This window comes from Bufo bufo, chromosome 5 (genome assembly GCF_905171765.1).
Source record: "Bufo bufo chromosome 5, aBufBuf1.1, whole genome shotgun sequence".
Classification (NCBI taxonomy): Eukaryota; Metazoa; Chordata; class Amphibia; order Anura; family Bufonidae; genus Bufo; species Bufo bufo.
In genome coordinates this window covers 47,509,970-47,654,148 of record NC_053393.1, presented here as the reverse complement: position 1 = coordinate 47,654,148, position 144,179 = coordinate 47,509,970, and the positions used below count along the sequence as shown (strand labels likewise).

The 144,179-nt window shown below is 43.8% G+C and overlaps 1 protein-coding gene across 4 annotated transcripts; it reads left to right on the top strand.

Moving 5' to 3' along the window:
- Nucleotides 1–36,322: 36,322 nt before the first annotated feature.
- Nucleotides 36,323–133,179, top strand: ENPP2 (ectonucleotide pyrophosphatase/phosphodiesterase 2). 4 transcript variants are annotated; one of them, XM_040432004.1, is made up of 27 exons: nucleotides 36,323–36,454; nucleotides 36,637–36,742; nucleotides 60,404–60,559; nucleotides 63,993–64,115; nucleotides 67,821–67,881; nucleotides 68,322–68,419; nucleotides 68,958–69,037; nucleotides 71,070–71,189; nucleotides 71,423–71,478; nucleotides 71,893–71,958; nucleotides 73,517–73,589; nucleotides 80,409–80,517; nucleotides 89,588–89,710; nucleotides 91,077–91,108; nucleotides 91,599–91,726; nucleotides 93,481–93,565; nucleotides 93,735–93,822; nucleotides 96,611–96,783; nucleotides 98,930–98,978; nucleotides 103,367–103,423; nucleotides 115,861–115,997; nucleotides 116,522–116,657; nucleotides 117,775–117,852; nucleotides 118,855–118,987; nucleotides 120,224–120,377; nucleotides 126,144–126,194; nucleotides 132,564–133,179. In XM_040432004.1, the coding sequence occupies exons 1-27, from the start codon at nucleotides 36,425–36,427 to the stop codon at nucleotides 132,732–132,734; spliced, it is 2,673 nt and encodes an 890-aa protein (XP_040287938.1). In that variant the 5' UTR covers nucleotides 36,323–36,424; the 3' UTR covers nucleotides 132,735–133,179. The 4 variants fall into 4 exon arrangements, with proteins under 4 accessions (XP_040287938.1, XP_040287940.1, XP_040287939.1 ...); XM_040432006.1 differs by lacking the exon at nucleotides 103,367–103,423; XM_040432005.1 differs by lacking the exon at nucleotides 126,144–126,194.
- The last annotated feature ends 11,000 nt before the right edge of the window (nucleotides 133,180–144,179 follow it).

Sequence of the window (144,179 nt, the reverse complement as noted above, 5' to 3'; positions counted from 1 at the left end):
TCCGTAGAATGGTTCCGCATCCGTTCTGCAGTTATCCAGAACGGGTGCGGACCCATTCATTCTCTATAGGGCCGGAAGAGATTTCCGGAGCGTGCCCCCGATCTTCCGGTCCGCAGCTCTGCAAGAAAATAGAGCATGTCCTATTCTTGTCTGCAATTGCGGACAAGAATAGGCATTTCGGGCTTCCGGTTCCGGCGCTGGTATGAGGAGACGCGCCTAGCGGAGCTCCGCCACCTTCCCGGTCATCTTTACCCTCCGATCACCGCCTAAGGGCTCATTTGACCACACAAAGTGTGGTGAACATTGGGAGTCAAAGCACTGTGTATGGAGAGGTACCTGCTGCGCAGCGGGAAGAAGCCGGAGACGAGCCGCGGCCGGAGCGGCTGCATAAAGAAGCCAAGATGGCGTCTGACATCGAGGGCACGCCGCGGCCTGCTGAGCTGCATCAGCCTTTATTACCCTCACAAGAGGACTTGTTCCAGCATACCCCACTGCCAGCTGCGGATCTTAAAAGGCTAGCAATAGAAGTTGCAGCCCATCTGGCACCAGATCTGAAATCCACTCTAGCGGCAACTATACAGGAATCCCTTAATGAGCTGCAGGAAGCCTACAGTCAGCAGGGATACCGCATAGATGAGCTCGAGCAGAGGACTTCTTGCGTGGAGGAAGATATGCATGGCACTCAAGCACGGATGAAAATGCTGGTGCAAACTGTGAACGAGCTAAAAGACAAAGTGGACGACCTGGAAAATAGGTCGCGCCGTAGTAACATCAGGTTAGTGGGCCTCCCTGAAGAAATACCGGGTTCAGACCTCAAGCATATCTGCGAGTCAGAACTCCCCAGAGCGCTGGGACTATCTATTCCCCGTAAAGTGGAAAGAGCGCATAGACTGGGGTCATTACAAGGCCCTCCAGGGGGATCCAAAGAGGGTACAAATCGCCCACAGAAGGGCAGACAAGTTATAATGAAGTACCTTGACTTCTCTGATAAAGAGGACATTATACGCGCTTTCAGGGCGCGAAAAGAGCCTCTGACATATAGGGGGCAGAAAATTATGCTCTTTAATGATTATTCAGCGGTAATCACTAAGAAGAGGAGAGGTTTTAGTGAAATCTGCACGTCATTGTTCCAGAGAAAAATACGTTTCCAACTATTATACCCGGCAGTCTTAAAGGTGAAATGTGCAGATGGAGAATATAGGACCTTTAATAATGCATCGGATGCTACAGCTTTCTTTTCTCAAGGCCCTTATATCTCAGCAACAGAGGAGCCGGCGGATAGGGGGAGAAGGAATTCACAGAGTCCACAGTCTGATTCGCAAGGGTCTTTTCGTGACAAGGCGCAAAGGAAGGGAGAGAGCCAGCAGTTTTCGTCTAATAACCAGCGGAAGCAGCGAAAATGAGGGACGTTACGCTTCATACATGGACACCTCCATGAAAGGGGGGAAAGAGGAAAATGAAGGGGGGCTGTTTGCCCTGATATTTTAATCCTCCGATGTCGGCTATCTAGGGGGAAGTTTGTGGTAATGTAATATGATACCAGAAAAAAGTGAAGCCCAGGATGTGATGTTAAGTTTACTTGCCTTTGCCTTAGTAGGCTATTCAGGAATGTTAATGTATGTTCTTATTTCATGTTACGGTTTTGTTAGATTTGTCCTGCCACTACTCAGGGTTCTCGCCTATGCCATTGGGGGGAAATACCTTCTAAAATGGTGGGGTAATGATTAAGTGTATAACTTGGAATGTCAAGGGCCTGCGCTCCCCGCAGAAACGCATAATGGTGCTGCGTCATTTGAAGCGCCTAGGTGCTGACATTGCGTTCCTGCAGGAAACGCATCTCCTGGAGGAAGATTTTATAAGAATGTCGAGACTGTGGGTGGGAAGGGTTTATGGCTCCCCAGCTATACAGGGCAAAGCGGGTGTAGTTACTTTAGTTCACAAGAATTTGGTGCATAAGATCCTAGGTCATGTGGCAGATGATGAAGGCAGGGTGTCGGTTCTAACGATGAAAGATGGGAGCAGGAGTCTCAACCTGTATAATGTATATGCACCTAACGTAATGCAAGGTCGTTTCTTTGCCTCACTGAGAGACAAGATCTTGGCGGACCCGGTGGGTAACATTTTGATGGGTGGAGACTTTAATGCCACTATGGTGGAAAGTGAGGACCGCAGACAATCAGATCAGATGGGGAGGAAGGTGCATGGGAGAGGAGGGGCATTGCACTCCCTTGTTGGAGACATTGCGGTGGTGGATGCATGGCGGATCTCACATCCGGATGAACGGGATTTCACCCACTTCTCCCATGCACAGAATTCTTGGTCCCGTATAGACTATTGGTTTACCAAGCCAGAACTGCTCTCCAGAATTAGTGAGGTGGCTATTGAAAATTTGGTGATCTCAGACCATTCTCCAGTGGTTTTAACATTGGCGGATATGGAGCCGAGAGGAACAGAGCATATCTGGAAATTTCCGTCTTTCCTAGCAGATGACGAGACCTTTGTAGAATTACTGCGGGGATGGTGGTTAGAATACAGCACTCTTAATCAGGAACACGAGTCTGACCCCCTACTATTTTGGGAAGCAGGCAAGTCCGTTCTAGGGGGAAGATTGATAGCTTACATGGCAGGTCTTAAGAGGGCTACGAAGGCGCAATTCATTAAATGTAGTCAAGAAGTTCAGGAGTGTTACAGGGCTTTTAAACAATCCCCAACTTCGGAGAACAAAGGTAAATGGATGGCAGCCAGGGAGGATTTTGAGCTCTGGGCAAAAAGGAAGGAGAGTTTCCATAAAGCTAGGTGGGAATTAGAACTGCACAAGTTCGGGAATAAGGCGGGTAGACTCCTGGCCAATTTAGCCAAAGGGCGTAGGCAAACAGCCCCAATTACCCATTTAAGGGACCATGCAGGTGACTTGAGGTCCAAACCCCCTGACATTTTGAAAATTTTTAGAAGTTACTATTCTGACTTGTATAGTAGACCGTCCGATATTGTAGCGACAGGCCCCAGTCTATTGGAGGATCTAAATCTTCCAATGATCACGCAGGAGGACCTGACCCAACTTAATAAGCCCATCACGGAAGAGGAAATTCTGAATACGATTGCGCAACTCCCTGGGAATAAGGCTCCGGGACCTGATGGTTACTCGGGTGACTTTTATAAAGCCCTAAAAATACAACTGTCACCTGTATTGTCTAAATTAGGTAATGTCCTTTTGCAAGGGGGTAGGTTATCCGCTCAAATGAACATGGCACATATACGCATGCTTCCTAAAGAGGGTAAACCAGCAGAAGACCCAGCTTCGTACAGACCAATCTCTCTCATCAACCAAGATGTTAAGATCTTGTCGAAGCTTATGGCCAATAGACTAGCCTGCATCCTCCCGAGTCTGATCAGCCCACACCAGGTTGGTTTTATTAGAAATAGATCAGCGGTCACCAACATGCGTAGAGTCCTGACGGTGTTAGACGAGGTGGGTAGGAGGGAGGGAGATGGATCGGCACCCTCCATGATCACCCTGGACGCTGAGAAAGCTTTCGATAAAATTCACTGGGAGTGGTTATGGAGGGTGCTGGACAAGTTTGGGGTAAGAGGATCCTTCAGGGAGTATCTTTCTCAGCTATACGCAACTCCTATGGCCAGGATAGGCATGCAGGGTTTTCTCTCTGACCCCTTCTGTTTACATAGGGGAACCAGACAGGGCTGTCCCTTATCCCCTTTACTGTTCGATTTGGCGGTGGAGCCATTAGTTCGTCTCCTGAACTCAGGTGGGATCTATGAGGGTATTAGAGTAGGGAACTCTGAACTAAAAGCTATTTTTTTCGCAGATGACATACTCTTATTTATGGAAAACCCCATTCTTGACTTACAGAAGGTATTGAGCACTATAACAGATTTTGGTCAGCTCTCAGGCTTCAAATTGAATAAAAAGAAGTGTGCCCTTTTACAGCTAGGGAGGGGGGGGACAAGATTAAACTCGAGGAATGAAATAGAAGGGATACAGGTGGCCAAGGATCACATTACATACTTAGGGATTAAGATAGGCCCCAGAGCGGAATCGTTACACGGTCTGAACTACACCCCTCTACTAAAAAGGGTGACTTCGGAGTTGCGTAAGTGGCAAAATGTACCCTTGCCCTTACTGGGCAGAATTCATTTAGTTAAAATGATCAGCTTCGCCAGGCTTCTTTATCCTCTCCAGACGTTGCCCTTGATGATCAAACATGTGGATGTCAGCAGATTTCAAGGCGAGGTGACATGTTTTATCTGGAAGGGTAGGAGACCAAGAATAGGCCTGAGGAAGCTGATGGCCCTTAAAATCAAAGAAGGTTTGAATATGCCTGATGTTAGAACATATAACCATGCGTGTCTTCTTAGACATATTATAGACTGGTTACGTCACACGAGTTTTCATTCTGACTATGATCTAGAAAAGGATCTTTGTTCACCTTGGGATCCTTGCACCTTGTTACACACGGCTATGAGAGCCCTTCCCATGCACTTGCGTAACTCGATAATCTTCCGTCACACTTGGGCAGCATGGCGTAGCATTAGGAAGAATTTGCGACTCTGCCAGAGGGTTTCAAAATTTTTGCCCTTGTGGGGACACCCGGAATTTGAGCAGGGTAGGAGTAATGCCTTATTTAAGGAATGGAAGCAAAAGGGAATATTAACGGCCCAGCATTTGTTGCATAAGTCCGAGAATAGATGGTTGTCGTGCCAGGAAGTTAGGGAAACCTTCCATTTGAAGCCCTTTCAAACGATTCAATACACTCAAGTTAGCAAATTTCTCACAGAGAGGTTGAAAGATGTCTCTAAGGAAAGAATTAAAAATGAGTTTGATAAGATAGTACTGAAGGGCTCTGGCCCACAATCCATTTCTCTCTTATATTCCCAACTTCGTGAGATCATGGGGGACGGTCTGCCACAACTGGCTTTTCGCCCATGGGCGCGTATCTTAGAGGATGGTGAGGCAGGAGACAAGATCTTAAAAGGGTGGTGGGCATTGAGGAACTCGGTCATAAATGAAACTTGGAGGGACACACAGTTCAGGATAATGCACAATGCCATATATGCCTTCAATCTCCCGACAGAGCCTAACAATCCGGACAGGATCACTAGTTGTCCAAAGTGTAGGGTGATGCACACCGATCTATTTCATGGTTTATGGTCCTGTCCTCAAATTCAAGGTCTGTGGTCCCAGATAGCCCAGATTTCAAAGGTTAGCTGGAATCTTACGGTTCCATTAAGCCCGATGATCTTTTTGTTTCATTATTGGGAAGAATTGAAGGATGGGGTCCTTGTGGAGCGAAGACTGCCTACCCTCTTCCATGCACTCTGTATGGTAGCTAAGAGGAGCATCTTGCAACGCTGGCTTCAGCCTTTGGTCCCTTCTAAAGATGACATTCTAGCCTCTCTTAGGGAATTGTTGGCTCTGGAGCGAGGTGATGCAATAAGACATAAAGAAGGGAAGGGAGGCAAGTTTCTTAAGAAATGGAGAGGTTTCCTGATCCAGTTCTTTACTAATTCCGAGATTGATAATATTATGAGACCTTTCACACTAACAAAGTGGTATCTAGAGGAACAATTGAAAGGGACGCTAGGTCGCTTGGCACTATGATATTTTTATTCGGATCGTCTGAGAATTTGCCCCTATGTCGACATAATACCTTTGACCCATGGCTATCAAGTGGCTTTGCAATTGTTCTGGCAGGACAAGAAGAAAAGAAAGTTAGTTGGTTTTGATTTGGGGTTGGGAAGATGGGGGGGGGGGGGGATTTAGGTTTTTGGGGTTGGGGGGGTGGGGGAATTACTTGAGGAGGTACTTGCCTCTTTGGGTCAACTTGTTACGTATCCTTGCTGTCTAACCAGGCATTAATGTATGCTTTATGAAAAATGATATGTAACAGACATGCTTTGCTTTGATTTCTGTATCTTTGTATTTTATGTTCTATTTTTCTCAATGAAAATAAAAATTGTCTTTAAAAAAAAAAAAGAATAGGCATTTCTATGGGGGTGCCGGCCTGGTGTATTGCGGTTCCACAAAGCACTACGGACGTGTGAATGGACCCTAAAGGCCCTGTTTTACTAGTGGCCCATTATTGGCCATATTTAGATGTGGGGAAACCAGCACTCACTCAAATGCACGCTGCACGGGAGAGGACGTAAATCCACAGTAATATGAACAAAGGATCCCAGCACTGCTGGGATCCTTTGTTCACATTATTGGCCATAGACTCTACAAGGAAATTTCTCAGTGAACCAATGCCTAGGAGGGCCACCCCATCCCTCCTCATGGCCGCCAGCCGGGTACATAATGATCTGATTCTCTCCAGCAGGTGGCCTCCTGAATTCAACTGTATCTATGTCCTTGGCACAGTAATACAGTTGAATACTGTGCAGCAGATGGCAGTATTTTGTGCTGCACCGTGGTATTTCGTTCACCTGGAGCAGTACCCCTCCTTTTGTCAGTTTGGACTTACCTACAACATGGGGCCACTGTTACTTTTCTTTTTCCAGGGTCACTCTTAGTTCCCAATCCGCCCCTGATTGTCAGAGCTTGAGCCCACCAGAGAATCCTCTGGTGGGCCAGTCCGACCCTGCATAAGAGTCACAAGGTCATCAGTCGACCACCCCTGAAAATCATCTGGTTTCATCAACATATTCTCTCGATACCAATTATTTCAATATCCTCCAATATCCTTTAGTTCCTGTTCACACACTCCAGGGACAATTTCAAACCCAACTGGCCAGAACACCAGGAGAACCTGCAAATTCTATGATGATGAAGCCCTTGGTTGGATTTGAAATATGCGCTGAAAGATCTTTGTACGGGGCTATCAGGAAAGAGGAGGGGCAAAGGATGGACGGTAATGCCAGACAGGCCTCGTCATGGGCACCGTATATGAATATACACTGCTCAAAAAAATAAAGGGAACACTTAAACAACACAATGTAACTCCAAGTCAATCACACTTCTGTAAAATCAAACTGTCCACTTAGGAAGCAACACTGAGTGACAATCAATTTCACATGCTGTTGTGCAAATGGGATAGACAACAGGTGGAAATTATAGGCAATTAGCAAGACACCCCCAATAAAGGAGTGGTTCTGCAGATGGTGACCACAGACCACTTCTCAGTTCCTATGCTTCCTGGCTGATGTTTTGGTCACTTTTGAATGCTGGCGGTGCTTTCACTTTAGTGGTAGCATGAGACGGAGTCTACAACCCACACAAGTGGCTCAGGTAGTGCAGCTTATCCAGAATGGCACATCAATGCGAGCTGTGGCAAGAAGGTTTGCTGTGTCTGTCAGCGTAGTGTCCAGAGCATGGAGGCGCTACCAGGAGACAGGCCAGTACATCAGGAGACGTGGAGGAGGCCGTAGGAGGGCAACAACCCAGCAGCAGGACCGCTACCTCCGCCTTTGTGCAAGGAGGAACAGGAGGAACACTGCCAGAGCCCTGCAAAATGACCTCCAGCAGGCCACAGATGTGCATGTGTCTGCTCAAACGGTCAGAAACAGACTCCATGAGGGTGATATGAGGGCCCGACGTCCACAGGTGGGGGTTGTGCTTACAGCCCAACACCGTGCAGGATGTTTGGCATTTGCCAGAGAACACCAAGATTGGCAAATTCGCCACTGGCGCCCTGTGCTCTTCACAGATGAAAGCAGGTTCACACTGAGCACATGTGAGAGACGTGACAGAGACTGGAGACGCCGTGGAGAACGTTCTGCTGCCTGCAACATCCTCCAGCATGACCGGTTTGGCATTGGGTCAGTAATGGTGTGGGGTGGCATTTCTTTAGAGGGCCGCACAGCCCTCCATGTGCTCGCCAGAGGTAGCCTGACTGCCATTAGGTACCGAGATGAGATCCTCAGATCCCTTGTGAGACCATATGCTGGTGTGGTTGGCCCTGGGTTCCTCCTAATGCAAGACAATGCTAGACCTCATGTGGCTGGAGTGTGTCAGCAGTTCCTGCAAGATGAAGGCATTGATGCTATGGACTGGCCCGCCCGTTCCCCAGACCTGAATCCAATTGAGCACATCTGGGACATCATGTCTCGCTCTGTCCACCAACGTCACGTTACACCACAGACTGTCCAGGAGTTGGCAGATGGTTTAGTCCAGGTCTGGGAGGAGATCCCTCAGGAGACCGTCCGCCACCTCATCAGGAGCATGCACAGGCGTTGTAGGGAGGTCATACAGGCACGTGGAGGCCACACACACTACTGAGCCTCATTTTGACTTGTTTTAAGGACATTACTTAAAAGTTGGATCAGCCTGTAGTGTGTTTTTCCACTTTAATTTTGAGTGTGACTCCAAATCCAGACCTCCATGGGTTGAAGAATTTGATTTCCATTTTTTTATTTTTGTGTGATTTTGTTGTCAGCACATTCAACTATGTAAAGAACAAAGTAATTTAGAAGAATATTTAATTAACTCAGATCTAGGATGTGTTATTTTTGTGTTCCCTTTATTTTTTTGAGCAGTGTATTAATACACAGCAATGTTTATGTTCATGCCTGTTCTCATTGTGTGCCTCGGTGTATACCGGACCTTTCTTCTCTCCGGGACACAGTGTTTTCACCATGTTACGGTTTTAGCTCATAATATAAGTGTAAAAACACATTCATTTGAACTAGACCGATCTAAAATTGCTGTGACTCTGCCAATATCAGCATGAAATATATTAAAAATGACAGCTCAGCATTGAAGAGCTCTGTGCTTCTGCCAGATACCAGAGCCAACCAGATCTCTCCTGGATGTACCACTTAACAATTTTGTTATCCCGAAAGGAAAGTTTAGCGCAGTGTACACAGTATGTTTAGTGTGTGCTGCAACAAACTGGAATTCTTATGCCTGTATTACATTGCCCGATCTAGCAGGCGATTGTCGGGAGGGAAGGGTTCCTTACCGGCAATCGCCTGCTCGCTAATAGAGGAGACCGCTGCCATTATATGCAGCGATCTCCTCCGCATCGTGGGGAGGAGCGATCTCTATGCCATCTCTCGTCCGCATGCTGTCTACTTGTTTGCCGGCAGCAGATCATGTATACACACACCGCAGATTTTTAACTATGCAGAAAGTCCGATGAACAAGCGTTTGCTCGTTGATCACCCGAATCTGCGGCAGTGTTAGGGTCCGTTCACACGTCTGGAAGTGTAACTTACTGTAATAGAAAATGCCTATACTTTTTTTTTTTGCGGACCGGAAGTTCGGGGCCACGGAACAGAAGTGCGGATGCGGACAGCACACTGTGTGCTGTCCACATCTTTTCCGCCCCCATTGAAAATGAATGGGTCCGCATAATTGCGGAACGGATCTGGACTATTCATACGGATGTCTGAATGGAGCCTTAGACTGTCAGATCATCGATAACGAGCGTTCCTGCCACAATTGGCCAGTCTATTACAGCCTTTAGGATGATGTTAAAGGAGCTCTTTTCTCTTATCTAAGAACTATTGGCAGTAATTATCTGCTTATCTACCAACATGTTCCAAATGGTTGTTTATAGATAATTTTTTGCCTTGAATTTGGGCCTTCACATTTTTCTGGTCTTTATTTGTAGTGTTATGCCTTCCGTTTACATCTAGTGTTTCATGATTTATTGCCTACATTTCAATCTTTCAGACTTCCCTTGTGTTTTTCCATAGTCTTCTGACTTTTTTAAAGGACATGTCAGCAGTTTTGTACCTATGACACTGGCTGACCTGTTACATGTGCGCTTGTCAGCTGAAGGCATCTGTGTTGGTCCCATGTTCATATGTGCCCGCATTGCTGAGAAAACTGATGTTTTAATATATGCAAATGAGCCTCTAAGAGCAACGGGGGCGTCGCCATTACACCTAGAGGCTCTGCTCTCTCTGCAACTGCCGTGCCCTCTGCACTGTGATTGACAGGGCAAGGCCTTGATATACTAAACTTAAAATGATGAGTCTACCATCTTCAATCAAAAAGTATGTCATCTCCAAGAAGAATTAGAAGAATTTTGAAAGAGATACAGCTATGCTGCAGAGGCAATCATCTGTGTGACAATGGCCAATTGCTAAAAATAAATGCTCTCCTGTCCTGGTGTGCTCCCTTGGCCAGTTGAAAGGACATGGCCTTGACGGTTTGGCTGTAGTGACGAAACCTTATAACACCCTCACTGCTGCCGAAGATCACAGCACAGCTGAGCCATGATGAACAGATTGCAGCCCTGTAAGATCCTTAACATTTCTCTTCCTTAGGGCTCATGCACACAAAAGTATTTTCTTTCCGCGCCTGTTCCGTGTTTTTTTTTTTAGGACCATATGCAGAACCATTCATTTCAATGGGTCCGCAAAAAAACCTGAAGTTACTCCCTGTGCATTGTGTTTCCGTATGTCCGTTCCGCAAAAATATAGAACATGTCCTATTATTGTCCGCATAGTACTGTTCTATTAGGGGCCAGCTGTTCCGTTCTGCAAAATACGGAATGCACACGGATTTCATCCGTATTTTTTGCGGATCCGTGTTTTGCGGACCGCAAAATATATATACGGACGTGTGCATGAGCCCTCAGGCGCCAATTTCAAAATTCAGCATCAGGCCATGATCTCCTGCTTGGCCATATAGCAGCTGTGTTCCTACCTTCTGATGTGGGTCTACCTCTGTATAGTTGGTTTAAGGGACGAAATGACCATTCAAGCATCAGACCGGTCTTCAAAGGCCCACGGCCCCAAGGGCCACCTGGCCCTTTAGTCAGTTACAACACTCCTGTAAGGACCTGCAAAGTGATCTTCAAATGCAATTTACTTATGACTTACAGATGTAACTAATGTCAACTTCAATGTTTGAATATAGTGTCTTTCAGAAATGGGAGATGCATCTTTCACACGTCCGTCATCACATCCGTGAAAAAGATGGTCAGTGGGTCATCAGTGAAGATGCCTGTGAAGAATCTGTCCATAGGATCTTTGCCCTCCGGGTGTCATCTATATGCCACTGCCATGTAAATTCATTACTTACATGAAATATTGCGCGACACGTCGCCGTGTGGCCAGGCCCTTGAAGGCCTCTCTGACACATCAGTGAATCACAGATGTGTGCTGTCCGTTGGCACCGACCACCCATACCTCCATTGACTTTAATGTGGGTATTTGCACATCAGTGGATTTCCACGGACCATAGGTCTTTGGTATTATCACTCCCTCATGCATATCATAGTCTATGAAAACCACGGACACAACATGAATGCCATCCGTGTTTGGTCCGTGTTTTTTATGGATTGTTACCAGGAGATGTTCTGGAAACCAATTACATAGCTATTACAAGCAAAGATAATTGCTGAAATTTGTACAATTATGCAAAAATGTATACAATAAGCGCCCCGTCTAATACACTCTTAAAGAGGAGCTGTCACTTTTCCTGACATGTTTGTTTTAGCAAATACTTGCATTACCCATGTAATAATATTTCTTTAGCATCTATTCTTGTGACTCCGTAACGTTTCCAGCAGTTTGCAATGAAGGTCCGTCTGAGTGTTACCAGGGGTGACACTGTCAGACACCCCCAACTGGTAACACACAGTTGGACCTTTATTGCAAACTGCTGCCAATTCATTCCTAAACTCCTAGCAAGAATACTAGAGGAACGGTACATCGTAGAGTCAGAAGAATTGATATTACATGGGTATTGCAAGTAGCTACTAAAACAGACATGTCAAGAAGGTGGCAGGTCCTCTTTAAGTGTTGTAGACTTTTGAGAGTATCATGAACGGCACCATCGTAACTATATTAGAAATAGAAGAAAAACTGCTACAAGAGGACATCGTTTTAAATTAGAGGGGCAAAGATTTAAAAGTAATATCAGGAAGTATTACTTTACTGAGAGAGTAGTGGATGCATGGAATAGCCTTCCTGCAGAAGTGGTAGCTGCAAATACAGTGAAGGAGTTTAAGAATGCATGGGATAGGCAAAAGGCCATCCTTCATATAAGATAGGGCCAGGGGCTATCCATAGTATTCAGTATATTGGGCAGACTAGATGGGCCAAATGGTTCTTATCTGCCGACACATTCTATGTTTCTATATAAGGCTGAAAAAAAGACATCCATCCATCCAATTCAACCAGGGCCGTCTTTAACGCGGGGCAAAAGGGGCAGATGCCCCGGGCCTAGTTGCTCCTGGGGGCGCCCAAGGCAGCTGCCTCTTGAGCCCTGCTGACCACTGGTTACGTGGGGGGGCGGCGGCAGGGCACAGGGAGATGAGCGCTTCCATTGTGGAAGCGCTCATCTCCATAGTCATCTGTATCGCTGTCTTCAGGACAGCAATACAGATGGAAGTGTTGTGGCGGGGCAGGGGAGGGAGACGCGTCTCCCTTCCCCGTTCCTCTGATAGGCTGCAGGCACTAGGCAGCCTATCAGAAGCTGGTGCAGGCGGCGCAATGATGTCATCGTGCCGCCTGAGCCGTACAGCGCGGGACACAGGCCGGAAGAGGCCTGCATCGCATCGCTGTCAGCCTGATGGACGTAAGTATAAGTGTTTATTTTTTTTATTTAGTACTACTACTGGCACATGATTGGGGGGCATCAATGGGGGCACCTGTTACTGGCACATAATTATGGGGCATCTATGGGGGCACCTGTTACTGGCACATGATTGGGAGGCATCTATGGGGGCACCTGTTACTGGGACATGATTGTGGTGCATCTATGGGGGCACCTGTTACTGGGACATGATTGAGGGGCATCTATGGGGGCACCTGTTACTGGCACATGATTGGGGGCATCTATGGGGGAACCTGTCACTGGCACATGATTGTGGGGCATCTATGGGGGCACCTGTTACTGGGACATGATTGAGGGGGATCTATGGGGGCACCTGTTACTGGCGCATGATTGGGAGGCATCTATGGGGGCACCTGTTACTGGCACATGATTGGGGGCACTTGTTACTGGCACATGATTGGGGGCATCTATGGGGGTACTTGTTACTGGCACATGATTGGGGGGCATATATAGGGGCACCTGTTACTGGCACATGATTGGGGGCATCTATGAGAGCACTTGTTACTGGCACATGATTGGGGGCATCTATGGGGCACTTGTTACTGGCACATGATTGGGGGGCATCTATGGGGCACTTGTTACTGGCACATGATTGGGGGGCATCTATGGGGCACTTGTTACTGGCACATGATTGGGGGGCATCTATGGGGCACTTGTTACTGGCACATGATTGGGGGGCATCGATGGGGGCACATCTTACTGGCACATTATTGGGGGCACTATGGAGGCATCTACTGAGGCCACAAAGAATGGGGAATTTTATATGGGGCAAGGGGGGAGAGAAACACTATGGGGGCTTCTACTGAGGCCACAAAAAAGGGGCATTTTATATGGGGGGCTCTATATAGGGGCATTTTATACTGGCGCACATGGTGGGTACTATGGGGAAGGGGAGAGAGGAGTACTATGGGCTCATCTATGGGGGGCATTAAGAAGGGTTATTTTATACTTGCAAATTATGGGGGACACTGAGGGCATCTACCGGGGCACTTTTATGGGGCATTTTATACTGGTACATTATGGGGGGCACTAAGAAGAAGAGGGGAGAGGAGAACTATATAGGGGTATTTTATACTGGCACATTATGGGGGCACTATGGGGACATTAGCTCAACTGAGGGCATTAAAAGGGGGTATTTTTTGCACTGGCACATTATAAGGAGAATTATTACTACTGGGGGGCATTATGGTGGGCTTTATTACTACTGGGGTCTATGGGGAACATGATTACTAGTATGGACACTATGGGATCATTATTACTTCTGGGGCACAGTGGGGACATGATGGGGGCACTGTAGGAGCACTATTACTACCATGTGTGCTCTAGCAGAGAATTATTCCCATTGGTGGGACTTTTAGGAGCACTATTACTGTGGGGGCACCTTGGCAAAGTATCCGCTTACCACAATTATTTTGGGGACATTATGTTTACACTATTTGTGTCAGGGGCACTATTTGCTGGGCACAGTCATTTTAGGGCACTGTGTGCCAATAATCATTGAAGGGCACTATCTGCATAGTACTACTGTCATCAGGGGGCTTATCTGTTTCTGCAGTATAGTATTGGGGAGTATAGCGGCACAGTATTGGGGGTGGTAGGATGATTTGCCCAGAAGATGGGAGGATGATAGAAAAGTAGTAAACTAAGATTTTGTTTGTCAAACTGCAGAGATGAAAAATGGTGGTCTGGTCTGAAAAGAGAAGATGAGGAAAGAGAACATCTACATCAAAGAGACGTCACTGGATGTAAGAGGTATGGGGCGCTGTATTACCCTGTATGGAGGGGTTTGTAGTACGGTAAGATCTGCACAAAAAAAGTAATCTGCAAAATAATATACAGTATATTTGTGTCAGAAGTTGTGCTTTTTTAATTTTTAGAATGATACAGCCATTTTATTTGATACTTTTGTGCTGAAGATTGACCTTTTACCTCACTAAAGCGACCCTTTCCGTGACACCAGACGGAAAAATAGGAAATTATGGAGAAATTCAACAGAAGTCTGAAGACCAAGTGGAAAACAGGAAATTATGGAGAAATTCAACAGGATTAGGAAGTCAGCAGAGAAGCACTAGAGATGTCTGAAGAGCCAAATGGAAGGCTGGAAATGTTGGAGGAACACTAGAGATGGTCAGAAGACCAGACAGTGTCCAAGAAATAAGGAATGGGGGGGGGGGAATAAACAATAAAGAAGTCTAAAGACCCAAATGAAGAAAAACTCAAAAATTCTTTAGATCCAAATGAAAGGTAAAAATTCCTGGACAAATGCTAGAGAAGGCTGAAGACTCAAACAGAAGTCAAGAGATTATGGAGAAACTTTAAGGCCCCTTTAGATGGGTTGAGCTTCAGTAAATAGAATTTGTACTCGTTGTCCACTTTGCATGGCATTATAGTAACCCATTGGCGTAGATTTGTATGGTGTTTTGGAGATGACCCTTTCTGTCCCAGTGACATTTGACCTTTTCAACTCTTTGCAAATACACACTGCAGCATATCAGAGATTTGAAGTTCCCCCATAGCCACATCCTTCCAGGGTACTTTTGCAAGCTGCTGTGTAAATAAAAGCATATGAGGGTTTAAGCAGATTAAGTTGATTATACAGTTAGGGATCGGCCTAAATGTTGAGTTAATTACAAATATGATGGAAGTGTAATGAAAAAAAAAGACTCCAACGTAGAAGAGAAGGAGGAGAAGTTTAAAGTCCGGAGCTGGATAAGGGTCAGCTGGATGCAAAATGAGGAAAGTTCAGCATCGTCCGCGTTTTATTTAAAAGATTGATTTTGCTTCAGATTTCAACACAGAGATGTTGCGTCGTGTAAACTGAGTGTTAATGAGTTCCAGAAGCAAAAATCAGTAGGGGATAAAGTTCTGAGGCAAAGGAAGAATGGAAAGTTGGCTGATATGCAAGCGGCTGTGTGCACGCTGACAGCAGAAGCTGGATTACAGCTGACCAATGCAGATGAGCTAAAATCTCTAAACCGATGGTTTGGGATTTTATGTGGTCATCCTAATCCTTAAATTGACCACATATAATGACATAGTGTAATGTATGGAACTCGTCCAGTTCCATTTCCTAAGCATCCATTTGTGACAGGGTTGCAACTCAACATGGCATCCAAGTGCACCCACAGATGTAATACTGCTCCAATGTAATCATAGCGTGCATTAAAGCGAACATGGCAATCCAATGCAATTAGGAAGCCCTTGAAAGTGTTCCCCAAATAGTGGCTCTCGGGCCCCCTGTCTATGGAACTCCAGTTGTTGGCAGCACAGGATACTATTGTGCAGTACTGGCACCAGGTGGTTGTGTGATCATCTATAGGGTCTTCCATACTCCCCTTCCCAACACACACATAGTTTATGATGGGAAACAATGAACTGGTTGGTTGTTCAAGTCTGAAACTAGTCTCCTTCAAGATCGGCGGTGGCAGAAGTGTCTGGCATGTGCTCAGCATACCATAGAGATGATGCCAACTCCAACATAGACGCTAGGAGGTCTTCTCACTTGACCTATATTCTTAGTGGGTGTATGAAGGAGTGTTTGCAAGGTTGAATCTTCAATAATCGTATGGAGGGGTTTCAGCAGTTTAACTTGAAGGTTTTGGACCTGATGCAGAATTGATATTAGGGCCCAACTTTTAAATTCCATCTGTCGGCAGATTTGTACCTGTGAAACTGGCTGACCTGCGTTTGGCAGCTGAAGACATCTGTGTCGGTCCCATGTTCCTATGTGCCCGCATTACTGAGAAAAGTATCTTTTAATATATGCAAATGAGCCTCTAGGAGCAACGGGGGTGTTGCCATTACACCTAGAGGCTCTGCTCTCTCTGCAACTGCCACGCCCTCTGTACTTTGATTGACAGGACCAGGCAGTGAAAACGTGATCACACTTGACCCTGTCAATTAGGCCCCATTCACAATAGAATATTTTTGGTCCACATCCAATCTGCATTATTTGCGCATAGGATGCGGACCCATTCATCTCAGGGCGTCCACAAAAATGTGGACAGCACACCGTGTGCTGTCCTCATCCGTATGTCCGTTCCGTATCCCGACAAAAAAAAATAGAACATGTCCTATTCCTGTCTGTTTTGTGGACAAGGATAGGGATTGTTACAACGGATCCGCAAAAAAACGGATGCAACATGGACATCACACTGATGGACCGCAAAATACATACAGTTGTGTGAATGCAGCCTTAAAGTGCAGAGGGCGCACCAGTGGCAGAGAGAGCAGAGCCTCTAGGTGTAACGGCAACGCCCCCGTTGCTCCTAGAAGCTCATTTGCATATATTAACATAATTTTTTCAGCAATGCGGACACATATGAACATGGGACCAACACAGAGGCCTTCAGCTGCCAAGCTCACATGTAACAGGTCAGATAGTGTCATAGGTACAAAACTGCTGACAGATGCCCTTTAACACTAGTCCCTTCGTACCTGTATGTAGCAGATGACCCCCCCCCCCCAAGCACCAGGGCTGGGATGTAACTGAAACTTCTGTGCCCCTATGGTTACGTCCCTCGGTGTATGAGTACTACAGGGAATGTAACAGAAGTGCATACTGTAGAGGGGCAAACGGCGAAGCGTACAGATGATGATTGCACCATCTAAATGGGAGAAAACGAGCACTGATTGACTTGCTGTATCATCAGCAGATTATCTAGCCTGATTATCCTGCAAAAGAGGAAATAAAGCACATGTAGAGATGGGTGAGGACAGGACTACAGATGACCTACAGAAAATGTCTCTGTTCCCCCCCGCTGCTTGTTCGGTTTACCTGTCGCAGCAAGTCTGCTATTTTTGGCCCCAGAGCTATAATTAAGGTGAGAAACTACAGGGTAACATTTGACTCCTCGCACTGTACAAGGATAAATCCCCTAATATATGGAGCTGGTTCACAGGAGAACTCACTACTCGACAGAAAACCGCATTATATAGACTATTTTGGTGATTTAAGTTACGGTAATTACTTTGCAGAAACCGATGGTTGTCGTGACTTTGGTCAACTTCAATAAATCTGAGGAATCCTGGATTTGTGGAAGGAGCAATAGAAGTCTCGTTTTGAGGCAGAAGATTTGCAGATTATCTAGTAGTAGCTAGAAAGTCACTGTCTAATTTCCTAATATATTACCAAAGGGTTTATTATCTGGACACTTCTTCCTATATACCGTAATAGGGTGGAGTCAAGTAAAACGGATTTTGGTCTCCCATTAGCAAAGAGCAGGAGCTCTGCAAAGCCAGGCTCCTGCTGTAATGGCCCTGTTCGGCAAAAGCTCCAATTCCTCTTAGATGCTGCGGTCAATAGCTATTGACAGCGGCACCTAAGTGGTTTCAGAAGGAGCAGGCTCCCTCTGTCGTGCATTGGCACTGCCACAAATGAGATAGTGGGGTGCCAATGTTTTCTTAAAGAAGGCTCCCAGGCCTTTCAGGCTGTGCCAGAGGCATGGCCTAATAGATTGCCTGTCAGTATACACTGCTGTACATAAGAAGTACAGTGTACTATGGAAGCTATATAAAGAAACGTATGGCAAAGTCACCTTGCGGGACTAATCAATGGTAGAAATAAGAGTGAAATAAAGTTTTGGTAAAAGAAAAATATCCAAGAAGTTGAAAAAAATGCTTTTCAGTGAAAAAATTGCAAAAATAAAACCCCCTCACGTATATGGATTCGCCTGTAAAGATCCACTCACTGCAGAAGCTGTAAAAAAAAAAAAAGAAAACGCAAAAAACAATGCTAGAATTCCTGTGTTTTTGCTTATTCACCACCAAAATATGGAATCAAAATACATATATGTCTGTTCCCCAATAAAAACTACAAGTCATCCTGCAAAAATCAAGCCCTCACACTGCTCTGTAGAAAGAAGATTCAAAAAAGTTATGGGCCTTGGGATGTCATGATATTTGGTGTCTCTGTAATCGTACTGACCCAGAGAGTAAAGTTTTTATGTTATTTATGCTGCAAAGTGAACATTGCAAAATTTTTAATGTAAAAAGTCAATGGCAGTAATGCTGTTTTTCCCCGTCTTCTGCAGCTAGGAGAGAGTGCACTATGCACACGCTTCTCTCCCTTCGTTTAAACTTTCACACTTGCGTTCAGAGCGGGTCCGTCTGCTGTCTGCACAGACGGATCCGCTCCTATAATGCAGACGTTTGGATCCGTTCAGAACGGATCCGTCTGCATTATAGTTTAGAAAAAATTCTAAGTGTGAAAGTAGCTTCAGACGGATCCGTCCAGACTTTACATTAAGAGTCAATGGGGGACGGATCCGTTTGAAGATTGAGCCATATGGTGTCATCTTTAAACGGATCCGTCCCCATTGACTTACATTGTAAGTCTGGACGGATCCGCTTGCCTCCGCACGGCCAGGCGGACACCCGAACGCTGCAAGCAGCTTCCAGGTGTCCGCTCACTGAGCGGAGCGGAGGCTGAACGCTGCCAGACTGATGCATTCTGAGCGGATCCGCGTCCACTCAGAATGCATTGGGGCTGTACGGATGCGTTCGGGGCCGCTTGTGAGAGCCTTCAAACGGAGCTCACAAGCCCCGACGCTAGTGTGAAAGTAGCCTTAGGGATCGGGGGTCTCAACGTTCAGACCCCAAATCAGTTCACTATCCTGCATTATGCTGACTGTTCTCAGGATAGGTACACGGGTCCCAGAGGTGGGAGCTGTGCATATCAGATATTGGGAGCATATCCTTGCGGTATGCCCCCAATGTCCAAGATAATACAACCCCTTTAAGGACACCTTCACACATGACAATTTTTGCTGCAGATATTTATGCGGCTCAAAATCAGTTCCGTTTATTTGAATGGATTTTCGGTAAAGGTCATTCAGATGAGAGTTGAGGAAAAGCCTTAGGGTATCCTCGGGCTCTGGGAACGATGTGCAGTCTGTGCGGCTCACCTTCATGCGTTACTACTCCTGTACCCTGACGCACAGTCCAAGCACAGAACTGAAGTATTTAGTAAGAAATACAGCATGTGTGTGACAGTCGTGTGCCTCAAGGCGATGGAAGAATATAACACATCAAGACAGGACCGAGAAATGTAAAGAGGGCAGTAAAGCTGGCGTCTATCTGATGTAATACCTCATTGTATGCAATCGGCTCTTCTCTGGAATCAGCTCTGACTCATCATTGACCTATACAACAGATATGAGCTATCTCGTGATCACTGGAATACACACACACATATATATATATATATATATATATATACACATACAGGCATATTCTGTTGAATAATGTACAATGCAGTTTGCAAACAATCCAAGCTTATTCTTTACAGCCATGTGCCTCTTATTATATATAAAGGCAGGCAGAAAAATCATGTCATGCTCTAATGGATGTCATTCTTAGAAGATGCAGTATTCTCCTCTGGAAGCCTTCTAGGGAATAATATGGTATCTCACAGAGACAACATATAAACAGCCTTTCGGTCCATACAGAACCATAGGGCTCCATGTGCATGAAACACGCCTGGTAGTCTAGGTCTACTGTTCAGTTACCCGCTGCTTAGGGCTCGTTCACATTTCCAGTAACCTGATCCGGCAGGGAAGAGCCTGGCGGAGTTTATCCGATCCGACATTGCCAGATTCTGCCGTCCGCCGCCAGATCCCAATGTACTAAAATGGGATCCCGTAGTGATCCGACCGATTTCCGGCATAAATGGCGGGTTTTGAATGTCCAAATATCGCAATTTCTGTTCAGCCAACAGCCGTTTTTTACGCCTGAATAGGTTACCAGAAGTACCTACCAGATAATCATCAGTACTGTATCTTCTAAAGGCATCTGTCACTAGTTTACGCTTCCTTTAAGCTTATATTACACCTGCAGATAATCGTTAAGCATTCATATGAACGCTTATTAGCGATGATCTGGCAGTGTAATACTACCGCCGGTTACCCGATGAAAGAGCAAATGCACGTTCATCGGGTAATTGAAATGTTTTAGCAGGCTTAAAAATCCTCGTTTGTCGGCGGCAGATCGTGCTGTGTAATCATTGCTCTGCTGCCGGCAAACAATGATTCAGTATGGGGGCAAGCGATGGCATTAGCGAGCAGTGCTCTCCTCCGTTAGCGAGTAGGCGGCTGGAGGAAAGGAACGCTTCCCTCTCGACAATCACCCACATAATCTGCAGGTGTAATATAAGTTTTAGGGCAGCAAAAAAACTAGTGACAGATTCCCTTGAAGTTAGCCATACACATTGGATGCCAATTTGCCAGAACTGGCTGACCCTTTAAAGTATATGGAGGCCACCCTGAATGCAGATGTTGGGGGAAATAAGGCTGTTGGATTCCAACACACCTGATCCTTTTGTTCTTGGGGAACTCCTCTCTCCCTGTTCAAAACACATGCACGCTAAGTATATCGCCAGCCTTAAAGGATAACTGTCATATTTTCATCAAAAAAATCTATTTTAGCATATGTTACTGCTGCAGCAGCATTATGCATAAAGCAATCTTTAGTTTTTTCACATACCACTGTTTTTCTTGAGTTTTCCCCTTAGTTACGGCTGTTTTGAATCCTACATTATGAGGATCTTCTCAAGATGGTTCCTCTGCCAGTTCTCTGAGGCCAAAACTGCATTCCCTCAGGTCACATACAAAGCTTCCTGCCAGCCAATCAGATTGGATTACTGAGAGACACACCTCCTCACTCTGAAGCCTAATGCAGGCATGCAGTGTGAAGGACCGCCCCTCTGTCTTCCTAGCCGGAGACAGATGAGCCCTAGCAACGGTCTTTTAAGGGAGCAGTGGAAAGGGACAGAGGACATTAATGAAAGCTGTTATTATAAGATAATTACAGATCTTTTAGCAATCATTGACAGACTAACTCATGTATACATGCTTCGCTCTAATAAACTAGCAAATAAAATAAAAAATGATAGTTATCCTTTAAGGTGGCCATACAAATTAGACTAAAGTTGGCCAAAGCAAACGATTTCAACCAAAACGAACGTTCGTCGGGTGAAATTGAACAATGAAGGATTGTTTTAGCTGACCGATGACAGACCATTATCGTCTGAGAAGTCAGCCATGTTTAAAGAGGACCTTTCACCTATTCTTACCCTATGAACTAAGTATACAGCCATGTGGAGCGGCGCCCGGGGATCTCACTGCACTTACTATTATCCCCAGGCGCCGCTCCGTTCTGCCGCTATGCCCTCCGGTATCTCCGTTCCCTAAGTTATAGTAGGCGGAGATACCAGTCCCTAAGTTATGGTAGGCGGAGTCTGCCCTAGCGCTGGCCAATCGCAGCGCAGAGCTCACAGCCTGTGAGGTTATTTTCTCCCAGGCTGTGAGCTCTGCAATGCGATTGGCCAGCGCTAGGGCAGACTCCGCCTACCATAACTTAGGGAACGGAGATACCGGAGGGCATAGCAGGAGAACGGAGCGGCGCCTGGGGATAATAGTAAGTGCAGTGAGATCCCCGGGCGCCGCTCCACATGGCTGTATACTTAGTTCATAGAGTAAGAATAGGTGAAAGGTCCTCTTTAATATTTTAATCCAATATTTGGAGAAAAGATCTTTCATTTAAGGAAAGATCATTTGCGAACCAAATATCTATCTTTGAAACAACTTTCTTAGAAAGATCTTTTGTCCATCACCCACTTTCATTGAACACGGCCAGTTTAAAAAGCTGAAACGCCCAATGTGGACTAAAATGTGCACGACCGTGTCTGTGAAACCATTGTTCACCAGATGTTTTGGTCAACTGCTGTTCTACCATCAACCAACCTTTATCTAATGTGTATGGCCACTTTTAGCTTCTAGGCCCACCGCCCCTGAAGTTGGTTGGGTTGGACTAGATGGTGCCTATTACAAAATGTCAAAAACAATGCTGGTGGAAACTTCTCCATAAAGTAAACTTTCTGAAGAGTCAGAAAACCTAATGTTCTTATGAACTATTAGGTCCACACCAATATTGGTGGAAAAAAATTAATTGACGATTTGGATTTGTCCCTTCCTCTTGTTTGCCCTGAGACAAATGGTGCCATAGATATCTAGCTACAGCTTACCTCCTCCACCTCTATAGTTTCCACGCTCGTTTGGCCACCAACAATTTTATAGTTTTTTTTCATTGGTTAGTTCTAGGTTTCATTAGATTTCACCTCCTGGCCACCCATGCTATAAAGGAAGCAATATGCAAGCTAATGATTGTACAACCCTCATAACACTGCACTGAATGCCCCAGGGGAGCTCACACTTATCTCCGCTGTCTCTGCATGTCCACAACATACCTTTTTATTTACAGGGCCCTGGAGCAAGGAGATTCCCTCACTTACACTCAGCTCCAGAGCCCTTATCCGGACATTTAATCTGAATTCCATTACTCTGCAAGTGACTCAAAATCACGTTCCGTTCCCTTATCTCAAAGAATCATAATGATTATTTCATCATATTTTAATTATTTTGTGGTTCTTAACTAAAATTCTGATGATGTCAAATAGCACCAAATAAAAAATTTCCACAAGATTCTTCATATAGTCGTCTGACTGCGTAGAACATGGTACACACAAAGTGAATGTTGTAACCTAATACGTAAAAATACACTCCTTATTGAAATTGCAACACCAAGAAGGACAAGCTGTAAAACTCGATATGGCAAATCGAGGAAGTAGCAGATGAGATCTGCAAACAATCAAATTTTGAAGCACCTAGCTACAATCTGTGGCATGTGGGAGGGGCATAAAAGCCAGATTGAAAGCAAAGTTTTTTTTAGCCACATGAACCCTCAAAAATCAGATCAAGTTGTGTTATGTCTCCTGTTCATCGATGTGCCAGATATCAACACTTGTCGTAAACTGAGAAGGACAGAATCCTTTAACTGAGAGACTTTGGTTCATTACTCCGGCAGATCACAAATATGTGAAAAAAGTCCTCTGGCAGTGTCCCTTTAATCCTTTCAAGACCAGTTGATTTTCAGTTTTTCCATTTTAATTTTTTTTTATCCCAGCCCTCCCAAAGCCATAACCATTTTATTTTTGTATTAATATAGTCGTATGAGGGCTTGTTTTTTGTGGGACAAGTTGTACTTTCTAATGGCATAATTTACGGTTGCATACAATGTGGTGGAAAGTGGGGAAAAAAATTCCAAATGAGGTGGAATTCGAAAAAAAAGCACCACTTCGCCACAGTTTTTTGGGTTTTTTTATACACTGTTTCCTATGCGGTAAAATTGACCTGTTAGGCCCCCTTCACACGGGCGTCGCGTGTGAGGGCCAGATGCGATGCAGGTGGGTTCAGGGAAAATCGTGTGAGTAGGCACGCAATTTCAGTCAGTTTTGACTACTATTGCGTTCCATTGTTAAGTTTTTTCCGCGCGAGTGCAATGCGTTTTGCACGCGCGTGAGAAAAAACTAAATGTGGTACCCAGACCCGAACCCGGACTTCTTCACTGAAATTTGGGTTCGGTGTTCTGTAGATTTTATTATTTTCCCTTATAACATGTTTATAAGGGAAAATAATAGCATTCTTAATACAGAATGGAAAGTCCAATGTCAATTGAGGGTTAAAAAATAATAAAAACATTACTGACCTCATCCACTTGATCGCGCAGCCGGGATCCTCTTCTTTCAGGACCTGCAAAAGGCCATTTGCTCTTCTATCTTCATTCAGAAGGACCTGCGCTGACGTCACCGCGCTCACCACATCATCAAAAGTCCTTTTGCAGGTCCTGAAAGAAGAAGAAAGAAGACGATGCCGGCTGCGCAAACAACAGGATGAGGTGAGTTAATTTATTTTTTTAAGCCCTAAAGCCACATTTTACTAAGCATTCTGTATTAAGAATGCTATTATTTTTATGTTATAAGGGAAAATAATACATTGAATAGACTTTAATGGGGTTCGGGGTTGCTCATCCCGATCATCTCCTAGCAACCATGCGTTAAAATCGCACCGCATCCGCAAACAAGTGCTGATGCAATGCGATTTTCACGCACCCCTATTCATTTCTATGGGGCCTGCGTTACGTGAAAAACGCATAATATAGAGCATGCTGCGATTTTAACGCAACGCACAAGTGATGCGTGAAAATCACCGCTCCTCTGCACAGCCCCATTGAAATGAATGGGTCCGGATTCAGTGCGGGTGCAATGTGTTCACCTCACGCATTGCACCCGCGTGGAATACTTGCCCGTGTGAAAGCGGCCTTACTTTTATTCTCCGGGTCAGTATGATTACAACTAGGGATGAAACATCCGAAGTCGATTTGCATAAAACTTCGTTTGAATACTGATTGGAGCGAGTGCTCCGTACAGTATTAGAATGCATTGGCTCAGATGAGCTGAAGTTATTACTTAAAAAATGTATTTCTACTGTTAAAAACCTTTTCCCGAACTTGGGTTCGGTTCCAAGGTACCACGAAGTTTTATGCGAAACGACTTTGGATGTTTCATCCGAAGTTGATTTGCTCATCCCTAGTTACAACAATGCCACATATGTATAGTTTTTATTGTGTTATAATACTGAAGAATTTTTTTTTTTAACTTTGGAAAAAAAAATGTTTTCCTTTGCATTGCCATATTCTGACCCCCATAACTTTTTTTATTTTTTTGTTTACGGTGCTATGTGAGGGCTCATTTTTTGCGGGATGATCTGTACTTACGGGCATTTGACCACGGCATCTGAGGGGTTAAATGTATGCGATCTACGTTATCGTCGATCGCATGCATTAGTCCCAGGTGCCTGCTGTTTAAAACGGCTGGCACACGACAGCTAAGGCACTCGCTCCACTCGCGAGCAGGCACCATTTTTAAATGCCCGACCACCAACGTAAATGTACGTGGGGGGGGGGTCAGGAAGAGGTGAAATAAGCAGTTGAAAATCTTGCAAACTCTTCAGTTAATTTAAAATACAGAGAACAGCTGTGAATCATGTTAGTCTTACCTACAGGTATATAGATGAAATTATATTAAATAAGGTATATAGATGACACCTAAGGGTGCTGCCACACCTTCTGGTTTTTTTATTCAGTTTTTAAAGCCAAAACCAGGATTGGAGTGAAAAAAGTTGTATCTGTCCTTAATACTTTCTCTTCTGTTATAATCAATATCTGATTTTGGCTTCCAAAACAGCATAAAAAAACCTGAACGTGTGGCAGCACCCTAAAGGGGGTCATTTATAAAAGAAATAAATTGAATAATTAGTGGGTAGTATATAGCCTTGTATTTCTTTACCAGGCAAATCCCTGCTAACATTGCATCTTTTATCCAGAAATGATCAAAAACAAATGCGGTCCGCATGTCCATTGTATGACTAAATGTATACTGAGCCCAAACTGATCCAAGTCTGTATATCTGTTACAGATAATGCGTTAGAAAATGGTTCATTTAGAGGAACATATGGTAGGCACATTTATGATTCCAGCTTTGTATATTTATCTCAAGGTTTATAGAAGAACCCAATGCAAATAATGCCAGGCGAGTGCCACGTATCAGAACTGATGTGCCCTGCAATACTTACTGTAATAAGATCTGGCTACAAATATTTAAAGGGAAGCAATAAGGGAGTATCTGCAAATGAATTGTTTCTTATGTAATGTTACGTAATGGCATGTCATGCTATGTATATGCACCCAGCAGAGCTGTGTATGAATGGCACAGCCAAGGTTAGCAATCCTGGCTCAGCCCTGGTAGAAGGTTAGGTGTGGGCTGGTTCCACCCCTAACTTAGGTCAATCTAGACTGGAGTTCAGAGAGAGAGAGAGAGAGGGGAAGCTGTCACTTGTGCTCCCTCCTCTTAGGCCTCAAGCTACAGAGAGAATCCCCAATCTCTGCAAGATCTACAGAAGGAGAGAGAGTCAAAGATCTAGAATCTGCATGGTCAAGCATAGGAGTCAGCAAGGTAGCCTGCTACTTCTGCTATTCAGACTTTGCTGCCGGTCGTATTACTAAAGCCCTGTTTCCCACAGTGGACGTTACAGCCACCTTTATAAAAGTCCTGTATAATTGTCCTCCATCTATTCTGCAGGTAAAAAGGGCCATAACTCTCACCGTTGCCAAAATCCATTCATTGCTATCTAGGAGAGAATTGCAGTGCATACAGTTTGAACTGTTTCTGCTATAATTGGATGAACTACAACTCCCATCTTGCACTTAAGTACAAGAGACGTTTGTGTACTACTGCTGGCCTGGTTATTGACTCCTGCACCATACGCCGGCCATTGCACTCTGCACGCCCTGCCTTGCACCCATATAAGCACCTAACATCACAAGGCACCTGACTACCTTCAGCAGGAGCCGCAGAACCAGGGTTGCATCGGCACTAGAGAGCAACAGTCTGAGGGAAGCCACTGTGATAGCCAGAGTCACTACCACTCCCATCCTCTGGTCGAGCTCTTCAGGGGCTTGCTGCACACATTTGCTGTACTGCTGCGTTTTTTTTTTTTTACTGATCCGAGGCTTTGTTTCTGAGTTTTAAATTTTTTTCATACCATGCACCTTTGGTGCAGTGATAACGTCAATGTTGCTCTTGCTGCACCCAAGCTCCACTCATTACTTTGGCCAGCCCTTCCCTGGCTGTTTTTATTGATAGGGCCAGGCAGGGCAAAACAGGCATGGAGGGGTGGGCCACAGAAATGAGTTTCACATGGGTCCAGCAAGAGCAATGGTGATGCCCTCATTGCGCCAAAGGCCTATTTGGCATATTAGGTAAACCACAGCTATTTGTCTATGCAAACAGTTTCATAGGGAGGTTGCCTTTAACCACCTCCGGACCGCCTAACGCAGGATCGCGTTCCGGAGGTGGCAGCCCTGCGCAGAGTCACGCATATATGCGTCATCTCGCGAGACGCGAGATTTCCTGTGAACGCGCGCACACAGGCGCGCGCGCTCACAGGAACGGAAGGTAAGAGAGTGGATCTCCAGCCTGCCAGCGGCGATCGTTCGCTGGCAGGCTGGAGATGTGTTTTTTTTAACCCCTAACAGGTATATTAGACGCTGTTTTGATAACAGCGTCTAATATACCTGCTACCTGGTCCTCTGGTGGTCCCCTTTGTTTGGATCGACCACCAGAGGACACAAGTAGCTCAGTAAAGTAGCACCAAACACCACTACACTACACTACACCCCCCCCCCCCGTCACTTATTAACCCCTTATTAGCCCCTGATCACCCCATATAGACTCCCTGATCACCCCCCTGTCATTGATTACCCCCCTGTCATTGATCACCCCCCTGTAAAGCTCCATTCAGACGTCCGCATGATTTTTACGGATCCACTGATAGATGGATCGGATCCGCAAAACGCATCCGGACGTCTGAATGAAGCCTTACAGGTGCGTGATCAATGACTCCCTGATCACCCCCCTGTCATTGATTACCCCCCTGTAAAGCTCCATTCAGACGTCCGCATGATTTTTACGGATCCACTGATAGATGGATCGGATCCGCAAAACGCATCCGGACGTCTGAATGAAGACTTACAGGGGCATGATCAATGACTGTGGTGATCACCCCATATAGACTCCCTGATCACCCCCCTGTCATTGATCACCCCCCTGTCATTGATCACCCCCCTGTCATTGATCACCCCTCTGTAAGGCTCCATTCAGACATTTTTTTGGCCCAAGTTAGCGGAATTATTATTATTTTTTTCTTACAAAGTCTCATATTCCACTAACTTGTGTCAAAAAATAAAATCTCACATGAACTCACCATACCCCTCACGGAAACCAAATGCGTAAAATTTTTTTGGCATTTATATTCCAGACTTCTTCTCACGCTTTAGGGCCCCTAGAATGCCAGGGCAGTATAAATACCCCACATGTGACCCCATTTCGGAAAGAAGACACCCCCAGGAATTCCGTGAGGGGCATATTGAGTCCATGAAAGATTGAAATTTTTGTCCCAAGTTAGCGGAACGGGAGACTTTGTGAGAAAAAAATTAAAAATATCAATTTCCGCTAACTTGTGCCAAAAAAAAAAAATTTCTATGAACTCGCCATGCCCCTCATTGAATACCTTGGGGTGTCTTCTTTCCAAAATGGGGTCACATGTGGGGTATTTATACTGCCCTGGCATTCTAGGGGCCCCAAAGCGTGAGAAGAAGTCTGGTATCCAAATGTCTAAAAATGCCCTCCTAAAAGGAATTTGGGCACCTTTGCGCATCTAGGCTGCAAAAAAGTGTCACACATCTGGTATCGCCGTACTCAGGAGAAGTTGGGGAATGTGTTTTGGGGTGTCATTTTACATATACCCATGCTGGGTGAGAGAAATATCTTGGTCAAATGCCAACTTTGTATAAAAAAAATGGGAAACGTTGTCTTTTGCCAAGATATTTCTCTCACCCAGCAAGGGTATATGTAAAATGACACCCCAAAACACATTCCCCAACTTCTCCTGAATACGGCAATACCACATGTGTGACACTTTTTTGCAGCCTAGGTGGGCAAAGGGGCCCATATTCCAAAGAGCACCTTTAGGATTTCACAGGTCATTTACCTACTTACCACACATTAGGGCACCTGGAAAATGCCAGGGCAGTATAACTACCCCACAAGTGACCCCATTTTGGAAAGAAGACACCCCAAGGTATTCCGTGAGGGGCATGGCGAGTTCCTAGAATTTTTTATTTTTTGTCACAAGTTAGTGGAAAATGCTGATTTTTTTTTTTGATTTTTTTTTCATACAAAGTCTCATATTCCACTAACTTGTCACAAAAAATAAAAACTTCCATGAACTCACTATGCCCATCAGCGAATACCTTGGGGTCTCTTCTTTCCAAAATGGGGTCACTTGTGGGGTATTTATACTGCCCTGGCATTCTAGGGGCCCAAATGTGTGGTAAGGAGTTTGAAATCAAATTCTGTAAAAAATGACCTGTGAAATCCGAAAGGTGCTCTTTGGAATATGGGCCCCTTTGCCCACCTAGGCTGCAAAAAAGTGTCACACATCTGGTATCTCCGTACTCAGGAGAAGGTGGGGAATGTGTTTTGGGGTGTCATTTTACATATACCCATGCTGGGTGAGAGAAATATCTTGGCAAAAGACAACTTTTCCCATTTTTTTATACAAAGTTGGCATTTGACCAAGATATTTATCTCACCCAGCATGGGTATATGTAAAAAGACACCCCAAAACACATTCCTCAACTTCTCCTGAATACAGAGATACCAGATGTGTGACACTTTTTTGCAGCCTAGGTGGGCAAAGGGGCCCATATTCCAAAGAGCACCTTTCGGATTTCACAGGTCATTTTTTACAGAATTTGATTTCAAACTCCTTACCACACATTTGGGCCCCTAGAATGCCAGGGCAGTATAACTACCCCACAAGTGACCCCATTTTGGAAAGAATAGACCCCAAGGTATTCGCTGATGGGCATAGTGAGTTCATGGAAGTTTTTATTTTTTGTCACAAGTTAGTGGAATATGAGACTTTGTATGAAAAAAAAAAAAAAAAAAAAATCATCATTTTCCACTAACTTGTGACAAAAAATAAAAAATTCTAGGAACTTGCCATGCCCCTCACGGAATACCTTGGGGTGTCTTCTTTCCAAAATGGGGTCACTTGTGGGGTAGTTATACTGCCCTGGCATTCTAGGGGCCCAAATGTGTGGTAAGGAGTTTGAAATCAAATTCTGTAAAAAATGACCTGTGAAATCCGAAAGGTGCTCTTTGGAATATGGGCCCCTTTGCCCACCTAGGCTGCAAAAAAGTGTCACACATCTGGTATCTCCGTACTCAGGAGAAGGTGGGGAATGTGTTTTGGGGTGTCATTTTACATATACCCATGCTGGGTGAGAGAAATATCTTGGCAAAAGACAACTTTTCCCATTTTTTTTATACAAAGTTGGCATTTGACCAAGATATTTATCTCACCCAGCATGGGTATATGTAAAAAGACACCCCAAAACACATTCCTCAACTTCTCCTGAATACAGAGATACCAGATGTGTGACACTTTTTTGCAGCCTAGGTGGGCAAAGGGGCCCATATTCCAAAGAGCACCTTTCAGATTTCACAGGTCATTTTTTACAGAATTTGATTTCAAACTCCTTACCACACATTTGGGCCCCTAGAATGCCAGGGCAGTATAACTACCCCACAAGTGACCCCATTTTGGAAAGAATAGACCCCAAGGTATTCGCTGATGGGCATAGTGAGTTCATGGAAGTTTTTATTTTTTGTCACAAGTTAGTGGAATATGAGACTTTGTATGAAAAAAAAAAAAAAAAAAAAAATCATCATTTTCCACTAACTTGTGACAAAAAATAAAAAATTCTAGGAACTTGCCATTCCCCTCACGGAATACCTTGGGGTGTCTTCTTTCCAAAATGGGGTCACTTGTGGGGTAGTTATACTGCCCTGGCATTCTAGGGGCCCAAATGTGTGGTAAGGAGTTTGAAATCAAATTCTGTAAAAAATGACCTGTGAAATCCGAAAGGTGCTCTTTGGAATATGGGCCCCTTTGCCCACCTAGGCTGCAAAAAAGTGTCACACATCTGGTATCTCCGTACCCAGGAGAAGGTGGGGAATGTGTTTTGGGGTGTCATTTTACATATACCCATGCTGGGTGAGAGAAATATCTTGGCAAAAGACAACTTTTCCCATTTTTTTATACAAAGTTGGCATTTGACCAAGATATTTATCTCACCCAGCATGGGTATATGTAAAAAGACACCCCAAAACACATTCCTCAACTTCTCCTGAATACAGAGATACCAGATGTGTGACACTTTTTCGCAGCCTAGGTGGGCAAAGGGGCCCATATTCCAAAGAGCACCTTTCGGATTTCACAGGTCATTTTTTACAGAATTTGATTTCAAACTCCTTACCACACATTTGGGCCCCTAGAATGCCAGGGCAGTATAACTACCCCACAAGTGACCCCATTTTGGAAAGAAGAGACCCCAAGGTATTTCGTGATGGGCATAGTGAGTTCATAGAAGTTTTTATTTTTTGTCACAAGTTAGTGGAATATGAGACTTTGTAAGAAAAAAAAAAAAAAATCATCATTTTCCGCTAACTTGTGACAAAAAATAAAAAGTTCTATGAACTCACTATGCCCATCAGCGAATACCTTAGGGTGTGTACTTTCCGAAATGGGGTCATTTGTGGGGTGTTTGTACTGTCTGGCCATTGTAGAACCTCAGGAAACATGACAGGTGCTCAGAAAGTCAGAGCTGCTTCAAAAAGCGGAAATTCACATTTTTGTACCATAGTTTGTAAACGCTATAACTTTTACCCAAACCATTTTTTTTTTACCCAAACATTTTTTTTTATCAAAGACATGTAGAACAATAAATTTAGAGCAAAATTTCTATATGGATCTCGTTTTTTTTGCAAAATTTTACAACTGAAAGTGAAAAATGACATTTTTTTGCAAAAAAATCGTTAAATTTAGATTAATAACAAAAAAAGTAAAAATGTCAGCAGCAATGAAATACCACCAAATGAAAGCTCTATTAGTGAGAAGAAAAGGAGGTAAAATTCATTTGGGTGGTAAGTTGCATGACCGAGCAATAAACGGTGAAAGTAGTGTAGGTCAGAAGTGTAAAAAGTGGCCTGGTCTTTCAGGGTGTTTAAGCACTGGGGGCTGAAGTGGTTAAAGGGGTTGCCCGCTTTTTCCTATTAATGACCTATCCTCTGGATGGGTCATTAATATCACATCGGTATGGCATCCCCATTCACTTCTATAGGACGGCTCTGTAGTATTCACTTGAACAGACTGAGCCGTCCCATAGAAGTGAATAGGGACGCCATACTTGTAAGTACAGTGCCCACCACTGCAGGTCCTGCGAGGAGCAGGTAAACAGAGCAGAGGATAGGTAGAGGTAACACCTCACCGCTCTGCTATTGATGACCTATCCTGAGGGTAAGGCTACTTTCACACTAGCGTTTTCAATTCCGCTATTGAGATCCAACATAGGATCTCAATAGTGGATGAAAACACTTCAGTTTTGTCCCCATTCATTGTCAATGGGGACAAAACTGAACGAAACGGAATGCACCAAAATGCATTCCGTTCCGTTTGGTTGCGCTCCCATCGCGGACAGAATAACGCTGCAAGCAGCGTTTTTCTGTCCGCGGTGTAGTGCGGAGCAAGATGGATCCGTCATGACCCACAATGCAAGTCAATGGGGATGGATCCGTTTTCTCTGCCACAATAGAAAACTGATCCGTCGCCCATTGACTTTCAATGGTGTTCATGACTGTAGAAGACATAATACAACCGGATCCATTCATGACGGATGCATGTGGTTGTATTATTGTTACAGAAGTGTTTTTGCAGATTCATAACGGATCCGGAAAAAATGCTAATGTGAAAGGAGCCTAACGTAAGTCATCAATAGTAAAAAGTGGACCCCCCCTCCCCCTTTAATATCTGGCCAACAGATATGACGCAAGTCCCCTTTTCACATGCATGGCAGGGTCATCTTCCCCATGATGTACACGTCTGTAACAGAGCTGGAGATACTTCATGTGCAGCTCATCTGTGGGAAAACTGTGGATTAGACCCTTGTTTTGTCGCTGGACCCACATTGATATTGGCTGGATCTTTTGCCTACGACATCCTCATTGACTGTCAGTCATAATGATGCTTTTTTCATTTTTATTTGAAGAATTTGCATAAAGAATGTGGGGTACCACTAATCCCAGGGATACAGAGCTCAAAGGGGAAAGAGGATGGCAAGAGGGGATCCTGTGGGAAGAACCCCGCCTTGAAACAGAGCAATGATGCAAGTTAGGCCCCTTTCACACAAGTGAGTTTTCCCGCACGGGTGCAATGAGTGACGTGAACGCATAGCACCCGCACTGAATCCTGACCCATTCATTTCCATGGGTCTGTGTACATGAGTAGGTTTTTTCGCGTATCAGTTCTGCGTTGCGTGAAAAACGCAGCATGTTCTATATTCTGTGTTTTTCACGCAGCCCTGGCCCCATAGAAGTGAATGGGGCTTCAGTGAAAAACACGGAAGCAAGTGCGGATGCGATGCGTTTTTCACTGATGGTTGCGAAGAGATGTTGTTTGTAAACCTTCAGTTTTTTATCACGCGCATGAAAAATGCATCAAAACACATTGCACCCGCGCTGAAAAAACTGAACAACTGAACGCAATCGCAGACAAAACTGACTGAACTTGCTTGCAAAATGGTGCGAGTTTCCCTGAACGCATCCGTCACGCTCGTGTGAAAGAGGCCTTAGTCTCGCTTTCATTTCATGGAATTTTTAACATGAAATAAAAGAAAGACTCAAAGCGTAAAAAAAAGTGAGCACTTTATTGACATTTTTGAGATTTACCTACCCACGTGCACCGCACGCTATGGGGATCAACTGCTGTCCAGAACTCTGTTCTCTAGAAACCAACCACTGAGCACAAGGGCAAAGAAAATGATTCACTTGGCCCCAGGGTTGATGCCCATAAGGCCCCACGCACACTACCATATCTGTTTTACGGTTCACAAATCGCGGATCTACAAAATACGTATGCGGTCTGTGTGTTGTCCGCATTTTGCGGACATATCCCATATTTTTGCGAAACAGATGATCCGTGTGTTTTTTTGCATCTATAGGTCCATTCCGCAAACAGATAAAACATGTCCGATACTCCGGCCACCATCAAGCGCTCTCCACATAGTAGTGAATGGGAGCTCACTGAGCTTGCGCGGCCACCGCTACCGTTCATTTCTATGCGGCCGATGTAAATAGCTTAGTCAGCACTCGGCTACTTTCGTCAGCCCCATAGAAATGAATGGAGGGCGTTCTCAGTGTAGGTGCAGGTCTCAGAGGTAGGACCCGCACCTTTCAGACAATGGGGGCATATCCTAGCGATATGTCCCCATTGTCTGAGATGGGAATACCCCTTTAGGCTATTGGCCGCCTCTCTTCCCATTGAAAACACATACAAGCAGGCTGACAGCTATCGAAGATGTATTGGCACCTTTAGGACTCATTCAGACGGCGGTATAAAGGAGTCCGCATCCGTTCCGCGGACAAGAATAGGCATTTTCTATTATGGTTGCGGCCATGTGCGGTCCGCAAATTGTGTAACGCACAAGGCTGGTATCCGTGTTTTGCGGATCCGCAAAGAACTCTGGCCGTCTGAATAGGCCCTTAGGCTGGGTTCAAACGTGGCGAAAAATCTAGCGGAAAAATCTGCTGAGGTTTTTGGCGCTTTTTCCTGCAGCAAAAACGCATAAAAAAAGTGCAACAAAACCACCTTTATTACATGCTGTTTTTGCCACGGAAAAGCCAGCAGATTTCGCACGCCCCATTGCAAAGGGTGAAATCGGATGTATAAATTGACACGCTATGGATTTAAAATCCACAATGGCGCACCTTTTCCGCTGCGTTTTTTTTTTTGTGTGGATGAGAATTCAGAAATAGTGTTGAGCGAACTTGCGTTTTAAGTTCGGCGTCTAAAGTTCGGGTTCGGGTTATGGAAGAATCCCGTTACATGGATTCTAAATTCCGTTATGGTCCGTGGCAGCGGAATCCATAACGCGATTCTTCGATAACCCGAACTTTAGACGCCGAACTTAAAACACAAGTTCGCTCGACACTATTCAGAAATTCTCATCCGCTTTGCTGGCAGCTAAGGGCTCTTTCACACTTGCGTTGTCCGGATCCGGCATGTACTCCACTTGCCGGAATTACACTCCGGATCCGGAAAAACGCAAGTGTACTGAAAGCATTTGAAGACGGAACCGTCTTCCAAATGCGTTCAGTGTTACTATGGCACCCAGGACGCTATTAAAGTCCTGGTTGCCATAGTAGGAGCGGGGAGCGGGGGAGCAGTATACTTACAGTCCGTGCGGCTCCCGGGGCGCTCCAGAATGACGTCAGAGCGCCCCATGCGCATGGATGACGTGATCCATGCGCTTGGGGCGCCCTGACGTCACTCTGGAGCGCCCGGGGAGCCGCACGGACGGTAAGTACACTGCTCCCACGCTCCCCGCTACACTTACCATGGCTGTCAGGACTTTAGCGTCCCGGCAGCCATGGTAACCACTCTGAAAAAGCTAAATGTCGGCTCCGGCAATGCGCCGAAACGACGTTTAGCTTAAGGCCGGATCCGGATCAATGCCTTCCAATGGGCATTAATTCCGGATCCGGCCTTGCGGCAAGTGTTCCGGATTTTTGGCCGGAGCAAAAAGCGCAGCATGCTGCGGTATTTTCTCCGGCCAACAAACGTTCCGTACCGGAACTGAAGACATCCTGATGCATCCTGAACGGATTTCTCTCCATTCAGAATGCATTAGGATAATCCTGATCAGGATTCTTCCGGCATAGAGCCCCGACGACGGAACTCTATGCCGGAAGACAATAACGCTGGTGTGAAAGAGCCCTAAGCAGCCCCGCGTGTCCCCCGGCCGCCGTTTGCTCCTATAGTCCTGTACCCAACCTGAGGAAGGCAGAGGGCACGCGCCCCTCCAGCTCCTCTTGCCCAGGTGCCCATAGAACATCACCTTGCACGGTAACACAACTCCTGACTCCCTCTGCCCAATCTTATACACATATTCGCTGCCCTCTTCGCCCTCTTCGCCCTCCAGAACGCTCGCCAACCTCCCCGGCAGATGTATTTTTAGGATTTTTTTTTTTTTTTTTTCTTACATTAAGCAGATGTTTCGAGCTGACCGGGGAAAATCCTCTCCCGTCCCCCTTGACTCTACAAAGTACATTGACGGTCTGTGCTGGAGCACTTTGAAAGTAAACTGCTATTGACTAAGTGTGAGAGAAGTGTGTGTTTGGAGAGCAGGGGGGGATGTGGTGCTACAAGCAGCCTCCTACACTCAGGCCTGTGATTTGTGAGCGAAACATGATGAAACCAGACCCTGGACAAATGAGATGAGGCCGTCATCTCCACCAGGTGGGATCACTTGTGACTAATAGACTCGCACACCGACCCTTGCAGACAGAGCCATTGAAGCATTTAGCTAGTGCCTCGCACTATGGCTCTCAGTGCTCTACAGTTATATCAGGTAGGGAAGACTTTGCTGCATCCCTCTCTATAAATGCAGCACAAGCTGGATTTGTCGTTTAACCCTTGCCTTGCTATAAACCTCGGCTCTGCTACATTTGCGCTGGATTGATCCTCGACAGAGCCCAATTGCCCTACTGACAGATATTTATGCGCTGTCTTTTCCTCTCTTGATACCCGCAGGTCCTATCCTTCGTCACCTTTATCTTTGGAGTGCAAATTTGTTTTGGATTTACGGCAAATCGCTTAAAACGATCGGAGTCTGAATGGGACGAAGGTGTCGCCTCAGGTAATTACTGTCATTTTATACCATAGCGATTCTACGATGACGCAAGCGAGATGTGGGAAACCATGCATTTTACATGTCGAGTTTGCAATTTTTATGTCGCTTTCCCTCCCCTTAAATCTGGAGCCGCGCGCTTGACTCGGCTTGCATGCACTTCTACGTTGCGATATCGCAGTGTGTCTGCTCTATGACGTTACTGATGAATTAGCTTCAAATACGCAGCTGATGTCTTACGATGTGAAGTCATGGGGGAGCCTACCAATTTTAAGCATGCGTGTAAATCTGAATGACGAAAGAATATCGAAAATGACCATGCAGTGTGATGAGGGTGTATGTAAATCTGAATGACCCCCGTCCGTCCGTTCCATTGAGATGCGTTTTAATGATGATTGTCTTCTACATCGTCATATACATTGACTTAAAGTGCAAAGGCTTCATGTCTGACAGCAGTGAACTCTTATATCCTGCATCCCTCTTATCTCACACTCAGGGCTCATGCACATGAGGTCCCCAAAAAACGGATCCGGGAAAAAATACGGATGACATTCATGTGCATTCCGTATTTTACGGAACGGAACAGTACGATCCTTGTCCGTAATGTGGACAATAATAGGACATGTTCTATTTTTTTTTTGCGGAACGGACATACGGAAACGGATGCACACGGAGTAACTTCTGTTTTTTTGCGGACCCATTGAAGTGAATAGTCCGCAAAAAAAATGGGACGGACACGGAAAGAAAATACATTGGCGTGCATGAGCCCTCACAAGGATATGGGGAGTTGTTTGGAGGGTCCTTATACCGTGAAGCTTCTGTAGTTGTCCCTGTGCTGTCTGTAACATGGAGGAAAAAAGTAGTCACCAGTGATTGTTTTTTTTTTTTTTTAAAGTTTTTTGCAAGCTAAGAAGAAAAAATATGTTAGGGACACATCTGTATTTTTGGACAATGGTCTTGTTCTGTAGGTAATGATATAGCAGCTTTTCAGGACCCCGCAGAACAGCAAATCACAGCACATCCTTTCATTTTTCAAGAGCAGAATACAAAATGATGGCGTGCTGTGGTTGCTATGGGCAAAAAAGGAGCGTTTTTATTCTTCGGCTCTCCAGCTGTTGTGAGACTACAGCTCCCAGCATGCTCCATTCTCTTCTATGGGCTTTTTGAGAACAGCTGGGAGTTGTAGTCTGGGGTGCCGAAGGTTGCAGACCCCTGTTCTAGACGTTTCGTAAATCTCCCTTTTTATGCTTTTCGAGTGAGCGAGGTTAGACTTTATACTGGCCATAGACGGGCAGATAACTGGCGAGAAAGGTACGGATGGTCGCCTGCGTTACGTTCTGTATGTACCATAAGGGAAGCGTGGTACAAATGTACTGCACCAAGACCTTGTCGGAAAACTTGGCAAATAGTGTTGAATCTAGTTTCAGACCTGAATAATCCGCTGCACTCAGATCGCCTGCTTTGGTTTTTTAGCTCGACAAGGGATATGGCTTAGACCTCCTGCACACAAACGTTTTTTCCCCGTTTACGTTCATTTTTTTTGCGTTCCGTATACGGTTCGTTTACAGAACCATTCATTTCAATGGATCTGCAGAAAAACGGAAGGTACTCCATATACCTTACGTTTCCGTATTTCCGTTTTTCCGTTCCGTTCAAAGATAGAACTTGTCCTATTATTGTCCGCATAACGGACAAGGATAGTACTGTTCTATCAGGGGCCAGCTGTTCCGTTCCGCAAAAAACGGAATGCACACGGACGTCATCCTTATTTTTTCGGATCCGTTTTTTGCTGAAAAAGCCATACGGTCGTGTGCAAGAGGCCTTAAGATGTGACAATGTACAACCAGATTGCACCAAAATGTTAGCGAAAAGCAAGCCAGCCAGTAGGTGGTGTAAATTTAAAGGGGTATTCCAGATGTTACAAGTTATCCTCTATCCACAGGATAGGAGATAACTATAGATCGGTGGGGGTCCTACCATTGGGACCCCTTCTGATCACTGAGAGTAGGGACACCGTACCCCTCAAAGACACCTGAAATATGCAGAACGGCAGGTTGGACATGCTAACCTCTGTGGGGTCTGCGGAAATAGCTGAGTGCTGTACTCCGAAACTCCCATAGAGATGAGCGGAGCCTCAGTTCACATGACCTGCCGCTACATTCATTTTGGGGGATCCGAGTGGTACGGTGTCCCCAGTCTTGTGATAGGACCCCCACCGATCTAATTCTAATCCCCTTTCCTGTGGATAGGGGGTACCTTGTAAAACCCCTTTAAGTGTCTAGCTGTGCAGTAAATTCTTCATACAGCGTGAGGGGCTATGATAAATTTGGGGCATTTCTAGACTTTTTGGTCTGTTTATGTCATCTTCCTTTTAGACATAATATTCCAGAGTTTTAGCAGTAGTGATAAGCGGAGTATGTATCGTGACCCAGGAGCCAATCACATGATCCATTGTGGACCAATAGGCTGAGCGAGCTACTGATAATGACCAATCTTTGAGACCTCTCATTGGTTAGAATACACCCTTGAAATGGTCATGTCAGTGTGAACTGAGCCTCACACATGCCTTGCGGTAGCATTCATCATAGTAGTCCTGACACTGGAAGTCAGAAACCTTGTCTTACATTAACTCGTGACTTGAGGCATAGCATGCCGGGAATGTGCATCAGACCTATATTTACAATTGCCTTAGGCACCGCGTTTGACTAAACCCTAAATTAGTAAAAGTACCTTTTATTGTGCATGTTACCTAAACCAAGATTCCCTCCCTCCGCCAGAGATGGGAAAACTAGGCAAAAAAAAACTGAAAACCTAAATTAAATTATATTATATTCATATGTTAAAGAACAGATCGTTCTACACTGTGATAACCTTAACTACTGTGCGGAGTAAAACCAACTCAACACTGCTACATCTGTCCTGAAGTGTATATCTTGTTCTCTTTTTACTCAGACCTTTTAAGGCCCCTTTCACACGGGCGAGTATTGCGCGCGGATGCGATGCGTGAGGTGAACGCATTGCACCCGCACTTAATCCAGACCCATTCACTTCAATGGGGCTGTGCACACGAGCGGTGATTTTCACGCATCACTTGTGCGTTGCATTAAAAAAGGCAGTATGTCCTATATTCTGCGGTTTTCACACAACGCAGGTCCCATAGAAATTAATGGGGCTGCGTGAAAATCGCATCCGCAAGCAAGTGCGGATGCGGTGCGATTTTTCACGCATGGTTGCTAGGAGATGATGTATGTAAGTAAATACATTTATAAAAGTCAATTTACTGTATTATTTTCCCTTATAACATGGATATAAGGGAAAATAATAGCATTCTTAATACAGAATGCTTACTAAAATGTGTCTTGAGGGGTTAAAAAATAAAGAAAAATGAACTCCCCTCATCCTCTTGTTTGCGCAGCCGGCATCTTCTTCTTTCTTCTTCTTTCAGGACCTGCAAAAGGACCTTTTGATGACGTAATCGCACTCACGATGTGGTGAGCACGGTGATGTCAGCGCAGGTCCTGCTGAATGAAAATAGAAATCATGGTGAGTGCGATTATGTCATCAAAGGTCCTTTTGCAGGTCCTGAAAGAAGAAGATGATGCCGGCTGCGCGAACAAGAGGATGAGGTGAGTTAATTTTTCTTTATTTTTTAACACATTTTACTTTTCATTCTGTATTCAGAATGCTATTATTTTCCCTTATAACAATGTTATAAGGGAAAATAATAAAATCTACACAACACCGATCCCAAGCCCGAACTTCAGTGAAGAAGTTGAGATCTGGGTACCACAGTCAGTTTTTTATCACGCGCGTGCAAAACACATTGCACCCACACGATAAAAACTGAACATCGGAACGCAATCGCAGTCAAAACTGACTGCAATTGCGTACCTACTTGCACGATTTTCCCTGATCGCAGACGCAACGCATCCGGACCTAATCCGGACACACTCGTCTGCAAGGGGCCTTAGGCCCTTTTCACACGGGCGAGTATTCCGCGCGGATGCGATGCGGTAGGTGAACGCATTGCACCCGCACTGAATACCGACCCATTCATTTCTATGGGGCTGTTCACATGAGCGGTGATTTTCACGCATCACTTGTGCGTTGTGTTAAAATCGCAGCATGCTCTATATTCTGCGTTTTTCACGCAACGCAGGCCCCATAGAAGTGAATGGGGTTGCGAGAAAATCGCAAGCAAGTGCGGATGCGGTGCGATTTTCACGCACTGTTGCTAGGAGACGATCGGGATGGAGACCCGATCATTATTATTTTCCCTTATAACATGGTTAAGGACCTGTGGTGACGTCACTCGGTCATCACATGATCCATCACATGATCTTTTACCATGGTGATGGATCATGTGATGACCGGAGTGACGTCACCACAGGTCCTTGACCGGTAATGAATGCTCACCACAGGTCCTGTTCAGTAAAGGAGACAGAAGGAGATGCCGGGCCGCGATCAAGTGGATTAAGGTGAGTTAAATTATTTTTTTAAAATTTTTTAACCCCTCCAGCGCTATTGTACTATGCATTCTGTATTCAGAATGCTATTATTTTCCCTTATTACCATGTTATAAGGGAAAATAATACAATCTACAGAACACCGATCCCAAGTTCGGGTTTGGGTACCAAACATGCACGATTTTTCTCACGCGAGTGCAAAACGCATTACAATGTTTTGCACTCGCGCGGAAAAATCGCGGGTGTTCCCGTAACGCACCCGCACATTTTCCCGCAACGCCCGTGTGAAAGAGGCCTAAGGGTTCTGCTGCATATCGAGATTCAATATAATGATTGTCCATGGTGTCACACGACATGCTGACAGGTTGAATGAATATATAGCATGCTCCATCCCCAGCCTGTTGGGCCTCTTTCACACGAGCGTGACGGATTAGGTCCGGATGCGTTCAGTGAAACTCGCACCATTTTGCAAGAAAGCTCCGTCAGTTTTGTCTGCGATTGCGTTCAGTTTTTTCCGTGCGGGTGCAATGCGTTTTGATGCGTTTTTCACGCGCGTGATAAAAAAACTGAAAGTTTCCAAACAACATCTCCTAGCAACCATCAGTGAAAAATGCATTGTATCCGCACTTGCTTCCGGATGCAATGCGGTTTTCACTGAAGCCCCATTCACTTCTATGGGGGCCAGGGCTGCGTGAAAAACACAGAATTTAGAACATGCTGCGATTTTCATGCAAAGCGGAACTGATGCGTGAAAAAAAAAAAACGCTCCTCTACACAGACCCATTGAAATGAATGGGTCAGGATTCACTGCGGGTGCTATGCGTTCACGGCACGCATTGCACCCGCGTGGAAAACTCGCTGGTGTGAAAGGCGCCTAAGGCTGTGTTCAGGTCTTGTCCCAACCCCCCTGTGTGAACACAGCCTATTAATACAAGGATGTAATAGTATGTGTAAAGAGGTCTGCATGTATTCGGGGGTAACAGGTTGAATATATAGCATGCTCCGTCCCCAGCCTGTCACAGACCCCATACCTATGGGTGTACTAGGGCTTATTCACACATCCGTGAACCACAGGTCCATTGATTGTAATGTGTACTCACGTATCCTTGTGGAAGGAAGCATACACTTCTTTGATCCGTGTTGCGGAGCGAACCTGCTCAACCAAGTCCATGGGTCCTTGAAAACCGCTGACAGAACATGCATGGCATCCATGTCCAGTCTGTTTGTCACGGACCGTTGCCAGAAGATTCTCTGGAAGGCATAACAACGGACACAGAAGAGGGGTGACACGCGGACCACGGTTTGGGCATTATTAGGGTATGTTCACAAAGCTGATTTTCTATGTGGCTTTTGGCTCATATTCTTTGCTGTGGCCTGTGTTCAATCTGCTTAAAATCCGCCTTTTTCATTGATGTCAGTGGGAAATCCACATCATGATTTATGCAGCACAGATTTTTTTGTGCGGCTTCCATGCAGAAACGGCGGCAGGTGCCAACATGTTCACTAGCCACATGGAAGCTGCGTAATCCGTGTGCGGATCTGCATCGCGTACAGCTGCACATCAGCCGTGTGCACATACCCTCACGATATCATTGGGCCTAAAAGTTGGAATTGCTGGCCCAGGTTATGTTCACACTGTGCCGAAAAAAAGACGTGGATTCCCATTCAAAATTCCATGGCGTTTTTTTATAATTTTTTTATACCTTTTTTAATCCTGCCCATTTTAGTGGGAAGTTTTTGGATTTGGATTTGGCGCAGAAACTGCACTGAGAATGAACATGTCGATTCTTTTTTTTTTTTTTTTCGTGCTGCGGATTTTAAAAACCTGATTCGAAAAAAAAATAACATGCCTTGTAAATTACCATGTGGTTTTCCCATTGAAATCAATAGAAGGTACACGGCATCCATTTTCGGTGCGGTTTTTAGGCACCAAAATGTACGTGTGAACATACCCTTAGTGACAGAAAAAGAGAATTCTGGTTCTACTTTATGCCAGCTTAAAGGGTCTCCCCGCTTAATATAAAATGCAAGTTATTTACGTGATGTACATGCTTTACACTACATGTGTTTTCTCTTCCTCACTTTCCCCGGTTCTCCATGGTTTGGAGGGAAATCGGGTGTATCTTAATAGGCACCAATGTGCGCCAAAATTTTTTGTGCATATTTAGATTATCCGTTTTAGGCCTCATGCACACGACCGTATTTTCCATCTTTGCGCTATTCACGTCTTTGTGGACTGTACGCAGACCCATTTATTACTATGAAAAACAACAGACCGCACATAGATGTCATCCATGTGCTGTCCACATCCATATGTCCATTCCACAAATGATAGAACTTGTCCTATTCTGATCTGCATTGTGGATGACACTTTTGGCTTTTCTATTGATGGGAGAGAGAGAAAAATGCGTATTGCACACGGAAAGTGTCCGCGGTGCGCGTACTGAAGTATGTATACACTCATGTGCTCAAGGCCTTATACTGTCCAACTACTAGACCAGATTGATTTGCCCAAAATTTTAGCAAATTTCTGAGGTTAAGGGTACTTTCACACTAGCGTTTTTCTTTTCCGGCACTGAGTTCCGTCCTAGGGGCTCAATACCGGAAAAGAACTGATCAGTTTTATCCCCATGCATTCTGAATGGAGAGCAATCCGTTCCGGATGCATCAGGATGTCTTCAGTTCAGTCTTTTTGACTGATCAGGCAAAAGAGAAAACCGCAGCATGCTACGGTTTTATCTCCGGCCAAAAAAACTGAACACTTGCCTTAATGCCGGATCCTGCAATTTTTTTCCATAGGAATGTATTAGTGCATTCAAAATACCGGCATGCCAGTATGCGCAATCCGAAAAAAATAAATGCCGGATGACACCGGAAAGACGGATCCGGCATTTCAATGCATTTTGTAAGACGGTCAGGATGTTCTATTTTAGCAATGGCTTCCTGTCTAGGTGACCACCTTTTCCCGACATGTATCTACATGAAGAGCAGTGGTCACAGGAGGTCCTCTCCATGCTATACAGGCTTGCATTCATGTCCTTTCCATGCCGGAGGCTTGAACGGATTGTACGTCAAGGAGTTTGGGGCTGGCTACAGAAACTAGATTGTTTGTTTTTTTTATTTATTTTTTTTAAGTCAATTTTCAGTACTGTCCTGTCAGTTTTAACCAAATTCAGTAACCGTTCCATGTCTGAGAACCGCCGGCCAGAGGTGAACACTGATCCGGCAAGTTGGCGTTCTCGGGCTGTGTTCACATCTGTGGGTCGTGACTTCCATTTAAACAAAAAGAAACCTCAGCTGCCTGCCGTATCCGTCATCATACGATAGATCAGGGATCAGCACCCTTCGGGCACGCCAGCTGCTGTGAAACTACAACTCCCAGCATGGACCCTTAACTTGACTGTTCTTGTAACTCCCACAGAAGTGAAGGTAGGATTCTGGGAGTTGCGGTTTCAGAACAGCTGGAGCGCCGGAGGTTGCGATAAATGCTACTGGTGGCCTACGTCCCTCCATGACTTAGGCTGGGTTCAGACCTGAGCGTTTTACAGCGCGTTCCTACGCGCTGTAAAACGCTCAACAGGCAAGAACCAATGTTTCCCTATGGGAAGGGTTCTCACCTGAGCGTTTTACAGCGCGTACGATCGCGCTGTAAAACGCCTGACGCTCAAAAAAGTTCTTGAGCTTCTTTGGGGCGTCTTGTCGCGCGTTCCCATACATAGACTTAGCGGGAACGCGCGACAATAGGCGTTCGCTTGTTCCGGAGCCGCGTATGTCAGACGCCCGTAGAATCGCCCATACAGAGCGCGACATCTCGAACGCTCAGGTCTGAACCCAGCCTTATGGTGCAGCTACACGGCGATCTCGGATGCGTGCCAATTGTCACGCACGAAGATCGCAGTGTGGCAGCGCTGCCATAGAAATGAATTGGGTTGCAGCATGACTCGCAATTTGGCCGTGACCCCACAATTGCAAAAACTCTGAACAGGTTGAATAGGCCTAAGGCTTATTGCACACGACCGTATGGCTTTTTCAGTGTTTTGCGGTCCGTTTTTTACAGATCCGTTGTTCCGTTTTTTGTTTCCGTTTTTGTTCCATTTTTCCGTTCCGTTTTTCCGTATGGCATATACAGTATACAGTAATTACATAGATAAAATTGGGCTGGGCATAACATTTTCAATAGATGGTTCAGCAAAAAACGGAACGGAAACGGAAGACATACGGATGCATTTCCGTATGTGTTCCGTTTTTTTGCGGACCCATTGACTTGAATGGAGCCACGGAACGTGATTTGCGGGCAATAATAGGACATGTTCTATGTTAAAACGGAACGGAAAAACGGAAATACGGAAACGGAATGCATACGGAGTACATTCCGTTTTTTTGCGGAACCATTGAAATGAATGGTTCCGTATACGGACCGTATACGGAACGCAAAAAAACGGCCAGTAAACGGGGAAAAAAAACGGCCGTGTGAAGGAGGCCTAATGCTGTGAGTTCATGTCGGCAGTGTTCAGCCCGGGAAATGCAGCTCTCACACGGGGTGTGTTTCTCGGACTGAAACAGGCTGTACCCATGAATTACCTGTCGTAATGGCGTTCATGCACTTGTCTGTGACTAGGACAGAACTTTTTCTCGTTTTCCACTCTACCATTAGTAAGGTATAATGTTCTCCAGGTGGAGTGGTATTTTGGAGATATGAAACGATAGATTCAGGATGGGACATTCATGTCCACTGTTCCACTACTTTACTGGTGAGGGGTCAGGTCATCTGCTCTTCCACAATCACGGCACCAAATAAACTTGGTGGGAAAAATGATGATATCTCTAAAGCTACGATGAGTTAGGGGCCATTCACTGTATTTATGTGTCCGCAAAATTGCGGATCAGATATGCACCCCTATTCACTTCAATGGGGCCACAAAAGATGTGGACAGCACAGCCTGGCCCTACTTCTGTTCCGCATCGTACTTCCGCTCCCTGCAAAAAAGAGAGCATGTCCTATTCTTTTACACAATTGTGGACAAGTATAGGCATTTCTATCACAGAGCTGGCCGTGTGCGTTCTGCAAAATACAGAACGCACACGGTCGGTATCCGTGTTTTGCGGACCGGAAAAAAACCCATCCGGTTGTCTGAACGCTGATCATACACCTTCAGCAATTGTCAGACAAGTGCTTGCCAGTCGGCAGCTTTTCCTCTCGACTTCTCCATACACATCACCTAATGGTTCTTTTCCCTGTCTGGGGAGAGTCGGCACACCCTAAGGGCTCATGCACACGACCGTGTGCTGGCCGTTCCGTGCATTGGGGACCGCAATTTGCGGTCCCCAATGCACCGCAACATCCGTGCGGCTGCCGCAAACAGATCCGGACCCATTCAACTTGAATGAGTCCGTGAACTGTCCGCACCACAAAAAAAGTAGTGCATGCACTACTTTTTTGCGGTCGGAGGCAGGGACAGAAAACCCACGGAAGCACTACATCTCCCGGATTACGAACCCATAGAAGTGAATGGTGCCCGTGTATTGCAGACCCGCTGTATGTGGGCCGCATTACGGTCACTGCCAGGCAACGGTCGTGTGCATGAGCCCTAATACACCTAAAATAGCCGCCTGGTCCCGCTAACTTTTGCTCCTATGTGTATGAAGATCTTTACTCTGGTGACTTGAGCATACTATATGTGGTCTGTCGTGTTTCTAGAAGTGTTCAACTCTGGTTCCTCAGGTCCATTCAAAAAGTTAACCTGTGAATAAACCAAATAGATGCATGTCAATTTTTTGCATTATAGGCTGTCCTGAAATTGGGGCAAACACGGGCCCTTTCCTCTAGAAGGACCATTAGTTTATTTCAGGACCTTGTGGGCCCTAGCCTGTAAGAGGTTCTTCTGATCCTTTCGTGGTCCAATTCCATCATGTCCATAAATAAAATAGTTGGACTGATTAGAAAAAAAAATTGCCAAAAATCTGACAACCTGACAACGGGTTGTGAGTGGCATTGCAATTCAGTCTCATTCATTTTTAATGTTTTCCTGATTGCAGACAACCTGTTTAAAGGGATATTCCAGCTTGAAGCATCTGGTGTATAGGTGATCAGTGCTAGATTGGTGGAGGTCTGACTGCTGGGAGCCCTTCAGCCATAAGAGCGCTCCTACGAGGAGTTTTAAGGAAGCTGTGGTCTAGCATGCATCCTACTGCTACAACCAATGTGCATAGCACTGGCAATTGGCGGGGGGTCCAGCGGGTGATAAATTCTGCATATTGTAATACCCCTTTTAAAGGGGTTATTCCGTAATTAATGTAAAAAATGAAAATCCAATGTCCTATAGTGCATGAGATAGAAACAGCCCAGTACCTCACATGGGCCTAGAGATCTCCCCATTCATTGCTTCTGCAATATCGTCGGATGCACGGCAAGGGGTCCCTTAAAGTACATGTTTGTCGTGACGCCAGTTGCAGTGAAGCAACAAGAGCACAGGGCCCCTTTTAGTGATGTAGTAGATGGTACCCAGGTATAGAAATGCCAGAGTGGTGTAGGGCAGCCTAAATGTCCCTTTTAAGTGTACTTGTGCACGTGTCACGGTGCTCCTACCTGGATACGCTGGACCCCAGGCGCTGCCCTCCGAAAGCAGAAAAACAGGGTGGTGAACAATTGAGGGAATTGAAGAAATGACTTGAGTCCAGACCTTATATATAGTTGAACAGTAGCTTTACTTGAATAAACGTTCATCAGAAACAGTCTTCAAACTTTGCCTTGGTTCCAGCAGGCTTTGGAATTAACTGTGGCAGGCAAACTCCTCTCTGCTACGTCTGTTGCTCTCTGCCTCTGCTGTGCTAACAGGATAGCTGTATAACTTAGCTTTAGCTGAAGGCTGCCACTTCTTTCTGTAGTCTGACTCTGAATATGGCTATACCAGGGAATCTCTCTCTCCTGGCTCCTGAGGCTTCAAGCTTCTGCCTCCAAATCCAGCTGAGCTGAAGGTGCTCCAGCTGGCCTGGGCAAGGGACGTGCACCTGCAGCACACATAACCCCTAGCAGGGGGTAAGCTGAACCTTCCCCTAGCAGGGGGTAAGCTAGACTGACTCTCACTAACTAGTCTCCTCCCTTCCTGCAGAAAGTGGGAGAAAACGCCCACCACACCACAGAGGGGGGTGTTAGAATGGAAGGAAAGCTCCATTCTATGTTCCTGTAACTCTGCCATTTATGCTGCCATCTGCTGGTGAACCAGGCATATTACACGTAAACAGTTACAGAATAGAGAATGCACATAGTGAAGAACCTGCAATAAATATGTATGATGACATGGGGTTAACCAATAAAGACAGTAGCCGAGTGCAGAAGTGGTAATGCACCTCTGGGGCGTTACACTTCAATTGCTCTGCCAGATTTATTTCAAGCTGGCAGCTCAGGGGGTGTTTCCTTTCTGCTGCAGCTGGTGGCATTTGAAGGATGGAACTGAGCATGTGCTCCCATCTCGGTGAGCCGGACAGAGAAAGTAGAAAGGGAACAAACAGCAGGTGGAGCTATAGAGATATATATTTTATTGAATAGCTCAGTGGGTATACAAAATTGTTAATTACATGAAATTACAAAAGTATTCAGATGCAGATGCTGGTTTGAAAAATTTTGAATATATATTTTTTTTTTTAAGTGTCAGGTTTTTGTAGAACCCATGAGTATTGGGGGGGGGGGGGGGGTGAGTATGGGCTTAGGACAATTGTGGCACTAGTGCTGTAAGGAAGCCGATGAGGTCATGGGTTCAAAACCAACCAGTACAGGATCTCCAAAAATGGCAGATAACAGGGTACAATAACTACATTGCATGAGGTATGGGACAGACTTTGGTTTGGTTCTCCTTCAATTCCCAGACTTCACTCTGCAATATTCAAGTGTCTATTGTACCCTAATGCTGTAAGGATAAATAAAAAAAAAGGGGAACGCAGTGATCCTTGTGAAAGCCTAAACTGTTGACATCAGCAAGATCCCAAATTTTCATGCCAGGATTTTGTTTAACTTTCCTTACTCTATGTGCCTGGAGTTCTGCACCGCTCCAAAGTTCTCTCTGCTGTTCTGGTGAAGCTCTAAATGGCCTGTATTAAGCATAGGCAACACATATTATACTGGGGGGAGGGGCTCCGCATGGCACTATTTTGGTACTAATATTTCAGTATTCTTTAGCATCTTCACTAGGGATGAGCGAATCGACTTCGGATGAAACATCCGAAGTCGATTCGCATAAAACTTAGTTTCAATACTGTACGGACCGAGCTCTCTGTACAGTATTAGAATGTATTGGCTCAGATGAGCCGAAGTTATTACTTCGCAAAGTTTTGCAAGACTTTGCATAATAACTTCAGAAATTGGGAAATGTATTTGCGCGGTCCGTACAGTATTGAAACAAAGTTTTTCTTATGCAATTTGACTTTGGATGTTTCATCCGAAGTCGATTCGCTCATCCCTAATCTTCACCTTAGTACCACCTGCACATGTTGCAGAATACGCGTGGGTTTTTTTCCGGGTGGATTCCTGTGCAGAAAAATCACAGCTCCCCAGTCTAATTCCCTTGTTTTGTTACAGGAATTTGCAAAAAATAACATTTTTAAAGTTTATCTCCATTTTGCTTTAATTCTTGTGGAACACCTAAAAGTTTGAATGGGTGATTTCTATTATGTAAGCCCCTCAAAGTGACTTCATAACTGACTTAGTACAGTTTTGTAAATTTTCTTGAAAATTTGAAAAATTGCTTCTAAAATTCTACATCCTAAAAAATATAAAATAACATTTACAAAATGATGTGAACAGAGCGTAGACATATGATGAATATTAATAATTACTTTGTGAGGTATCGCAATCTGTCTAAGGCCTCATGCACACGACCGTTGTTTGGGTCTGCATCCGAGCCGCCGTTTTGGCGGCTCAGATGCGGACCCATTCACTTCTGTCCGCATCAATGGCTCCGTTCCGCGGCCCCGCTAAAAAAATATAACATGTCCTATTCTTGTCTGCGCTTTGCGGACAAGAATAGGCATTTATATTGCCGGCGCCAGTTCCGTTCCGCATGGTCGTGTGCATGGGGCCTAAAAAACATAGAAATTCAAGTTTAGAGGTAATAGACAGTGGATATGGACCCACTGTGCCAACCAACAAGTTTGGCTTTTGGCTAGACCTAAGGGTGTTGTCCTGGCAGTCCCCTGATTTTTCACTCTTTAACTCCTATAAAGGGATCTGGCCTTCACTGCAGGTTAGCCACCAGGACGCTACCTCTTGGAATAGTCCCGGTGTGGTTGGCTGCTGACACACTGGGGTCAGAGAGACAGGCAGAGATCGGAGCAGGCAGGTCCGGTTGAATACATGAAGAAAGTTCAGGGCTGGCAGCAAAGGGTCAGTATGGTATTCAGGCAGAGGTCAGGTCAGACAGCAGAGGTTCAGAATCAGTAAACCAGCAGAGGTTGGTACACAGGCAGAAGAATGGAACAGCAGACCTTATGCGGGGGACTAGCGAGCTAGATATACCTATTGCTCAGGCACCTCTCCTTTGGGTAAGGGCACCTTAAAAATCCACAGGTGCAGAGGATTGTGTTTAAGTTTAATGGTCCTTGAAGAGCCGGGGAGCGTGTGCGTCCTATGGGAACGAGGAGGAAGCCTGGCAGCTGGGCTGCGACCTTCAACGCTAGATACAGGATTATAGGACTTTCTGAATTATTTGACACCATATTAAAAAAAATTCCCAATGAATAGTGTTTGTGGCATATTTTTTCATGTACATGTTTCATTTCTAAAAATGTATCTCTCACATGTCCTATAAAATCTTCCTCTGCTGCCTGAAACTTGAAAGTAAAGGTGCGTTTCCACCATCTAAGTGTGTGCAGAAAATGTGCAGAATTTTACAGTAGTAGAAAAGTGATGCAGAAAAGTTTGAGCAGAAATTGACCTGCAGTGAGGATTGTAAAGTCATGTCTGTTTTTAGTAACTACTTGCATTCCCCATGAAATGACATTTCTGGAGCGTCTCTTCTTATGACTCTAGCGATCCTACAAGAAGTTTACGAGTGAATTGCTAGCAGTTTGCAATTGAAGTCCAACTGGGGGTGGGGGTCCCTGCGCAGTCTGAAATCAGCAGCGCTGACTGCGCAGGGATACACCCCCACCAGGCAACGCGTAGCTGGACCACTATCGCAAACGGTTATTCCTACTAGACATGTATGAATGAATTGGCAGCAGAGTAATGGCACAACATAAAGATGTATGAGATTATGCAAGTAATTACTAAACCGGACAAGGTGGGGGAGATGACAGCTCCTCTTTATAGGGTCACTACCTTTTAAAAAAAATGTTATGTCCAAGAGATATAAAAAAAAATATTAGATTTCTGGGGGTCTGGGCGCTGAGACCCCCACGATCCCTAGAAGGATGGGAGACGAGTGCACCATTAGGGCTCTTTCTCTTCTCTCTACACAAGACAGATTCCATAAAAGTCTATGGACCTCAGCATCAAGGAGGGAGAGAACGCGGTATGTGCGCCCTTCTCTCCCCTTGTTTTAGGGATCGTGGGGGTCTAAGCACTCAGACCCTCAACCAATCTAAATTTTTGATATGTCTCTATGACACATGAAATGTTTTTTTAAAATTTTATGCTGTGGATTTCCATCCTGGATCTCTGTGAGAAATCTGCATGTAAGTCATGTGAATTGTGACGCAGAATGTTCCCCTGCGGTTTTCGTGTGAGGTTGTACCCCGACAAGGGGATGTGAGGGGAGCGCTATTTAATAATTTCTCTAATAATATTTGTAGGTGGCCCCACGAAAGGTTCTGGAGAAGGAAAAGAACCATTTTCCCGGTATTGTGTTCTGTTTCCAACCCCAAGGTTGTTATTGTAGGTCATTACTCTGGTTTCTGCCATGTTATCACAACTGCTGCTCCCAGGGGCTTCAAAACGAGCAGGCCTGAAAGGCGGGGGGGGGGGGGGGGGGGGGGGGGCGTAAAGCAGTCTGAAACCTGTTTTTGTGGAGAGCGACGTTAATGGTGGCGCTGGTTGTTTGCTCAGAATGTTTCATGTCCTTTATAAATTAGATAATTGTCAGGAGCAGACATGGGGCTTGTTCAGTAGTTGGAGGTTAAGCAAATGTTCCGTACCTCGCAGGTTTTGAGGTTTCCTATTCCAGTCATAAACATTACTGACAATGACGGCCCCGGTAGGACGGAGGAGGGTCTGTGCCAGAAAACCAGCGATAAGCTGAGGAGAGCTGCTTCTTTTTTCAGAGGAACTTTTTTCTTTTTTTTGCAAAAATATTGCACTTTAGAAATGTGTTCTCTGTGCTATGGTGTGATTTGTGGTACACCGTCAATCTAATGTAAAAGCATGATGTGAACATAGCCTTACATCTGCACGTCCCAGAGTGCACTGCAAATGGGCCGCAGGGGCGCACATGAGAGTGGGTGTCCGGATGGGTGCAGTAGTCGTACTCAGTTTCCTGAAGGGCATACCGGCTCTTCCCTCTGGTTCTGGGGTTCTCCTGCCTGATGGCGGTCGAGGCGCCCTTGATGTTGCTGGTTTACGGTGTGGGGCAGGGTCCTGGTTGCTTTGCAGACGGGTAAAGGGGTATTGCCATCACAGACAATGGGGGCATATCGCTAGGATATACCCCCATGGTCTGATAGGTGTAGGTCCCACCTCTGGGACCCGCACCTATGCCGAGAATGGAGCGGGGAGAGAGCGGTGGCTGGAGCACACTGGGTTTTCCAAGGTCTGGCCACCGCCAAGCGCTCTCCCCATATAAGTGAATGGGAGCGCACCACGCTTGCGCGGCCACCACTCCCATTCATTTCTGTGGGGCCGACGGAAGTAGTCGAGCCAGTGCTCGGCTATTTTCAGCGGCCCCATAGATATGAATGGTGGGTGGCTGCGCATGCACAGTGCTCCCTCCACCACCTTTCCCTGCTCTGTTCTCGGTGTACGTGCGGGTCCGAGAGATGGGACCCGCACCTATCAGACAATGGGGGCATATCCTAGCGATATGCCCCCATTGTCTGTGATGGGAATACCCCTTTAAAGCAGCCCTCCTGTCAGGAACTAAACAATGAAATGCAAGTCAATACCTAAAGGGGATGATTACTATTTATTTTCAGCAGATCTTGCTGCTTAGCTGCTTTTAGCTCCCCTCCAACTTCACACTGACAGATTATTGCCTTCATACAAATGCTCATTAGTGATAATCTACCTGAACAGCAGGCAGCCTAAAGGGGTTGTCTCACTTCAGCAAATGGCATTCATCGTGTAGACAAAGTTAATACCAGACACTTACTAATGTACTGTGATCGTCCATATTGGCTCCTTTGCTGGCTTGATTCATTCTTCCATCACATTATACACTGCTCCTTTCCAGGGGTTACGGCCATCGCTGCAGCGTAGATATGAGGTGGCCAGGACGGGAACTGCTGCCCATGCGTGCCTGTGTGTGCTCCCACGGTCCTGGCCATCAGAGAGGCCAGCACTTTTTCCTAAAGTGTGCAAGCATGGCCACTGCTGCTGGATTGGAGGGTGGTCGCAACCCCTGGATGAGGAGCAAGCACCCCAAACAGCTGGCCTGGCTATATTTCCTTGTCAAATCCCAAGACTTGTTGGAAAGGGAGATATTTGACTTATAGGAACCCGCTTGCAATTGGCAATGTCCCTCCTGCAAACCCATTATTTGTATCTATAAAGAGAAGCACGACCACCGCCCATCACTCCAGTCATTATCGCCAATATGGCCCTGGGAAGCAGAACCTGGACAGTAGATTATAATATAACCATTTATCCTAGAGTGCCACACTAGTGAGGACCCTCCTACCACATCGGCTTAATTTCAGTGACCCATCCCACCAAATCTTCTATGATGAGGGTGTGGAACCACTGTGCAAACCAACTGGTTTGACTTTGGAATAGACATAAGAGTGTTATCCTGGTCAGGAAACGGGCAGAGGTCAGTACACAGCAGACAATAGAACAAGACACCTTAGCAGGAACTTGGTGAACTAAATATCAAAACGGCAGGGGCTACCCCCGCCGATCAGCTGTTTGAAGAGAAAACAGAACTCATACGAATGCTGCCTCCTCTTCTCTCTTTACCTACTTGCCGCAGCAATTGTATTGTAATTACAAATATGACGTCCCATTCACGGCATAGTTGTAATTATACCTGCTCATTGCTGTGGCGAGCAGGTAAACGGAGAAGTGAAGGCAGCGCTCATACACGGAAGGTGGGTCTAGCCCAGTGAGTAAGTCCAGAAGTGCACCAATGGCTCGCAGCCCCCAGTGCTGTAACAGACTAATCTCCCAAATACTAAATACATAGAAGCAGATGGTATGGATGCTCCTCGATATGTTGATGTTAAAACCCATCAGGGGATATGGACATCACAGAGGGCAGTGTCCTGTTCATGACAGTACTTTATTATCCAGAACGAAGATCCACTGCAAGCAATGGTTCCAAAATGCAGGACTTGAAGCTCCTGGGCCCCAATTGAATATCTTTTAGTAGGCAAAACTCAACATAGGGGTCACGGGCATCGCTATCCAGATGTGAGTGCAACTTCTACACGCCCTACAGTTACCTGGTGGCTCAGGCTCTGGAGGACTCTGTGCAACCATGTATGATATGGTTGCTTATTCATTTGAATGGTCACCATGTACCAATGGCTGGAGGGGCAACACCATATTGTTCTCTCTGGATGCCATCTTGTAATGTGACAAACATACAGAAAAGCGCAGAAGCACCCTGTGATTGCGAAAACTGTTGCATCATCATTCTTATAATGTCATTCTATTCCATTACTGCCACTGTAAATTCTGCAGACTTCAGAGCTGAAATCTTTATTGACTCAGCGTCTCCCTCTGGTGTGTCAATCAGGGAAGTGCCCCTTACCTCACACACAGTACTATACTATACAGTACCATATACTACACATATATACTAGATGTGATGTGGGAAAAGCTATCCCTCAGCATTATAGGAGCTCAGCTATTTCAGTACTTACCCCATGAGTCTCATGCTTCTGGTCTTCCCCAGCCACAAGACTATGGCCAGGAGGAGTTGACTGGAGAAGCAGTGTCTATGGCACTGGCGAAGATAGCCGAATACCAGAATACCCACCTAAGGATATGTCTGATGGAAGGATTGTTGAAGAATTGTAAATGCAGCTCTAGAGCATAGTCCACTCAGGATCAGTACCAGATATGTAATGTATTTACAAACCTGCTCGACTGCTAATGCAGATTATAATTACATAGAAATGGTGGAGGTGTCCTCCCGGGAAAGAATCACATTTCTGCATTTAGTGATCATCTGGAAATTTGGTTTCTTTTGATATCTCAAAAATTGTAAAAAGAAAAAAAACGTAGCTTTTGTGTATGACCTCTGTGGTATCTCACTATATCTCCCACGCATTTTAGTCTTTTGAAATCCAGCAACGTAAATGACGGTTTGAGAACTGTGTGTAGGGGCCATGAAAGGTCATTTATGCAAGCTGGAGAGTGTTTACTGGGTGGGCAATGCAGCTTCTGTTCAACCGAGCAAAATCATATCAGCAATCCTCCCACATTCCAGTTCTGTATACTGAATCTGCGGGTTTCTTTGTCAATTTAACTAGTCTTCAGTTTATCTAAATGAGAGGTGGGAAGGAGGGCTTGAAGGTCAGGGTGCACCAACAAGCTTGTCTTAGGGAATGTGGAGGCCAGGGCAGAAAACTGACCCATGTAAAGGACTAGAGTATGTACCTTACACCTCAAGACATAAGTTACTGTTATCTTGGGGTATCAGATGCTGGAAATGCTAATCCTTTTATGTAAGCGGCGTGTACCATCCTTCCAAATGGAGGATCATTGAGTTCTTTGAAAATGTAGAAAGATGTGCGCATTTAAAGGGATTCTTCGGGACTTAAATTGCTGGCCTATCCTCAGGGCAGGTCGTCAATATCTGATTGGTGGGGGTCTGACTTGGAGCACCACCACCGATCGATCACCTGTTGAAGTGCTGTGGTCTCTTTATTTTTTACCTAGAACCAGCCATTGTATAGTGACTGCGTTTGGTATTGCAGTTCAGTCCCATTTCACTTGAAGGCCCAAGCGTCTGATGTACTACGATGCTCAACCAAGTGTCATGGCCCATTCGAACAGCTAATCAACAGGGGTGCTGGGAGACAGACCCCCACCAATCAGATATTGATTACCTATCCTCATCTCATAGTAGGGAGATGTGCTGGTGACAAATGATCATTCTTGCGTCTCTTCATAAAAGATGGGCTCAATGACGAGCAAGCGTTTTCCTATTAAGCGGGCGCGTTTACATGGGGTGATGGTTGAGAACGAATGTTCGCATGACCAGCGTATAAAGGTGTTTACCATGAGTTGAATGTTCTCTTAAATTCTATTGGGTCCAAGTTATCAAAGAAAGAGTCGGCCAAAACAGCATTTATATAAAATACCGTAATTTGCTCACGCATTTCATCCCCTGCCGCTTCCAGCTCTGCTACTCTGTTCTTTCCAGCTGGGCTTTTTTTGCTTGGTTGCAGCGATGATGGGTTTATACAGTCATTGGCTGCAGCGGTATCCAGGCTATATGGGCACAAAGTCATATTCTTGGCTGCAGCAGTGGGGAGAATCAGAGCGACTGTGCTGGAATTGCCGGGGATAAAAACGATGAGTGTGTGTGACTTCTTTTTTTCTTTATAATAACTTTGGCAACCCCTGAAGTAAAACGCTGATGTTAGTAATTCTCACCCCACCCCCTGTTACTCTGATGGCCAGCCAATTTTGGTAATTTTAATTAGAAAAATAGAAGTTATTGAGGTAGTTTCCAACCCACAAAGAATATGCTGACGATTAGGATGATGATAGTGGTTTAATTTAGGCGGAGAGGCTTTTCTTTACTGCACACACATGTAGAGAACTGATCTTTTTTCTGGATCCACATCACAGGCCGCTCTGGTAGAAAATTAACACAAATTAACAGGTCTAGTGTTGATTGAAGGCATGCTACCTGTGGTGCCATATCCATATAAAAGCTGTTGGGATAGAACTAGATCTAGATGTTTCATCTCTGAGCTCTACACTACATGACCTCTGAAAACTTCTCAACTTCATGTCAGATTGAACTAATGCCACTATGGAACCCTCTGATGAACCCCACTGTAAGTGAGTGGCATCCTTCGGGTGTTTTGTGGTGATCATTATGTGATGGATCTGCCACTACCTTGTCGCTTGTGTTACAAACCAGTCACAACACTTATCCGACATCCATGTTTATGGACCTCTATGCTCTAGGTTTGCTTCTGTGCTTATTTACTACTTTATGTAGAATTTATTGAAACCTTAAACATGTTTTTTTTTTTTTTTACCTATATATTTTTATTTTTAATCTATGAGATGCAGTTTGTTGTATCCTGTAATCATGGTAAAGATCAGCCAGTCCTCCTATTGCTAATTGGAAACATACTGATCAGTCTGAGATAACCTGGCTACCAAAACGAGACTTCTATTGCCCCAGACTTCCTTCTAAATCCAGGCCCAACTTTTCCACTCTTGGCTGAGGTCATTCCCTTTGGTAGGGGATTCTTTGGGAGATGGAGGATAAGGCATGAATCAAGTGATTAAATTCCTTCAGGAGCTTAGAGATGAGCAAGTAAAGGCAGCAATTTCAGAAATGTTCTAGAAACTACAAATTGACTGTCCCTCAGCATCCATAGTCAAGTAGAAGAGCCGGTTACAGGATTACAGTGTGGAGGTTAAACAGATTTATATTTTTGTCCCACAATCAAACCCCGTAGAAATAATTGTTTTGTCACTGTAACTTTCCATTGATGTATGAAGAAGACTCGTTAGATATACCATACCATGGAGGAAATCTATTTAGAACCTCCGCCTACAGGATAATTGCAGGTTTTTGAGGATTTTTTCCCCCCAAAACTACTGGATAATTTAATTTATTTTTAATGCTACCCTCTGTGCAGCGAACTGGAGGGGAGGTCAGGATGGGCAGAGTGGTAGTAGTACTCCTAGTTCACAGTGGTAGTCCTCCTCACATTGGCTCTCTCTTGGGCCATGCAGTGAATTGAGGGTGCACCATTTCTTCGCTCAGGGCACTCCCTAGCCTTGGGGTCCCTGTCTGGTGTTAGGTGGGGAGTCCTTGATGTTAGGTAGATAGTTGCAAGACAGGACTTACTGGTGGTGCAGGTAATGCAGTGCTGGCACTAATGAAGCTGTTGGGTGCAAGGCAATAAACAGGCCGGTATAAGGTAAGATGTATTCTTGGCAAATAACACTTAAGGAAAAGGTCTCATGCAATACACATACAATAGTTCCTAGGCCTTATATGGAAAAGCAGGCTGTATAGTCTCTGTCTATTAAATCTAAACAACTTCCCAAATTGATTAAAGGCATGCAAATCCACAACTTGGGATACAGTTCCCACAGCTAGGTGTAGATTCTTCATTGGGTAGCTAATCTATTGTAAAAGTGTGTGGTGTGCAGTGTGCCGGAGGAAATTAACCCTTTCTACAGGCAGCAAAGTCCATAGCCATAAACAAGTGTTACTTTTGCTACCAAACCCAGTTTTTAGTCCTAAACAGTCTATTGATTATTTGCTTCCTTCTCCCAGAGGTCTGGCTCTTGTTCTCAGCATGTAGAGATGGAGAACCTCTTGTAGTAGGCCTCAAACTGCATAGGCACTTGCAGCTCCTCACGCTTCAGCTGCTCTGATCAGACTCGCTGGATGATGCAATCAGACTACACAGCTCCTTTCTCAGAGAGGAAGGTCCAGCCTCCCTCCTGCCGAGTAGGTGGTTTCCCAGTTCAACTCTTATTAGAATCACATAACACAATAGTGAAACCTCTCGCTTCCGGCTCCAACGCTTCTCCTGAGCTGCATCGGTTCTCTGGAATGCTCTACCCCAAGAAATCAGGTTAAAATCGCAACATAAACAGTTGTAAGCGCTCCCTAAAAACACATCTTTGGCCTATTTATCATAATTTCCTGAACCTGGTCCTCCACCAAACTCTCCAATGCACCCAGAAGCACTACAGATATCGGCTGGTGACTGGCTCATGCAGCTCCCCTATTTTGCCAAGATGGCTGGACCATTGTACAAAACAAGCACTTTTACCCTTTGTCACTCCTATCTCCTCATTCCTCGTGTTCTAATTATTGACTTGTCTGTTAGTATATTATTTATGACTGTTTGTACGTGAACCCCTAAATTGTAAACCGCTGCGGAATATGTTGCCGCTATATAAATAAAGATTATTATTATTATTGTATGGAGTTACAGGGGTTCCTCGGGCTAAGTTCCTTCTCAGCAGAAGTCATCAATATCACATTGGCAGGGGTCTGACATCCGGCACCCACACCGATCAGCTGTTTTGAGCCGCCGTAAGCCCGGAAACGACACAGTGAACGGAAGCAGAAGGCTCTGTATACTATGTAGTGCCTGTTCCAGGGTACTGCAACTCAACTGTTTAAGTGCCTGGGAGCTGAGCTGCGCTGGAAACTACACAGTGTACGGAGACTTCTGCTTCCGCTCTATACACTGTATAGTGTCTGACACCACAGCTTAACAAAAACAAATACAGGTGCACTCTGCGGTCTTACTAACCCTCGTACTGGTGTAAAATTGAGAATTAGCCAACATATCCTACTTGGAGGACATGTCTGAGCCCGAGCACCGCGCCAAGGTTTCTCAAGTAGCTCGGGAACCTAACGCTAAACCTACCTGGGCCGTATGGGCAATACCAGGAGCCAGTGGGCGAATTACAGGTGCGCAAGGTCCGACTCAAAGCAATCTCCCAGTAACCTCCAGCATGTGACCATGCATACAATGGGAGGAGGCAGAGAGCTCTGAGCCCCACCCAAGACTGGCTGATATAGCCCGGGCCTCACATGTGCGGGCTATATCAGCCAGTCTTGGGTGGGGCTCAGAGCTCTCTGCCTCTTCCCATTGTATGCACTGATTGCTGGGGGATCCATTAGGAGGACAGCTTGTAGTTATCTTATTGTCAATGGACCCTTCTAACAAGTAGGGATTGTCCTAAACAAAGAACCCTTTTACCAACAGGGTTATTTGTTATGGTTACACAAAAATGTATGCGGTGCGGTAGTGAATACTTTTTCTAGGCACTGTATGTATCTGTTTTACTGTATTCTGCTGTTTTATATTCTCTTGCTTTCCTTTTACACAGTTCTCAATGACCCCCCCTGGGATAGCACTTTGGGTTCCTGTAAGGACAGATGTTTTGAGCTTCAAGAAGCTGAACCCCCTTCCTGCCGCTGCGACAACCTCTGTAAGAGTTATAACAGTTGCTGCCAGGACTTTGACCAGCTATGCCTAAAAACAGGTACAGTGTTCGAGACCATGAAGGTTGCTACTTCTGGCCTTCATCATGGGAATATGAACATAATGGGGCTGAAATAGCTCTGTGAGGCTGCTGCAGATGTTATCAGTGGTTTTGGGGTTAGGTTCACACAGAGTTTTTTGGAGGAGGGTTTGAGACGAGATTTTCCTGCTGGTTTTGTTTTTTTATTTTTCCGATTCCTATCGAATCCACTTATGGCTTTGGCTGAAAAACCTATAGGAAAATCTGCCTCGAAATCTCTTTCAAGAAACTATGCGAGCCTACCCTTGCATTAAACATTCCCTGGGAGCAAAAAATTAGCAGGACATAATCCACCATGACCATTGACATGGTTCCAAATATCTTGAATATCGATTAGGCTCATGGGTGTAATGGCCATAAAGGCGCCAACTTGGTGATAAACAGAAATGTCACTTTTCCTTTCAAAAACCTCAGGTGGTGAATTCTACTGTCTAGCTCCCCTATGTGAGTTGTCCTTGGTGCTATAGATCTGGTAGATAACTTCATCCATCGCTTGCTGTGTTCATTACTGTAGTTGAGTTTATGGTCAATAGAGGGTGGCAGACGAAGCTTGAGTTAGAAACCCCTAGCCATTTTACTGTCATAACAAGTAGAGTATTTGCCCCTTCCATGCCAAGTACGTGTGTGCAGTCTTGTAAGCCAGGCAATGCGCCTGGTACGCCGAGTACGTGTGCGCAGTATTGTAGACCAGGCGATGCCCCTCTGGATTCGGGAAAATATATTCTAATTAGCTTTCCTAAAGCTATCTGACTCCGGCAGATGTTAGACTTGATAATTTGCATATATTTTACTCATAAATACAGAGGATCATTGTCTAGCCTACAATAGTCATCACGTATATCAACTGGTCTCCATAATAGAAATAGTACCCACCCAGAGGTTCCCCCCCTAAGGCCTTGTAACTAGAAATGTTCTCATCTGCTTTTCTCTGATTAAGGGCTTTTGTCCTGGATGAACTAGGTGCAGATGTGAGGTTGGCTTAGCTATTTTTCTAGCTTTGCTATTTAAGCTTTGCCCGTCAGGGGACCTCGCCTCCCACCATCCAATCCATGGTTACAACATTTTGCTCTTTTTTTTCTCTTAAAATAACTTGGGAGAGAAGAGGTTAATGTAAGCCTGGCATAAGTGTGGTTTTGAGATTCTGAATGTGGGAGGTGGTTGTATTTAATCTGGTCTGGTTCGCCACTTTCTCTAATTAAAGAAACCACTTAATAAATATATGTTAGTCTCAATGAATGTGACCTTTTTATGACGTTTTAACGCGGAATCGGGGCACGGTGCTAACATGTTCCTAAATCAAACAGTATTCATTCTGTTCAGGCATGTGTTAAGAGCTAATAGGACATAAGGAGACCTGTTAGGACAGACCTTGCTCGACTTACTTGTGGATTAGCCACTTATGCTTGCTGTAGTCCTGCCTGCTGCAGCACAATCCTGTATTGATACACAGACACTTCCCACCGTCCATTGCATACTCTCTACTATAGCTGACATAGTCTGAGCTTGTTTTTGAGCTAAAGCTGAATGTGTGAAAGGGAGAACACAAACAATTTCACCTATTTCTCCCTTTTTCCTCCATTTATTTCTGATGAGATGCTTTAACCAAAGAAGCAGTTGAGTAGAGCAGTATGGGAAAAATAGAAAAATTAATAAAGTCAATGACTGTTGAAAACCTAAAAACTGGTTCTTGAATGGAGACCCCCTCCTCCATAATACAGATTTCACTTTTATAGTAGTTATATTCTTGTACATAGGAGCAGTATTATAGTAGTTATATTCTTGTACATAGGATCAGTATTATAGTAGTTATATTCTTGTACATAGGAGCAGTATTATAGTAGTTATATTCTTGTACATAGGATCAGTATTATAGTAGTTATATTCTTGTACATAGGAGCAGTATTATAGTAGTTATATTCTTGTACATAGGAGCAGTATTATAGTAGTTATATTCTTGTACATAGGAGCAGTATTATAGTAGTTATATTCTTGTACATAGGAGCAGTATTATAGTAGTTATATTCTTGTACATAGGAGCAGTATTATAGTAGTTATATTCTTGTACATAGGATCAGTATTATAGTAGTTATATTCTTGTACACAGGAGCAGTATTATAGTAGTTATATTCTTGTACACAGGAGCAGTATTATAGTAGTTATATTCTTGTACATAGGAGCAGTATTATAGTAGTTATATACTTGTACATAGGAGCAGTATTATAGTAGTTATATTCTTGTACATAGGAGCAGTATTATAGTAGTTATATTCTTGTACATAGGAGCAGTATTATAGTAGTTATATTCTTGTACACAGGAGCAGTATTATAGTAGTTATATTCTTGTACATAGGAGCAGTATTATAGTAGTTATATTCTTGTACATAGGAGGCAGTATTATAGTAGTTATATTCTTGTACATAGGAGGCAGTATTATAGTAGTTATATTCTTGTACATAGGAGGCAGTATTATAGTAGTTATATTCTTGTACATAGGAGGCAGTATTATAGTAGTTATATTCTTGTACATAGGAGGCAGTATTATAGTAGTTATATTCTTGTACATAGGAGGCAGTATTATAGTAGTTATATTCTTGTACATAGGAGGCAGTATTATAGTAGTTATATTCTTGTACATAGGAGGCAGTATTATAGTAGTTATATTCTTGTACATAGGAGCAGTATTATAGTAGTTATATTCTTGTACACAGGAGCAGTATTATAGTAGTTATATTCTTGTACATAGGAGCAGTATTATAGTAGTTATATTCTTGTACATAAGAGCAGTATTATAGCAGTTATATTCCTACACATGGGAGGCAGTATTATAGTAGTTATATTCTTGTACATAGGAGGCAGTATTATAGTAGTTATATTCTTGTACATAGGAGCAGTATTTTAGTAGTTATATTCTTGTACACAGGAGCAGTATTATAGTAGTTATATTCTTGTACATAGGAGGCAGTATTATAGTAGTTATATTCTTGTACATAGGAGGCAGTATTATAGTAGTTATATTCTTGTACATAGGAGCAGTATTATAGTAGTTATATTCTTGTACATAGGAGGCAGTATTATAGTAGTTATATTCTTGTACATAGGAGGCAGTATTATAGTAGTTATATTCTTGTACATAGGAGGCAGTATTATAGTAGTTATATTCTTGTACATAGGAGGCAGTATTATAGTAGTTATATTCTTGTACATAGGAGGCAGTATTATAGTAGTTATATTCTTGTACATAGGAGGCAGTATTATAGTAGTTATATTCTTGTACATAGGAGGCAGTATTATAGTAGTTATATTCTTGTACATAGGAGGCAGTATTATAGTAGTTATATTTTGTACAGAGGAGCAGTATTATAGTAGTTATATTTTCTCAATTTTGTTATTCTTAGCACGTGGTTGGAGCTGTAAAGAACGGTGTGGTGAGGTCCGAAATGATGACAGTGCGTGTTATTGCTCTGATGATTGCCTGGCTAGAGGTGACTGCTGCACTGACTATCAGACGACGTGTAAAGGTAATGACTCTCTATTCTTTCCAGACAACTGGTGTACATTTTTAGGAGCTGATTTTGTAATTTCTGGTTGACCAATAATTATCTTCAACTTGACACATTGGGGGAATTTATCATGAAGGAATTATTTGAAGTTTTGCTTGAGTCTGCGTTGATCTACTTTTATGCCACATGCATCAAATATCGCATGTAGTTTGATAAATTTGTCTGATCATTAAATTCCCCCCATCTACTCTGGAATTCTGGCTTCAAAAAGTCGCATAATAAGGGTTTTGCAACTTTTTTGAGGTCACTAGCGAAAAATTTAGCAACTTTTTGGTATTTTTACACCACTCACTCCAGTTTTGAAAAATTGCTGTAAGATGGGCATGGTTAGCTCTGTTATTGAGTTTCTTTGCTGATTTATCGCTGGTACTTGTCACTTAAGTCATAAACTCAATCCAGTACAGGCGTGTAGTAGGAAAACTGGAGTAGCGTTTCTAGACAGAATTGTTAGGTTTTGCACATGTGACATTTGATAAATTTGGTGGAAAGTACTTCAACACAGACTCAAGGTAAACTGACTTCAAATATTACCCTCATGATAAATATAAATTCTTCCCAACGTTTTTTGTGCAACCTTTAAAAAAAAAAAAAAAAAAGACTTAAATCTGGAGTGAAGCTCATTGACATATTTAACCACAGCCATATTTCCAAACTGGAGTGAGTGGGGCAAACATGCAAAAAGTTGCAAAAGCCATATTTTGCGACCTAAAATTCTGTAGTAAATCCATGATCAATCAGGGCCATTGTCATTTCACATATCAGCTATGGTATATAATTGGATGTTTGATACAATAGTTGGTTTTGGATGTTAGTCGTTTGATTAAAGTTATTGGGTGTGGCCTAAGTTTAAGGCCTCATGCATACAAACTTTTATTTTCTTTCCTTGTCCGTTCCGGTGTTTTTGCGGACCTTATACGGAACCATTCATTTTAACGGATCCGCAAAAAAAAACGGAAGTTACTCCGTGTGCATCCGTTTCCGTATGTAAGAATTTCAGTTCCGCAAAAAAATAGAACATGTCCTATTATTGTCCGCATTACAGACAAGGATAGTCCTGTTCTATTAGGGGCCAGCTGTTCCGTTCCGCAAAATACCGAATGCACACGGACATCATCCATATTTTTTGCGGATTCGTTTTTTGTGGACTGCAGGCCTAAAGGGGTATTCCGGTTGGTACAAGTTATCCACAAGATAAACAATAACTTTAAGATCGGTGGCGGTCCTAACACTGAAACCCCCACTGATCACGAGAACGGGGTCCTTGTGCCACCTGCAGATCTCCTGCTGCTCCCCTGAAACGACCTGAGCGGCTGGTCGCCCCTGTGCGCGTCCATTTTATTCACTTCTATTGGAGTTCCAGAGATGGCTGAATACAGCGCTCCACTGTCTCTGGACCTCCCATAGAAATGAATGGAACAGCTGCGCACGTGTGACGGCTTCTCCAGTCATTTTAGGGGAGCTTCAAGGGGCCTTCAGGGAGTACCGGGCCCCTTTTCTCCTGATCAGTGGGGGTCCCAGCGGTAGGACCCCCACCTATCCTAAAGTTATCCCCTATCTTGTGGATAGGGAATAACTTGTACCAACCAGAATACCCCTTTTGAAGGTTTCAAATAAACAATAATAGGTGGCAACAGACCTTAAAGGGAATCTGTCACTAGCAATTTACCCAAATTTTTTTTTGCATGAATCCATGTTTAACAGGGTACCTTTTTTCCATCTGTCTTGTTCTTTTGATTGTGAGTCTTGTCATTTCTTTAAAAAATCGATTCTTATGATATGTAAATGACGCTGGAGGGAGCCCAGAGGGGCGTTATTCTTTCTCCACGGTGCCCAGGAACGCCCCTCTGAAGTGCCGTGCCCGGCTAAATTTGAAAACTAATAACGCCTCCAAGTTCATCTAAATCGCCTCCCAGAGGCGCGGCTAAGTGCTCAACGCCCCCCACCCCCATCCCAAATCCCGCGCAGGTGCAGTGCCGGCGATTGCCTGCGCTATGATAAGATGACTGACGACACTGCGCCTGCGCGGCATTTGGGATGCCGGCGAGAGGAGGATCGGGGTGTTTGCCGCAGAGCGCGGCGCTGAGGAGGGGGGGGTGTTGAGCACTTAGCCGCACCTCTGGGAGGCGATTTAGATGAACTTGGAGGCGTTATTAGTTTTCAAATTTAGCCGGGCACGGCACTTCAGAGGGGCGTTCCTGGGCACCGTGGAGAAAGAATAACGCCCCTCTGGGCTCCTTACAGCTTCATTTACATATCATAAGAATCGATTTTTTTAAGAAATGACAAGACTCACAATCAAAAGAACAAGACAGATGGAAAAAAGGTTCTATGTTAAACATGGATTCATGAAAAAAATAAAATTGGTAAATTGCTAGTGACAGATTCCCTTTAATCTCGGCTGAAACCACCAACTTCCGTAGGACTGGCAGACTGGCTGACCATCTAATGTTTTTGGTGGTGACGCTCTCCCTTGATGTCGGGAATAAAGGTAAGGCATGTTGAATTTCAATATGCCTGATCATAGGCGTGCGCAGCCTCCATTTTTTTTTATCAAATAAAAAAACACTTACCTCTCTGCTCCTGGACGCCGCCGCTCCTCCCCACCCGTGATTTTCCTCCTCCTGATGTCTGCTCTCGGCTGGGCTCTCTGAACTGGGTCGCACAGCGTGACGTCACAAAGTGCCTGACGCTGTGCACAGCTGACAGCTGAGGACCAGGAAGCGGTAAGTACAGAGCGTTCACCGCTTTCCGGTCCTCCGGTACTAATGAGCACTTCCAAAATGGGAAGCGCTTCATTAGTATTCGCCGGCCAGCGGGGCTTAAGAGGCAGCTGCTGGAGGTGACAGAACCTCAATTTTGAGGCTTGATTAGGGTGTGCCCAGGCACACCCCATGCGCACGCCTGTGTGCCTGATCCTTTTGTTCTTAAAAGGGGTTGTCCAGGATTTTGATATCAATGACCTATGCTCAGGAAAGGCAATAAATATCAGATTGGCTCGTATCCAACGGCCTGAATTTCCGCCCATCTGCCAAAACTACACAGCCCAGTCCATTGGGTACTGGATGGGTCTGGTAACTGCAGCCCTGCTCCCATTCACATCAGCAGTGTAGTTCCAGCTTTTGATAGCAGCTGATAGGTTTGGGTGTGGGTTGTTGGACCCTACCGATCTGATATTGTTAGCCTGTGCTGAGGATAGGCCATCAATATAAAAATCCTATACAACCCCTTTAAGAGACATAAGCCACTTCCAGACGTGTCTGGCAGTGGCTTACTTCCCTCTCCATATTGAGCACACATGCATGGATACGAGCAGTGTATAATGTGATGGAAGAATCATGAATCCAGCCAGCAAAGAAGGCAATATGGACAATCACAGTACATTAGTAAGTGCCTTGTATTAACTTTCTCTACATGATAAATGCCATTTGAAGTGAGACAACCCCTTTAGGACTAGGTCCACACCAGCAGCCAAGGAGGAAATATGGACAATCACAATACATGTTAGTTGCCATATTAGAGCTGTAATAACCTCTGGGAGGGAAGGATACCTCTGTAATACAGTGTTGTATAACCATACGGCAGTGTTATAGACACACTTCTGCTCCATAGGGACTGTGTTCCCCATACATGCTTAATTTCCTTTTTTCGACATATATTTTTTAGGTGGAACTCGTTGGGTGGATGATGATTGTGAAGAAATTAAGCATCCTGAATGTCCAGCAGGGTAAATATAGCCTTTTTTTTTTATTAGTCTGAAAGAGGTACCGGTATTCTACTTATTTAAATATAGTTCTGCAGATTTTCCATTGACAATGCGCTGGGTTTTATTTTCTTTCCTTCTCCTGATCTCCTAACCATCTGCAGTAACATAAATACTGCTTACAGTGCTGCTTGCTCTGGTGTTACCATGGTAACATCCTGTCATGTGAGCTCCAATAGAACACATTCCTAACAGTGGAGGTCACATGACAGCATGTCGATGCACAGTTAGTCTTTGCTACCATGACGATCCCAGAGCAAGCATTCATGTTAACAGTATGTGTATCTGCAAGTTAGGAAATCTGAAGGAGAGAAAATCTCATTCTAATATTACAAAAGAGAGCTTAAAAATGTACATCTGAGCCATGTTTTTAGAATCTCGTACAATACTTTCATTCTCTATAGGTTTGTCCGTCCTCCTTTGATCATCTTCTCAGTTGATGGATTTCGCGCTTCATATATGAAGGAAGGAAACAAAGTCTTGCCCAATATATACAAGCTAAGTAGGTGCCATAATTTTAATAATTTCAATTTCATACGTCTTTGTTTCGCAGTTTTTCTATATGACCCCTCTAAGCCTTAGTGGCTGATTAGAGAGAGGAGCGACAGATCTGTTTTCCAAGCCCTGAATGGAACCGTGGGTCATCGTTCAAATTTTCAAAGACCCTTTAGACCCAGGAAAAACTAGTTATATAATTCAAATAGTCCAAATAGGGTCATCGTTATTACATCCTATCGTGGCGTATGTAATGGGAGGGGGTCTGTCTCAGTGACAGATTCCATTTTATTCTTGATATTCATAAACACTGATGTTCGTAATTTTTCCTAAGTCATATATGCACCTTGTACCCCAAGTATTTTTAATGCATATATGCTTTTGTGAAACCCACTTTGCTCCATTTTCTAGAATTTTCAGAATAAATTTTTATACAAATTTTTTGGAATGCATTATATGAATTTGCAGAAAAGACCTATTTAATCATTTAACTGTCAAATGTAATAAAGATAGTCATTTTGAGAATTACTTTGTTCTTTACTTAGGAACATGTGGAACACATACTCCTTATATGAGACCCGTTTACCCCACAAAAACATTTCCGAATTTGTATACGCTGGCAACGGTAAATGATCATGGTTATTTTTTTATATTGTTTTTGTCTAATTTTTCATGAGTAATGGACTCAAGTACATTGACGTTTCTGGGCCCCATTGTAAAATCTGTAACCTCTGGGTCCTCCAACTATTAAACCTGCCATTAATGGTACTGGTCTCCTAATATGGTGAAGAGGGACATTTAGGTAAAATCGTTTTCTAAAATTTACTGCTGCTTTAAAATAAAATTCAAATCTTTTGCTTTGAAGGAAACTTATCATTAGAAATTTTTTTTTTTTTTTTGTTTAAATCATGAAAAATTTTCATTTTTGGTGATGTTGTTTTTACTTTTCAATGTCAAAACCTATAACTAAACAAAACTATAAAATTCTGCAGTTTTCACACTGGCCACTAAGGCTAATAATAGGCACCACTTATCACTTTCCTGCAGTTATTTGCTTATCTGTCATTCTAATTCTGCTTGTAATGATATCACCTCTGTATATTGTTAAAACAGAATTCTCCATTCACAATAGATGATTGTCAGAGTTTATCTTTTCTGTCCTTGTCCAATGACCTCTGCACAGGTCACAGAGCATGCCTAGAAAACTTGCTCATAGAAGTCACCGAGGTCCTCTCCAGACCATTGTGTCTATGGCCTATGGGTCTGCCGTAAAGCAATTTTCTCAGGCAAAAACAGCTCAGGCAAGATGGCCGCCCCCATAATCATGTTCAGGAAATAGAATAAATAAATCTGCAATCAGAAAATAAGTCAAAAAGGAGATGTGCTACTATCTGATTTTAACTCTCAGAGGTCTTTGTTAACAATATGGAATCCTTTTTTCTGTACAGAGCTGAGATACTCTACTCACTGCCTGTGGATTTTTTTTGTCTTGTCAGTCATTTAGGGAGCTGATGGACTCCGTATCTCTGCTCTCTGACATTATAAACACTCATTATATTCAGTTCTTATCTTACTGATAAGAATGTGGCTTAAAAAAAGTGTTTATGACCTCTGAGTAGTTTAGAGATAGGCACAAAGGGAAAGTGCCAGTACCAGTCACACAGTTAGAAAAACAGTTAACCCTTTGTGACAGAATTGCTCAATATTTTTTATAAAGGCCAAATGAAAATATGATTTTTTGCCAAAAAGTTAAATCCAATCATAAACAAATATTGCCTCCAAAGGTGTACGTAGTATATTTAGTAGAAATCTAAATCTGAGCAGAATTGCTTAAAAAAATCTCCCTCTCAACCCAAAGTGACGGAAAGTCAATTAGAAGACTCCTCTGATGTACAGAAAAATGAAAATTATAGTATTATAGAGCTATTTTAAAGGGGTTGTCCAGTTTCAAGAGGAAACCGGACAACTCAGGGGATCAACCTGTAATAAAGAATAGATGACTATTCACCTGGCGGATCCTCTACCAACACTCCCTTGCTCTCGACTTGGCTCTCTTTTCCTGGCAGTGACAGCACCTCAACAGCATGTGAATGCTGCAGCCAATCACCGGCCTTTTCAGTGCACCTCTGAGACTAGTGATTGGCTGCAGCAGTCACGTGTTGTCGAAGTGATGTCTTTGCTGCCATCAAGAAAAAGGAGCCCTTCCGGGAGAGCTGGAGTGGTGGCATGGGATCTGGCAAGTAAGTAGTCCTCTATTTTTTTTTTTTATTACAGACTGATCCCCTGAGTTTGCAGTAAAGAAAGACCGGCACTCACTATGTCTTGAGGAAAGGAAATCTTTATTGTCACATATAATCCGTGACGCCATTTGCCATTTGTTACGGAGTGCCGGCTGATCATCACTTTTTTTGATCCCCTGAGTTGTCCGACTTTCTCTTGCCACTGAATAACTCCTTTAAATATTACAATGTTTTTAATGCATAATCTATGGTAATTTCTATTTGGCCATTTATTCCATCCAATATTCTGTAATTTTTCACAATCTTTTTCCAGTTGTCCTATAGATAGATGTTTTTGTTGATGACCTTAATGGGATGCATAAAAATAACAAAAGTCAAAAATTTTTAATTATATGATTTATTTCCTTTTTATTTAAGGGGCTGTATCCTGAATCTCATGGGATTGTTGGTAATTCCATGTACGATCCAGTATTTGATGCCAACTTCAGCCTTCGCTCACGAGAGAAATTCAATCACAGATGGTGGGGCGGGCAACCGGTAAGTGACAGTGTACAGTCCTGGCGATGATCCTTCTTACAAGGAATAATGTAGATATAAAAATGTGCCTTCATTCGGGTTGTACCTCCTTGACCAGGTAGACCATGAAACCAGGTCGATCCAGCTGTCCTTAGAGGGCTGCAACCTGACTGTTATATTTGTGTAAAACACAACTTTAGTGGCGAATTGACAGATTATAAATGAGTCACATGTTTTTTATCTTTGATTTTCAGATTTGGATTACGGCTGATAAGCAAGGAGTTAAGGCAGCCACATTCTTCTGGCCCATGTAAGTCCTCTGTACATCTTCCACAATTATTCGGCTACATTTAGTAAACTTTACAACATTTATAATATGGCTGCATTTTAGCTTCCTGGACCCGCTCACTCTTTTACTGAACCAAACTCAGAGCACTGTAGACCCTGTAGGAGTCCAGGTGTCGCCTTTCTCAATACGGAGGCTAAAACTAGGCCATGTTATAGTCGTTGGTGATTCCTTGAGTAATATACCATTTTAAAACATTGGTGGGGCGAGAGATTTATGGAAACTTTTGCAAGAGGAAAATAGTTACTGATGTCAACCAATCAGCTTCTAGATCCTTTTTTTTTTTTTTTTTTGCTATTGACAACTGCAGCGCTTTTCCTTTGCTCTACTTTGATAAATCGCCACCAATTCTATTGTATTTTTGCCTTTCTCTTCTAGAGTCATCACTCAGCAACGTAGAGTCATGACGGTACTACAGTGGTTGCATTTACCTGACAGTGAAAGGTATGTCACAGCATAGCTGTTCCTATCCACATTTATGTACTTTAAAGGTATATTTCAGTTGGAATTTTTTAGACACATTTTGCTCACATGTAATTTTTTTATATATTTTTTTTGCCCATTTATATAGTTTATGAGGAAGCAATTGTGCAACCTCAAGCAAGGTACCACCTCAGTAGAACACTTATTCTACAATAATGACCTTTTAAAATTAATATAATAGTATAAATGAGTTCATTATTTTAAAGTGACCTTCCAGCCAGGAGCTAAAACACTTATATGAAAATCAGGACTTGCTGGAGAGGATTACCTGCTGCTTAGTTACTTCAGATCTTGCTGCTTGGCTGTTTTTTAGCTCTGTTTTATTAGGGCAGAGTTGTGATCTGTGATTACAGTTTAGCTACAGTGATGAGTCTGAGACACACCCCTAAATTTTCATTGGTTCAGGTTGCAGCCTGAACAAATCATGAGACAGGAGGTGTGTCTCAGACCGGCTACAGTGCCTTCAGGAAGTCTGAGATAAACAGTACTCAAGGATCACAGCTCTACCCTAGTGGAGGTGACCTAAAGCAGCCAAGCGGCAAGATTCGAAGAAAATAAATATCAGGTAATCATCCCCTTTAGGTACTGACTCGTATTTCATTGTTTAGATCCTGACTGGAGTGCTGCTTTAAAAGGGTTATCCCATCTTAGACAATGGGGGCATATCGCTAGGATATGCCCCCATTTTCTGATAGGCATATCGAGAACGGAGCGGGGAGCGCTGTGGCTGGAGGACCCCAGATTTCCCGGGGTCCGTCCACCACCAAGTGCTAATCCCCGCCTCTCCCATAGAAGTGCATAGCGATATACCCCCATTGTCTGAGATGAGAAAACCCCTTTAACTGTCTGCCAAGGCAGAGTATTTGAGACTCTTGATCAGAAAAATGATGTCGGTGACAGCAGCGCTCTCCATAGAGAAGGCATAGATGCTTTTCACCCTTCCTGACTTCCTCATCGATTTATACACCGTGCTCAATGTGTTAAAGGTAAAATCAGCAATAAAAAAATGTAATGTTAAATGCCCCTCAAAGGTCTTGTATGACCTTATGGGAGGCACAAATTGTAATATTAAAAAAATTAATAAAAATATAATTCCCAGCCACCGTAACCCATACATCCCATAACAAAACAACTGTAATGGAAAGGGGACATAATAAAAACAAATATTTTAGTTGCATAAAATAACTTTGTTTCCGGTGCTGCAGGATCGTGTGAGCTGTAGTCTGACCATCGGGCTGCCACAGCAACTCCCATTGAGGCTCTCATAGACTTGCATAGAGAACCTTACTTCCGGCTGGCACTGTAGCAATCTGGTGGTCAAATTGCTGGTGACAAATAGGGACCCCAATAACAGATTTTTAAAAACGGAGTGCTTCGTTAAGTTATAAATGTGTGACTGTGATTGGTATTGTCAGTAACTATATTGCACAAGAACTATTAATCATCCCTGGGTAAAAGCCTTGGGGGTCGAGAAATCAAAATGGGGTGGCTCATTACTTCTCCATTTGGTATATTTCAGGCCGTATGTGTATGCTATATATTTGGAGCAGCCTGATCAAGCAGGGCACAGATATGGACCATTTAGTAGTGAGGTTTGTATTAAGTCTATTAAATTTGCATAAATCTGTTCACACATGGCTGTTAGGGCTCATGCACACAAACATATATTTTCTTTCCGTTCCGTTTTTTTATTTATTTTTTGCGGATCTTATGTGGAATTATTCACTTCAATGGGTCCGCAAAAAAAAGGGAAGTTACTCCGTGTGCATTCCGTTTCCGTATGTCCGTATTTTCGTTCCACAAAAAAATAGAACATGTCCTATTATTGTCTGCATTACAGACAAGGATAGTACTGTTCTATTAGGGGCCAGCGGATCCGTTTTTTGCAGACCACAAAATACATACTGTCGTGTGCATGAGTCCTTAGTCGCACAGTATTCATTACCAAAGTACATAATCAAAGTTTTCAGGTGGGAGTAGATATGAAGTATGGTAATTTCTGACTTGTTTTCCTTTAAGGGGTTTTCCAAGTGTTTTATACTGATGACCTACCCTCAGGACAGGTCATCAGTAAATGATTGAAGGGTGTCCGACTCCTGGCGCCTCCACCAATAAGAGGTTGTGGCGCTCCAATTAGCACCTCTGCCTCCTCGCAACTTACACAGCCCCACAGCCTCTTCAAGCAGCTGATTGGGGGTTTGCTGGGAGTCGGACCTCCACTGATCAGATACTGATTCCTATTCTGGAGATATGAGATGGAGCCTGGCCCTATTTAAGTAAATGTAATGCCAGACACTAGCTATGGGCAATGGGTGCAGATATTTTTTGTAGTCTTATACAATCATAGGCATAACTATAGCCATAGCACTTGCTTGGGTCCACTCAACCACAAGGCCCCAAATCAGGTGCAAGAACATTGTACCTTTTTGAGGGGAATAATATGGTGGCTTTTTGCTCCAACACAGGTTTTTTCCTTCGCCCACGACAGCACCACAGAGAGAGGATCTGCCTCCAGGGACAGGAAACCTGCAGAATAAAAAGGTGTGGTTTCCTGTCCCTGGAGTGGGAGACCTGCAGTTTTCCTTTAGTTTCCGCCCATGGCATGGAAGTCCCAGAGAGGCTCTGGAGGGCTATGAGGCACATACCTGCTAGGGTCTATCGCCCATATGTTGGGCTGGCAGGACCCTAGGAGCCAGTAGTTGTCCGGGGCTGCTACAGGGCTCTTGCGGCAGGTGCATGTGTGCTCCTCAATGGGAGTGAGGCCATGCAGGAGTACATTTAAATGGAAACAGCCCCATGGGGGTGTTGTATTCCGCCACGTGTTGCCAGGACCCAGCATGGATCGGGTCTTCCAGACGCCAGAGGAGGAGGAGACATCGTGAGAAGTGTCGTGACTTCTGGTAAGACATGCATTCCACGTGATGCACTTCCGAGTAAGAAGGCTGGATGTGCGTTTCCACAGGCACGGGGAGGGGCAGGAGCAGGTAAAAAGAGGTCAGAACTCCAGGAGACGCCGTGGTGTATGGCTGCTCCCCAAAGAAGCCGTATAAGCCCATTTTCCCTAGTTTTTTCTGGCATGTAGGTAAATATATTATACCCTCCAGGGGAGGAGTTCTATTCCTCCACATTGGGGCTATATTTGAAATACATTATTTTGCCAGACAAGCTACCCAGCTCTATAACATGGAGGAGGAAAAGAGACCAGATCCGGCAGAAGGAGAAAACACGGCGCCGGTACTTGACTGACTTGGAGTGGGTAAATGCCCAACATTTGATGTGAGACTGAAATATGGTTGTTCTTTCTCTGGACAAGGCTTAAGAAAGTTTTGGCTAAGAGAAAAAATAAGGAATGAGCATTGTATAGCTGTCCCCCGTCATCCTCATATCCTAAGAGGTTGTGCCTACAATGTATAGATAAGATGGTAGCAGAGGAGTCGCCAAGCTTTCTTAAAAATATCAAATCACTGATCCGATCAGAGGTGAAAGTCTCCCTAAGGTCGTGTAAGCGCCAGAAGAAGTCTGAAGTGGATTCCTCAGCCGATAGTGAGAAAGCTTTTCAGGCGGAGGTCTCAGAAAGTTCCACTTCCTCAGAAGATGACATGGAGGGTAGACCTTGATTTCCAGTTGAAGACACTGACAAGTTATTAAAGGCTATTCATTCCACTCTGGACTTAGAAGATGTTAAAGAAGATAAATCAGTAGTTAATTCAGTGTTTGAAGGCTTTCGGGGGAAAAAGACATAAATGTTTTCCATTACATAAGAGTGTGTTAGCCCTCATTGACAGGGAGTGGAAAAATCCGGATAAAAAGGCTTTCATTACCAAGGGGTTTAAAAGAAAGTATCCTTTTGAAGAAGAGTCATCTTGCTCCTGGGGTAGGGCTCCAAAAATTGATGTCGCCATATCTAAAATCTCAAAAAGGTCTTCTTTACCCTTTGAGGATATGGGTTTCCTGATGGACCCATTAGATAAGAAGATTGATTCTTGTCTGAAAAGCACTTGGGAGGCTGCGGCCTCGGCATTTAGACTTAGTGCTTGGTTGAAGAATTGGATGGGGATTTGTCCTAAAACAGAGGTTATGTAGTATCCCTTGTCAGGGTCAGTTTTTGTTTGGCCTAGAGCTGGATTCCCTCTTAGAGAAAGCAGCAGATAAGAAAAAGGTTTCCAGGATTTTACCCTGGAGCTTCCTCTACCCCCTTTTCAAGATCCAGTCGTCCCTTTCATTCATCTTTCAGATTTCAGAATAGGGGGCAATTTAGCAATAAAAACCGAAATCCCAGATCTAAAGGGACCAGAGGAAAGGGCTTCCTGTTGGGAGGTTCTTCCTCCCAGCCTAAAAAAACATCACAACAATGACGCCAGAAGTCTGGTGGGGGGAAGACTAAAAAAATTTTCTTCCCGCATGGGGAAAAAGTGGCAGGAGAATGGGTAAGGAAGCTTTTAAGGGAAGGTTTAAAGTTTGAATTTCTTGCAAGTCCTCCCCAAATATTTGTAGTGGCTCGGGTCTCTCCAATTATGGAGATGGACATTTTGAAATTGTTCGAAAAACAAGTACTAATTCCAGTCCCAGTGGCAGAACAGGGGAAGGGATTCTACTCTACCCTGTTTCTAGTAAAAAAAAAAAAACGGACAACTCCTTTTCGCACAATCATAAACTTAAAACAGCTAAACAAATTCCTTATCTTCAGAAAGTTCAAAATGGAAATCGTGAAATCAGCGGTTCATCTCCTGTATCCCAGATGTTTTATGGCAGTCCTGGATCTGAAAGACGCCTAATATCACATCCCAATTCATCCGTTACATCAACAGTTCCTCAGAGTGGCAGTGACCATGAAGGGAAATGTCCGTCACTTTCAAGCTCTCCTGTTTGGCCTTTCCATGGCCCCAAGGATTTTCACGAAAGTAGTGGCAGAGATGGCCTCATTTATAAGAAAGGAGAACATCTTATTCCTACCCTATCTGGACGATTTTCTAATCATAGCAGGATTGTGTAGGGGCGATACATAAGGTGAAACACATCTCCGAAGATTTGGGATGGATTATAAATCTAAAAAAATCCAGAATGGTTCCAGAAACAAGTCAAGTGTTTCTGGGTCTGCTTCTAGACTCGGTTCAATCAACCCCAAAGTTGTCTGTTCTGGGGTCACTAACTTCCTGTAGTCCGGCAGTGGAATGCGCCCAATTCCATACTCGGCAGCTTCAGAAAGAAATCCTCCTATCGCAAAAGAGGATTGGGGTATCTTTGGACTCAGAGATAGTAATTTCAAAAAAGACACTTGCAGATCTATCCTGGTGGGAAGACTATGCAAATCTGAATTAGGGGATCCCTTGGAGTTACCCCGTCCCAGTATTGATAGCAACAGAAGCCAGCCCTTGGGGATGGGGAGCCCACTTCTTAGATCAGGTCATTCAGGATCAGTGGACCCCGATACAAAGGACTTTCTCGTCGAACAGAAAAGAGTTGCTAGCTGTAAGATTGGCCCTGAAGTCAGCGTTACTTTTTCTTCAGCTAAGACATGTCAGGATAATGTCGGACAATCGGTCCACAGTAGCTTATATAAATCATCAAGGGGGAACAAGATCAGTCTCACTTATGAGGGAAGCAGAGCGGTTATTCAAAGATATGGAGGAGAGGATCAGTCATCTCTCGGCCCTCCACATAAAAGGTCAGGAGAACTTCCAGGCAGATTTCTTGAGCCGTCACCAGTTGAAGCAAGAGGAATGGTCCCTGAGCCCTTCAGTCTTCGCAAAGATAGCAAATCTCTGGGGCAATCAATCCCTCAATCGATCTGTTTGCCACCATAAAAAACAAAAAAGTAGAAACATTTTGTTCTCTCAACCCGAGAGAATTCCCAGATGGGGTGGATGCCCTTCTTTAGAAATGGGACTATCCTTTAGGTTACGCCTTTCCCCCACTACAGCTGATTCCTCTAGTCCTCAAAAATATCAGGGACGAGGATGCGAGAATAATCATGATTGCTCCCTTCTGGCCAAGGAGGGCATGGTTTTCTCTCCTGAGGTCCATTTGAGTCTCGGATGCTTGGATCCTCCTAGAAATCCCGGACCTTCTGGTGCAGGGCCCAGTATGTCATCCAAATGTCAGGGGTCTGCACCTTACGGCCTGGAATTTGAGAGGTCATTACTGATAAGTCAGGGTTTTTTGGATGCCATTGTATCTACTTTGCTAAAAAGTAGGAAAGCGGTGACAAATTCTATCTACGCTAGAGTTTGGAGAACATTCCTAACCTTTGCAGGGATAGAGGCAGGTCCTTTGCCCCCTGAATTTTCTATTGTTAAGATCCTAGAGTTTCTCCAAAGGGGGTTATCTATGGGGTTAGCTAAGAGCACCCTTGAAGTACAAGTTTCTGCCCATTCTGCCCTCGCGGGGAAAAACTTTGCTGTTGACCCTTGGATAGTAAGATTTTTCATGGCCGTAGACAGAATTGTTCCAGTGAAAGGGCCTAGGTTTCCCCCCTGGGATTTAAACCTAGTGTTAAATGCCTTAACTAGGGATCCCTTTGAGCCCCTGGCATCCTGTTCAGTAAAGTTTCTTACATTTGAGCTTGTCCTGTTGGTAGCACTAACATCTGCTAGAAGGGTTAGCGAGATTCAAGCTATCTCTATCAACCCTCCTTTTATGTCAATTCTAGAAGATAGGGTTATTCTTAGACCAGACCCAATTTTTTTACCAAAAGTTCCGTCCAGGTGTAACAGGCTCCAAGAAATAGTCCTTCCGCCCTCTTTTGCTGAGCCCAAGAACGAAGAAGAAAGGGACTTTCACTGCCTAGATGTGAGGAGAAGTCTTATAAGTTATCTAGAGGTGACCAAAGATTGGAGGAAGTCCTCTGCTTTATTTGTTCTTTTTTCTGGTATTAATAAGGGTAAGATGGCCTCAAAAAGTTCCATAGCCAGATGGATTAGGACAGTTATTTTTCTGGCCTACTCCTTTTCGGGATGTCCTCCTCCTCCTTCTCTAAAGGCACACTCCACTCGTGCGGTTTCTTCATCTTGGACGCAGAGTGCTAATGTTTCTATCGACCAAATATGTAAGACTGCCACATGGTCTTCACCTTCTACTTTCTACCGTCACTATCGGGAAGAAGGTTCTCGAAGTTGTTTCCCACCCTTAAGGAAGGTGTTCTCTGTAATCTCTCTCTGTGGTGCTGTCGTTTGGGAAGGGAAAAATGATGATTACACTCACCATTAATCAGATTTTCCAGACCCCACGACAGCACCCTTCCTTATTCCCTCCCTGGTGTTCACGTTTTCTGGTGGAGTTGCACAGGGTGTAGCAAAAACTCCCACACTGAGGTGGGAGAGAGGCTCCACCTTTTTATTCTGCAGGTTTCCTGTCCCTGGAGGCGCATCCTCTCTCTGTGGTGCTGTCGTGGGGTCTGGAAAATCTGATTACCAGTGAGTGTAATCATCATTTTCTGATATATGGTTTTATTATACATACCTTTTAGTTATTGCTTCTTATGTGTCTGTTTTAATTTTACGCAAGGTGGTGGGGGCCCCATCTTATTTCGCTATGGGACACAATGAATTATGGTTAAAGGGGTTGTTCGGTTCAGAGCTGAACCCGGACATATCACCTTCTTCCCCCACTCAGTCCCTCATGTAAAACGGCTAGGGCAGCGCTCATTAGTGCCAGTGCCGTCACCAGGAACACTGCTAGGCAGAAGCCTCCACCTAGCTTACCCATAGAGAGCCTGGCACATCACCGGATCTCCAAAAAAAGCCCTTGCCCTGTGCAATTAATCGCAGGGCAAACAAAAGTTTTAGATCGTGCTTATATCAGAGGGCCTGGCTGGGTGAAAACGGGGATATGTCTGGGTTCAGCTCTGAACCCGGACAACCCCTTTAAGCCCCCTGTATACAATCCCTTTAATGGCTCACGTTACTACATCCAGAAGATTAAGTGATGATAAACACAAAAAAATGGCCGGTCATGTCATACACAGATAGGATGGATCCAGACGGAGAACGGCTGTTTAAAGGTTCTTCATCTGAAGCAAACACCACCCCCCCCCCCCCCCCTCCTGGAGTCAATGGAGATTATATAGTTAAAGTATCTGGCTCCCTCCTTTACAGTCCTTCTGCATCCGATCTTCTGGTTCCATTTGCATTCTTCTACAATGTCATCCAGCTACTTGGACAACTTCGGTAGTCTGAGACACTCTGCTCTTAGATTGGCCAGTGCTGATGGCATAATAAGTGGGACCAGGAAGCGGTGCGTTCAAGGTAGTATGACTGAAATGGAGGACACTAGGTACATTAACTATTCATTCCTCATATTATGTTAAAATCTTATGAGGAACTGGAGCTTTAACTAAATATTGAAAAATAAAAGCTAAAAAATTAGCTTCATCTCTTAGTTGATGGATGTTCACTCTTGTTCCTTTCCTGTAGCTAGTAAATCAACTGAAGGACATCGATGGAGTAGTCGGCATGTTAATGGACGGCTTAAAACAAATGAAGCTGCATCGATGCGTCAACATCATGTTTGTCGGAGATCATGGTAACTTGATTGACCTGTTTTTTTATTTTCTTTTTGCCATTTGGGCAGGGCAACATAATATTCTCTGTAAACTGTTAAATTGACTATTTCCATACGATACCAATGGATAGTATGACAGTGGAAAGCCCCTTTATGAGATTTATGTAAAGAGTAACTAAGCTTTATTTTAAAATGTTGCAAATGTCCTAAAAAATATATATATTTTTCTAATATACTTAGCTTTTTTGCTAAAGAAATAGACAGCTGAACTTCGGCTCTCCTAAGCGCTTTAGAATCAGTACATTTGTACTACGTGTGTACGGATTCCACTGGACTGGTGGAATGGGGCCGCAGCAAGCGCTTTATGGATTGCCGATTATACCTGTGCCTCCTGATCTTGTCTAAATCTTGGCACAGCACTTAGCGATGCGCTATGCCAGGATTCAGCTGAGCGGGCTCCTGTCTGAGCCTGCTCCGCTCAGTTGAAAGCTCTGAATAGCGCATCGTTACAGGAATTCTTTTAGCTGAGCAGAATAGATGCCACTTATTAGTAGACTTTCATTAACCAAGTCCACCATGGTTGAGATGTCAGCACCAGCCCGGGGCCTCTACTTCCACCTAGATTTGATACAGGAGAGAGCTTCTGATTCCCCTCTGTGTTGAGGAACAAAGAAGACCGGCACTCGCTATATTAGATGCAACTTTATCCTTTTAATGCACACAAGGAGTCTTTGTCAAGCAGGTGAGTACAAGGAAACAAATACATTTAAATAGCCTGCCAGCCTTGTCGTCACAGGATGTGACGTGCCGTCGTCATAGTAACTTACAAACAAAACAAAAGAACCATGCGGGCAAGCTCTGTATACGTGAGGGAGTACAAGAAACGCAGGTGGGAACAAGGACACACACCTATAACAATTATATACGCACTTGGGATAATCTAACGCATGTTAGTATAATGAAGCACTGTAGATTAATCACGATGTATATCTCCTCAATCCTCATGTTTTCTAAAAAGAAGCAAAAAATAATGAATCGATTACAAAACTGATATTAATTATTCATATTCCAAAACAACGTAACTTTATAGAAATGAAATGAGTTCATATGGGTCCAAAAGGCCTCGCGTTTTTTTTAAACCTGAATCCTGTCGCCACCCCTGCGTAGTGGTAATACTTGCTCTACAATCTGGAATCGCAATTGAGACACGTTGTGCCGGCATCGATCAAAGTGAAAGGGTACAGGTAATAATAGTATTTTTTTCTGTATTGTCGATTTCATCCTGGTCGATAAAAGACAGGATAAAAGACAGGTTTTGTAAACACAAATCGACAATACGGGGAAAAAAAACTATTATTATTACCTGTACCCTTTCACTTTGATCGATGCCGCCACAACGTGTCTCAATTGCGATTCCAGATTGTAGAGCAAGTATTACCACTACGCAGGGGTGGCGACAGGATTCAGGTTTAAAAAAAACACGCAGCCTTTTGGATCCATAGGTTGCAGACCCTGGAGCCAAGGGGCATGAATCGTGAATATGAACTCATTTCATTTCTATAAAGTTACGTTGTTTTGGAATATGAATAATTAATATCAGTTTTGTAATCCATTCATTTTTTTTGTTTCTTTCTAGAAAACATTAGGATTGAGGAGATTACTCCTCCAGGTCTTTATTATCACTACTTGTGTAATGTTACTTACCAACTAACTCCTTGTATACATCGTTATTAATCTACAGTGCTTCATTATACTAACATGCGTTAGATTATCCCAACTGTGTATATAATTGTTATATGTGTGTGTCCTTGTTCCCACCTGCGTTTCTTGCACTCCCTCACGTATACAGAGCTTGCCCGCATGGTTCTTTTGTTTTGTTTGTAAGTTACTATGACGACGGTACGTCACATCCTGTGACGACAAAGCTGGCGGGCTATTTAAAGGGAAACTGTCACCGGGATTTGATGTATAGAGCTGAGGACATGGGTTGCTAGATGGCTGCTAACACATCCGCAATACCCAGTCCCCATAGCTCTGTGTGCTTTTATTGTGGAAAAAACCTGATTTGATCCATATGCAAATTACCCTGAGATGTGTCCTGTACATGAGATGAGTCCAGTGTGAAGGAGCCCAGCACCGCCCCGCATCCTCCGAATCTCCTCCTTGCTCCCCGACGTCAGACAGCCAGAGCGCCGTAATCTCGTGATGCGCATGTGCAGTGTCCTCGTAGTGTTCCTTCCCTGTGCTGGCATCAGCCTGAGGGAAGGAACAGCGCATGCGCATCGCGAGATTACGGAGCTCTGGCTGTCTGACATCGGGGAGCAAGGAGGAGATTCTGAGGATGCGGGGCAGTGCTGCGCTCCTTCACGCTGGACTCATCTCACATACAGGACACATCTCAGGGTAATTTGTATATGGATCAAATTGTTTTTTTTCCACAATAAAAGTACACAGAGCTATGGGGACCGGGTATTGCGGATGTGCTAGCGGCGATCTAGCAACCCATGTCCTCAGCTCTATACATCAAATCCTGGTGACAGGTTCCCTTTAAATGTATTTGTTTCCTTGTACAGTCGTGGCCAAAAGTTTTGAGAATTACATAAATATTGGAAATTGTAAAAGTTGCTGCTTAAGTTTTTATAATAGCAATTTGCATATACTCCAGAATGTTATGAAGAGTGATCAGATGAATTGCATAGTCCTTCTTTGCCATGAAAATTAACTTAATCCCAAAAAAAACTTTCCACTGCATTTCATTGCTGTCATTAAAGGACCTGCTGAGATCATTTCAGTAATCGTCTTGTTAACTCAGGTGAGAATGTTGACGAGCACAAGGCTGGAGATCATTATGTCAGGCTGATTGGGTTAAAATGGCAGACTTGACATGTTAAAAGGAGGGTGATGCTTGAAATCATTGTTCTTCCATTGTTAACCATTGCGTTGCATAAAAATGGCTTCACAGGCAAGGATATTGTGGCTACTAAGATTGCACCTCAATCAACAATTTATAGGATCATCAAGAACTTCAAGGAAAGAGGTTCAATTCTTGTTAAGAAGGCTTCAGGGCGTCCAAGAAAGTCCAGCAAGCACCAGGATCGTCTCCTAAAGAGTATTCAGCTGCAGGATCGGAGTGCCACCAGTGCAGAGCTTGCTCAGGAATGGCAGCAGGCAGGTGTGAGCGCATCTGCACGCACAGTGAGGCCTGGTGTCAAGAAGGGCAGCAAAGAAGCCACTTCTCTCCAAAACATCAGGGACAGATTGATCTTCTGCAGAAAGTGTGGTGAATGGACTGCTGAGGACTGGGGCAAAGTCATATTCTCCGATGAAGCCTCTTTCCGATTGTTTGGGGCATCTGGATAAAGGCTTGTCCGGAGAAGAAAAGGTGAGCGCTACCATCAGTCCTGTGTCATGCCAACAGTAAAGCATCCTGAGACCATTCATGTGTGGGGTTGCTTCTCATCCAAGGGAGTGGGCTCACTCACAATTTTGCCCAAAAACACAGCCATGAATAAAGAATGGTACCAAAACACCCTCCAACAGCAACTTCTTCCAACAATCCAACAACAGTTTGGTGAAGAACAATGCATTTTCCAGCACGATGGAGCACCGTGCCATAAGGCAAAAGTGATAACTAAGTGGCTCGGGGACCAAAACGTTGACATTTTGGGTCCATGGCCTGGAAACTCCCCAGATCTTAATCCCATTGAGAACTTGTGGTCAATCCTGAAGAGGCGGGTGGACAAACAAAAACTCACTAATTCTGACAAACTCCAAGAAGTGATTATGAAAGAATGGGTTGCTATCAGTCAGGAATTGACCCAGAAGTTGATTGAGAGCATGCCCAGTCGAATTGCAGAGGTCCTGAAATAGAAGGGCCAACACTGCAAATACTGACTCTTTGCATAAATGTCATGTAATTGTCGATAAAAGCCTTTGAAACGTATGAAGTGCGTGTAATTATATTCCACTGCATCACAGAAACAACTGAAACAAAGATCTAAAAGCAGTTTAGCAGCAAACTTTGTGAAAACTAATATTTGTGTCATTCTCAAAACTTTTGGCCACGACTGTACTTACCTGCTTGACAAAGACTTGTGTTTGAGTCGAAAACACGACGTGCGTATTAAAAGGATAAAGTTGCATCTAATATAGCGAGTGACAGTCTTCTTTGTTCCTGGATTTATGGGAAGCCGACCCTGGACGCGCGCACCGCTCATCATATACAGTTGCAAGAAAAAGTATGTGAACCCTTTGGAATGATATGGATTTCTGCACAAATTGGTCATAAAATGTGATCTGATCTTCATCTAAGTCACAACAATAGACAATCACAGTCTGCTTAAACTAATAACACACAAAGAATTAAATGTTACCATGTTTTTATTGAACACACCATGTAAACATTCACAGTGCAGGTGGAAAAAGTATGTGAACCCTTGGATTTAATAACTGGTTGAACCTCCTTTGGCAGCAATAACTTCAACCAAACGTTTCCTGTAGTTGCAGATCAGACGTGCACAGCGGTCAGAAGTAATTCTTGACCATTCCTCTTTACAGAACTGTTTCAGTTCAGCAATATTCTTGGGATGTCTGGTGTGAATCGCTTTCTTGAGGTCATGCCACAGCATCTTAATCGGGTTGAGGTCAGGACTCTGACTGGGCCACTCCAGAAGGCGTATTTTCTTCTGTTTAAGCCATTCTGTTGTTGATTTACTTCTATGCTTTGGGTCGTTGTCCTGTTGCAACAACCATCTTCTGTTGAGCTTCAGCTGGTGGACAGATGGCCTTAAGTTCTCCTGCAAAATGTCTTGATAAACTTGGGAATTCATTTTTCCTTCGATGATAGCAATCCGTCCAGGCCCTGACGCAGCAAAGCAGCCCCAAACCATGATGCCCCCACCACCATACTTAACAGTTGGGATGAGGTTTTGATGTTGGTGTGCTGTGCCTCTTTTTCTCCACACATCGTGTTGTGTGTTTCTTCCAAACAACTCAACTTTGGTTTCATCTGTCCACAGAATATTTTGCCAGTACTGCTGTGGAACATCCAGGTGCTCTTGTGCAAACTGCAAACGTGCAGCAATGTTTTTTTGGACAGCAGTGGCTTCCTCTGTGGTATCCTCCCATGAAATCCATTCTCGTTTAGTGTTTTACGTATCGTAGATTCGCTAACAGGGATGTTAGCATATGCCAGAGACTTTTGTAAGTCTTAGCTGACACTCTAGGATTCTTCTTCACCTCATTGAGCAGTCTGCGCTGTGCCCTTGCAGTCATCTTTACAGGACGTCCACTCCTAGGGAGAGTAGCAGCAGTGCTGAACTTTCTCCATTTATAGACAATTTGTCTTACCGTGGACTGATGAACAGCAGGGCTTTTGGAGATACTTTTATAACCCTTTCCAGCTTTATGCAAGTCAACAATTCTTAATCGTAGGTCTTCTGAGAGCTCTTTTGTGCGAGGCATCATTCACATCAGGCAATGCTTCTTGTGAAAAGCAAACCCAGAACTGGTGTGTTTTTATAGGGCAGGACAGCTGTAACCAACACCTCCAATCTCATCTCGTGGATCGGACTCCAGTTGGCTGACACCTCACTCCAATTAGCTCTTGGAGATGTCATTAGTCTAGGGGTTCACATACTTTTTCCACCTGCACTGTGAATGTTTACATGGTGTGTTCAATAAAAACATGGTAACATTTAATTATTTGTGTGTTATTAGTTTAAGCAGACTGTGATTGTCTATTGTTGTGACTTAGATGAAGATCAGATCACATTTTATGACCAATTTGTGCAGAAATCCATAAAATTACAAAGGGTTCACATACCTTTTCTTGCAACTGTACATGGAGTGCCGTCTGATTTTTCTTCTGTGTTGTCCCCTCTGTGTTGGTGACATTTCTAGCAGAGGGCAGGCTGACTGGCTCAGTAGCCAATAGCTAAGCCAGTTCCCTTCTGTGTCTCTGCATTGGCCTTGATGGAGAAGGGTGAGGACTTGGCTATTGAAATGAGCCAGTCAACCACTGTTAGGCCGTCACTGACACAGAAAGGAAAGAGTATATGCGGAAGTATAGGTGCCAGAACCAGCATTGACATCGAGGGCACTTAATGAAAGTAAGTTGCATCTCTTTCCATTAGAGGCAGATTATAACAACCTTTTTCCTAACTGGACAACCCTTTTAAATGTTTGACAAGGCCTGCATTTGCTATATTTATCCCATCTTTTAACAGGAAGGGCAGCTCTGGATCTCAAACTGCTGCTTTAAGGCCCCTTTCACACGGGCGAGTATTCCGCGCGGATTGAACGCATTGCACCCGCATTGAATCCTGACCCATTCATTTCTATGGGGCTGTTCACATGAGCGGTAATTTTCACGCATCACTTGTGCGTTGCGTGAAAATCGCAGCATGCTCCTCTTTGTGCGTTTTCCACATAACGCTGGTCGCATAGAAATGAATGGGGTTGCGTGAAAATCGCAAGCATCCGCAAGCAAGTGCGGCTGCGGTGCGATTTTTTTTTTTTCATGCACGGTTGCTAGGAGACGATCGGGATGGAGACCTGATCATTATTATTTTCCCTTATAACATGGTTATAAGGGAAAATAATAGCATTCTGAATACAGAATGCATAGTACAATAGCGCTGGAGGGGTTAAAAAAATAAATAAAATAATTAAACTCGCCTTAATCCACTTGCTCGTGCAGCCCGGCTTCTCTTCTGTCTTCTTTTTTGCTGTGTGCAGGAAAAGGACCTGTGGTGACGTCACTCCGGTCATCACATGGTCCGTCACATGATCCATAACCATGCTAAAAGATCATGTGACGGACCATGTGATGACCGGAGTGACGTCACCACAGGTCCTTTTCCTGCACACAGCAAAAAAGAAGACAGAAGAGAAGCCGGGCTGCGCGAGCAAGTTGATTATGGTGAGTTTAATTATTTTTTATTTTTTTTAACCCCTCCAGCCCTACTATTGTACTATGCATTCTGTATTCAGAATGCTATTATTTTCCCTTATAACCATGTTATAAGGGAAAATAATACAATCTACCCAGCACCTAACCCAAACCCGAACTTCTGTGAGGAAGTTCGGGTTTGGGTACCAAACTTGGTGATTTTTCTCGCGCGAGTGCAAAACGCATTACAATGTTTTGCACTCGTGCGGAAAAATCGCGCATGTTCCTGCAACGCGCCCGCACCTTTTCCCGCAACGTCCGTGTGAAAGAGGCCTAATAGGTAAAAGTAAAGTGCATAGCGGAAGATTATCACCCAGGAGATTTCCCACACTCTTCTAATATATTTTCTTGTACTTTAGCCCTTCAATTACTGTTGGGATACGCACGTGTTCTTGTTGTAGGTTTACTTGTAGCATGACACGTTGTTCTTATGACCATTTGTTCTACTTAGTGGAGCAGGAAGCATTAGTCTGAGATATGCTATAAATCACTGCACATGTCTGTACTTCACTAAAATTCATGCTTGAAATTGTCCAGGTTTTCTTGGCTCAGGTGTTGGTAACTCAGTAGTTTTATGTTCTTGGGGTAAGATCTCTGGCATCCAGCAGTGTCTTGATTGTTCCAGCTGGGACAGTAAATGGCTCTGAAATTCCACGTCCGTCATGGCTCCGCTCTGAGTACATTTTGATGTTTTAATTAAAAAGATTTCGATGCGGACTAGCTCAGAAAGTTTATTCAACTGTGAACCTGGTTGTTGGAAGTTGAGAATTTTATTTTGAGGTCGTCATAAACTAGAACAAAGTGTGCTGTCTGATCACAGCTGGTGTGTTGAAATCTAGGATCAGCAGGACCTTTTAATCAGACTAGAATATATATATTTTTTTTCTAATGTTATAATCAAATTGGTGATCCTTTTTATAATACAATACTTTTTGGCAGTAGGTGTAAGCCATGAATGTCCCTATACCAGGGTCACACACTCTGTAAGAAACTGAATGGTCCAAGTTTTTTTTTTCGAGTCTGTAAGCCAGTCAGAACAAGACATCCATTACATGGTCACCCGAATTTCTGAGAGAATCTAATATGGCTTTTGGCACCCAGTGTATGACACCAATATGGACCATAAGAAACGGAGCCTTACATTTTGTTCATGGGCTTAACCCATTAATCACGTTATGCAAAAAAATGGGACCACCACCGATCATAAAAATGGGGGTCTACGAGTCCCATGTGTGATTATTTATTTAAAAGCTCCATTATTTCCATAGTGCTGTACATCTAAGAGTAGTGCGCACACATTACCACCGCTTTGTTCACTATCTGCCGATTAGGCCTCTTGGCTGTCTTCAGCAGTCCCACAGAAGTGGTCACAAAGGTGCCCTACTGATTTTATTTACACTGGGGCCTTGGGAACCACCATGTTCATGATCAGTGAGCCAACCCTTTTAAAAGTTGTCTCATATGGTACTAAGCAAAAATGGAGATCTGCTAATGACCCAACCCATCCACATGTATCATGGTTGACCATTCATTTGAAATGTATGGTCAGAGTCAACTTCTCTTGGTGACAGCAGTTGATCATTGGGGTAATTTGAAGCCTCATCAACTTATCTTGTGGGTGTCTTAACGAGTGTACCCCTTTGATGGAAGGATCTCATGCAAACCGAGTGAGAGACACATTATGCACATTGACCTGCATGGATTACAACCCATAGTTTCTTTGGTTCAAGGCCGCAGTGCTAGTCTTTCATACTCTTAAAGCTTACTGCTCATTATAACCTTTTGCTTACATCAGTAGTGCCTGTAATGATATCGATCATTTACTATATCTTAGTGGTGGTAAGTAACTTTTTCCTCACCTTCCATCAGCCTGTAGATCCTCTTTCTCTGCTCGTAGGGTCCCGATAAATGTTTATAACCTCCTCAGTCCTCAAAGACCCATCTAGTGTAAAACAGCAAATACTAGAGCGGAACTAGGTGGATATAGTTACGGTGTGTGCCGAAACCTGAGGTGGAGTAGCCTTTTTATAGTACAGAACTGCATTCTGCGTTCTGGATTGCTGCTCAGTGACTTGGAGGTTTTCTGTGTCCACATTTATCTGTTGGTCAAAAAAAAATTCTTCCCTTTTTGTCCTGCAGGCATGGAGGAAGCAAACTGTGAAAAGACAGAATTTCTCACTTCATATCTCAGCAATGTGGACGACTTTGCCTTCTTGCCCGGCTCTTTGGGCCGCATGCGCACCAAGAGCAATTTACCTAAACGTAAGTGGAGAGTTACCTGCTTGAAGATTAGGAAAATGTATAAAGTTAAAACACATTAGACGTTATTCATGGTTCTGATTTTTAATTTTTTTTTATTGTTCTTTTTGACACAATGGTGAACACCCTCCCAATTCGAGATCCCTTCACTACTTTGTTTGGGAAGGAACAGCAACTCTGTGTTGTCGATTCTTCGCACTTACTTGGATGGGACTTCTGCTTAATTTTTTTTTCGTACCAAAGTCATAATAAGAAAATTAAGTGTATAGATTAACCCTTTGATAACTGCAGTTTTTTGTTTTATAATCTAAAGTTTTTATTGATATATTCAACATGTAAATCATGACTTGTGTTAATTGGTTGTAGTTTTTCAACTCCACGTCCTTACCACATTGGGTTTCTTGCACTCGGCGCTCTTGGCAGTACACAGTTTCCTTTGTTAGTATTTGTGACCCTGGAGAGGTAGACATTGTATATAAGCAGGCACTTCGTCTTCCAGGTCAGTGTTGTCCTAAAGCTGTAGGAAACTCAAAGAAGAGAAAAATATCGGGCACATTCAATGCTCGTACCTATGGCAGTAAAGGTGACCTGAGAGAAGTGTACTGTCATGTCTGTACTAGAAAATTAGAGACTAGTGGTAAGTCATCCCTCCATTTTCAATGCATTCCTAAGACTTCATTCAATGCATTGAAAATTGAACACTCTTCGAGCTATAACTTTTTGCATATGCCACTGTTGCATTAGTGGTTATATGAAAATATCCTTCTTCTTTGTGCTATGAGCAGGTCAGTCCTGGTAAGAAAGACTTGGCTAGGGGATGTGGAGTCAATTTCATAGTTATGTTGAAGCTATCTGTGAAAGTTGGTCGACAGCCAAAATGGCCACCATTACAGTTCCCTCAGGGATGTGATCGAGCTTTGCCATACTCTAGAGTTGCAGCTAGCTATCTCTGTGGTTTATAGAACTGTGCATATTTCTTGGGTGAGAGCTGAGTATTGGACAACCCCTGTGGTGGAAGTAATGGCGGGCCTATTGGCTGCCCCAGGTACAGATACTACTATGAAAACTTGACAGTAGGAACTAACTTTTAATAAATATTGGACCATGCTTGCAGTGGGCTTTGTGGCTAGGGCTTAATTCCAACCCTCGAGTTGTGACTCCTGCCTGACCCAAATTTTTCTCAATGGAGATCCCTCATAAGGAAAATTTGAGGCAGTCCTTAATTTTACATGACCTCATTTTGCTGCAGTCTTACCCTCAGTTGGTGGAATCTGTGCTAATTGTCACCATAACTTTATTCCAAAAAGTTGTGTTCCATACCATATTATATACGTTGTGCTCATTGACTCTTTTTTTTTTTTTCTTCTAGATGATCCAAAAACTGTTGTTGCAAATCTAACGGTAAGAATCAGTCGTTACATATGGAGAGTCTTCACCAATACCTTCATGAAATATTTTTTTCAAATAATGTCACTGGAGAATTATCAAAATAAATGGGCTATTGCCCATAGCCACCAATTCCAGCTCTCATTTTAAAACCAGTCTGGCTGCTATGACATTTTGGACACATCAAGGCATGGACTTCTTTCTGATAAATCAAACAGTTGAACCGCTGTGAGACACAAATCTGAGGGGTGATGTGCAGCCATAAAGGATTAGGAAAGCATGGCTTTTTCCCATAAACAGCACCAATCCTGTCCACAGGTTGTCTGTGGTATTGCAGCTCAGTCTCATTCACTTCAATGGAATGTTGTTGTTTTTGGAAGAAAGAAGCCATGTTTATTTTGAAGCTTATTAAACTTAAACCATTGGACTGTGTAAAGCAAAATTAGTATTTTTTTGGTCTGCTATATTCGTCACAATATTCATTGTTTGCTGCTTTTACTTCCAGTGTAAGAGCAAAGATCAGCACTTCAAGCCTTACCTGAAGCAACATCTTCCAAAGAGGCTGCACTATGCCAATAACAGAAGGATAGAGGACATTCATTTACTGGTGGACCGGACATGGCATGTTGCGAAGTTAGTGATTGCTGACGTATCATCACAATTGACAATTGTTTAAATCAAGTGCTGATTTAAAAAAAAAATTATGTCTTTATCAATATAAAAAAAAAATCTTAAAATCTTGTGGTTTTTACTGTGAGCGTCATGATAGGCCTTGTTCTGGAGAGATCACTTCTCAGCAGTCACCTCGTTATCACATGCTTAAACACAGGATCCACCTTTCTCCATAGATGATGATTAGGGATGAGCGAATCGACTTCGGATGAAACATCCAAAGTGGATTCTCATAAAACTTCGTTAGAATACTGTATGGAGCGGGATGAGCTGAGTTCGGTAAAAGTTTTTTTACGGTAGAAATTAATTGGAGCCAATACATTCTAATACGGTACGGAGCTCCTGCTCTGTACAGTATTCTAACGAAGTTTTATGCGAATCGACTTCGGATGTTTCATCCGAAGTCTATTCGCTCATCCCTAATGATGATCACAGCTCACCTCCTCCCCCTCCCTGCACAATGACTTCTGCACAGGTCAGTGCATGCCCATAACACTCTCCCATAGACATCACACAACATCTCCAGACTACAGGTTTCTATGATCATATTTCTGAATGTTGCTAGTGGCAGCTTTGTCGGTATAGTTGCCTTTTAATCATTTAAGAATAAAATAGAATTTAAAAAAATCTGCAATCAGAAAATAAAAAGAGGCTACAAAAATATTTATATTTTCTAGTTTTATTAGTAAAAAATATAAGGGATTCTGTATTGAGAGTGTATTTTTTTTATATTTTCTCAATGGAAATTCGAACAAGGGAAATGATGCATTGTAAGAGTAGATAATATAAACTATATATTATATTAGAGGTTTTCCGTTATTTTAATATTGATCTATCCTCAGGGGTCTGACGCCGATCAGCTGATTGAAAAGAAGGCCGTCGACATTGCAGCGGTGAGCAGGTGTAATTACAAGCCGTCCCAATCACTTCTATGGGACAGCTCCTTCCTATTCAAGTGAATGGGACGGCTTTAATTACTCCTGCTCACTGCTGCGATGTTGATGGCGATCAGGTACAAGGGACTGCGGCCTTCTCTTCAACCAGCTGATCGGCGGGGGTGTCGGACACCCCCTATATTGATGACCTATCCTGAGGATGCTAATGTCTGTAAAGCGCTGCGGAATATAGTAGCGCTATATAAGTGCATAAAATAATATGAAAATCCTGGAAAACCCCTTTAAAGAAGTACTAAGTAAAAGTTGAGTGAAGGCTTGAACCCACTGCCACAGCTCCTTCTACTTAAAATGCAGGTTGTAAATGTACATAGAGAAATGAACACACAATTTTGAGGGTGGACATTCGCTTTAAATGGATTTAAAGAAGTTGGCCTAAGAACAGAAATTGGTATACAAAAAATCCCTAACCATAACCCATTAAATCCCCTGCTGCTTCAATGCCACCAGTCCAGTGGTCCCCACCAGTCCTGCAATGACATTGTGTGCATCATTCATGTGACTCCTGCAGCAGATCACTGGCCTCGGTGCTCACATGCCCTAGAGGGTCCAAGGTATTTAAAGGTGTGTTAGGATATCATGGCTGCTTTCTTACAAAAACGAGCACCACCACTTTGACAGATTGTTTGTGGCTCTATTGAGGTGGTTTTAAGTAGCTGAATACTTTTTCTAAACCTATAGAACCCCTTTAATGGGTCAGTCCCTCGAATCAGAACTCTTCTTGCATTTGCCTAACTTTTTACCTTTTTTGTTACCTACTAGAAAACAAGTGGATGTGTACAAGAAGGCTGGCAAATGCAGCTTCCAAGGAGACCATGGCTACGACAACAAGATAAACAGCATGCAGGTACAAAGGGAAGAACCCTGGGACTATGACATTCTTTAATTAAAGCTAGAGTCTTGCAAGACCTTGGAGTCCGGTGCCGACATTAATGTAGCAGTAGGTTATTTTGCACTACACACGACTTGTCTTTGAGTACTAGTATTTTACCATTTAAATTTTTTTTCTCCACCAGACGGTTTTTGTTGGGCATGGTCCTTCATTTAAATACAAGAGCAAAGTGCCTCCATTTGAAAACATTGAACTGTACAATGTCATGTGTGGTAAGTGACAGCCTGCATGGTCTGTAGTCCTTCTCTGTACTCTCCTGAACACTCGTAAAGCTGTTGTCACTTTTAATTTTAAGGTTTTATTTTAATTTGGTTTGGAAGGATCTCTACTTAGATTTGCATTCGAGAGAATGCCCACATGGTGCTCCTTCACAGTAGTTATGCCCACATTGTGCCCCCTCACAGTAGTAATATCTATATTGTGCCTCCTTTACAGTAGAAATTCCCACATTGTGCCTCCTTACTGCAGTTTTGCCCACATTATTTCCCCTCACAGTAGTTATGCCCAACTTTGTGCCCCTTCACAGTTGTTATGCCCACTTTTGTGCCCCTTCACAGTAGTTGTGCCCCTTCATAGTAGTTATGCCCACTTTCCTTCACAGTAGTTATGCCTATCTTCTGGCTCCTACACAGTAGTTATGCCCAACATTGTGCCCCTTCACAATGGTTATGCCCACTTTTGTTTTGTGCCCCCGTCACAGTAGCTATGCCCACTTTTGTGCTCATTCACAGTGGTTATGCCCAACATTGTGCCCCTTTACAGTGGTTATGCCGAATTTTGTGCCCCTTCACAGTAGTTATGCCCACCTTTGTGCCCCTTCACACTAGTTATGCACACCTTTGTGCTCCTTCACACTAATTATGCCCACCTTTGTGCCCCTTCACACTAGTTATGCCCACCTTTGTGCCCCTTTACACTAGTTATGTCCCCCTTTAGCCCCTAGTGCTCTCTCCAGCTCCATAAAAAAACACACAAATACTTTACCTGTTTCCCTGATGATTGGCACATCCTGCATTCCCATCAGCAGCAGCAGACATGGTCACAAACACACATCGCGCTGCTGGCTGTGCAGGAGGCTGCTTCCCGCTCCACCCATACAGCCAGCAGCGTGATGTGCAGCTGTTGTGGAGCGCAGGAGACCAACAGAACAGTAAAGCATGGAAGGTACGTCACCCTGCTTCACCATGTATACTAACTGCCTATCCGGTGCCTGCCCCATCCACCCCCCTCCCTCCAGCCTCTGCGTACAGGGCCCGACTCCCTCAATAGACCCCCCCCCACCCCCCCTCCTCTCCCCGCTATGTTCCTGAAACAGACTTTTTTTATGAAGAATAACCCCAGTCCCTTTTGATATTATCTGTAGAATAAATAAATACAATTCACACTTTAAGTGGTTTGTTCAGCCCTGTAGTATGCAAGGATAGATCCTAAAATTCTGATTGATGGCAGTTGGACTCCCAGGACCCCCCAGCAATCAGCTAAATGTAGGGACTTCAGCATCCCAGCTCCCCTCTATTGTATACACAGGCACAGCGCTGTACATTTGGTTGTAAATGAGAAGTAAAATAGGTGACTTCTGGGCACTGGCAGGTAGAAGCAAGATGAAGACCATCCATGAACATCAATAAAAGGATACTCGACTTGATTGGCTATGAAATGTTTTAGCATCGGTCTGATGTGTTCATCAGGTTTACAGAGGTGAAGAACCAGTCTGATTTTATTTAAAGGGGTATTTTGTTTTCGGCAAGTTATTCCTTATCCACGTGGATGGTGGAGAAGTATTAGATCAGTGGTGGTCCTATCACTTGGACCCTCACTGATCATGAGAACGCAGATCCCATACCCTGCAGGGCCCCCCTGATATGAATGGATATGGCTATCTCCACAACTCCTATAGAGATGAATGAGGTGACGGTGTGCATGCTCAACCTGCTGCTCCGTTCATTACTGGGGGGGCTCCAAGGGATATTTGTGTCCTCAGAACCCCCACTGATCTAATAGTTATCCCCTAATTTGTGAATAGGGGATAACTTGCTACAACCCTAGCAGAACAGATTGATATATAGTTTTATGAGAAAAGATTCAGTAAAGCTTGTAATTTATTAATTTAAACCTCTGGTCTATCAATGCCTAGGACTGCCCACATGACTCCTATCGGTGACTGACGGCCAGCTTTTACTTTGGTCTGTTAATGACTGAGTAGGACCTGCCACATGACTCCTGAGCATACAAAGAGCAGAGGTTTAAATTAATAAATTACAAGTACGGTAATACCGAATCTTCTCTCTTAAAGGGATTTTCTGTAAATGAGATTTTTTATATTTTTTTAACAAGTTCCTGCAGCATGACCCCGGAAACAGAATATTCGTACATACCTGCTCCACGTCACTCTGGTGGTCCATGCTGCCTCCAGTCTCGTTATCCTTCGGTTGGCTATGGCATGGTCAGATGCACCACTCCAGCCAATGACTGGCTTCAGCGGTGATGTGCTGTTTGTGGCCATGCCCATAGCCAGCCAGGACCGGAAGAGGGAGAGAGCTGAGGCAGCGTGGACTACCGGAGCGGTATGAAGCAGGTAAGTATTAATCTTCCCAGGGGTAAAGCTGCAGGATCTTGCTAAAACATAATTTTTACCAGAAAACCTTTTAAAACTATATATCAATCTGCTCAGCTCCTCCTGCTCTATAACATGCTGCCTGCAGATTCCACTGCATTTTCATGTCGACGGGTTCCTTTTAAAACCACTGACGGGTAATGTGAATAACATTGTTTTTATCTTGTGGCAATGGTGCCTGTCAAGAGGTTGGATATTTTAGGCAGCAAGTGAACTTTCCGATCTTGAAGTTGTTGTGTTGCAAGCAGACACAATGGGCAAACATAAGGATCAGAGCAACTTTAATAAGCTCCAGATTGTGATGGCTGGTTGACAGCATCATGCACTACGTAGGTTTAATGTTATTACTGATCAGTGTAGTTCTAAATTGCTTTCTGTACCCTCAGATCTCTTGAGTTTGAAACCTGCCCCCAACAATGGGACTCACGGAAGCTTAAACCATCTCTTAAGAGCAGCATCTCACAAGCCAGCAATGCCAGAAGAAGCCTCCAAGCCAGTCCCAATAGTTCTGTCTCAATCCACTGTAAATGAAGAGCTTGGATGTTCTTGTGATGATAAGGTAGATGTCACTAAATGCGTGCCTTACGGTGATACGTGACGCACCTTAAAAAGGACCTGTCCCTATAAAATTCTGTGCAATCTCCAGGCAGCATGTTATAGAGCAGGCGAAGCGGAGCAGATTGATATATAGTTTTGTGGGAAAAGATTCAACAAAACTTTTAACAGAGTCACGTAGTTTGTCATTTATACATTTCCATCTCTGCTGTTTCTGATTTCAGCTGTACACGGGGAAGGTGTTATCAGTGATTGATGGCATTCTCTATGTAAGTGTGTATACAGAGATAGCTGTCAGCCACTAATAGCTGTACACAGGGGTGGTGTTATCAGTGACTAATAGCATTCTCTGTGTAAGTGTGTATACAGAGATAGCTGTCAGTCACTGATATCTGTACATGGGGAGGTGTTATCTGTAATAGCATTCTCTGTGTAAGTGCGTATACAGAGATAGCTGTCAGTCACTGATATCTGTACATGGGGGGACGTGTTATCAGTGATTAATAGTATTCTCTGTGTAAGTGTGTATACAGAGATAGCTGTCAGTCACTGATATCTGTACATGGGGGGACGTGTTATCAGTAATAGCATTCTCTGTGTAAGTGTTACAGTGATAGCTGTCGGTCACTGATAGCTGTTCACGGGGGAGGTGTTATCAGGGACTGATGGCATTCTCTGTGTATATGTGTATACAGTTATATCAGTCACTGATAGCTGTGTGCAGCTGTGGTCTTAAGTTCAAAAAACGCAGAGATTGAAATGTATATATTACATGTTTTACTGACTCTTTCCCTACAAAACGATATATCAATCTGTTCAGTTCATCCTGCTCTATAACCTGCTGCTTGCAGATTGCACTGCATTTTGTGGTGACAGGTTCTATTTAAATGTTCATACAGATGTTGCCAGAGATGGACTGGATAGGAGATAACTAGTAAATGTCTGGGGGTTCTATGTCCTCTGTTTCAATGGAGCAGTGGTTGTGCATGTCTCCAGCCCTGTTTTTAAACATTATGGGAATCTACAGCGCTATCGTTGGCTACCTCCATCAGTTCGCCAGACTTTAAATGGAGTGACAGCACATACTGTAAAAGCAGGACTCCCGTACTATCAATCTGTGAAGGTCACTGCAGTCAGACTCGCACTCGATAAAGGCTAAATCATTATTGGAATACCCCTTCCTTAAAAAGTACAGAACACTAATGAAAAGTTGCCCAGAGTTTTACACTTATAAGAAAAGGACTATTGTACAACACACATGTATGCTGGTGAAAGAAGCTTCTGCTAGTACTTAAATAAATATTTCTCAGTGGGGAGATCCAGCATGTTGTTTAAAGGCAATGCACCCTGCAAAATTGCTCTCGTTCAGGTGTCTCTTAAGTACTACTTCTAAGTTGCTACCCTGTCATGTATGGACCCTTTAAAAAGCCTCTGAAATAGAGCAGTCTACAGATGAGTGCTTCTGTTTTGTTTCATACCATTATAATGTTTAAAGGGGTTTTCTATGATTTTCATATTGATGACCTATCCTTAGGATAGGTCATCAACATCAGACTGGCGGGGGTCTGACTCCCAATACACCTACTGATCTGCTGTACGAAGAGACCATGGTGTTCTGTGAGTACTTAGGTCTCCTCTTAGGCCATGTGATGTCGCGTTAATCGGTCACGTGGCCTAGGCACAGCTTATTCACGTTCAAGTGAATTGAGCTGAGCTGTGATACCAAGCACAGCCGCTATCCAATGGATGGTGCTGTGCCTGTTAACCTGCAAGGAGGCCGAGGTGCTCACCAGAGCTTTGCTAAGTGCTGTGGTTTCCTCAAACAGCTGATCGGCGGGAGTGTCGGGAGTCAAACCCCCGACAATCTCATATTGATAAGGTATCCTGAGGACAGGCTCTAAATAGGAAAATCCCAGAGAACCCCTTTAAGGCTCTGTAAGGGGTTAAGCAGTGACTTTGTGTAGCCACCTACAAGTGCCACCTGAGAGATGGTTTTCTTGCTTCTTGAGTAGAAGTATTTTGCAGATGTGTTCAGGCTGTAATTATTTAGCTTTAGTAAAACAACATATACACCCATTACTAAACCTAAAAAAATGTCAGTGGGAGTGTTTTACTAAATCATTTTTCTGTGGTTTATCTTTCATGTAAAGAATAAGGCTGAGGAGTTGAATAAACGACTAAACCTTAAAGGAACTGACGGTAAGAATGATAAGGTGCTATGATTGTAGAAAGTCCTCCATTTTTCCTTACTGTGCTCTTTTATTGGCTCCAGTCTGATCTGAAAACGTTGTGTTATAGTTGTGCTTTATCGTTGATACCCCTAATCAGTGGCATGCAGCGGAAGCGCCATAGAAAAAGATCAGAAGGACCCCTTGAGATGGTCCCATATTGTAGAAGGTCCTGGTGTTTGTGCTTCACTCCATACTTTTTCCACAATCCTAAACCAATTCTCCTCCCCTCTGCTTGCAACCAATGCAGTTCCTCTGGAGAGGGCGGTCATGTACCAATTCTCAACAACCAGAAGTGAAGAGGAAAGAACTAAAATTGGGACATTTAAGTCCATACATGGAAAAACCTCAAATGCCCACTTTTGGGTGAGGTTTACATAAACCCCATCCCTTTTTTGGTCCAATTTGCGAGATTGAACTACATAAATTTGGAGTGTTGGCAAGTATGCACCAGGGTTAAACCCCTTCTTTTTAGGGGTTATATATATATATAGGCTGCATGGTCTGTCTCTATGGTTATGTATTCTTAAAGGGAACCTGTCATCAACTTTATGCTGACCTCACTGTGGGCAGCATAAAATAGTGACAGAAATGCTGATTTCAGCGGTGTGTCATTTATGAGCTAAAAGTAGGTGGTTGCCGAGAACCAGCATCATAATCATTGCAGCCCAGGCCTTGAAAAGAGTCAAATCTACTTGAGAAGAGTCCTGGTTATTATAATCTCCTGCTCTCTCGCCCATCTGCTGATGATTGGCAGCTCTCTTCTAGAGAGAAAGGGAGAAAACTAGGTAGAAGACGGTCAGTCATCAGCAGGAGAGCAGGAATTCATGAATAACCAGGACTCTTCTCAGGTGGCCGTGACTCTTTTCCAGGCCCAGTCTGCAATGATTGTGATGCTGGTTCTCGGCAACAGCTTACTTTTAACTTATAAATGACAGACCGCTGAAATTATCTCACCTGTCTCTACTTTATTCTGCCGTTAGTGTGGGCAGCATAAAGTTGATGACATGTTCCCTTTAACTCTGTCAGGTAAATGTGTCAATTGTTTTAGTTATTTGGTTATTAAAATACATACATTTTTTGAAAGTCTTAATATTAAGAATTTGCTAGCATTATCTGCTAGTTTATTACTTCAGGCTATGATGGTAGAAATCAGGCCCCCCTGCTTACCAGCCAATAGAACAATGGGGTTCAAAACACTAGACATTCCTAGGTGCAAGAATTATTTGCGTAATGGATTTTCATGGTACCTGAAGATTTTTGAGATTTTTTTATTATTTTTTTTTCCCCTTTATGGCTCCTCTGTGTCTCAGTGGATCACCTTGGGTTGTCTCCAGCTTTCCACGTTGTGATACATTTCTCAACAAAACATACTGAAAAATGTCATTATTGTTCTAGAAAAAGTTGTACAAAGATTGCGGTGATGTTGAGCTCTGTTATGCCTTAAAGGCCATTTAAAGAATGTTCCAAAAATATCCTAATATATTTTATCGAGCAATAGCGTTCAACCTCACAGATGGAGAATGGCTAGCCTAACTTACGTCCCTTGCACACCACAACTGGGAGATCCACTCTGCTGTAAGCATTTTTGACTCAAAGGAGGATCAGATTTCATTTGTTGCGATGCATTTCTTTGAAGGGGTTGGTCAGTTTCTGATATTTCTGAAATGCCATGAACTGACGCTAAAACGCTGCTCCCTAGTCATACCCCCCATGCTGCTCTCACTCTTGGTAGTTGCTGCGTTTGTAGCTGTAAAGATGGCAGTTAATTTACCCACATGATCACCTCCCTGGCTTCATCTTCTGCGCAGACGCTGGTAGTGTTCACCTCGTGCGCTGAACAGTTTCACTCTTGACCCAATATGATCCTCCTTGTAACAAAGGGCCTTAGGCATCGTAGACCATGTTGAAAGAGTCTTATTGAAAGGAGCCATCGATGACCAAGACCCAATACTAAACCCTTCCTCCCATCTCCTCTCTTAGCCAACCTTACCTTCCTGGAAGATATGGATTATGCGTTTATTATAGGTATATCTGCTTTCTATGTATTGATAAAATACTTTGATTAATAAGATTAATGGTTGCTTTTCACTAAACATTTTCTGTTTAACACTGCTTATAAACAAGTTGGTATTAAATAATTCCCTAAAACCATTAGCTTTGGTTCAGTAGTCTTTTGTGGTGTTGCTGTGGTTAGAACATATAGGGTCACATTTTTTATTACTCCGTTTATGCCAGTTTTGCACGTCAACAGAGCCTCCAAAAAAGTCAGATTTTGAGCCCAAAAAATTTGTAAATTGACCAGGAAGGGTGTGGACTAAAACTCTGACAAAAACCAGGAAACTGTGCAAACTTGAATTTTATTTCAGATGTGTATTTTCTGACCTTCAGATGGTGTATAAATTATCCAAATTTATTAAGAGTTGTGTGTCTTTTAATAAATTTGGCACAATTCACTTTAACTATCTTTTTTTTTTTTTTTTTTTTTTTTTTGAGAAATACCAGTCTTAGTAAATCTGCCCCATAGTGTATGTAATAGTAATAATTTTGGGGTTCTGTAGCTTTCATCTTTCAAGCCATTGTTTTATCATAAATTCTGAGATCCGGTTATAAAGTAGGCTCGGCAGGGCTTAGTTGCATAAGAGGTTTACTAAACTATGATAAAATAACATCAAAGACATATACTGTATAAAAGATAACACACAGGGTAAAGTAAGTAACAGTCACTTATAACTTAAACAAATGAGCAAGCTCCTATTGACCAGTTCCCAACTTGGCGTCTGGCCAATGCCCATATGATACAAGGAGAGGTGATTGTCACAAGACATTTTACCCAAACAATGTCATCCGTGGAGTTGAAGGTCTTTGTTACATGCCTAGATGTTCTCTTGCCTCATGGCCACTCCTAAAGGTCTTCAGGGAGTAGTACGCATGTAAAGTTACTTCAGACCTTAGGAACGCAGCTTGGCAGTCATGTTTCAAATTCGCCAATTTATCAATCCCATGTTTTTATTTCTATAATACTCTATAGACAAAGGTGTAGTTTGGAGCTCCTGGGCCCTAGTGCAGAATCTCTAAAAGGGTGCCATACTTAACATGTACAACTTACAGTATCAATGATTTGATGTTGCAGAGGGCCTTTAGGCTCCCTCAGACACCAAAGCACTGGTTTGACTGGTATCGCTGCACCGCCTCTACACCCTTAAGTAAATTTTACTGAGAGAACCTGATACTGGTGATACCATAGGTCTGTGTTGCCAATGAACTGGCCTTGCTTCCACTTTAGTGGACTTGAGTTACCTTTCTAACCAGTCCAAACAACTGTGAAGTTAAAACGATTATGACTCCACGGCTTATTCGCTGCAGAGAAGCAGTATAAAGCACAGAGGAATTACAGCGGTAAATCAGCATATGTAGACAGTAGGTCACTACAGTAAGCAGTAAAGCATAGTAGGGGCCAACTATCATAGTTCTACTCTTAGGCCAGTCACAGAAGAGCATATTACACATGACCATGAGCTCACCAACCCAAACTCATAGCATCATAGACATTTGATGTTGTAATTTTGGGTCAGTGGGTCTGTGGCACTAGTGGTGGACTGACCCTCCAGAGTGCCAGAAGATCCTCCGGTGGGCCAAGTCTCTAAAGCCATAGTGGGCCCCAAAGGTCCAGTAAAAAAAATTCCATTGGGAGCTGCCTTCAGAGCTAATCGCTTTCCACTAGGGTCTATTTCTTTGATTCAAAACCTATTAGACTTATTTATGAGTTTGGGTCCTGAGAAAATTTCCTCCGGTGGGCCCAAGGAACCCCAGTCCGACACTGGGGGACGATCGTCCATAATGTGGACGCATAAATGGTCCCGTAATACACTCATGTGAATCCTGCCAGGTAAGCATTAATCATAGATGGTGACATATATATTTAAGAAGTCACTTTAAACAATGTTATGGTTTGCAGTCACCGTTATCAAGTTCTTCATTTGGTAATTTTCAAGAAAGTCGATTTTTTTTCCACACAGTTTGGAACCCAAAAGCGCCAATGAGCAAATAACACTGATAATTAATAATAACTAATTAAAATTGTTGTACCAGAAATGTGAGCCCTGCTAATATTATCTAACCTCATCCACCTATATTGGGTTTCATTTCTGCTACAATGATCGTGATATTCTCAGTCACTTGGCCAACCTTTGGAATGAACCTACTGGTTGACTCTAGAAATTGTACCCTCATATTGCTCCAGGCTAGGAGCCAGGTCTAAATGACTTGTGGTCCTCTCCATTCCAGGATCTCCTCATTTGACACAACTTTTTTTTCTTTATCCTTTCAATTAATTTTTGTATCTGTTTGTATTGACAGATGTGGCAGTAGATGAACTTAGCAATGAGATTAAGGAGGTACCACCAAGAAATACAGGTTTGTTCTTTCATTACTGATGTTGATTTTTCCTGTCCACGGTACGTGGTCCTTGTTACGTCCATCTTATGTGTTTTTTGTGTAACGTGAACCATCATTTTCCCCAAACCATGTGAAAACGCTATGCTGTGTCTGTGCATGAAGGTAGAAGTGACAGACTGCTACAGTACATGACTTGTCGCACTGTCCTTTTTCTTTCTTTAATCTCTGATGAAAGGGGCTGCACTTGAGACGTTACTTGGCAGCTCGGAAGAAGCAGCCTTTAGGGTACTTTCACACTTGAGTTGTTGGATTCCGGCAGGCAGTTCCGTCGGTAGATCCGGTATTTATCTTTTTCACATTTTTTAAGGTCTGTGCATGCACAGACCGCAAAACCGGATCCGTTTTTCCAGAACACTTGGGGCCGGATTCGGCATTAATGCATTTCAATGGAAAAGTGTTCCGAAATTTTGGAAGGAGAAAATACCGCAGCATGCTGCAGTATTTTCTCCGTCCAAAACCCGTACAGTGACTGAACATTCAGAATGCATTAGGATTAAACTGATCAGTTTTTTTCCGGTATTGAGCCCCTAGGACGGAACTCAGTGCCGGAAAAGTTTAATGCAAGTGTGAAAGGGTCCACATGTTAAGTGACCCTTCTACCCTTTGTTCACACCCTTGAGCACACTGGGACCTCCCCCTCCCAACTCCTACTGTTTGTACCATTAGGACTTCCACCTCCAGGGTAGCAGTGGGATTGAAAAGTTTCTTACCCCTTCCCTTAGAATAGAACTGCTGAACTCTTCGTTGCCAAATCAGCAATTCTGGCAGCTGATTGTATGGTAGGTTAGCAAAAGGGTCCTAAATAGTTGCATATCTTGTAACATCAGACCATGATTGTGTTGTTGGAGTTGACGCATTTCAGTGCACTCCATACAAAACAATGCATTGCATCACATATTATGTCTGCTCATGGATGAGGTCATTAAAAGTGGATGTGATTTGTAATACAATGCTTTCACTAATAAGTCTTTTTCATTCCTTGGATATTGGACTGTTTACTTTGGTTATGTATGACTGCAAACCATAATATAATAAAAATGTTTATAACCTAAAAGCAACTTGGTGTGTGTATGTGATGGTGGATTACAATGTCTGTCATGGCATAGCTTCACTGGAACTTTAGCATTTTGCTCTGTTCCTCCACTGGGGCCATCATGTGGGATTTTTTTTATTTTTTGTCTGTGAAGGCCATCATTCATCCAGGTCATAGTAGATCAGTAGTAATAAGTCAGAGCAAGTATATATATATTTTTTCCTCTTGAAGATGTTTTGCTAGTCAACCGACTGACTTTCTCAATTACAATGGCGAGAAATCTCCGACAATAAATACAGTGCTGTTCTAACACCTCTCACACCTAATAGCTTTAGTCATGCAAATGCAATCATCATCTTTGTTTGTGTCGTTAAAAGATATCAACACTATCCACTATAGCAGTGACCTCTACAGCACCCGCCCCCAAAACGGTGACCTTCACAGCCCCCCACACCTTAACACCTCCACACACCCCCACAGTGCCCCATCCCTTAAATTTGGACCTCTACAGCAGCCCACTCCCTTAACTTTGACCTTTACAGCAGCCTTCCCCTTTAACAGTGACTTTCACAGCATACCACCCCCTTGACAGTGACCTCCACAGGGGCCCTCCCCCTTAACAGTGGCCTTTACTGGATCGGGGGCGTGTCCTTTTGAACAGCTCACTCTAAGACAGCAGCACTGTACTGTCTGAGTGTGAGCTGCAGGGAGAAAGTCACCCTCCCTCCCACCCCTGCAGATGCCAGAAGTTGATTTTTACCTTGATTTTTTTAAATCCCTGTTGGCTCAGGAGTGGGAAGGGGGTGTGGCTTAACCAGATCAGGGGCACTTTACTGGCTCATTTGCATACCAAATAAACTGGATTTTTAGAGGATAAAAACATCTATTGCTAGAACAAAGGCACATCTTGAAATGAGGTACTAAGTGCTATTAGGCCATGGCTTTACTTCAATAGCGATTATCCTTGTGACAGATTTCCTTTAAAGCTCTCCTACAGCAGTGAAGAAAAATGGCTGGGTTCTTACAGAAACCTGGAGTAAAACTGTGTATGTTGAGGCTGGAGGACCTGCAAGCTTTTATTGGCTGTTAAGGGTCATGTGACGAGGCTTCTATTGGCTAATGCATTTTTTGAGAATATCTCGGTACGTCCTAGAGAGCTGAGACCTGGTCTAAAACCTTCCCGGACACCTGATGTACCTGTGTGCCATATTTCGTGATTGTAAATACGACGGTACGGATTCCTTTAGCGGACATACATACACACACATACACTCAGCTTTATATATTAGACTAGCTGAAGGACCCGGCTTTGCTCGGGTATATTTTATCTATTTCATTTAATGTTTGTGTGTGTCGTTAAAAGATATCAACAATATCCACTATAACAGTGACCTCCACAGCCCCCCACACCTTAACACTGACCCCCCTCACAGTGTCCCGTCCCTTAAAATTGGACCTCCACAGCAGCCCACCCCCTTAACTTTGACCTTTACAGCAGCCTTCCCGTTTAACAGTGACTTTCACAGCATACCACCCCTTGACAGTGACCTCCACAGGGGCCCACCCCCTTAACAGTGGCCTTTACTGGATCGGGGGCGTGTCCTTTTGAAAAGCTCACTCGAAGACAGCAGCACTGTGCTGTCTGAGTGTAAGCTGCAGGGAGAAAGTCACCCTCCCTCCCACCCCTGCAGCTGACAGAAGTTTATTTTTACCTTCATTTTTTTAATCCCTGTCAGCTGAGTTAGAGAGGGCATGGCCTAACAGATCTGGGCATGGCTTAGCGGGACCAAGAAGTTGATTTTTAACTTCATTTTTTCAATCTGTCGGCCAAAGCGTGGGAGGGGGCGTGGCCTAACAGAATTGGGGCGTGTCCTTTTGAACAGCTCACTCTAAGACCGCAGCACTGTGCTGTCTGAGTGTAAGCTGCAGGGAGAAAGTCGCCCCCCCTCCCACCCCTGCAGCTGACAGTTGATTTTTACCTTCATTTTTTTCAATTCCCGTCGGCTCAGGAGTGGGAGGGGGCTCCTTCCTGCAAGAGTGACGCCCCTCTAGGTACCTTACTGGCTCATTTGCATACCAAATAAACTGGATTTTCAGAGGCTAAAAACATCTATTACTGGAACAAAGGCACATCTTGAAATAAGGTACTAAGTGCTATTAGGCCATGGCTTTATATCAATGGCAATTATCCTGGTGACAGATTTCGTTTAAAGCTCTTCTACAGCAGTGAAGATAGAGTAAAACTGTATGTGGAGGTTGGAGGACCTGCGAGCTTCTATTGGCTGATAAGGGTCATGTGACCAAGCCTCTATTGGCTAATGCATTTTTTTGGGAATATCTCAGGAACGGTACGTCCTAGAGAGCTGAGACCTGGTCTAAAACCTTTTCGGACACCTGATGTACCTGTGTGCCAAATTTCGTGATTGTAAATGCGACGGTGCGGATTTCTTTAGCGGACATATACAGTACAGACCAAAAGTTTGGACACACCTTTTCATTCAAAGAGTTTTTCTTTATTTTCATGGCTATGAAGGCATCAAAACTATGAATTAACACATGTGGAATTATATACATAACAAACAAGTGTGAAACAACTGAAAATATGTCATATTCTAGGTTCTTCAAAGTAGCCACCTTTTGCTTTGATTACTGCTTTGCACACTCTTGGCATTCTCTTGATGAGCTTCAAGAGGTAGTCCCCTGAAATGGTCTTCCAACAGTCTTGAAGGAGTTCCCAGAGATGCTTAGCCCTTTTGCCTTCACTCTGCAGTCCAGCTCACCCCAAACCATCTCGATTGGGTTCAGGTCCGGTGACTGTGGAGGCCAGGTCATCTGGCGCAGCACTCCATCACTCTCCTTCATGGTCAAATAGCCCTTACTTTCAAAGTTTTCCCAATTTTTCGGCTGACTGACTGACCTTTATTTCTTAAAGTAATGATGGCCACTCGTTTTTCTTTACTTAGCTGCTTTTTTCTTGCCATAATACAAATTCTAACAGTCTATTCAGTAGGACTATCAGCTGTGTATCCACCTGACTTCTCCTCAACGCCACTGATGGTCCCAACCCCATTTATAAGGCAAGAAATCCCACTTATTAAACCTGACAGGGCACACCTGTGAAGTGAAGACCATTTCAGGGGACTACCTCTTGAAGCTCATCAAGAGAATGCCAAGAGTGTGCAAAGCAGTAATCAAAGCAAAAGGTGGCTACTTTGAAGAACCTAGAATATGACATTTTCAGTTGTTTCACACTTGTTTGTAATGTATATAATTCCACATAGTTTTGATGCCTTCAGTGTGAATCTACAATTTTCATAGTCATGAAAATAAAGAAAACTCTTTGAATGAGAAGGTGTGTCCAAACTTTTGGTCTGTACTGTACACACATACACACACACACATACACTCAGCTTTATATATTAGATTGACAATGTATAGCAATAAAGACAAATGACATATGATGCTTGTAGCCAGGGATGGACTGGGACAATAAAGTGGCCCTGGACTTCAGCCAGACCGGCCCACTTTATTTTTCCCAAACACACTCAAAAAAATAATGGTATCCACAGATCCCCCCCATAAGTGTCATCCACAGACCCCCCCCCCCCATAAGTGTCAATGTCATCCACATGACAGACCCCCCCCCATAACAGTGCCATCCACGGATCCCCCTCCCTATAACAGTGCCGTCATCCATAGATCCCCCTCCCCGCCACTCACAGTAGTATACATTAATAAATCGGTATCCTGCAGGCTGCAGACAGTAACTTTAATTTTAACACAGGCTGTGGGGATAATAAAAACTGAGCATGGTGATGGTGATCACCTTACTAGGCAAGCCACTGCCAAACAGTGCACAGTGCGTGCCATACAGAGCCCACATAGGGCACCACCTATGCATACAAAATGAAAGAAAGCAAGGGGCACATCCGTGCAGGACGTAATTTGCAGCAGCAAAATCCACAACAAAATATGTGAGTTACATGCAGATTTTACAGCAGATCTGTGCACTGCAAAGGAGGGAATCCGCAGCATAAACTGACTGCAGACTTAAAACCGCACCACAGGTCAATGTATGCTGTAAATAGTGTGGATTTAATGGATGCAAATCTACAGCATATCAGTGCACGCATCCTTGAAGGGGTTATGTCTCTTCAGCAAGTGGCATTTATCTTGTAGAGAAAGTTAATACAAGGCACTTACTAATGTATTGTGATTGTCCATATTGCTTCCTTTGCTGGCGGGAGTCATTTTTCCATCACATTATGCACTGCTCGTTTCCATGGTTTTGACCACCCTGTAATCCAGCAGCGGTGGTCATGCTTGCACACTATAGGAGTAGCCGGGATTGTGGGAGTGCACATAGTTTGGTGCTTTTTTCGACCACCAATGCTGGATTACAGGGAGGTCGTAACCATGATGACGAGCCATGTATAATGTGCTGGGAGACATTTTGTCTCTATGGCACTATCTGCCCTAATAGTGATACAGTGCCCACATAGAGCACGATAGTGCCCTCCTATTCACAGAAAAATAGCGCATTTGTACCCATATAGTACCTACATAGGTGCATAGAAAGTGCCATACTTTGGCTCTATGTCGGCACTGTATGACTGTGGCCAAAGTACTGTAGGTTTTCACTTTAGGTAGGTACTGTATGGCACCATAAGCAAGAAATACACCATTTATCTGTGCATAACATGGCGCTATCTGAGCACTGTATGACCGTGGGAAGACCTGGGCATACTATGCTCAGATAAGTTGTGTATTTAGTGTCTACAGTGCCCACAAAGTGCCATATCATACCTACCTAGAGCTAAAACGTGGGCAGAAAGTGCCATACTTTGCCTATAATTATACTCTGTCTACACAAGTATGGCGCTTTCCGAGTATGGGTTCTATATGGCACTATGTGGGCACGACAGGCACTAAATGCGCCATTTATCTGTGGATAGTATGGCACTATCTGCCCACAATCATACAGTGCCCACATAGAACCAAATATCGCCGTACCCACACTATTATATGGCAGTGCCCAGAGCGCCATATGTTGACTATGTGGGCAGATAGTGCCCTACTATGCCCAGATAAATAGTGCCCTTAGTGACTGCAGTGCCACACTGTACCCACCTAGAGCCAATCTGTGCACAGAAAGTGCCATACTTTGTCCACAGTGACAAAGTGCCCTTTCTGTGCACAGTCTGCTCTGGCTCCAGGTAGGTATTCTACTACACGTGGGGGCACAGCGCTCATCTCTTTAGTAAAGAGTCTTTACTACCTTACATTCAGCTCCCGCCTCCAGCCTCCAGTAACAAGTGCGGGCGGCAGCGCTCACTCACTGACGTCACGCGCCTGCGCCGCCTAGTGGGTGGAGCAGGCGTGTGACGTCGGTGAGTGAGCGCCGCCCCCACACTGCCTGCTGTTACTGGAGCTTTACCCCCCTGATGGCGGCCCTGGCCGGCCCATAATTCGATCGGCCCACCGGGATTCTCCCGGTACTCCCGATGGCCAGTCCATCGCTGCTTGTAGCTTTTATAATCCACGCAGGGATATATGACATGAGTAGTTTGTAAATCTTCAAGAAATTGTATCCAATACATAACTAAATAACAACAGAGTTGAACAAATAAGAACACGGCGGATTTAGGCATATCAACATGCAGTATATTACATAATCCAAGTAGCATAGCTCAATGTGGTTGCACGATCAAGGTGGATATTTATGATCCTCTATTTGAAGGTGATTGTGATTTTGAAAAATGTACCCATATCTCCCATCTTGGAGCCACTTTATCCCATGAGCATGTTCTAACAGCATATAGTTTCTCTAGATCATGAGCTGCTCGGATTGTAGACATTAATTCTTGTATTGTCAATGGTGAGCTGGATTTCCAGGTTTTTGCGATCATAGCTCTAGCTGCCAGGATTTCTTGACCACATACTAGTCTCATATGTGGAGGGAGGTCAGCTAGTCAAGAAGACAAATATTTGTGTACCTTAAGAGCAACCTGTTTACATCCCATCCACAAACCATGAATAGAATGTGTTTATCGTCGAATCTAAATATGTTCCCTTCACCCTTCATACTCCATTGTGCAACACCAGCCATAGTCTTTGAGCTCATCCATTCTGATATAAAAAAAAGGGCATATTTCCTCAACGGAAAGGAACACCAGAAAAGTTCTATGTGCATTTTTGCGGTGAATCCCACAGCAGAAATCTGAAGATGACCCCTGAGTTACTAGCGCCATTCAGTAAGGCAAGCCCCATTCAACGGCATCTAGAATGGCCTTTTTCCTTGACGAGAAAAAAAATGTGCTGCATTTCTGCTGGGAAAGCATGCTGAAATCCACATTGCAAAAACACTGTGTGAACATGCCCAAACATTGTGAGGATTTTGGCACTAAACCGCACCAGCACAGATGCAATCCTTTCTAGTCAGCTCTTGGATGATGTGTGTTGCAATGTCAGTCAGGCACTCTGAAGCCCTTAGTCCTTTGGTGTATTAATGAAATGAAGGATGGCTGCTGATACTGGGGGGTGGTTTACAGGCACTAAAGATGTGTGCTTGTAGTAAGGCCCAAATTCTATTGTGTTATGGAGCCCCTCTCCTGGCTATAACTTTATATTGAGCGTCCTCAACATCTGAGCAGCTCAGGCCGCTCACACGCCCAATTTCCTTGCAGGTCATATGGAGTCGTCCAGGTCTTCCTAATCTGGTAGAGCTGGCATAACTCCTTAAAACAAGCACCTTGATCAGAATGCAACTGAGCAGAACATCCGTACTTATACCCCTCAGAGATTCCTCCATCGTCAGGTAGTCCATCATCACAAGATATAGTAGATAATGGGTTTGGACATTCCCAACTGGGGCCTGTTGGTCCGTGGCCCTGGCCAAGCTACAGCAACTTTCACACATACCCATGGCTACCGTCTGTAGATTAGGATGGTATTAGAACAGTTGAAACCACAAAAATGTTTTAACTTGCCCAAAATGTCACTTCTTCTCATAAATCCACTCAACAGTCCTTCTGCATTAGTATTCTCTTGGCTGACATTTATTGAGGTTGAAAAGCGAACTTGCTGAGGCTAGCCATCCATCACTGTTCCAGGGCCCCCAATTTGGCTGTGCCCAGGTGAAGCACAGGATTGTTGTCAGTCAGCAAAGTGAACTCTGACCCAGTTAAGATGTCAGCAAACTTGTCGATTACTGTCAAGACCACAGCCAGCAGCTCCAGTTTGAACGAGCTACAATTATTGCTCTCACGTATTGTCCTACTCATGTATGCAATCACTCGTTCTCATCCGTCGCGCACCTGGGGTGCACTGCACCAAATACTTACAAGCTGCCATCTGTGTGTAACACGAAGGGTTTGGTTAAGTCAGCATTCGCCAGTATGGGAGCACTGGTCAACAACTTCTTCAGTTCTCTGAAGACATGGACAGATGGCTCTGTTCTTTGTCTCCTGAGAAGTACCCCCAGCAAGCAGGGCATACAAAGGTGCCGCCATTTTAGCCAAGTTCTTGATAAACCTTCAGTAGCAATTGATTAACCCAGGGAAGAACCGTAATTCGCTACCTTTGGTAGGCACAGGCCACTGTTGCATGGCTCAGATCTTTGAATCCATGGGTTGGACCCCCTCTTTGGAAACTATGTGCTCCAAGTACTCTAGACTCTCCCTGAGCAGGTGACAGTTGTGGCGTTTAACTTGAACCCATGCTTCCAACTGGTTAAGGACTCAGACGTGGAAGAGAAGATGATAATGTCATCAAGATAAACAAGCAGGCACTCATGAGTCGGCTCTCCCAGGCACAGCTCCATTAGCCTCTGAAACGTAGCAGGAGTGTTATTCAGTCCGAAGGGCATTCTCAGAAATTCATACAATCCCACGGGTGTGATAAACGCTGTCTTCTCCATGTCCTTTTCTGCAACTGGCACTTGCCAATACCCACTGACTAGATCGGAGGGTGGAGAAGTAGCGGGCCTGTCCCAGTGCTGCCAAGAACACCTCAATTTGGGGAAGTGGATAGACATCCTGTATTGTATGACCGTTCAGGTGCTGATAATTGACACAAAATTGTATAGTCCCATCTTCCTTCTTGACCAATGCAATGGGAGACGCCCAAGGATATTCTTCACTTCCTGGATAAGATATGTTAGCAATCAATTCCCTAGGCGCCAGGCTCACATCAAAACTATTAAGATTCATGCATCTCTCCAGGACCCGCTGCCTTGCACTGTGCACAGGGTTCGACCTACCGCCACCCCCTCTCTTTGCAGCATTGGTTCGAGCATAACAACAGTACCCTGTATCACATAGCTAGTGCCTACCGGGAGGGGTGGTAAGACTTCATGGCCAGCCCGTACTACTAGGGATATGGAGGGGAGAACCTTCATTGAGTCCACTATCCCCATTAGTCCCGAAAAGGACAGCCCACACTCTACACTGCTTAAGTGTCTTCTGCAGGGCTATCTGTCGGGATTTCTGGCTTTGAACCCCTTCCCAGTACTTGGGTCCCAGCTCTTTTGCTATCAACACGTTGAGCTACTGCAGCACGTTCATGCTCAAGATTACTGGTAGATTAGGTTTCTTAACATCCTCTACCCACCCCCCCACCCCCATGGTCTGACCCCAAACCTCAGTGTCTGCACAGATAACCATAAGTTTGTCGAATGGGAAGATTGTTGGCACCCTTTAACCTTAACCAGTGGGCATCCTCTCGACAAACAGCAGCTGCGAAGTGGACCTTAAAGGCAGCCGGGTAATAGTGGTGACCTGAGACCCAGTATAAATTAAACAGAACAGTTCAACTCCATTTAACTTCGCTTTGACGACTGAGCTCTCTCCTACTAAATCCATAGCTTCTACATTGGGACACACAATGATGTCACCTGTGAATCATCCCACAATCACAGACGATTCGAGTATAAATCCTCCTGACATGTTGCAGTACCCCGGTGGGGACAGTCTCTAGCTCTGTAACCTTCCTGGTGGCAAGTCCAACATCCTATCTCTGCTGGTCGAGGTCTGTAGCCAAACTATCGCCTTCTCGGTCCAGGTCGCTCTGTATTTTGGATCCGCGTAACCACCGGTTCCTCTCATTTATTCAATGCAACAAGTATCCCTTTCATTGCTTCTTCTAGCGAAGCCACCCTAGTCACTAAGTCTCTCCTCTTATCAGGAGCATTCTCTACCTGCGAGGCCGCCATTAATGTTTCAGCCTGCCCCTCCTTCTCTAGAATAATGGCCTCTCGAAGTGTTCAATGTAAGGTCAGCTGTGGCTCTAATTTCATTCTTTCTCTAAGGGTCCTCCTCAATGGTTGGATTCTGAGACACTGAATAAATTGACCACATATCACTGGTTCAGCGTTGGTGAAGGCCACAGCCTGCTGTTCTTCCTTTTTCTGTAGTGCAGCCGTCAGCTCTTGCAGTCCATTTGCATACTGAAAGTCTCATCCTCTTTCTAAAGCCTTGTGAAGAACTTCTTTCTTAACACTTCTTTAGAAGATACATCACCATGCACATCCTCTAGTAAACCGAGAATCTGTTCAAAGGTCTGTCTGCATCTGACCGGCTGTAACATCATGGTTTTCCTAGCCTCACCTTCTACCGTGCTCAGAGCGAGTTCCATCTTTAAGTGCTGCACGACGTTACATAGTCTGACCGCTCCCTCCAGTCTCTCCTTCCAATCTTCCAGAATTACATTTGTGCCATTAAACTTCAGAAGGCGACTAAACAAGGCTCCCACTGAAGCTGCACGTGATGTCTCGCCTTGTGAGGCAGATGCTCCCTTCTGTTGCCAATTCTACGTTCATCCTGCCGACTACGCCACTTGTAATGTGCAGGAAAACAGGCAGAAAAATGAGAGCCGTTTTTCCTTAAGATAGGATTTTGTAAAACTAACAGTAAATAACAAATAAGATAATTAGAGCAGTGGAAAATGATATTCAGCAAATAATTCTAGGTTAACCCTGTCTTCGGCTGCTTGCCTGTGTGAGGGGAGTCTCCCTGTCCCTTACACGTAGTCTCTCAGGGTATAGCGAGAAACAATGTCCCTTAAGCAACTAAGACAATGGGAGATGATTCTGAAATAACAGTGTGACTAACAAACTTTTGTAACCGAATAAGACCGGGTTGCTTTAATCCTAAACAGCATATATTCCCTGCACTGCACGGTTCACCTGCCGACCTCTGTCCTGTCCCTGTCGGTAAACCGGCCTCGGAATCTCCTATCCCGGCTTTCAGCCAAGTCTGCAGCCTACTTTGTGGCTAACAGAGCCAGAGCCCCTTGAACCTGCTCATTCAGCAGCTCAGCTTCCATTGCCTCACACAGCACACATCTAACTATCTCCCTTGGGTCCAGGCTTCCTCCAGGTCTCTGTATACATCTCACACAGCTCCGTCTTCTGGCTTGGAGGTAGTCCTGCGGCTTTACACTGTGATCGGGAGAGAGCAGCAGCAGAAAGGACATTTCTCCAGAGCTGTAATAGGGAGACAGTTGTAGCAGAAAGGACACTCCCCTTCAGCTGCCAGCTTGATATAAATCCAGCAGAGTAATGAATGGGGAGATCTCTGGTTCCATGTGAGGTACAGGGCTGGGTCTAGCTTTGTTAGATAGAGATTGTCATGTCCTATATGACGTCTGATCTTCATTTTTTACAATAATCATGGGATAGCCCCTTTTAAAGTCGTCTTCTCTTTTTTTTTTTTTTTTTACTCCTTGAATACGCTCAATTCTTGTCCTTGATGCAAACCAACCATTTAATGCCTACGTTAGTCCTCATTCAGATTAGGCTACTTTCACACTAGTGTCTTTCCGTTTGTGAGATCCGTTTCAGGGCTCTCAAAACGGATCAGTTTTGCCCTAATGCATTCTGAATGGATGGAAAAGGATCCGCTCAGAATGCATCAGTTTGCCTCCGTTCGGTCACCATTCCGCTTTGGAGGCGGACACCAAAACACTGCCTGCAGCGTTTTGGTGTCCGCCTGACGAAGCGGAGCCAAACGGATCCGTCCTGGCACACAATGTAAGTCAATGGGGACGGATCCGTTTTCTCTGGCACAATAGAAAACAGATCCGTCCTCCATTGACTTTCAATGGTGTTCATGATGGATCCGTCATGGCTATAGAAGACATAATACAACCGGATCCTTTCATGACGGATGCATGCGGTTGTATTATTGTAACGGAAGCGTTTTTGCTGATCCATGACGGATCAGCAAAAAACGCTAGTGTGAAAGTGGCCTTGAGCGTGTGTTTTTTATTTCAGCCTTTTACATGTTTCTTGCCTTATTCTTTGTTGCAGTTTGCTTGCTTTTCATTGGATAGTTGTAAATCTGCATCTGTTCTGTGTTTTCAGACAAAAACCTCTTGTACGGGCGGCCAGCGGTGCTCTTTAAGACCAAGTACACTGTGCTCTACCACAGTGATTTTGTGAGTGGCTATAGTGAATCGTTGCAGATTCCGCTCTGGACGTCGTATACAGTGTCAAAGCAGGTCAGTATCTTGTAATGACAGGCCAAGTGATATCAGCCTAGTCCTTCAAGCATGACCATCAAAAGAGTTTTTCCATAAACATTGATCATCGATCCATGACCTCAAGGAGCTGCTTGTATTAGGGTACTTTCACACTTGCGGCAGAGAGATCCGGCAAGCAGTTCCGTCGCCAGAACAGCCTGCCGGATCAGGGGCCATGGTCAATAAGTGCTTTCATTGTGGCGAAGGGGTTAGGTTAACAAATTGGAATTAGGGGGAGGGGGGGGTACGCAGTTTCAGTTTTCGCCTCATACAGCAGAAAGGCTAGGTGCACCCCTGCCAGCAGGCCATGCAACCAAGACACAGTCACTGGTCCTAGCATGGAGCAGTGGTAGCTGTCGCACCAAGGGTCCCTCTGCCGCTTTCATGAAGAACACACTGGATTTTGCATTGGGCGCCAGGCACCCCATGTTACACCTCGGTATGCACACAACTTGCTGGTGTAACTGACTCTTATTACATTGTACATTTCCCTCCCAACACAGGCTGAAGTATCTGGCATCCCGGATTATTTAGCCAACTGTGTACGGCTCGACCCACGCATTTCTCCAAGCAACAGTCAAAGCTGCTCCGCTTACAAGTCAGATAAACAGATGTCTTATGGATTCCTCTTCCCACCTCGTGAGTTTTAGCTCGGCATCGTGAGATATTTGTGTCTATGTGGTATTTTAATTAACTTTGCATATGGAAAAATTATTTTATGCTGCTGTCAGCTGCAGCCCTGATAAGACCGGACAGCTCAGGACGCAGCCTCCACGTGTTATGCCGTGTTCTTTGTAAAAGGCTGCAGACTGATTAAGAAATGCTGATTCTGGAATGAACCAGAAGTGAGACTCTATCTCTCTCGATGTAGAAATAGAGAGATATCTTTTTATTTATTTTTCTCCCACACGTCTGGCATTGCAGCCCAGCCAAACTGAAATGGAAAGGTGCAGTGCCAAACACCGCCTGTGCAGTCGCTGGGAAAAAAATCTGACCTTTTGGTCTAAAGGCTCATGCACATGTCCATATGTATTTTGCCGTTTGCAAAATACGGATGACGTCCTTGTGACATTCATTTTGCATCCGTTTTTTGGCGGATCTATTGTAACAATGCCTATCCTTGTCCTCAAAACGGACAAGAAAACGACATGTTCTATCTTTTTTGTGGTACAGCCATACGGAAACTGAATGCACATGGAGTAATTTCAATTTTTTTGCGCACCCTTTGAAGTGAATGGTTCCCTACATGGTCCGCAAAAAAAAATGGAACAGACACAGAAAACTAATATCTTTTGTTTGCATAGCCCGAACCCAGATAACCCCCATGAATTATACTACTGTCTAAAGATATTTTAAAGATTTTGACTGAGAAGATGGTTGTCGGCATCTATCCTGAAATCCCCAGTATAGAGAGCACCAGTACAGACCACCAGTATACAGAACACCAGTAGAACCCCACCCACCTATGTGATGTCCAATGTCCTGTGTATATGGGACAACCTGTGAGATAATGGCTGTTCTTTTCCCAATGCGCTCACCTAGTTGTCCTAAACAAAGTGCATTCCTGCACTCACCATAGCACCGAGGCCCCTTTAATGCCAAATATTTTCCTTTTTCTAGAAAATATAACCTAGTGGGGTACATTTATTAATGGTGTAACCCCCCAAAAACACACACACACCCAAATACACATGCAGGCTTGGCTGAATCGGTAATTTATTGAATTTTCACCACATTTTAATTTTTTTTTTTTCAGAATTAAGTTCTTCTGCCGATGCAAAATACGACGCTTTTCTTATTACAAATGTCATTCCCATTTACCCTGCATTCAAAAGTAAGTGTAATTCTAAGAATGCATGAATAAAAGTTTCACGTTCTGTGGAATTCATTTTTGTAGCTGAATTTGAGGCTTGAAAGTGTTATGAGTTTATCATTTTGCTTGCTGAAGGAGGATCGGACATTTTGAATTTCAAAATGCTTCTTTTTCTGGTCTCCAGAGGTGATAAGTGGCTGCTAGATATGTCTGGTAATGGCTTATCACCTTCCATTTGAAAATAAACATGCATGCTTGGCGGAGCAAGCATGCATGTTTAAGGAGGAGGCAGGAGAAATGACCCAAATGAGTGGGTGGTATAAATGCCATGGCCACGGACAGCAAATCACATGGAGGCCTGGGAGAAAATGGGGCAAGGAGGCTTCACCTAGGAAAAGAACAGGTCAAGGAGGCTCTACCCATGAAGAGAGCAGGTCAAGGAGGCTCCACCCATGAAGAGAACAGGTCAAGGAGGCTCCACCCATGAAGAGAACAGGTCAAGGAGGCTCTACCCATAAAGAGAACAGGTTAGCAAGGCTATACCTATGAGGGAAACAGGGCAGAGCGGTTCCACCCATGAGGAAAACAGTTCAGTGAGGTTCCACCTATGAGGAGAACAGGGCTGGAAGGCCCCACCTATGAGAAAAACAGGGCCACCTATAAAGCTAGGAGCAGTTTGGAAGGGCAAAGTAGGAAGGACTGTGCTTAAACTAAGGGCTAGGATACAGATACGAAAAAAGTGTAATTTGGATAGTTTTATGGGGGAACTTGGTTTTAAGCAAGGTTAGAAAGTGTGAGCACATTCATAACACTTACTTTGAAGTTTTGCCACCAAGAGTTGTAGGAGGGGGCCGCAACACAGAGTTAGAAAACTTGCATTTTTTTTTCTTTTGCATTCATTCATTTTTATTCAGCCCATGTTTTTTTATGACAGCTGTTTTTAAATCCTCTTGTCCTGTTTTAAAGGATAAGATTTCACTTCCATACAGTAACAGATGTCACAATTTATTTTTTTCTCTTCAGAAATCTGGAACTATTTTCAGAGAGTCTTGATAAAACGATACGCATCAGAAAGGAACGGAGTCAATGTCCTTGCTGGACCCATCTTTGACTATGACTACGACGGCTTATACGACACTCCTGACAAAATTAAAACGTAAGAAGTTGGTCTTCCCAGTAATGGTGATCTGAATCACAGCCTGTCTGATGAGCTAAATTTTTACCGTGTCCAATGAAAGGGGTTTCTGGGATTCAAATATTGCTGACCTGTCCTCGGGATAGATCATCAGTGTCTTGATCATACAATACCAAGCACGGCGCCATACATTTTATAGTGGCTCTACGTGGTATTGCAGCTCAATCCTGTACAATTCACCCTCGTGCTGTGGCCTCTACAAACTGCTGATTGGCGAGGTTGCCGGGAATCAGACCTGTAGTGATCATATATAGGTCACCAACATTTAATCTCTGGAAAACCCCTCTAATTTTAACTATAACAGTAGTCAATGCTAGTTGTTTACGCATTTAGTATTGGAGTTTTGGCCAAAAATATTTGAATGAACTAATACTTCTTATTTTATACAAAAACAAAGTTAGCGCCTGCTAACCCCCAAATCTTTATTGCCATCCAACCTCACTTATTATATGAGCTAATGATTTGAGAATGACCTGTTTGTTGCGTTGGATTTATATTCAGCAATCACCCTATCTGTATGGGAATGAGCGATCTCTACTGCTATCATTCGTTCCCCTGCAGATTTATTGATGGACGGAAGCAGATCCCTGTTTACACTCCCAGCAAACAATGATTTTTTTGGATCATTGGGTGAAAAGCGGCACATTTACATGGGGCAGTTGTCGTGAACAAACCTTCATATGACCGCCCATCCCCAATAATTGCCGCTATCCTTTGAACATATAAAAGGGCCTGAATGTGCGCTGTGCTCAGTGCTATGGAATATACGGACGCTATGTAAGCAATGACTATGTTGCTTGATGGCTTCTAGAATACGTAACACACACGCTGGTTTTTAAAGGGGTTCTCCTCACTGATTTTTAGGTGCTCCCATTCCGAATCTTCCCAGGTCCCTGCTGGCCTGTATTTTCTGCCACTCTTCGACACACACAAAATGACTACTCAGTCACTTGGCCGCGGTGGTGACCCACCAGTGATTGACTGAGCGGTCGTTTTTGATGTGTGGTGAAGGTCCAGCGGGACCTGGAAATCATTGCAACAGGAAAGACAGGGGATCGGTGAGGTGACTAATACTCGTTATTTTTAATTTTTTTGGTCATTCTGACCGTCATTTAAAAAAAAATTAAAAATTTACCGTCCATACAGTGCTAGAAAGGTGACTTTAAAGTTGTATTCTTTTTTTTCCCCTCCATTCAGGTTTGTTGATGGAACGATACCAGTCCCCACACACTACTTCTGTATTCTATCTAGCTGTTTAGATTTTAACCAGCCGGCTGACCACTGTGATGGGAGATTATCCGTCACTTCTTTCATCATTCCACATAGGCCAGACAATGATGAAAGTTGCAGCGTAAGTCAATCACTGTATTGTGTGTTGTGTACGTGAACTTTCTGTAGGATCATAGATTTCATTTGATGGTGAGGGACATTCATGAATCTACTACTAAATTAAAAAAAAAAATTGCTTTGCTGATGGAATGTACTTGAAAATATGAGGCCACTTTTTGACCACTGATTTTTTTTTTTTAAATGACTGAATAATACTACGTCTAGGCCCTCTGGAGAGTCATCTGGTGGACCAGTTTGTTCCCGACCTCATCTATGACGTACCTAATTTTATAAATGTCCCTCACTTTTGTGAACTCGTATGATCTAGAAAAAAAGGGTCTTCTTTTCTCCCAAAATGTGTTTATTCTTGTCCTTAGGCTTTCTGGTATTTGTAATTACTCATTTAATGAGCTGTAATACCAGGAGTGGTGGGGGTGTTTTTTTTTTTTTTTGTTTGTTTTTTTGGTTTTAGGAAAAGTTGACCCTTTTTCTTAATCCTGAAAACCTAGCAATGTTTGATTATTTATTTATTTTTTATATAATTTAGATTTTCTAGTTGAGAATTATTTATGGGAACTGTATAGAGATTCTGAAATGCCTCCATGTCATACTCACATGAGTTCTACACTGCTGCTTGGTAGTGTTATCTTACTGATAGGACCTGAGGCTATGTTCTTGCCTGAAGAGAACACTGTGGTAATAAATACATTTATTTTCCTGAACTAAATTGTGGCTCTGAAAGATCAAAAAAGTGGGTCTTCATTGTGGTGTGAGGTGCCACCAAAAAGCCGTGTAGATCTCAGCTTCATGGATCTCCGAGTATGACTTCATAGGAAAATTGAGAGACTTTGGGGGAATTTTTTATAATTTCATTTTGGGCTAAAAATCTTTTTTTTCTTTTTATTGGTCTTCATTAAACATTTTCTCGGTGCAGCTTTCAGTTTCTATTTGCAGACTGTTGCTTTCTGCCTACACTGAGTCCTGCCAGACAGCAACTCTGACAGCGCAGACTGTAGGCCCTTATCTCTGAACTCCTGACAGCTCATAAACACTCATTTAAGCCATGTCATTAACAGTGTGGTATGAAATTAATGTTTATGAGCTGTGAGAAATTCGGAGACATGGGCCTACAGTCTGCACTGTCAGAATTGCTGTCTGGCAGGACTCAATGTAAGCAGAAAGCAATAGTTTGCAAATATAAACTGACAGCTGGACAAAGAAAGCTGCTTAAAAATAAAAATTTTCAATAATGACTAATTGGATAAATAATTTTAGCCCAAATTGAGTAAAATGCAATAATAATAAAAAATGCCCCCAAGGTATCCATTATTCTTTAAAAAAAAATATTCAAAAATAAAAAAAAAATCAATTTAGCATTAAATTTGTGAACTATGGCCGAGATTTATCAAAACTGGTGCAATGGAAAACTGTTTGTTTTCCATAGCAACCAATTAGATTGATCCTTTCATTTTTCAAAGGAGCTCTAAAAAAAAAAAAAAAAAAAAGGCAGTTTTCTTTGACACCAGTCTTGATCAATTTTCCCTTATATTTCTAAAAGCACGCATTTCCTTTTTTTTCATGTGTTGTATTTTATTGGATTTGTATTCAGAATATAGTCCTCTCAATAATCAGCTCATGTACAAGTCTAGTTGGATGAGGCGGTTTTGGAATCTGTATAACAATTTCCATCAGATTTGATACCAATAGGAATTCTACTTTGTCCTTATTTACCTGTCCTGTAAAGTAACCCTGTCACCTGGGGCCAGAAAAGTTATTTTTAAAGTTGATATTTTTTTTTATTACCATATTGGCAGTATCTAAAATAAGAAATAAAATAACTTTGCCAAAAATAAATGAAAAATATCTTAATGTTTTGAGCCCTCAGCTCCTACATGGGATATGCCAAATTCACTATTTTGACAATTTTTACACCAATTGTAATGGTAATTTTAAATGTGGTGGTTGAGGACAGCCAAAAAACACCTCAAGCGCAATGTCTGAATATCCCCTAAATGTTTTGAAAATGTCTAGAAAAAGTGCACGTCTTTGAGAAATCCTTAAATTTTGTGTGCATATACAAGAGCCTTGAGGTGGCCAGTTGGTCCACAAATATTATACCATGCGTGCTATTTTCATAAATTTGGCACAATTTGAGCAATTTTGGTAACTTATATAATCATGCATCCTATGGCATGATTGATAAATCACAGCGTTCGTTTCAGAAAATAACGTACATGACCCATGGTGACCGGGACACACATACAATTGGTATATTCTTTGCAACTATAAAAATACTTGTGAAATTTTACTGAATTGAGCTTCTAATGCATATTAATACTGACCGTGCAATGCTTGAAAATTAACCAGCATCTCTGATTGCCAAAAAAATCTAAAATCTTGACTCTGGTGCATGTTGGCTTTGTAGTTCTGTATTGCTCGACAGTTTCAAGAAATTCCTTCATAATTCATGTTCTATTGGAACAAGAACTGACTACAACCTGATTCCTTTTGTTTCCTGTGGGGTCCGTTTAGTGTCCAGATACATCTGTTATATGTGAATTAGAACTTATTATAGTGACAGCTAAAAATTTTACCTTTTAGCCAGGGTGTGCATTATTTATGTTAAATTGTGTTCCTGTGTGAGTGAGAAGTCGGAATAAGGATGTGTGTATGTATGTGTGTGTGTATATGTGTGTATATATATATATATATATATATATATATATATATATCATGACAGTGAAATTATTTTGAAGAGGTTATCCCGTGATTAATCAGACATCATACAGTACATGACAGTCTCTGTCTAAGGCAGCTAGAACCAGCCCTGTACCTCACATGGATCCAGAGATCTCCCCATTCATTGCTCCAGTTGCTCTCACTGTAACTGTCACAGCTTCTAACAGTAGATAGGGCTGGTTGAACAGAGCATGTGCGACCACTTCATTGACGTTACTGAAGTGGACGGAGACGTAAAGAACAGGACAAACAGCAGGTGGCACTATACAGATACATTTTGTTGAATAACTCAGCGGCTATTTATTACATGCACATGCAAAAGAATTCAGATTCAGGTGCTGGTTTTGGAAAATATAGAATATTTTTTGTGTGAAACAACCCCTTTAAAGCCATCAATTTCAGTTCACAAAAATATGAAATGGGCAAAAGAAAAAACATAAAAATAGCAACAACCCCCCCCCCCTCAAAAAAATAAAAACATTAGTACAAGTATCTTTCTTTCTTCTTTACAAGTAATTTCTTCTTTAATCTATGAAGAATATAGAGAGCACTAGAGCATAGAAGGGTGAGTAGTACCTGGGGTAACAACTCGTACACTGAAGCCGGCCATGCACATTAGATTAATGTTGGCTGAACCCATCGATTTCCTCGAGACTAGCTAACCATCTAATGTGTACGAGGACCTCCAGACTCTCCCCTAATGACAAATGTTCGAGGAGAAAAGGATTAGGTTGTTGGATTTCAACATACCTAATCCTTTTGTCCTCAGAAAGCTAAGCTACTGCCACAGCGGCTTAGGACTCATGCACTCGACCGTTGGCTGTTTTGCAGTCCGTAAATTGCTGATCTGCAAAACACGGATACCAGTTTGCAGAACGGAATGTCAGGCCCATAATAGAGCAGTCCGATCCTTGTCCGTAATGCAGGCAAGAAAAGGACATGTTCTATATTTTTGCAAATGTCGTGGAAATGAAAAATGGATGCGTACAGAACATAGTGTGCTGTCCACATCTTTTGTGGCCCCAATGAAGTGAATGGGTTCGCATCAAACCCGCAAAAAATGCAGATTGGAAGCGGATGAAAAATGTTTGTGTGCATGAGCCCTCATTCCCTTCTCCACTGAGAACACATATATGCTTGGTCCAGGCATGGATGTGTATTGTGGGGGGGGGGGGGGAGTCATTGATGGTCGAGCAAGTGTATGGCTAATAAATATTGCCTATACCTATGTTCATAGCAAAATTTAACGTAGGGTCAATTTCTGTTTCATCCCTTCATCGTAGGATACGAAGACCAATTTTTTTTTTTTTCTTGTTTTCCCCCAACCCTTGTCAAGGAAGAGTATTCCTCTTTTGTCCAGCCTACCTCTTTGATTCCACACTTGTAGAATGGGGGTCCCAACCAATCCCTGTACCAGGGGTTCCACAGTTGCTGCCTTTAGTGTACATACTAACTTCATACTTTGCCAAAAAATGCTAAGAAGGGTCCAAATGACCTAAAATACTGTACCTGCTTTATACCGGCTGAAGGAGCACTGACTATGCTGGCACGTTTTACAAGATGAACTAATTCTGCATGACCACACTCAATGGCCTTTTACTAAAAGCATGGGAAGGACACGTACATGCTCAGTCTGTTTGTGTTCTGCTTCTCTTCTCCATACCTAAACTTTCTCCATCATGTTTCCCATGTCTTCATTCTATGTGTTTCACTACATGTTTTGGTGTTTGCTACACACCTATATATGTGTAATCATATGTCCTCATGTGTCCTGACTCACTTTTCGAACTTTGAAAATCTTCCCTAAATAGGACAGAAATCTCCTTAATTATAATATTCTTCCATAGCAGGTCCACCTCAGCTAAGTGTAGAACGGTAGGCAAGGTCCATCCTTTTCATTGGCAACAAGTTTGGAAGTTCTTAAGCTGGCCATACTTATCAAATAAAAGTTCGTCAAACCTGACAACCAGCGGTCTACCAGCTCTCCTCTGAAGGCACTTGTCAACATGCTAATCCTTTGTTCCTTGAGAGATAATCCACTGCCACACATGTCTATGGTGTCATCCAGAGGAATAGCTTGCTGTTAATGGGCCTTTGTTCTAGTCAATAGAATGAGTGGAGTTGCCAAAAAATTATCCAAGACATATTGTCATTGCTTGCAGAATAAGGGCATGTTGCAAGCAAAAGTAGGGATCACTTACATAAATCAACATCAATTTATATAATTTCATACCTTAATACCATACATCTGTGTGATAAACCTGTAGACTACGTATGATATGTGCACAACATATGAAGTGTTGTACATATGAAGTTGGAGCCACTGTTCCTCTTATAATTTTTAACTTAATATGGAAAAACCTTGAACTTCATTGGATGTAATGAACATGGCATTGGCACCATTAGCATCATGCCGACACCTACTGAACTAACCATGCCACCCATGCCCCATTTTTCAGGCTGTTCTATACAAACACTGATTGAAAGTGTCAACTGACTAGAACTTCAATAGTCAAAACCATCTCATGTGGTCTTTTTGAAACGTAGGAAACCCTAGAACAGCTTAATGGTGCTCAATTAGAAATATTCAGTTTGAGATTTCCATAGTTGGAAAAAACACAATTAGGTTAGATGCTCTTCAGTGAACCATAGCTTCTACTGATCCTATTGAAATCCATGTTACTCTAGTGTGAACAGATGGTTTGAGCCTTCTTCAACCTGCATGGAAGGTTTTTTTTTGAGTGCCCTGGAAAGTGCTGTAGACCCCCCCCCCCGCCCCCCCCCCTCCACCTTCAAACTGTTGAAGGTCAGAGATAAATTTTCACAGGCCAAAATATAAAAGACAATCATGATTTAAAAGAATAGCCAATATATTTGAGAGTGAAACATTTATATGTGGAAACATTGGACAATTGTCTTAATTTTTTCTGCCTAATCTCTATTTGGCCAGGTAGTGCGATTGCATGCAAAATCTGTAATTCCTCAAGTATAAGTATAGGTAAAACTGTTCAGCAGAAAATGTGTGCTTCTTTTTTTTTGTTTTTTATAGTTTGCCAGGTCCGGTCCCCAGGGCTCTTCTAAAGTCAGGTCAAAGGGGCTGGTTAGTATGTCTCCTCCTCTTTCTTGTTCATAAAGATTGTCTTTAGTTAAACTTTAGTTGACATTTCAACCACCTAAAGGAAAAATAAACCCTCTGCCATTGAGTAAGCAAACAGTGCCTTCAGCATGGAGCAATTTACTCTTATCTGTTGTAGTCTTGTGTGTTTCACCAGTCAGCCCTTCTCATGTTTGTCAGCACCAGATGTCTCTGCTCTTAGGACAATCTCCGGGGAGCAATTCACTGTGGCTCTTGAAACTGCTCTTGATTAATTTCTAGGTCTGTCCTCCTGCAAGGCTCCATGTCTACAACTTCCTCCATGTGGTTTTGTGTTTCATGTGGCTCAATATATGTTCTTCCTGCACGAAAACAAATACAATACATGTTAATGAGAAACCGCTCTGCGTTGATGGACCCCTCTCTCACAAGTAGAATAGGCACCCTGGGGATGACATTTTTTTTGTGCACAGATTATCTAGATGGTAGAATTTGTCATAGGTCCCCTCAACTAAATCATCTTCTCCATCCTTGAACATCCTGGTGATCCAACTTTTCTAGTGTTGGCCCTCAACACAGATATTAACCTATGGGATGGGACCAATGGGTGCCAAACCGCAGAATTCAGTTTTTTTTTTTGTTTTTTTTTAACCTTTCTTTTTTCCAATTTCAAGTAATACAAGAAAAAATGGCTGCAAATAGGCATTCTCAGAGGTGTAACTTGTGACTCCTATTGCCCTACAGCGTCAAGCTAGCCAAATAAATACAATGGCCATAGCACAGCTTGTTCAGAAGTGATCCTCCTTGAATGGTATTCTCTGTTCAATCTCAAGCACACCAGAACATTCTGGTTCATTTTTATGACCGGTGTCCTACTTGAATGACAAAGATATACGCCCAGGGATACCTGTCCTCTTCTGGGCCGTGGAAAATACTCGCACTGTGACCTCTATTTAAAATATACCCCACACCCAGCTCATTTATAAAAAAAAAAAATATGGCCCACACTGTATTCCATGCATTAAAAAAGTTCTCCTTGCCCTAGTGAAAAGTACTCTGACGTTCTGAGGCTGGCAGAACAAAAAGGTGGCCTGATGTCACAGAAGTGGCCATACTGTGGACAGGAAGCCAAGCAGGGCTTCTTTGAACCCTGCAGCACCACAAATATCTTCAACTGTATCTAAATCTTAAAATAATTATCTACAGTAGGAATAATTTGTTTTTAGCTAACGACCACGGCCTGCCTCAGTAATGAGAAGATTGCTCCAGCTCTCCGGTGTGGGCATTAGCTAAAAGGTAATTATTCCTGAACAACCCCTGTAAGGACATGGGTACAATTGAATCCAACTAAGGGAGTCCGGGTCTGCATATTCCCTTCCCGATGTTGCAAACTGGTAGTTATTTTACCAACTAGTTTAGGAGAACTGGCCACATTCCACCCCTAAAATCATAGGTCAGTGGGATCCTTCAGTAATCATTGGGATAATAATCTTTATATAGCGCCAACATATCCTGCAGCGCTTTACGATCAGGTGAAAAACAAATCTGTCCATTATGATTAGAAGCCACGATTAGTGGCAGACTGGGAACTTTAAATTTGCCCTGGGAAAAAAAAAAAGTGGCCCTAAGTTGTGGGCGTGTTCAAATTGACAGAAGGTGGGGCAACACAAGTAGGCAAAACCATAGTGCAGCTCAAAATACCGCCCCAGCGAAACCAAATACCACAGTGCATCATAAACTACTGTCCTATCACCAGTTATCTTCATGTACCTGGCCAGCGGCTGTGAGGAGGACTTGGGTAGCCCACTGACCATTGTCCCACTGGGAAATGTCCCTGTGTGCTATATGGGCAGTCTGCCCCTGGCCATGATGCTAGTAGGACTAGAGCCTTATAGAGGTATTCTCCGCTAGAAGTGTTCTTTTTATAGTAGTGTAGACTTATATAAGACAAGTACATGGAGTGCCTATAGATGCCTAATAAAGAACTTACAGGTATAATGTGTCGTATATGCTTTGTTTCGATTCCTGTCCATTTTCAAGACCTCTGCTGTCAGTGAAAAAAAAAAGCATTGTTTATATTCATGCTGTAAGTCATTGTGAAAATGTGCTGATCTGATGCTCTTCAAGAAGAAGCACATATAATGCTAACTCAGGCTACTTTCACACTTGCGGCAGTGTGATCCGGCGGGCAGTTCCGTCGTCGGAACTGCCCGCCGGATCCGCCGATCTGCCGCTGACTGAAAGCATTTGTGAGACTGATCCGGGTGCGGATCCGTCTCACAAATGCATTGCAAGGACGGATCCGTCTCTCCGCTTGTCATGCGGACCGACGGATCCGTCTTGTACATTTTTTCACATTTTTACCGATCTGCGCATGCGCATGCCGGAACGACGGATCCGGCATTCCGGTATTCTGAATGCCGGATCCGGCGCTAATTCATTCCTATGGGAAAAAATGCCGGATCCGGCGTTCAGGCAAGTCTTCAGTTTTTTTCGCCAGAGAGGAAACCGTAGCATGCTGCGGTTTTCTCTTTTGCCTGATCAGTCAAAACAACTGAACTGAAGACATCCTGATGCATCCTGAACGGAATGCTCTCCCTTCAGAATGCATGGGGATAAAACTGATCAGTTCTTTTCCGGTATAGAGCCCCTAGGACGGAACTCAGTGCCGGAAAAGAACAACGCAAGTGTGAAAGTAGCCTCACCAGTAATATTCTAGTACTGTAATTTATTTCATCCTTACGCTTTCATTATGCGGAGCTATGTCATGTGACTCCCAGTCTGATGACGAGCTTGTTCTCGTGTAGACAGGTCAGTCTCTCCTGTGGGTGACCTCCTGTAAATCTGCAGGATTACATCATTATTATCTACCCTCCTCTCTCACCAAGCCCTGACTTCCTTGCTCCTCTATATGTCCCTCCATGTACAGACTGCTGCTGCAGATATCATTTCTACCTTTATATAAGATACCAGAAGTGCAGAGATAATAATGGGTGAGTCCATACAATGATTAGCAGCAGAGTTATAAAGCTTCACACTGCTCTTCCCTGCCTTTTGCTTATAAGAGCTGACAGGAAGAAATCTATCACAAGCAGGAGGCAGGGGAGACGGGCTGAAGCTTCATCACATAGGATTCACTGAGGCTTTGCAGCTTGAGTCAACAATACCATAGTTCAAAATACCATCCCAGCAGAACCAAATAACACAGTGTAACACAATATATTGCCCAAAAGCCGGCCCTCTGTGGTGGCCATCAATAGCTACCATCTTCTGTCCTCCTCCAGTTGTCTATGGAGCAGGGGATTTGGAGGTCAGGTGCGGGCCACAGCAGTTTAATTCAGGAGGGCATGTGCAGTCGCTGGTTGGGTACATGAGTACCTGATTCTCACAGCGTTGATTACTGCTGAGAGCTCACTATGTGCCTGGTCAGCGCAGAGAGGAGGACTTGGGTGGCCCCTTGGGGCATTGGCCCACTGGGAAATTCCCTTGTAGGGTCTATGGCCAATCTGCCCCTGCCTGCTGGTCATAAACATGCTCATCTGTGGCAGCACATCTGCTGCCTAAAAACAGATTGTCCCAATTAACAAACAGTAATGTTAGCCATTTGTTCATCAACATGCCTGATTACCAGGCTCGGACTGGCCCACAGGGGAACAGGTGAATACCCAAGTGGGCCCCTGGGCAAGGTGGGCCCCTTCTTCCTCACCCTCTGCACAAGTGGCATATGGCACTGACTGTACTACATATAGATAAGCAGCATACAGAATCTCATCCAGCCTATGTTCATATTAAAAAATCAGGTAGAGTATTTAACAAAGTACCAAGTTTTTTCTTATACAGTAGATGCATCAGATGGCTGAGATGATTTCTAGATAAAGAGGCAGGCCAGTCACTATCCTTATTCCCAGGGACTTGCCCTCTAAAGTCACTGCAGGGGCCCCCTAATCATCTTGTAGCATCTTGCAGTTGCTGCTGCTCTATGAGCACGTAATATTTGCATGTAGCTTTAAAGTGGGCCCCCAGAATTAATTTTACTAGGAGGCACCAGACACCCCAGTCCAACACTGCCGATGCCTGCACAGCTCACACAGAGCTTTAAATGAGAGCTGACAAGCTGAATCACCAATTGGCACTTATTACTTGCAGGAAATCTGCCCATGTAAAATGACCTTTAAAAAGGGTTTATCTCATGACTAATGTAAAAAATGAAAATCATTAGTACATGACCATACCTTTCTAACAAAGCTAGAACAAGCCCTGTACCTCACATGGATCCAGAGATCTCCACATTCATTGCTCTGCTAGATTTATATCAAGCTGACAGCTCAGGGGGAACGGCTTTTCTGCTGGAGCTCAGGGGGCGTGTCTCAGCTCTCCCTATCACAGCTCAGGGGGCGTGTCTCAGCCCTCCCTATCACAGCTCAGGGGGCGTGTCTCAGCTCTCCCTATCACAGCTCAGGGGGCGTGTCTCAGCTCTCCCTATCACAGCTCAGGAGGCAGTTGAAGGATGAAACTGAGCATGTGCGACCATCTCAGTGAGCAGGTCAAAGAAATAAGAAAAAAACAAGCAGCAGGTGGCGCTATACAGATACATTTTATTGAATAACTCAGCGGATATGCTACATTTTTAATGACATGCAATTACAAAAGTATCCAGGTGCTGATTTGAAAACCGTAGAATATTTTATGTCACCTCATTCAAACCAAGGATATCAAGCAAAGGAAGCTGCATTGTAGCATATTGCACCTTCAGCACAACTGTACCTTTGTTATAGAAATCATCCAAAAAATACGTTTGATTGACATTTAAATTAGGATGCCTAGTGCCCAGCGTGGCATGATTCTTAGCTGTAGTAGCCCAAGCCCGCCTTATCTGCGCATGCACTGAGCCCTTTGATATGGAGTTGAGTCCCATGTCCTCAGTAGATCACACAGGCAGTCTCCTGCTCTGCACGTGTGCCAGACTTCTACGAGAAGTACTGGGACCAGGCAGGCAGAGGGGTGGAAATAATGTGACGTCCCAGAGGAGGGGGCGGACATAATGGTGTCACTGGGAACTCGTCGAGAAGTGGGCTTGGGCTCCTACAGCTGAGAATCACGCCCCGCTGGGCACGCTGAAGCCTAATTTGTATTTCAATGAAACTTATTTTTCTGAAGATTGGAAGCAGCGATTTCTATAACAAAGGTACAATTGTGATAAAGGTACAAGGTGCTATGATGCCGTTCCCTTGGTTTGACGTCCACAAATTCAGTGACAGATTCCCTTTAAGACCCTTTTACACAAGCTAATGATTGGTAGAAGGAACATCCCATTCGGAGACAAATCTCCGTACAGCATTTAAATAAAATGATGAGCGAAGCGACTTCGGATCTATGATCTGAAGCTCGCTTCGCTCAACACAGAGGACATGAAACAAAACCAGCGCCAGTTAATTTACAATTGTGTCAACTGGAGTTCGTTATGGGCAGGAAATCTGCCTGTGTAAAAGGGCCCTTAGAGCAGAGCATGTGCAGTGTCGAGAGTGCACCACCTAATGTATGGTTCTGCAAAGCCAAAGGCATGACTGGAAATGTAAGTTGCATTAGGACAGGGATGCCCAACTTTCGGCCCTCCAGCTGTTGCAAAACTACAACTCCCAGCATGCCTGGACAGCCTTCAGCTATTAGGGCATGCTGGGAGTTTTGCAACAGCTGGAGGGCCGCAGGTTGAGCATCCCTGCATTAGGGGAACCATAGCGGAGGAAAAGAAAGAATCAAGATGGCGGATAACTTGTAAATGGCACATCAACTCAAATAGATATTCAAGGCATACACCAGAGCCTCAACATTACACTTTAATAGTAGACTGTGCTGCACTGATATGGCGGGCTTGAAAATGGACTTAGACAAAATTAACTTATAGGGCATCTGTCAGCAGTTTTGTCCCTATGACACTGGCTGACCCGTTAGAAAGCAGAGCCTCTAGGTGTAATGGCAACGCCCCCGTTGCTCCTAGAGGCTCATTTGCATATAACAAAACATCATTTTTTTCTGTAATGGGGACACATAAGAACGTGGGACCAACACAGATGCCTTCAGCTGCCAAGTGCACATGTAACAGGTCAGCCGGTGTCATAGGGACAAAACTGCTGACAGATGCCCTTTAATTAAAGTATACCTCGCAACGTTTATCATTTATTATTAATTATTATTAAAGCGCCATTCATTCCATGGTGCTGTACATATAAGGGTGCACATACATAATACAGACAATTGCACTAAGCATGAACAAGATGAGTTACACACTGGTACAGATGGAGAGGGCCCTGCCCGCGAGGGCTTACAATCTACAAAATGTATTCTGACACAAACCTTTTTGTACTTCTCCTCCGGCAGATCTCAGAGGATGAATCCAAGTGGGTGGAGGAGCTTCTGAAGATGCACACGGCACGTGTCCGAGACATCGAAAGCCTCACTGGACTGGACTTCTATCGAAAGACCAGCCGCAGCTACACAGAGATCCTGTCCCTGAAAACGCACATGCATACGTTTGAGAGCGAGATCTAATGCGCACAGCTCGCAGGTGTCGGCTCCTCTTTCAAGTGGTGTATATTTTTATATTGGTTTTATTTTATTTTATTTTTTTTGTATTTATTAATTTTTAAACCAGGACACTTAACTATATTGGTATTTTAATCTTTCGTGTCATGCACATGTCATTTGTCCAGTAATGTTGTTCTGTAGATGTCTGTGTTAGGAGGTCTTCTTTTTACGGCTGCAGCTAGGCTCATAGACTAAGCTTTTTAATAGTGCTGCAGAATTTCTTCTTGCACCGGGAATTTTTATTTTTCTAGTGCAGTGCTGATATATTTGTAGACATTTTATTTTTCCTGAGTAATGCAAAACCGATTATGTAAAGTGACTTATATTAACTGGAAATTGTGACCAAACATATTTATGTTGTATGGATTAATGGAACCTCATATAATAAACCACACAAATTCATTTTTAAGGCTGACTTTGTTCTCTTTACATACTTTACGTCAATGGTGAAACATTATATAGAGGGGTAGAGAGCGTCATTCCGCATCAAGCTCTATCGAGAAAGTCATGGCATCAAGAATAGGAATCCTACAGCCTACGGGAACCAACAATACACCTTGGCCCATAATGAGCAGACTGGCTCTATTAATGATACGTGAAATGAGGGCCCCGGTAATGATTTTGCATTGGACCCCTTGAGCTGCAGCTTACACAAATTGGAGTGGAAACCACTTTCTTTAAGGTTCAGAGCCCTAATGCCCTATCTGCCTCTACCGCTAACGAGAAGAGATCCAGTAGGCTCGTGGTCCCTGCACCGCCGCTGCTGCTTCTGCCTGTGCGCGGATGAAAACTTCTGGTGTCGGGGGGGAGCAGCCAATGGTAGACGGGGGGGAGCCTCCATACCATCGCGGGTGACGCTAAGGAGGCTCGTTCCCGCCTGCCATTGGCTGCTTCCCCCCGACACCAGATGTTTTCATCTGAGCACAGGGAGAAGTAGCGGTGCGGGGATCAGAAGCGGCATGAGGAGCGGGGTAAGTATATTCATTGTGAAGGGCCTGGCAATGGGGGACATTTTTATAGTATTGGATAAGCCCCTTAAGATGTCTATATGCATTATGTTTCGGCAGGATTGGTCGACCATCTAATGTCTGTGAGGATGCCCTAACTTTCCCTGATGGCAGATGACAGGGAAAAAAGGGTCAGGCGGTTGGATTTTAGCGTGCCTATCCAGTAGTTGTTAGGGGTGATATGCCTCCAACAGAGGTGGCCTCCCCTCATATCTCCATTCAAAACATATGCAGACTCAGCTGAGCATTCATGAGTATGGGGAGGTCTGATTAGGAGGGCTAGCTAAGGTGGGCCATACATTTTACATACTGTAGGTGTCGGCTGAATTTGTGTTTTGGCTATCTAAAGTGTACTGTGTGTGTGGCCAGCCTTAGCCACATACTATATGACAATTTTACTGGGAAAGCCTCCTCTAACCAGTCAGAACACCGTAGAAAAAGGACATCTTCATTGGTGATGCCTTCATTGGTGATGCACATCCCTATGGGTGAGAGGCTCCTAGGCCCCAATGCAAAATCTATAACAGTGCCTCTACCTACCATGAGCTATTTCTAATACTGGTGTCTTATTTAGCAAAGGGCCCCGTGACTTCATTCCCCTACCAAGCTGTGCCTTTCAACATATCATGTATGGTCCGAGATCTTATTGCCCACAATGTACAGAAAGAGGTAAATCTGTAACTAGTGTTTAAATGGTCACTGCACCGTCGCGCAGCTTATGTTTATCATAAAAAGCAAAAAGTAAATCGTTATGCGTCCTTGCCCCTCTAAAAACGCCCCAAATTACTGACCACTAGGTGTCGCCCTTCCGGCTAAGTTGCTGTCCACTGCTGGTTGTTATGTGAAATCCTTATCTAGCAGCGGAGACACAGAGATGGGTTTTAGGGGGCGATCCTGTAAGGCCTGCCTGCTCCTGTAAATCCACTATGGCTGTTCTCCTCTGGTTCGTTCTGTGGACATGCACAGCCTGAGGAGTGATTGATGTGTCCAGAGAAGAAACCAGGGGGTAAAAACCATAGTGCCTTTGCTTTGCGCAGAAAAAGAATCAGGAATGAACGGAGACCATTCAGATGACGATCTAGGGGGATAATGAGAGAGACAGTTGTACAGCTGGGACAGGTGAGTGGTCTCTCATACTGAGAACATAGACTGTCTGGGGAGTGATAGATGAGTGTGTAAAATCACTCACCTGGGTCCCTACTGACAGATCTTCTTTCTTCTTCCATATTATCATTATCATCTCCTTCATTCCTGCTCCTGTCCTTCACTGTACACAGCAAAGTAAACGGACTATGATTTGTAGCCCCTCTTCTCTTGACATACTGTAATATAGCAAAGCCCATACAGGCATGACGGAGAGGTAAGCTTTCTGCTCAGGGCATGAATCTGATGGGACAGTGAACGCTATGGGCAGTAAGAACGGAAAATCTCAGCATGTGTCGTCAGACTTCAGAGCTGTGGACCTGCCCCTAGAACTGCCCATGACGATGCTGCATGAACAGGGCCAGGGTCAAACTGGCCAATCAGAGTACCAGAGGATCCTCCGGTGGGCTCAGGCTCTAAGATCATAGTGGGCACCAAAAGTCCAGGAGAAAATAATCTATATGGCTGACAGTCACTTGCCAAAAGGGTATATTTCTGTGATTCCAAACCTATTAGACTTTATTCATGATATGGATGTTGGGACCCAAGAATAATTTCCTCTGGTGAGCCCAAGGAACCCCATTCTGACAATGAAGAGGCTGTCCAAAAGGTGTTTTAGTGCTCCTACCTTTTCCGTTTTTTCACGAGGGCCACATATCCTGCAGGTCAGTGCCTTTTAAGTTAATATTCTGAGGAAAGTACAGGTATGCTTTAAGATAGATGAGAGCTCCATGCCATACTCCATGTTTGTCTGCAAAATGTGGACAAGGCATATTATGCAATGTCGGAGATGTTTTACCATGGTTTCCATCAAAGGTAGGACATGATCATCAAAAAAGGCAGTTTATTTACTAGAGAGCTGACTCTGTCAATGATATGTAAACCTAGTGATGAAGCAGGACTGGACCCATGGCCTGAGAAGACTCGGGGGGGGGGGGGGGGAATACTTGCATCCTTTTCTTGTAAGAACATAAACTGAATAGTTTAGAAGAGTTCAGGAGCAGATAGAGAAAACAGTGACGTCACCAAACTAGTACGCTGACGTCACTTCCTGTGAGAGTGACTGCATAACAGGAGGTTTGATTGGCTAAGCCGGAAATGATCTACTCTACTGTAAAATTCTTTGGAGTCCGATGCCATCTCCAATTACTCCATAGTTCCACCCCATCTGTGGCCTGTATCCACAGTCCTGCTCACAGGATCGGTGCAGCTATAGGATGTACTGGAAGATTGAAATTAACATCAAGAATAGAAAACAAAAGTGATTCTGATATGAAATCCCATATATAACCTGATTCACTGACATTCAATACACCAGTCAGCAAATGCTTGGACCTCATTATGCAGCAAGAGTCTCTACAATGAACAAGAGGAAATCCTTAAATACAGCTCCGTGTACACTTATTTACTATGTGAATCGCTCTGAGAAGAAGGGGCTTCACAAGAGACTGCCGCCTAATACAGCCTGCGTATTCATGAAGTCAGAGGGGCCCTATTTCACTTGGGTAGTGTCCAACTGTAAGACAACTGTGCCTGTTGTGAATGTTAGTGGCCCCCCCCCGGGTGGTTGGTTACTTTACTTTTCACTCTGACGACATTTCTCGTTTCGGGACAATCTTGAGTGGTTTCTTGTTTATGGGGGTCTGAATATGTGGATCAAATCTTTTTTGCTATTATTGCCCACATAGGTCATAGCTTGCTGCTTTTCCAAGGCTGCTAGTTCAAGTGCTGCTGGTATAAGTGAATTGGAGATATTCAGGAGATACTCAGGAGGTAATCTGGAGGTGGATACAATCTAAACAAGTAAGATTTGTTTGTTTAAAATCTTTCCCCTCTTTACAATGGCAGATCTGGTTCTGTGCAGGAATTGTTGTGCTTTTATTTCAGGTTACACTCTTCAAAGGTTTGGATACTGTCTGATCTGTAGACAGCTCTCCATAATGCAGCAGGAAATCCCCTTTTTGAAATATGAGATTTTTAAATTAACCACTAAACAAACTCAGGCTGAGAACATTGCAATGCCACTGCCACAGAGGCCCCCTAGAAATGGAAGATGGGTTACTGTAGGTTCAGGTAGACTGAGAGTTGTGGATAGAAGGCATGTCCCACAGTCTGTGGCTCTCCATAATTCATTTGCAGCACTTTCCGAGTGCAAGAGCAACATGGAGGATGGCTCAAGCACAGTGGGTGAGAAACAATCATCTCCCATGCCTAAAGTATGTAAGACTGCAGCCAAAGACAAAAAGGAGAAGGTGAGGATTGATAGTAAGCAGCTGTTGGTGGGCGATTCCATCATAAGAGGTGTGAAGTTTGAGGAGAATGGTGTTGTGAGATGTCTCCCTGGTGCTACCGCTAGCAGGGATAGACGACGGATCCTAAATATAGTTAGGCAAGCAAAGCAGGAAAGGGAAGTGGATGTTATTCTCCATCTTGGGACAAACGATCTGGCTTGCACTGAGGTTTCAAAGGTGAAAAAAGCTTTTCATACACTTGGAAAGGATATACGGGAGGTTGCATCAACTGTTTCATTCTCTGCAGTTTTGCCTGTGCATAACCTTCAGCATGACAGGAAGATGCGCATTAAGGAATTCAATGTATGGCTTGGTGAATGGTGTCTGAACCAAGGGTTTGGCTTTGTGGCTCATGATAGCTCTTGTTGGAATGGAAAAGAACTGTACAAGAAAGATGGTTTGCATCTTTCTCTCAAGGGAACGAATGTCCTCGGTGAACAGTTCCAAGTATTTGCTAAGAAGCATTTAAACTAGGAAAGGGGGGCAAAAGAGTAATAATCCAGCAGTCCAACTGCCCCCTGGAACAATGCCAGAAGAGGCCAGTAGCACAAAGGTTAAGAAATGACAAGCTCAGAGTCTTGTCTACAAATGCTCGCAGTCTAGGGAATAAGATCAATAAGCTTGAGGCTATAATGGCATCTGAGAATATAGATGTAGTGGCTGTTACTGAGACGTGGTTCAAGGGGAGTAATGACTGGGATATATCAATACCAGGTTTCTCTCTATACAGGAAAGACAGAGAAGGCAAGAAGGGGGGAGGGGTGGCCCTGTATGTGAAAGATAGCATAAAATCTAATTTGATACAAGTTAGCAAGAAGAATTTAGAGTCAGTTTGGGTTACCTTGCAGCTTGATAATCATAAGGTAATTCGTGTAGGTGTTATATATAGACCACCTAACCAAGTCAAAGAATTAGATGATCTACTAGTTGAGGAAATAGCTAAAATGACATTGAAGGGGGAAGTTATCATTATGGGAGACTTCAATCTTCCAGATGTAAACTGGAAAACCAAAATAGCTAGTTCTGCCAAGAGTACAGATATTCTAAATTCCCTACTGGGATTATCTCTACAGCAAGTAGTGGAGGAGCCAACCCGGAAGGAGGCCATTTTAGATTTAGTATTCACAAATGGGAATTTGGTATCTGATATTACTGTAGGGGAAAGCTTGGGATCTAGTGATCACCAGTCAGTGTGGTTTACTATAAGTACAGTGACTGAGTCACACCACACAAAAACAAAAGTTTTAGATTTTAGAAAAACTGACTTTTCTAAAATTAGATTAGTGGTATACGAGTCCCTATCAGACTGGAACAGTTTAATTGGAGTCCAGGAGAAATGGGACTACTTAAAAGTGGCACTATTGAAGGCAACAGAAGATTGCATTAGGCTTGTCAGTAAAAGCAAAAAAAGGAAGAGACCACTGTGGTACTCAGCAGAAGTGGCCAAAATCATTAAAAACAAAAAGATAGCATTTAGGAATTATAAAAAAAAAAAAAAAAACGAGGATGACAGACAAATTTATAAGATTAGGCAGAGAGAGGCCAAACAAGTTATAAGAGCTTCTAAAGCACAGGTAGAAGAGAAATTAGCTCAGTCAGGGAAAAAAGGCGATAAGGCATTCTTCAGATACATAAATGAAAAAAGGAAACTAAAACAAGGAATTACCAAATTAAAAACTAAAGAAGGAAGGTATATGGAAGAAGATAAAGAACTAGCTGACTGCCTCAATGAATACTTCTGTTCAGTTTTTACAAAGGAAAATGAAGAAGGACCTCAGTTGGGAAAGAAGACTAATGAATCTTTTGACGCATGTGTCTTTACAGAGGAAGAGGTTCTAAGTCAACTGTCTAAAATTAACACAAATAAGTCACAGGGGCCTGATGGGATACACCCAAAGATATTAAAAGAGCTCAGCGGTGAACTAGCAAAACCATTAACAGATTTATTTAACCAATCACTGGCAACAGGAGTCGTCCCAGAAGATTGGAAATTAGCAAATGTTGTGCCCATTCACAAGAAAGGTAGTAGGGAGGAATCGGGCAACTATAGGCCAGTAAGCCTGACATCAATAGTGGGGAAATTAATGGAAACCATACTTAAGGAGAGGATTGTGGACCATCTAAAATCCCATGGATTGAAAGATGAAAAACAGCATGGGTTTACTTCAGGGAGATCATGTCAAATTAATCTTATTGATTTTTTTGATTGGATGACTAAAATAATAGATGGAGGAGGTGCAGTAGACATCGCTTATCTAGACTTTAGTAAGGCTTTTGATACTGTCCCACATAGAAGGCTTATCAATAAAGTGCAGTCATTGGGCTTGGACTCCCATATTGTTGAATGGATTAGGCAGTGGCTGAGGGACAGGCAACAGAGGGTTGTAGTCAATGGAGTATATTCAGACCAAGGTCTTGTTACCAGTGGGGTACCTCAGGGATCTGTTCTGGGACCCATATTGTTTAATATCTTTATCAGCGAAATTGCAGAAGGCCTCAATGGTAAGGTGTGTCTTTTTGCTGATGACACAAAGATTTGTAACAGGGTTGACGTTCCTGGAGGAATACACCAAATGGAGAAGGACTTAGGAAAACTAGAGGAATGGTCAAAAATCTGGCAACTAAAATTTAATGTTGATAAGTGCAAGATAATGCACCTGGGACGTAAAAACCCAAGAGCAGAATATAAAATCAGTGATACAGTCCTAACCTCAGTATCTGAGGAAAGGGATTTAGGGATCATTATTTCAGAAGACTTAAAGGTAGGCAGACAATGTCACAGAGCAGCAGGAAATGCTAGCAGAATGCTTGGGTGTATAGCAAGAGGAATTACCAGTAGAAAGAGGGAGGTGCTCATGCCGCTCTACAGAGCACTAGTGAGACCTCATTTGGAGTATTGTGCTCAGTACTGGAGACCATATCTCCAGAAGGATATTGATACTTTGGAGAGAGTTCAGACAAGAGCTACTAAGCTGGTACATGGATTGCAGGATAAAACTTACCAGGAAAGATTAAAGGACCTTAACATGTATAGCTTGGAAGAAAGACGAGACAGAGGGGATATGATAGAAACTTTTAAATACATAAAGGGAATCAACAAGGTAAAAGAGGAAAGAATATTTAAAAGAAGAAAAACTGCTACAAGAGGACATAGTTTTAAATTAGAGGGGCAAAGGTTTAAAAGTAATATCAGGAAGTATTACTTTACTGAGAGAGTAGTGGATGCATGGAATAGCCTTCCTGCAGAAGTGGCAGCTGCAAACACAGTGATGGAGTTTAAGCATGCATGGGATAGGCATAAGGCCATCCTTCATATAAGATAGGGCCAGGGGCTATCCATAGTATTTAGTATATTGGGCAGACTAGATGGGCCAAATGGTTCTTATCTGCCGACACATTCTATGTTTCTATACACTATACGGACAGATTGGGACACACCTAATTATTTAACTCAGGCGCTTCGTTCAGTCCCATTGCCACAGGTGTATAAACTCCAGCCCCCAGCCATGCAGTCTGCCTTTACAAACATCTGTAAAATAATGGGTCTTTCTAAAGAGCTCACTAAATCCCAGTGTAGACCTGTAATAGGATGCCACCACTGCAACAAGTCAGTTCATGAAATGTCCTCTTCCTGGGTATTCCACCATCAACTGTGAGTGCTATTATTGCAAAATGGAAGCATTTAGTAACTACAACAACTCAGCCACATAGTGGTATATCATGTATAGTAACAGATCAGGGTCGTCGAGTGCTGATGTGCATAAAAGCCGCCAGCACTTTGCTGACTCAATGGAGGTCATTTATTATGATCCCCAATGCCAGAAACTAGTGTACAAAAGTTGGAAGCCCTCATTTTGCAACTTTTTGAATGTCTATTAGCCTATATTTAGAAGGAGTGGGGAGCTAGCACCGGAAAGCAGGTAAGTAATCTTTTCTTTTACAGGTCCAGCCAAATGGGTTTGCCAAATGTTCCCCCCCCCCCCCTATTCTTGCACAACCCCTTTAAAGAGTACCACTTTTTTGCATCAAGTTGGAGTGCTGCCTCTACTTTTTCTTTTATTCTTAACTGCAGAGTTCAGACCTCTTGCATTAACATCAGCACAATGAGGCTAGGGCTACACAACGACACTTTGAGTAACAGCTGTCGCAGCCAGGATTGCAGAGTTGCGGTGATCCCATAGAAATGAATGGGATCGCCACGCCAGTCGCAAGGAATCCAGCAGTGTTGGATTTCTTGCTGGTCGTGTGGCGATTCCATTCATTTCTATGGGATTACCACAACACTGCGATCCTGGCCGCGACCAGTGTCGCTGTGTTGGGAGCTTCATGGCATGCAAGCCTTACCTCACCAAACTCAATGCAAGTATCGGATGGAGTGTTATAAGGCTAACCGCCACTGGACCCTGGAGCAGGGGAAATGTTTTCTGTGGAGTGATGAATCCCACTTCTCTAACTGCAGGTCTGGGTTTGGCGAAAACAGTCAGGTAGGTACTATCCTCCTGGCTTTGTCCCAACTGTAAAGTTTGGTGGAGGAGAGAGTATACGATGGGCAAAGTTACGCTGCAGCGCTGACAGGTGAGCAGCAGCGGGGTGAGAACGTCGAAAGCGCGCACAGACGGCCCGCACTTTATGCAGCAGCTCTGACATGTCGGGGTAGTTGTGAATGAATTTCTGCACCACCAAATTCATCACATGCGCCAGGCAAGGGATGTGCGTCAAACCGGCTAGTCCCATAGCTGCAACGAGATTTCGCCAATTATCGCACACCACCAGGCCGGGCTTGAGGCTGACTGGCAGCAACCACTCGTCGGTCTGTTGTTCTATACCCCGCCACAACTCCTGCGCAGTGTGGGGCCTGTCCCCCAAACACATCAGTTTCAGAACGGCCTGCTGACGTTTACCCCGGGCTGTGCTGAAGTTGGTGGTGAAGGTCTGTCGCTGACCGGATGAGGAGGTGGTAGAAGAGGAGGAGGAAGCCGAGTAGGAAGAGGAGGCAACAGGAGGCAAAGAATGATGCCCTGCGATCCTTGGCGGCGGAAGGACGTGCGCCAAACAGCTCTCCGCCTGGGGCCCAGCCGCCACTACATTTACCCAGTGTGCAGTTAGGGAGATATAGCGTCCCTGGCCGTGCTTACTGGTCCACGTATCTGTGGTTAGGTGGACCTTGCCACAGATGGCGTTGCGCAGTGCACACTTGATTTTATCCGATACTTGGTTGTGCAGGGAGGGCACGGCTCTCCTGGAGAAGTAGTGGCGGCTGGGAACAACATACTGTGGGACAGCAAGCGACATGAGCTGTTTGAAGCTGTCCGTCTCCACCAGCCTGAATGACAGCATTTCAAAGGCCAGCAGTTTAGAAATGCTGGCATTCAGGGCCAGGGATCGAGGGTGGCTAGGTGGGAATTTACGCTTTCTCTCAAAGGTTTGTGAGATGGAGAGCTGAACGCTTCCGTGTGACATGGTGGAGATGCTTGGTGACGGAGGGTATGTTGTTGGTGGCACATCCTCTGTTTGCTGGGCGGCAGGTGCCAACGTTCCTCCAGAGGCGGAGGAAGAGGCGGAGGCGGCGGCAGAAGAGGGAGCAGGAGGGGCCTGAGCCCTTTCTTGGTTTTGAAGGTGCTTACTCCACTGCAGCCCGTGTCTCGCATGTAGATGCCTGGTCATGCAGGTTGTGCTAAGGTTCAGAACGTTAATGCCTCGCTTCAGGTTCTGATGGCACAGCGTGCAAACCACTCGGGTCTTGTCGTCAGCACATTGTGTGAAGAAGTGCCACGCCAGGGAACTCCTTGAAGCTGCCTTTGGTGTGCTCGGTCCCTGGTGACGGTGGCCAGTAGCAGGCGAACTGTTTTGGCGACGGCTGCTCTGCTTTTGCACCCTGCTCCCGCTTTTGCTACGCTGTTGGCTCGGTCTCACCACTGCCTCTTCCTCCGAACAATGAAAGTCAGTGGCACGACCTTCATTCCATGTGGGGTCTAGGACCTCATCGTCCCCTGCATCATCTTCCACCCAGTCTTCCTCCCTGACCTCCTTTTCGGTCTGCACACTGCAGAAAGACGCAGCAGTTGGCACCTGTGTTTCGTCGTCATCAGAGACGTGCTGAGGTGGTATTCCCATGTCCTCATCAGGAAACATAAGTGGTTGTGCGTCAGTGCATTCTCTGTCTTCCACCTCTGGGCAAGGGCTAGGTGGATGCCCTTGGGAAACCCTGCCAGCAGAGTCTTCAAACAGCATAAGAGACTGCTGCATGACTTGAGGCTCAGACAGGTTGCCCGATATGCACGAGGGTGATGTGACAGACTGATGGGCATGGGTTTCAGGCGCTACCTGTGCGCTTTCTGCAGAAGACTGGGTGGGAGATAATGTGAACATGCTGGATCCACTGTCGGCCACCCAATTGACTAGCGCCTGTACTTGTCCAGGCCTTACCATCCTTAGAACGGCATTAGGCCCGACCAAATATCGCTGTAGATTCTGGCGGCTACTGGGACCTGAGGTAGTAGGTTCAGTAGGACGTGTAGCTGTGGCAGAATGGCCACGTCCTCTCCCTGCACCAGAGGCTCCACCAACACCACCACCACGACCGCGTCCCTTATTAGATGTTTGCCTCATAGTTAGCATTTACAAAGCAAAGTAAAAAGTGGTTAAGTATGTTAAAAATAATTAACCGCCAATAAAAACCCTGATGTAGGGTATTGCACTTAATTATTATTTTTTTTAACTCTATATGACAGCGGTATTTGTGGCCTAAATGTGACAATCACTTATGCACGTGTAATCACAGATGTGCAGTATATCAGAGGTTTTTTTCACCCCAGTAACCAAAAAGCCGTATTTCTGTCCTTAATGTGACAGTGACTTATGCACGTGTAATCCCAGGTGTGCATAAGAATATCTTGAAAATGGCGAGTAGTTGAAACACTAAGTACATCAGAAAGTTGTGAAACTCAGAAATTATTTACCTATAACCA

Excerpts from the sequence above, each read along its gene's own strand:
- ENPP2 (XM_040432004.1), top strand. The coding sequence starts at position 36,425 with ATGGCTCTCAGTGCTCTACAGTTATATCAG. Across the intron at positions 60,560-63,992 it reads CCAGCTATGCCTAAAAACAG|CACGTGGTTGGAGCTGTAAA; the intron begins GTACAGTGTTCG and ends TGTTATTCTTAG. Across the intron at positions 126,195-132,563 it reads AAGTCAGGTCAAAGGGGCTG|ATCTCAGAGGATGAATCCAA; the intron begins GTTAGTATGTCT and ends CTCCTCCGGCAG.